This window comes from Malurus melanocephalus, unplaced genomic scaffold (genome assembly GCF_030028575.1).
Source record: "Malurus melanocephalus ecotype Western Australia unplaced genomic scaffold, MMel_1.1 scaffold_443, whole genome shotgun sequence".
Lineage (NCBI taxonomy): Eukaryota > Metazoa > Chordata > Aves > Passeriformes > Maluridae > Malurus > Malurus melanocephalus.
Window position 1 is genome coordinate 139,095 of NW_026623675.1, and position 115,695 is coordinate 254,789.

General features: G+C 43.2%; 3 protein-coding genes and 5 non-coding genes across 10 annotated transcripts in view; 4 read left to right on the forward strand and 4 right to left on the reverse strand.

The window, feature by feature from the left end:
• The first annotated feature begins 38,302 nt into the window (after positions 1-38,302).
• CRH (corticotropin releasing hormone) lies at positions 38,303-40,240 on the forward strand. Its single transcript, XM_057380315.1, has 2 exons — positions 38,303-38,680; positions 39,236-40,240. Exon 2 carries the CDS (start codon positions 39,251-39,253, stop codon positions 39,779-39,781), a length of 531 nt encoding a protein of 176 aa, XP_057236298.1. The 5' UTR covers positions 38,303-38,680; positions 39,236-39,250; the 3' UTR covers positions 39,782-40,240.
• A 1,422-nt stretch (positions 40,241-41,662) lies between these two features.
• On the reverse strand, positions 41,663-77,091 carry TRIM55 (tripartite motif containing 55). 3 transcript variants are annotated; one of them, XM_057380305.1, is made up of 10 exons: positions 76,846-77,091; positions 76,277-76,449; positions 67,840-68,005; positions 66,053-66,148; positions 61,967-62,200; positions 60,850-60,870; positions 60,626-60,764; positions 59,560-59,774; positions 57,445-57,732; positions 41,663-42,486 (listed from the first exon to the last, which is right to left on the reverse strand). In XM_057380305.1, the coding sequence occupies exons 1-10, from the start codon at positions 77,032-77,034 to the stop codon at positions 42,367-42,369; spliced, it is 1,641 nt and encodes a 546-aa protein (XP_057236288.1). In that variant the 5' UTR covers positions 77,035-77,091; the 3' UTR covers positions 41,663-42,366. The 3 variants fall into 3 exon arrangements, with proteins under 3 accessions (XP_057236288.1, XP_057236289.1, XP_057236290.1); XM_057380306.1 differs by having other exon boundaries at positions 60,626-60,750; positions 60,848-60,870; XM_057380307.1 differs by lacking the exon at positions 57,445-57,732 and having other exon boundaries at positions 60,626-60,750; positions 60,848-60,870; positions 76,846-77,013.
• A 13,299-nt stretch (positions 77,092-90,390) lies between these two features.
• TRNAR-ACG (transfer RNA arginine (anticodon ACG)) lies at positions 90,391-90,463 on the forward strand. Its single transcript has one exon. It is a non-coding gene; the product is annotated as a tRNA-Arg (tRNA).
• Positions 90,464-93,914: 3,451 nt separating this feature from the next.
• On the reverse strand, positions 93,915-94,005 carry TRNAY-GUA (transfer RNA tyrosine (anticodon GUA)). Its single transcript is given in 2 exon segments — positions 93,915-93,950; positions 93,969-94,005. It is a non-coding gene; the product is annotated as a tRNA-Tyr (tRNA).
• Positions 94,006-95,754: 1,749 nt separating this feature from the next.
• Positions 95,755-95,827, reverse strand: TRNAR-ACG (transfer RNA arginine (anticodon ACG)). The gene has a single exon. It is a non-coding gene; the product is annotated as a tRNA-Arg (tRNA).
• A 230-nt stretch (positions 95,828-96,057) lies between these two features.
• On the forward strand, positions 96,058-96,148 carry TRNAY-GUA (transfer RNA tyrosine (anticodon GUA)). Its single transcript is given in 2 exon segments — positions 96,058-96,094; positions 96,113-96,148. It is a non-coding gene; the product is annotated as a tRNA-Tyr (tRNA).
• Positions 96,149-100,899: 4,751 nt separating this feature from the next.
• DNAJC5B (DnaJ heat shock protein family (Hsp40) member C5 beta) overlaps positions 100,900-115,695 on the reverse strand; it is a 30,813-nt gene continuing 16,017 nt past the window's right edge. Inside the window, exons 2-4 of the mRNA XM_057380314.1 lie at positions 110,923-111,136; positions 106,549-106,723; positions 100,900-100,994 (exon numbers count right to left, since the gene is read on the reverse strand). Coding sequence (XP_057236297.1) covers positions 100,900-100,994; positions 106,549-106,723; positions 110,923-111,136 — 484 coding nt within the window. The remainder of the gene's footprint in view (positions 100,995-106,548; positions 106,724-110,922; positions 111,137-115,695) is intronic.
• Positions 115,545-115,633, forward strand: TRNAY-GUA (transfer RNA tyrosine (anticodon GUA)). Its single transcript is given in 2 exon segments — positions 115,545-115,581; positions 115,598-115,633. It is a non-coding gene; the product is annotated as a tRNA-Tyr (tRNA).

Sequence of the window (115,695 nt, forward strand, 5' to 3'; positions counted from 1 at the left end):
CCCCTCAGCTGCCCCTCATGACACTCGTCCYCCTCAGCTGCCCCTCATGACACTCGTSCCCYYMRSYKSCCCYYMWKRMWSYYCGTCCYCMTCAGCTGCCCCTCATGACACTCGTSCCCMTCAGCTGCCCCTCATGAYRCTYGTSCCCCTCAGCTGCCCCTCATGACACTCRTCCTCCAGTCCCYTCAGCTCTRCTGCCCCTCTCTGCACCCACTCCAGCACCCCAGGGGATCCTCTGCAGTGAGAGGCCTAAAACTGAGCACAGGATTCGATTCGTGGCCTCACTGCTGCCAGGTACAGGGGGGTGAAGGTGTCYTGACAGCTTTCCTGCTTTCTCCAGCTCTCACAAACCCATCTCATGACAGTTTTAGCTTTCCTGCCTGCCAGGGCCCYGAGTACATTCCCTGACCCAGTGCTGGTGCAGCTGAGGGCAAGCCCTAGTCCTGTGGTCACGGAAATGATGTGGCCAGAACTGACCCAACCATTCTGGGCATGTCTGACTCTGTTTACGCTCCCTGGATCTGATCTTGACCCCCACCTGCGGTCTGATATCCTGTCCCAACCTTGGCCCATCCCCAGGGAGGTGCCTGATCCTGGAGCTGCGGCTACCCCACTGCCCCCTGACTGCCCTGCTCCAGGCTGGGGTTGGGTGGGATGGGGTCATAGGGCCTGTGCTGCTGTGCTGGGAAGCTCCTCTGCTTCCCAAGGAGCCTCCACACCCTGCAGTGTCCTGGCAGTTCCCAGCTGTCATCTTCTGTGAGCTGCATTGGACACACATGGGATGGGGACAGTGTACTTCAGCTTCCAGGCCCACCTGTATTGTTAGGAGCAGGCAGAACATAACACATAATGTCCATTTATTGTGCAGCTGGGCACCCTGGGCCTTCCCCTTCCCCCATCTGCCCTGCTCAGCTTGGCAGAGGCCCTGAAAAACCACGGCCCCACTCATGAGTCCACCTGTGAACAAAAGGAGATGGGGAAAGATCATCCCTGCCATCTCTTTATCAACAGCAATGACACATTGTAGGAAACTGCTGCCTGTCTCCAGCACAGTAGCRAAAAACTCATGTATTATTTATTAGTTCAATTAGTTGACATGGGGAAAGAATGGGGAGGGCTGTAAAATAATTACTTATTGATTTGCCTTTTCTTCCTCAAACTGCCTCATGCTTTTGGTGCTAGACAGCAAAAGCACAAGGACTTGGGAGCCTTGGTTGCTGTCCCTTCTGGTTACAGTGCAGCTGGCATTACAAATAATGAGTCTTCAGCTCTGGACATGTCCAAATATTGGTGCTGGCACAACAGACAGAAGAACTTTATTTGCTACTGCACAGATGCTGTTACCCCATTATTTTCTACAGGCATGTTAAGCAACAATCAATAACTCTCTGTCTGCTTATGGCATTTGGAAATCTCTGGGGACTACTTATGACACTCATTTGTTTTTCACACTTGCCATTAAATCGTATTCAAAATGCCCCAGACCTTCAAAAGGTGGCTAYATCTTGGCAGCATATTAAAAGGTAWTTTTGGTGTGTATTTAAAAGGGAACTAATTTTTGTGCATATTAATACTAACAAAAAAAAATCTACCCAGCTTCAGAATATGACAGATTATGACACTCTTACAAAGAACAGGGAAGGTCCAGTAGCATATTTTTAGATCATTCAGAATTCTGCACAGCTTCAGTAAACTTCAACAGCTGCTTCATTTCTGTTACTGTAGGTAATTGTTTTGTTGCTGCAGGTAGTTAGCAGTGTTATGGTTTTTATCAATCCCTGTGCCAGGAGGTCATGTAGGAGACAGTCTGAAAGTGATGCCTGCTACTTGCTGCTGATGGTATGGATATCACAAACACTMCTTTGTTGATTTGTCACTCTAGGCCACTGCACTATGGGAGCTCTTCGCAGAATGCTTTAATCAACTCTTTTGGAATTTAAAGTAAATTTCAAAACAAATACAGACCAAATGCTGAGTTGTTTCAAGTAATTCCGAAGCTCTAAGAACATTACTGGAAACAAACAAATCAAATTATCTTGAAATGCTGTTGGAAACTCATGTCCTTGGGTAATAGTGTGACTAAGAATTTGTATCATGGCTCCGGACTTCCTGCATTTTGAACCACAACAGTTTTTTTAAATTTTTTGACTGTTGTCAAACTGCAAGTTAGAAAATTACATTAGTCATCACAGTCTGTGGTCAGGAAAATGCCGGGTCCACTGAAATTCACTTCTAAGCACAGAAGAATATGGAGACATTTCTATCATAGGACTAGCCTGAGGTGGGCAAAAGTGGATGTGACAAGTACTGACGTTTACACCATGAATCAAAGTTAATAGATTTATAGATTTGAAGAGAGGAGCAAGATTCTCTTTAGCTGGTGACTACCATCTCTTCTGCTACCTATTTGCTGGTTACCCAAATCCTAGATTCATGTAGCACAGGGCCGTTCACTCTTCTGTAATGGTCAAAGAAATGTCCTGATCAGATTCTGCAATTTGTTTGAGTGGATTCTCCATCCTGGCTTTACAGCACCAACAGTGCCATTTTTCTTGCTGTTGTTGGTGTGGTGCAATGATGAATGACCACCTTGTACCCAGCTCTTGCACTAACCAACCACTGACAACAACAGGAAAATCAGGCTTAGGGACCTTCTRTGTTTGGTTGACCCAGGTTAGCAGTTAAGCCCCCACCTAGCTATTCATTCTCTCCCTGCCTTCGGGATGGGGGAGAAGAGCAAAAGTGAAAAAACTGCCAAGTTGAGATAAATACAGTTTAGTCAGTGAAGGGAYGAGAGAGAGAGAAAAAAAAATAACGCAAAGGATAATCATCCCAAAGTTGCCAAGTCAGTYTCTGAGCAATGGCTAGTTTGGAAAGTAGCCGTTTGAAAACCGGTCTTTCCAGGTTTTGTTGCTGAGCATGAAGTTATATGGTGTGGAAAATCCCTTTGGGTAATTCAAGTCAGGTGTCCCAGCTATTCCACCACCAAGCCTCTTGCCCATCCCCAGCCTGCTCCTCAGGGGGCAGAGCCAGGAACAGGGAAAGCACTGCTCAGCAATAGCTAAAAGATTGCTGTGTTACTAACACTGATTTAGTCACAAATTCAAACCACATCACCATGTGAGATGCTATGAAGAAAGCTAACTCTACCCMAGACCATCCCAGCAGAATTTCATACCATTGCTTGCTTGTGAAATATCTGCACTGAGATACATGCTCATCTTTGGCTCTCCTGTTTTCATCCTGCATGGCCAAGTCAGCCTGACCACAAGCTGGAGCTGTGGTGGGTCTGGAGGTGAGCTTTCTAGAAATCATGTTTGTTCCTGTCTTGTCTGGTGACTSTAGTGAGTGTGCTCTTGCTGATGGTGAGTGAAACAACACTGGAGAATTTCCAGAATTTCTAGCAGAGGTGGAAAATTATATATAAAACAACTGAGCAGAATACTGTGGTTGGAAGCTTCAAACATCAAAAGACACAAAATTACATGATTAGGTTGTCCATACAATCCCTGCACGGTGRATTATCACAGTCTTCTTTTTTTGCCCTATGACTGTCTTCAGTCATACACCACTTTCACCACGGGCAACTTTAATTAAATCATTTTCTTAAGTGCTTGCCTGTGCAACACTAGTGTTCTCAGCAGTTTCTATTTAACATGATGTGGGTGAGCTCTGGATATTTGCAAGAGGTTTTTACACTTTTTGTTTCTTTCTTTTCAATAAAACATGTTTTCAGGAGGCAGAACWGAAAAGCATTGTGTTAAGTGGGGTCAGAATGAGAAATGTCAAGATCTTATTAAAAAGCATTCACAGTCGGGCCATTCAGCTCAGYCAGTCGGTTTCCTAATTTTTCTTGCAATCTGTTTGGGAAGTGAGCTTCTTCAGCAAGTAAATGTTAGCAGGAAATTAGGGGAAAATTTCCAGCAGTTAAGGACTCTTATGTTCAAGTGTTATTTTGAAAATATTTCTGGTTAAGTGCTAACACATTTTCAAGTGTCATTTAACAGGTATGATGGCATTTCATGTGGGAGGTGAGCATACACCAACAACAGTACTACTCCCTCAGCATGACACATATGTTCATTTTGTGTGCTGGAACAGTATGGTTTCATGGGCACCTTGTCAGTACCTACATTGGCATAATTCACAGCGTAATCCTATGGGGATTGTAAATTTAATTACTGTCAGAGTGCTTACAGGCATTTTTGCACATCAAATCAAAATACATAAATAAAAAAGTAAGGCAAACTTTTCAGTAAAGAMAGTTTCTCCCAGCAGTGGCTCCAAGTTGTACTGTTGGCTGCCTGCCAGCTTACTGAGTTCCCATCTGCGGCTCTGGATGAAGTAAAACCCAACGACACGAGTGGACAGGGCAGTTTTGCCAGATTGAAGAAACCAGGTAAACATAGCTGCTAGTAAATATGTTTGATCTGGAAGGGGAGCTCTGACTGGCTGAGGGAAAAGGTCAGAGCAGCCTTCAAACAAGACTGTCCACAAGGTGCTCTGTGGTGGGTGTTTGACAAAGCTTAGTGTACCCCTGAGAGGAATTACGTGGCTTTTGGAGGAGAGCTTTCCCTGGGGTCCTTCCTTTGTTTTTCCTGCAGTGGCAAAGGACAGTCTTTACATCATTCTGCCCACTACCTTGTTTCTTCAGTCCTTCTTATGTTGACACCATGGCCTTTTTCTTCTTGGTAATTCTTTACTCATGCAGTTTAGCAGCTGGTGCTAGCGAGGTGTCAAAGGTCACAACAAATACGTGAATTTTACCTTCTTTTCCAACTGTAGGATTTATCCTCTTAGCATCGGCCTCTGTGCAACACCAAAAAGGCAGTGAGTTTATCCATTGACTAGTAAGTTTATGTACTTTTTTCTGTACCAGAATTCTGCTGCTGTTTAGGTAGTTATAAACTATGACAGGCTTTATTAAGTTAATATAAACAGAACACTTTGAACAAGCAAACCTTTGTAACAGTTAATGCTTCTAGCACACTGTATAAAGTAATATCAAAAGTGACACTGCATAAATATTTTTCCTCCTTTCTTGTTTCTAAATGTCTTTGTAATCTTCTGTGAAGTCAGAGTTCTTGAATAAGGATGCTGTAAAAATAGAGGCCTTTGCTAATGTTCAAAATTAGGGCTGCATGATTGCTGGCAAAATGGGGAACAAATTGTCTTCAGGCTGAACCATGTGTAATTGTCCTCCTATTCTTTTCATTGAACTGTAAATCGTAAGCATCTGGGTGGCAGTGGCTCCTGTTTAGACAGTAACTCAAGGGCAAGAGCATTCTACAGGATGGGAGGTGCTGGGTCAGCTTTAACCCCTGAAAARCAGTTTTGGTATCCACATTTCGAAGTGTCTCAGAGACTGTTTTATGAGGATTTTTTCAGGTGGAAAGGCAGGCAGGAGATGGTGGGAAGAGAAAAGGTTCCCAGTTACTCTTGTTCCTGTTATTCCCTTGTGTACAAATTAGGAAACACCAACACAAACAAGAGACAAACCCAGATGACCTGTCATACTGTTGGGACAACCTGTCACTTGGCTGCCCACCACGGAAGATTTTGCCAATCAGGCTGCAGTCTCTGTCTCTCTAACCACTTCCTGCCTGAAAAGGAAAATCTGCGTGGATATCCCTTGTCTATTTTTAGGCCATTTGAGAAAGGTGCAGTTGAAGGATGTTCATGTCCAGTGGTGGCCTTATTAAGGGTAGGACTTTCATGCAAAACTCTATTCTTCATTGGTCACTCCAGCTACCTCCAGTAGGCTGCTCCCTATAGTACAATCCCAGCTGGGAGCTGYACAGGACACTGGACAAACAAATGCAGAAAGTGACTGATATGCCTTATGTTGAAATTCATTGAAAAGGTAAAAACTGTAGGAAATTTTTCCCCTCTAAGAGGAAAATTGTAGGATTTTTTAACTAAAAAAAAGTAATACTAAGCAATTAAGTTAAACTAGGACTTTTCTTGCATTCCCCATCCTCTATTCCTTTCRAGGGAAGCCTCATATTTAGTCGGACAGAGAAGATAATTGCAAGTTGAGTGTTTCACATTCAAAGAAGAATCTCCTTTGGAGATCCCAATCTAACTGGTTATAGACTACTATGCAAGCAATATGAATTTTAATTCTAAAAGTGTTGGGATGACTGACCTTTTCCCTGTCAGAAAGCCAGTCCTCACTGTATTATAGTTTGCTRTCTGAGAGGTCTCACAGACTTCTGCTGAAAGGGAGTGCCACACCAATGTATGAAAGGGAAGAAATCCAATGACCTTGAGATCAAGRAAGTATTTTCATCGGTTTCGATGAATTTTGTATAAAGCTTTATGATAAGTGATATTTATGTATCACATTTATGAACATTTCACCAATTGATTAATCTGAAATAAATATGCTTAAACTCTGGCTGTTATACAGAATGAAAAATATACTACACTGATTTTCTTCTCTCTTAACATAAATTCTTGATGGTTATAAGCCTTGTGATATCATTTGTACTGTATACATAGCTCACTGATGCAAAAGAGTGAAGAATGAGATCTATGGACTGATTTATATTAGCTGAGGACAAAACTGGCATGCTTTATTTTAACAGTTCAGGCRCAGAAGTTCTCCGTGGCTTTAATTAACAAGTCTCTTGCATTCAAACATTCATCAGAAGAAGCCCCAGAGGAAAATTTGAATAAATCTGTTATTGTTTCCATATCATAGATGCATAAATATTTGATGATATAAACTCTTCTGGCAATTAACATTTAATACAAAGAGTGCTAGTATTTTTTTCTTTGCTGTTATCTTTCAAGGATAAACCCATTTAATTTTCTTTTTCATCATATCCTACCTTATTTCAGGTTGTCTATTAAAAAAAATTCTACCATATATTCATCAGCATCAGAAGATACAAGGCATAAAGTATAATGTTTTACTTACATTTGCTCAAATAAAAAGGGAATTMTAAATATTTATCAGCAAACCTCATTATCTTGCCAAACAAAAATGTAGAAGCCCATTTTTTAAAGGGCAGAGTAGTGAAATGATTGTATAACAAAATGAATGCTGCTGGCCTAAGTCAACTTTTCATGACTTTAATATCTCTGGTTTTGTCTTCCTTCTCCTTGCTTCCCCCCTGTCTGTTTTCTCCATGGTGGTCCTCAAAYGAGGTGTTCTTGGGTGAGGTCCCCAAAAGATGCAGGGATTTTACAATTCAGCATTTTGGAACTGACAGGCAGCATCAGCAGAAGTCTGTGTGCTTGACCTCAGGGCAACAGGGGCTCTCAGCTTGAATTTTGTAGGCTTTATGACAACAATAGTCTGTAAGGACAAATGTAAGGGGAGTGGTGAGGAGTGAATAGGTATGCTAAAAGTGCGGGCAAGAAGATTTCAGGCAGCTTCAACTTGATGTGACTCAGAAAAACTCACAAGGTAAGTTAAGGTTTCTGATRAGAGAACAAGAAATATGATCTAAAGAGCCATTCATTGACTTGCAGTTTCTGAATAGCAACCCAAGTTTGGGTACCAGCTCTCATTGCAAAACCCAATTTCTGGTAATTTCTTTGGCAAGCTCTGAAAAATCCTGGTGTTTGGAGTAATTTTAGTTGAGCATTCTAATAACATTTGACACATGAACAGAAACTAGCTCCTGTGAGTAAAGGTGCTTGGTTCTGATATTCAATGAGGCAAAAATCTTTGAAATCTTTGCTTTTTTCCTTGTATACTTTGAAAAAGCAGGTGAGACCTCTCGTAAACATTGCATATCTTAACACTGGCCAGGGACCCATCAAATAATCTAATAATCTGAACAAGATGCAGACCTGTTTTTTTGTAAAGTGCTGTGTGCTGGAAATCTGTAAATAAATACTGTTGTTCAGATAATGGGTCAGGAAGAAATGGGAAACAGGGTCTGAATAAGAAGTCAGCTAGGGAGGGAGTCCTAGAGAATTTTTTAACTTCAGGACATGCTGAGTCACCTGCTTGATTGCTGTGGATACAAGTGAGAACAAAGTCTTCACAGCATCTTAAAAGGCAGAGATCAGTGCTGAATGTGCCCAAGGAATCTGGGAAACTTTGTGTTTGGTTTGGGAGGAAAAACAGTAAGGACTTGCACAGACTGCAACAGATAGGTAAGTTCTTCACCCCTCTAACCCTAGATGGGAAAGAGAAAACCATTAGACTGCTGGTGWGGCAGATTTGCATATTGAAAGTAAAGGTCACTGATTTGATTCATTTCTGTTGGAGACTGAGAGCTCTSCCTTTCAGAAGGAGGTACTGTAGAAGTCAGCTTGAGCCTTTCAGGTATAGGTGTTGTGCATCATTCTGAGAAAGGTCAGAGCAAGCAACAGTTCCTCTACTTGAAAGGTACCAAGAAAGAAGCAGCCTTCTATTAAAACTTGTTCTGCAAAGTTTTGCCTAGAATTTGAGCAGAGTACTTTCAGACCTAAACAGGACGCTTTCCTCATGGGAAAATTCTCAGTCCTTTAGGTGTTCTAAGGTATGGTGAGCCAGTATGTTAGACAAGAGCTGTCTGATGATAAACAAGACCTGAACCATTTAAAAATTAGAACATAATAGTATTAGTTACTAAGTTACATTTATTTTTCCATCAGCAAATGAGAGTGAAAAATTATAAAACTTTTTAAAATTCAGATGGAGCCATGAAAATGAAGAATTAACAGTGCAGGATATTGTCAATTTAATGTGGCTGGAGGAGTTTTTTTTACTTCTGCTGTTGACTAAATAAATATTTATTAGCAATTCATAAAGTGTGGAGTACTTTCTATGTCAGTGGTTACCCTGTTTATTTAAAGTAATAATTCCACTCTTGCCATTTTGCAACATTAAAAGTAATGTGTTATGGAAATTGGGAAATGTGTCCACAATTTGGTATAAGCACATACAAAACATTATGAGGATGTGATTCAGAGGTAGAAAAATCATTTCAAGAGAAGTGACTCTGTCAACCTGTAAGTGATTTTTAAACATAGATTAAGAAATTTTTTACACAACATACAGTACTGAGTACTGCAAACCAGTTGTTAAATAGATTTCTTTGTTAAATACAAATGATATTTAAGGTCAGATTTAGAATATTTCAGGGACATAATTTATAGCCATACACCCTTTCAGCAGTAGGTTTTGAGTGCATGAGACCTCATTTGCTGTGGTATAAGTGTGGAGTCTATTACAAATCCAGGAATAATTTCTGGAATAGGGTGAAAGATTCCAGCTAACTCATCTTGTACAGATATTTACATCAGATGGAATAAATATAAAAACAGAAATAGAAATGTAAAATTCTGGTCCAATAGTCTGCTGTTTTAGTCCACCATTGAGGAGTAGAAGTACATGCTGTTATCACTGGATTATTGAAATAGAGAATCCAGCATTTTGTCTGTTTGCTTTGGGTTCGAAGCCAACATTTCTGCCAATATGGACCATAAAGACTCTTTGGTGTGCTGACAATCCAGTTAAGCCAAGACTAGCTAAGAACTAGACTGGTTATGACCTCTAACTGAAGGAAGAGCAAGAAATCCATGCAAACATGTTTGTCTGCGTGAAGATCAGTTTCTTGACTCAGTGGAGCTGATTTTATAAAAGCTGAGCTTTCTTTTTGCTTCAGACTAATACACTCCTCAAATGAATGATGTCCAAAGGTGCTATCAGAGCCTTCCCAAACGCAGGTGTCCTGGTGCAATATTTATTCTGGTGAGAACTTATCCACCTTAGAAAACTGCAGCTCTTGAGCCATTCAGGTAGAGTTGCAGTGACAAGATGTTCCTGGCGTAGTTGCAGGTGGGCTGATGGACATGTGCAGGTAACTGGGGAGCCTGTTCTGAATCTGGAACAGAAGTAGGTGGCACTTGGACCAGGTATTTTGAGTAAGGCCAACCTTCATCTGGTAATTTGCATTACTTAATGGGAATCCCACAATTTGCTGACCTCTTCTATCTCCCCAGGTCTTCGGCCCCTTGTTCCATCACTTACAGCTTGTCTGAGGGATTGGATTAACATAAAGCACTTTCCATTTACTTGGTAATCAGTGGGCACAGATTCTGAAGGAGCTTTGAGATACCCAAATCCTACTGAATTTCTTTGGAGGTTGGGTGTCTGCCTCCCACAGGCTCTTTTGAATAACTCTTCCATTAGTTTTCAGTCAGTTGTAAGGGTGGAGGGAGTGGAGCCCAGAATTGGCTAAGAACTGCGGTAATAACTTAAGCAACTTCAAGTGAGGTAAATACTAAATATATATTTCCAGTTTGACACAGAATCCACTGACAGCACCATAATCTCAGATCCTTCCATCATGCATGATTATAAGCACTCATTGGCATGAGGCACCTATCTGTCACATTTATAGTTAGAAGCAGTGGAGGCAGCTGACATCTGACAGGGATGAGGCAGACCTGACAGGCACCCCCATCWTGGCTTACAGCTCCTCTCCCTTTCATTCCTGTCTTTCAGAGGCTGGTACTGCATCTCCTCCCTATGGCATAGGCTCTGCTTGCCTAGGTCTCACTACCACTGGAGGGAAACACACCTTTATGGGGTTATGTCACAACCTTGCTGCTCTTCTGATGGCAGGGACATGGGTCTTTGAAATGGGTAAGTAATTTCTCAGAGTAGGAGCCCATTTCAGCCAGGGCATGACCACATTCTGTTTACTGATGGTGAGGAGCTTCTCTGTTTACCCTTTAAAAACTCAGCAGTAGTGCATTGTTCCTGAGAATGGGCTTGGGAATTGGGATTGGATCAGCCATTGGATCAGCTCAAGAATGCAATAATTTTTCCAGACCAAGTGCCAGATCTCTGCTATGAGGAACATGCAGTCTCTGAGCTGATTAGCACTAAAAAAAATCAGTCCTACATTATCGTGGGAGAAGAATAACTGAACAATGACTAAAGAAGTGTTTTAGACTCTGCTTCTTTTTTCCTTACTTGAAGAAGATAATATCTGCCTGCCCTTTTCCTGACAAAGCTCATCTCTTTCCTCACACTTGTTTACTGCTCAAAGTATCACCTTGGTGGAGGTCATCGTCTGTCCACACCCACTCTCATGATTCACACAATTCTCATCAGCAGAGAAAAGAATCAGGCCAGAAGCTGGTAGTATCCTGTTTTCTGAAAACAATTTATATAATTATAAAACATTATAAAATTGTCTATAAAATAGCTTCAAAAAACCAAGGAAGTACAGTGAAGGCAGTCAGTGGTGGGTGGATGAATGAATGTTCAGATCATCATTCATATTATTTCTAGGATGTCCTCTAATTTTTTGTTAAAATTTGTTGTGAAAATGACTAGGAATTTCTAACAGATTATCTCAGTGCATTAGACTGATGTCTAAAGCTGAGAATTGCCAATAAATTTTGTTTTTGATACCTAACAGACAACTGTCTTAATTATTCTCTGAACTATGCCRCAACCATCATGCTTTGATGGTCCTCTCATTGCTGAAACAAGGAAACAGRTTCCTCTTATTTTTTTCACTGGCATAAATCTAAAATAACGCCCCTATTGAAATCAGAATTTGGCCTGTCAACATTTTATGAATTTTAAAACCAGCAAGGAATTTAAAAGAAGTCTGTTGTCTCCAACTTTCGTAGAGGAACTTTATCTATCAGGCAGCTTCTGTAGTCTACCTGCAGTTGATTGATGTTAGCTTAATAATGATGATCGATTAGATCATCAGTGTCATCCTTAGAAAGAATGTACTTTAGCTAATGACATCAGTTGACTAATAGATTCCTGTTTAAATGTCAAGGGGCCAGAGAAAGACGCTCTGCTAAGTACTTACATTATACCTATTGCAAAAAATCACATCGAGTCTACCTTACAAAGGACTTTTGTGCCATAGTTATAAGCCTTCTATTTTCTCCTCTACTCACAAGTAAATGTTGCTCTAAGTTGCAGCAGTGCAAAGCTGAGAGTTACTCCATTTATCTTCAAAGTTTGGATCAGTCTTTCTAGACGCCACAAGGCATAAATCACTAAGGTGTCACCTGAATGTCTCTTTCCCTRCTGCCATTACAGAGGGCATGTATCCAGCCCTGAAACCAGAGGTGTGGGTGCTGGCTCCTTTGTCCACTGTTGCCTCAGAAAAAAAAATATTTTGGCTTGAATTTTTCTCTTCTTGTCTGCTTGCTTTTGTATAAACTCAAATTCTCCTCTTCAAATTATATATATTTCCTATGAACATTTAGAGACTATCTTCCATCACTGTTGCTACAAACTGCTTCTTGCCTTTGCCTCAAGCAGAAGATTCCAGATGGATTTTACATTAATGTTATGCACAAGTTAATGACTCCAGTCAGCTATATTAYGCAATGAAATTTCCAAACATAACATCCAATTGATTTTAAAATTAGCAWTCAAGGAAATACTTGCTTAATACAGATTTAGAATGGGTAAATATGAATGGGAATGCCATTCAATTACTACCTRATTTATGAATTCCTTATGTTAAGGTACAGTTTATGACAAGATATGGCTAACGTTCAATACAAGGAGGTGATTGAATGAAGGGCACACTATTCTATGTGCAGATGTGTAATTGCACAGTAGAAGAAAWGCTTGTACTTTGAACTTGAATCAAAATCTACAGAACTGTGGGCAAACCAATTAACTTTATTTTGATGGTATGCCTAAAAGCTTTCTTATGCTGAAATTTAATTAACAGACAGATTTACTCCTTTTCAGAAAATCACTGCCAGTGTGAAAGTAAGGTGCAAAGCTGCTAGAGGCAGCATTACAGATACATATATAGATTTCATTGTTCCCAAACATGTATGCATTAAATTTAGTTGCCCACCCGGCAACAGTTGTATTTTTATAACTTGAAATTGAATATGCTTAARTGAATGTATTATTTTCAGAGCTCTGGCTCACTTGGGTCTAAAAACTTCATCAGAAGTTGCCTACAGATGCTTCCTGAGAAAAACAAACCAAAACAAAATTACTGAGTGAGGATATTGGCTTAGAGATCATCACAACTTTAATTGCTGCTGACATTCAGTTCCCTTGACCATTTTCCTTTTGGAGCAGGCTGATCTGAGAGGACTGKTGCAGGCAGTGGCAAGGAAAAAGTGAATTAGCAGTGCTGATTCCATAGAGAATCAGARGAAAGTTTCTACCTGAAGGATAATCTTTAGCTGCCACTGAGCTCCTGGGGAGGTGGAGCAGGGTGAGACCTTTGTGGAGGACAGACACTCTTCCTTGTTCATCACTGACCAGAGCAGGGGAGGAAGGAAGCCAGAGAAATAAATATGCAGGACAAACATCCATTGTGCCAGAAAAAATCAGGAGGATGAAACACAGACAACAGTGTGAGTATTCACAGCATTTAATTTTACTTAAATAACTTTATAATAACTTAAGTTGATAAGGTAACTCAATGCAGACTCACTCCAAAAGACTTTTATAGGACTGGACCCTGACTGGCAATGCACAATCTGCCATATCCTGAATTTATTCCAAGGTTTTTCAGCTGGCATCTTTGGCCCTCAGTCATGTTCCATCACAATGTATGAGCATTACAGACTGGGGCTAAGTTTTCCTGTATCAAACTAGACTGCACTGCTGAGAAGACAAAGACGAAGGCAATCCAGGGACTAATTCAGCCATGACCTTCCTGGCTGTTGAGGAGGACATTTTGTGGACGCTCTTCACAGTGCTATGTAACCTGGGGAGACTTGAGAAAGTTTTAAGTGAGCTAGAAAAGCTCATTCCCACACCCAGAAGAGCCTAGGTACAGCAGTAGGACAGACAATAAAAAAGGCTGTGGGAAATTTGTCCTGGGTGCAACTGTGCCAGTAAAAGATGCATTGCCCCAGATTTCAGTGCTACCCACTCTTAGGGGCTATGGCTACCCCGATCTGCTTACCCAACTACCTGTGCAAGTGCTCCCACCTCAGAGAAAATGAGAAAAATAAATCCAAATCTGATGTTTAAATAATTTTAAAGTCATTTTTCTTTGACTCGGCTAACACAAGCATCTCTGTGGTCAACAATAGAGAAGCGATTTCCATGATCCTCCAGTCCCTGTGAGCTGGGCAGGCATGGAAAAAGGAACCTTTTGTCTGTGGCTCCAGTATCCCCCCATATACAGACACGCTGTGCATTTTGTCAGAGAAGGGCTGCAGCTCTGTACAGATCCTTCATGGTTGGCTGGAAGGGCTCAGAGTCTTTTTTGTAAGAGTATGACATGTAGTTCATATGTGTCTGGCTTCAGCAGACATTGAGCTGAACCAAAATCCAACTGCTTTTGATTCAAAGATGCTGAAATGCTCCACAACACCAAACTGCTAGAAAAAACAGCTGTGTACTTGATGCTCAGGCTCTGCTCTGACCCAGTAGAGTTCAGAGAAAAGATAAAATACTGCTATGAAGGTAACAGCTCAATAAGTGATGTGAGTTTGAAATTCAACCAACTATCATTATAAAAGTGATTACAATATGGCTTAAAAGACCTAGCAAAGAGTTGTTCTCTTCACAATTTCAGGATAAGGAGATGCATTCACTGTCTCATTGCATATTGCACAGTTTTCTCATTTTCACCTTTATCCTGCCTAGAAAATAAAAACATACTGAGAATGTCTCTTTGCAAGAAGAAAAACAACTTGAAAAGAACATTTCTATTGCTCTCTATCTAACTATCTGTTAATTTAAGTCTTGAAAAGAAAATCATACATCGCAACCACCAAACTAGACCTAAATAATRCATGAAGAATTTGGTAATATTGGAAGGGTTTTTTTTTTTAAATTATTTTTTAACATTTTGTTTCCCAAGATGAAAAATTAACTCTTAATAGTGGATTTTGCAAGTGTTATTTTAGATTTCCTGCTTAATGCCTCATGCTGTGACTCACAGTGTGCAGTTGTATAGGTCACATCAGACTCCTTTCTTTAAGGAAAACATGATGTCACGTGTGCAGCCCAGTGTGATGTGTCAGATCACATGAGGGGTCATGCCTGAAATGTGACAGAAATAATTCTCAAATTCAYTTAAAATCTAGGGACAAACAGCAAAGTGCTAGACAAAACTGTCACACAATGTTAATAGTATGAATTCTTATGCTTTTCTATAGCACCTTTAATCAAATGTTACCAACTTGGGAACAAAGAAATAATTTTCTGTTTTAAGTATGGTTTAAGAGGAATTTTTTTCCTAAGAAAGAATGAATGAAACTGAATGTCTGTTTTAGTGACTGCCCTAGATTTAGTCTAAAACACAAAAGCTTGTGAGTTTATGAGACCCTTAGGTTTATGGTTTTCATTTCACTTGATGTGGTACTGTCATGCCCAGTTTTGTTTCAGTAATAACATGAAAAGGAAGGTATCACCTATGAATCTCTCTCCTTGATGATGTCCAAAAGCTGTCTGGGCACATTACTGGGCAAGTGACTCTAAGTGACTCTCCCTGGGCACAGGGGTTGGACCAAGATGCCTTCCAGATGTCCGTTCCAACCTTGACCATTCCTTGCTTCTGTGAAATCAGCAGCAGTACATTGACCCACAGCTACAAATRCATCCTGAATCTTCAACTAAAGACACTTCTAAATTGTTTTTTCAGGTTTAGACTCTTTTTGGTGACCACCAGCCCTGCGCAATCCTTGGGTCAAGTAAATACCTATTACTATACCAAGCACCTTGAGCAATGTGTTTGTCTGCTTGCAGACTGATTTTCTACAGAGTAGCACCAGTGACAAGAAAGAGATTTGGGTTAAAATAGACTGACAATAATAACATTTAAATAATCTCCCTCTGAAACTATGAGCACATGTATATACATGCATTTCATGAATTAATAAAAAATTTACTTTTATTCTCCTAAGCATACACACATTCTTCTCCCTAATATGCTTTATGAAAGTGGTTGCTCTCATCATCTCAATGAGAGTTTATGGTTAATATTTAATCCTAAAGTTTCTTACAAAAGGAAGGAATCCATTTTACAATATTGCATTCTGATAAATCTTTGACCAGATCTGCTCAAAASTCTGGACAGCATTTGCTTGAGTCCAGGCCTGCCCTGTTGCATGTATGCTATAGATTAGTTTCTGTATGTGGTAATTAATTGTTTCTAATTACTCATCTATATAAACCACTGCAACTCTTTTTTTCTCTCAGTTGTTTTGCACTGGTGCAATATTTTTTCCTCTTTACTTTCACTATGACAACAAAATTATGTACTGTGCCCATGTCGTGAGTCTATCCAACAATACAGCATTATTGTCTTTATATTTTAAAATTTCACTCAGGATTTCTAAATATTCCTTAACATAGCAACTCTTAATGGGAATAGTTGTCAGATGAAAATTATTATCTCTAAGTTCTGTGCTTATTAGCATTTAGCAGCCTCTTTGGAGTAATTAATTGTCCTTTCCTATTGAAAACCTTCATTGTTTGGTAAAACTGCCAGGTTTTTTGAAGTGTGGGACCAAAATTCATTTGATCTTGTTGCCTAAAAAAAAAATCTTTAATTTCCTGACTCTTCTGTGAGAACAAGTGTGGTTAAAAAGGGCTGATTGCTCTTTTCTAGTACTGCCATTGGACTTATGTTCAGGGAGATGCAAGTCATCATTTCTTCTTCTCCTAAGCTCTTCTGAAATGTCACTCTTGACATATACTGTATATACACTGCAAAGTGTGCCCAGATCCCAGATCCAGGCTTTTATCCAAACCTCTGGTCTGGCCAAGTTTTTGGGGTTTATTGCACACAAGCCACGCACATTCTTTGCTTCTATTCTGGCGCATTAGTTTGGAGAGAGTTTGGTGCAAAGGAGTTATAGAAACACATCCCAGAGTCCTTAATACCCCTTCAACAGAGCCACTTGAAGGACTTGTGGGAGAACCTGTCTGCCTATCAGCCACCTCAGCCTGAGCCTGCCTTCCCTGTGTCCCAGGCTGAACTCGGGCAGGCACGTGTTTYCCATGGGAGGTGACTGGTTTTACTCAGCTCCCAGTTATCTCCTGCTCGCTGAGACAAGGAGGTGCCGTTCTGGTTTTATTTCATTCTAATGACACCCAGGTTTGCCCCAGCTACATCAGAAAAGGTGCAGAAAGGGAAAGCCAGGCTCTCTAAGGGCACAGGGATGAGCAGGGTGTGGCACAGCTGGTGGTGAGGCAGACAATGAGAGTGGGACTGGTCTCCTCTGCTTACTGGGCATTGCACAGCAAGCATTGCGTGCTACATWGAAATTATTTGGGTGTTAACAAGTAGATGTGTTCATACAGCACGGGCGCCGTGGGAAACCACCTGAGTCCATGCCCGAGGAGCAGCAGCCAGAGCTGTACCCCAGTTTACAGGTGAGGAAGGACCAGTGCAGRCACATCTGGGCAGGAGGCAGGGAGTTCTTGGGCTACAAACTGAGTCACCAACGGGTTCCTGTCTGACCAGTCTGGCTACCATGGACTTTGTAGTTTTACAAAGCCAYGTTACAGAGTCAAGAAAAGTTGAATCTTAAGCAGAATACATCCACTCCTTTTCAGAAGTGCATCAGGCTTCGTTATTAACACTCCATCCCAAACCCTTATTTCAGTTTGTTCCCTACTCCTATCTATATTCAAAAGAAAAGGGAAGCTAGCTCCTTAAAATATTTATAAAGCATTTTGTGCAACTAGTCTAAGTTCTAAATTTAACTTTCCCCCTAAAGCCACAAGACACTTCTGGTAATAAATCCACTCTTTTTTTTTTCTATTTGGGAAGGGAAAAAAATTGTTTATTTTTAACAATTCAGTTCAGAGGAAAAATTATAGCATAGTGAATAGCAAGTAAATTAGCAATTCTCTCTATTATCCAAACCAGCAGGTCTTCTATTAACAAGGGCAATTTGTGGCCCCTGGATTATAAAATCAATCAGGCAGTTCATTTTTCTTTAATTTCAGGGAATTAAGTAATTATAAATGAGTCAAAAGCTGCATTTAGGACTTGTATTTACCTGTGCTGAGTTAATTTAGCTGATTTAATACCACTTTCTTACTCTTTCTGATTTATTTTTTGAAGTTGAGTTTGTTGATTTTGTGCCATTTATCCCAGATTARGGACAGTTATTAAAGACTCTCTCCAGCAAATCTGATGCAGATACCACCTTAATTCTTGCTTTAAGAAATGTGCTTRGACAGCCTGACCCTCAGCTAAATAGGGAACACAGGCTGGGAACTACTGTGTCTATTCTGTTTTGCTTGCAAATTTAAAGGAAGAATTTTGTTTTTTTTTTTAATCAGGCACGTACGTTGGAACATGGAACGGCTGGTGGGTCAGCTGGACAAGGCAGCTTAAATGAAACTTAAATACATGAGTTTAGCTTYGTGTCCCTTTCTGAGACCAGTTTTTATTCAATTGTAGTAGAAAGCTTTAAGCGGTACACAGCAGAGACTACCATTGTGCACCAGGTAGGACTGAGGAGGAAACATCCAGCTCCATATTTCACCTTTCTTAAAAAAGAGACTTAATGCAGTTTTTCAGGAGGAAACTGCATTTTCTTTTTTGTTAGGTCTCTTGATGACCCATAAATATTTGCTGCAAGCCAGCCTCCAACTTTGTGGTCCAAAGACAGGAGCAGCTATACSTGTACTTGCACTGCGAGCTCCCATCCTGAGTCAGTGCTATTAAGTGGAGTCAGAGTCAAACCAGTCAGTTCTGGGAAGACAAAAGTCTGAGCCAGGGAAAAGAGGAGCATGGAGAGTTGATACTACAGCCATTGGCTTCACCAGCTCCTGCAGCAAGTAGAGGCACATGGAGCCCCCCCAAAATTCAAAACTGGTCTGAATTATGGTGTAAACYGGTTTCTTGCAGACAGACAAAAACTGAGTAAGTGTGAAAACATTTTGGTAAGCTCTAGGGCAATTGAAGGTCTGTTTTATGACATAGGTGCAGGACTAGAAATCTTCCTCMAATTCAAACAGCAGTCAGCGATGCTGCTGGATTTTGTCATTCTCCCTTTGAAGATTAAAAGAATTGGGTGGCTGAGATTAGTGTATATACTTTTACTGTGTGAAGGCACACAATCCACCTACTCAAAGAATTAGATGAGTCATTCAAAAATTCAGTGCATCAATACATTACTTTTTAAAYGCAAACAAATTCTGGATTAACAATGGCAGTGAGTTCAGAAAGACTGTGAATGGGCACACGCTTATGAGCATTTGGTTGAAAACATTTACAGTGAAGCTGACTCGGTACCATCAAGGACAAAAAAATATGAAGATGGGTGTGAAATGGAGAATGAAGATGGTATGAAAATAGGTCTGAAGATTTAAAGCCAGAAAACATCTTTGGATCATCTAGCCTGAAACWCTTTGTCGACACATGCAGGTCCATGACATGCAGGTCACCATCACCTCTACGTTGAATTCAGCCACACGTTTAAGGAAAGACCTCCAGAAATACACCAAGTCCTGCTTTGAAAGCACTTGAGAATTGGAGAACCTTGCTCTTGACTAGTCAGTCTAGGACAATGACAACTGGTTTCATAATGACAACTGGTTTCATAATAAAAAGAGTGTGTCTCAGCTCTGACTTGGGGTTGTGTGGTCCATGTTTTCCTTCAATGCCACCTCTTGCAAAGCAAGCAGATGTGTGTACAGTAAACACCATCCCAAGGGGCTGCATACCCTCAAAAAAGCATCTAAATCAGCGTCTTCAAGACCCTRTGCTAGAGCTTTTGGTCTTGTAAATGCCAGCAGCCTGTTTTTTCTGTGACGAGGTACACATGCATTGATTTGGAGGATTTTACTACCTGGTTCTCTTTATGACACTGCGTATATGGACTACACTGCCTGGGCCTCATCTGGAAAAGAAGAAATTCAGTTGCACACGTTCCAGTGCTCCTTCAGCTCTGCTGCCTCATCTTCGGGATGACACACATAGCAGGTGATATAATGTTTTCTTCCAGACCTCAGGAGCAGACTTGTTAGTCACTGGAGAACTCAGCACAACTCAATTAAATTTCTTCCACTACTTAATTGACATTTAGTCAGCTGGGAAGCAAACAACACCAAAAGAAACAGTCCTTCCCTTCAGTTAAGACGTTATGAAACTTCATAACATTCCAACTGGCCAAATGTGAGGAAGAAATGAGGAAAATCTAATTAGACATTGCATGGCCTCTCCTTCAAGATTAAATGTAATGAATTTGCAGTTACAGCTTCCCTTGAGTATCCTCCTACTCATGTCAGGCACRCAGAAGTGTTAAAACATCTGTGACAGAGGAGTGCATAACATCATATGTAATCTGTGGTCACAAGATTGGGGTTAACTCTGCCAGCCGAAGAAGGCAATGTGTCTGCTGAAGGCTCAAGGCTCTGAGCATCTGTGATAACCTCAGTCTCTGAAAGGGAGATGGGCATGCACAGCCATTGCCACAGTAATGGGAGGCACAGCTCAGCTGTGGATGTTGTAGGAAACTGGTCTTGAGASCAACACAGAGCAGCGCTTTGGGAACACMTATCAAACAGCTTYCAGCACTTAGCAARTAACACCATTCTTCAAGCCATTGAAACAATCCCTGAAATTACGCAAATTTAGGAAAGCATATAGTTGTCAGGATCCTACTGCCTCTTAGCCTAACTATGGCGATGYTGGGACACAAAATGTATGGAATCTCCCTTTCCTCCAGACCACAGAGTTAATCACGAAATTATAGATGAAACTTGACTCCAACAGACTTTTAATGCTCTCTCAGGGGTGTTCGTCTCAAGCAGCGTGGAGGAACTTGTCCTAGTTCAAGTTTCTTTCTGGTAGATCTCTAGCCTTTTGTAATGTTTCAGAGGTGAGTTGCAAAATGGATGCTAACAATAGTTAAAAAGAAATGTGTGCACACTCCTSTGTTTGTTGGGAATGCAACATGAGGGAGGACAAAAAAGCTTTCACCTACTTTTCACCACACCTCAATCTCATGTGGTGTCATTGCACAAGAGGTTCCATGGATTTTTATTTTCTTTTATTTTTCAGAAGGGTTGACTGGTTCATGTCAAATAAGGTTGAAGAAGTTTGCTCTAAACGAAAATGCAACACAGACAGTGCAAATCTAGATTTAAAAATTTTGTTTAGAGAGAAGTTATGATTACTTTTCCAAATGAGGAGATGCACTCAAGGACTTATAACTTGGGCTTGATAGTAAGTATTTCATTAGTGGTTTGGATGATGGAATAGAGAATATACCTGTTAAACCTGCATATGACTCCTTTTTGGGAGGAGCAGACAAAGGACTGAAGTGCTCTTAACAAAATAAAAAAAAACCAAAAAAAAACCAACAACCCACACTGGGCTAAAATACTGTGGCCCAATAAGCAAAATTTTATTTTTAGGAAGGAGAACACACAAATCTAAAATAAAAGTCTTCAGCAGACATGTATCTACTGTAAGAAGATTACCACAGATCTCTACCGAACTTGTGTGACATTTTTTTGGATAAAAAAAAGCAGATATTACACCAGGATGTGTGACAAGGAGTGTTTTACTCAGTCCTGATAAGGCATCACTTCAGTCTTCTGTCCAGTTTCGTGTCCAGCATTCTGCGAGGGATTCTGTAGAGTCTAGAGAAGAATAGGAAACAAAGTGTCTGTGGGTAGATGAAAGYGACCTGGAGGGGTTAATCCAAAGAAGACTGAGCAAAACAGTCGCAGTCTGCAAGTAATGTTTTGATAGCACGAAAACTCATGGCCTATGTTGATATTGTGGTTAGGTCTTAGGAAACTTTGGTGATGGTAAGGAAAGATTAATGTGAGAGGCTGTGGAGTCTCTGTGATCCYACCTGGATGCAAGACAATGGCCTGGTGTTTCTCAGCCAGGTCCATCAGCCAGGTGAGGCTGTGTGGATTGTTCTACCCACCTGCTGCTCCACCAGTCAACAAGGAACAATTTATGGTGTATTTTGTATATTCTCCCCTCCATTTTCACTTGGGTTGAGCTTCCCACATCCAACTGAGTTTTCCATCTCTTCCACATCTCGCCTTTTTTAAGTTCTAATAATCTGTTTGAGAACATCTTTTTGTACAAGTTCTTTATGGTTTCATACAAAACAGGAGCTTTTAACTCAGTTTCTGAGGCTGAATTAGCAACAGCAACAAGGAAAAAACAAATCTTTCACTGCATGGTTTAGAGAGCACAGGAGAAGGCCTTTACCATTCAGATGTCAGAGAGCRTCGTAAGCATTACTGACAAAACTGAGGTTCACACTGCCTGCAAAGCAGGGGGGCTCCTGAGTGTGTAGGAATCAATAGTGGAGCCAAGTTGGGCTGTGCAGAAAGTGGCATTTAAGAGTCGTCCCCTGAGCTGAGTACATTCATGGTGGTGTAAGCCAGGTCTGGTTGAGGGGAAAAACAGGCCCTAAGAAACTTGACTCACATTAAATAACATCAGCTTCAGCCCCAGTGGTCTTCAGCTTCATCTTCTGACATTGATTAAACTCTTGTCACATGAAATATTGATTTCAACTGAATTATTTCTGTTCAGACAATATGAAGGAGGCGATCTATCCCTACGAGTGTAGAAGGTCTATGTGTCCTTCAGAAAACATATAGAAGTAGCCTGTCCTTCCAGCATYGATTATTGTGTCAATACATGCAGGAACAGGAAAGCATTATGCATGTGCATTTCCCAATGGCTAGTTTCAGCACTAAAGGGAGAAGTAACATTTGCATTCCTTAAAGAACTGATTGAGATTCTAAAAACAGATTGGAAACTTAATGGTAAGAAAGGCACAGCTTGAAAGTCTTTACTTTCTGGCATGAAAGTGTGGACCAGATTGACACAATCTGTGACGTAGTTTCTAATGAAGCATTTGTAATGAGACATTTAAAGCAACTCAAGAGGCCTCTCTATCCTGTTAGGGAAAGAACACAAGGAGCACATATTTGAAATTCATTCAGCAGTGAATACATAAGCTGATCTTGACATGAATTTAGAGTAGGATTCAATTGTAGATAGGTGCTTGGGGAAGAAGTTGCTTGTGGAAAAAAAAAAAAAGAGAAGAAAAGAGAGAGAGAGAGAGAGATAAATTAAGAGCTAAAACAGTTGGAGGAAACTCTTGGGAAAATTACCAAGAAGAGAGAGAGAGGTTTCTGCTTATTGAACTGTTGAATCATGGAACTGATTTCAGTTGGAAAATTTTGTGCTGAAATTTCATGTAGGGACAAATTTGGTTTTCTTACTAGGTAGATGGGAAGGGTGAGACCTTCTGAATTCTGTTTCTCATTCACATCTTGTTTACCCCAGGCGGGGAGGTGTTTTTGATGCTCACTATCACACTGTAACAAACCCTTTTTAAACTTCTGATGTAGCTGGGACGAGTAGGGTCTACAGYTTTTTTTCCTTGGTGTTTAAATATTTATTAATTAGGCTACTCAAAACATCCCCCAAGGTCTGACCTTGACCCACTAACATCTGTTAAAATCATAGCTTACCTTATTTCCCGTCTGAAAAACACCTACAGAACACCACAACAAATGAATGGCTGTGCTCTAGTGATCTGACCTTGATTCTGTAACTCTGTTTCCTGATCCTAAAATATTGTTATTGCTTGCTTCCTTTGCTAATTAGTTRGGGATTAATTTTCCACCTAATCCGCTTCTGTAGCTTTTTGAATACAAAGTGTTTATAAGTGCCAAATATTGCTGTTACTGCTGATTAGGTTATTAGGTAACCATCGGTAGCTGAAATAGGACTTCCCAAAATGAGAAGCAAGCATGGCACTCTTCCATCTTCTTTCCCATCTGTGGAAGGGCTGACTCGCTCTGAAGCACCCGTGCAGCACTCTTGGAACACCTTGCTGAGGTGTCTATGGCTCAGTGACACACAGGAGTTCACAGGTGCCTTTTAATGCCCCATCACAAAATCAACTTCTSGATGCAGTGGCACCTACGGCTTTCGGTGACATGAGCTGCACTCTACAGCTGCCCTTTAGGACCGTAATCCAGAYATGTGAGAACCTGAAAAGACTAATGCTTTGGCTCACATGGCCTGACTTTTGACCCAGTTTCTGTGCCTAATATTTCCTCTTGGCTGGCTCTAGGTTTTCAGAGGTGCTAATTGAAAACACCAGGCGGGAGGCATTAGGTGGAAGCTGGGCCGAGTGATCCTGGGCATGGGCTGTCTCCTGTAGCATGTGAACGTCAGAGAAATGTCTAATTACAAAGCTGTCATCTTCCTCTGTAGTGATGGGCTGACAAYTAGCATGGGCATCAGGGAAATTCTTGTTCTGGATACACTTTTGGATTGATTTTGCTGTCAGGATCTAAGTCAGGATGGCATTCCCAACYCCACCCTTCAACACTGGCTCTGCAGCATCCTTTTTGCCTGTGCTGATGTTACTCTGCTGAGCTGTGTGAGGGGAGACGTTGGCTTTATGTTGTCAAGTGTAATAAACCAAATGTTACTATGAATTTGCTAACAAATGAAGGTAATTGAGCTCTTTAGGAGGGAATGAGATGACAGCTTTTACTGTACTTCAAATATCAGTCCCAATTACTGTAAATACGATCATGATGCAAAACATTAATTAGGAAAATCTGAACTGTTTGAAAAGTGGAGTCCCATATGAATGATTAACTGCATGCAAAATATTGTGCCTGATTAGAGGCATTCTACTGAGACACCCATCTGTGAGCTCAGAAAAACCTGGTAGAAGGCAAGGAGAGATCACAGCGCTGAGGGACTGGCATGGGTGAGATGATTGAGGAAGGGACTGTGCCACGTGTATCTCACCTAGGGTCATAGGGTTTCTGGGACAGGAACATCTGTGTACCCTCTATTGTTCACTGTAAGCATCTTCAGGAAGAATATTTCAGGTGTAAATAAGTCAGGCACTGAAACAGTACTTGGTTTAATCACAGTCACTTGGGATGACAGCAYCAGAGAGGAAATGAACATGGATCTTCTCAGTCTTAGCCTGAATTTAGTTCTTATTCCTTACACAAGAGTGGAAGTGGCTGTCCACAAAAAGCTGAGAAACAAAACTTCTCAAAAGAAGACACAGTGGTGAACAGAAAGACCAGGAACTACAAAATTTCCCCTAGATCACCTCAAGTGCTCTTTCTGGAGCTGGTGGTTCTTGTGAGCCTACTTTGGGAAGCATGTATCAATTGCAAATTTAAAGGATTTAAAGAACTTACCTAGAAATGCTAGCTCAAATATTTCTGATAGAATAAACACATCCACCAGTTGTCTCCACTCAGTCATGGGCAAACCCTAAATRGTGAAGGACATTCCACTGTAATAATACCTATATCATATAAATAAATATATATGTACATATATATATTTATATAGGGCCTTAAGGCCTTTCAGACACAGCTCAGTAATGTAATAAATATGGGGAAAAAAAGAAAGGAATAATCTCCTAATCTTGTGACTTAGTTTTATTCATGTGTTCTTTGCCAGAAAAAGGGACCATGAGAGCGCAAAACACTTTATCTGTTGTTTTGCATGTTATTTGAAATGCATTGGTCTTCTCAGTTAATTAAAAATACTAAATAACTATGCTATTGCTGTTTTGTTATGAAACTTGGGTATATGTTGCCAAATGGGTTATTTTAAGCAAAATATTCAGTTGTAGTCTAAATGTACTATTGTTCCCCATTTGGACATGAATCCAYAGCCAATGAAACATAAAAGCTGACAAAATGGTGTTTCTTTGTCGAAACCTTGGTGAAAGAATAAAGCGACAAAGGATAATTGTTTGTACTTTGGGCTCCTTTTTCAGGCAGTTCTCAGTCTGAAAGTCCCTCTCCTTTTTTGGTGGTGGTGCCACATTCATTGCTGGTAGAACTGCTCACCACCAGATCACCCACTGATCCAGCTGGAGCATGAATATACGCTCCCATTTCTGTCAAATTACTCACATCACGTGCTGTGGTATTTATACTGCCTCCATCTTCTGTGCCAGCTTTTGGGGGAACAGATGATACCCAGAGCAGCACAAACCCCGCTGGTACAAAATTAACTTGCTTTTGAAGAATTCTGATCCAGCAGCACTTTGCACCAGGTGGCTGCAGCACTTTTGATCCAATACTGGCAGGCGCCAGGTCAGATTTGCAGTACTTGGAGCTGTGTGCCCAGAGCGTGCTCTGATCATGGCATGAGCTTTTCTACTTTTCTTTCTGAGCAGCTTTAGTCTTCTCAGCCTCTTTCAGATGGATAGACTTCCAAAACCAAAGTCCAATAAAATTCCCCTGCTTGTTATACTGATGTATGACATTATCAGTGAGCATTTTGGGGACAGAAAATAGAATTGCTTATTGTCTGATTCCCTGGAGTACTATAATGGATGCTAACATTTATCYCAAAATGGAAGGTGGCCATTTGTCCCAAAGAAAACAGGTCTAGTGCATAACAATACAATATTGTACAAATGATAGAAGAGTATAATAATGACAAACTATGCAATGTGAATTATGCAACCTGAATTTGTTATCTCAGTAGGCTCTTTTTAGGACAAAATGAAACCAGGCTCATTTGTGAGCAGCTTATGACAATTTCAGTTCAAGTGTTCCATCAGTTGATTAGTTTAGGAGCTCTTCAAGAAATTCCCTAACCATTGACCATGATACTACATTTTATCAGGTACCTCTTGTTGATTCAGAAGTAACCGTTGTTCATAGTCTATTTTCATAGATTAAAGTTGATGAAAGAGGTGTAATTGCCCAGATTTTAATGGACTTAAATACAGAAAACACACTGAGAGCTGTAAGAGGAGGGTTCTGTTCGGGGCCTTTTAAAATCAGTTGCTGAAAGGTGGTGCAGGTAACCAGTCATAAGTGCTGTTAGTTGATAATAAAAATGGTTATTCACTGCTCTCGTGATTTCTTCTTTGTTTGTTTTGGAGAGGTCTGTGCTGCAAACCTGACACTGAAGCCTCATTCTGTTGTTCTCGCCTCCGAGATGTCCCTGTGCTTCCTATCATTGCTCAGATTTCCACCACAGCATGGAAGTTTCCTTTTGAAGATGGTGCATAGAGGGAACGATTCCCAGAGGAYTGATTTCTCAGTTCAGCCGTTCACCACCAGGTCAAGAAAAGCCTCAGCCRTGGCAGATACTCCTGCCAGTGATGCTGTAACTCACTCTGGCATTGTTCTTGCTGTCTAACTCAAGGTCCTTAATCTGAAATATTGGGCAATTCACTGTCACTGAAAGAGCTCCTGCTACTTCATCCCATAAAGTGGGACACTGCCACTGGTGAAAGGCCCAGTGTTGATTTTAAGCATTATTTGACTCATACGTATTTGGTAATGCGTGGCTCTAGTGCTCATCTTAGGGACAATGGGATGAGATTAACTCATATTTGCATTTGAGGTAGCTGTTCTCATTATATTCATAATGAGTGTTTCTGGATGTACGGTTACAAGAACTTTCTGAAATAAGCAGGAAGAACTGAGGGTGATTGCTTCCCAGAACAGCTAACCCCTAAAACTACAAAACMGGTTATAATCTTCCTAAAAGCATAGACAGCTGAGAGAGGCCAAAGCACAAGGAGTGCAGCCATCTTTTACCTGAAAACCAGATGGAATCGATGTTTGCTGCGTACAAGATAGCTGAGTTCTAGCACCACCTCTTGGCTCCCACCTGTAGGTATGGGATGATTCCAGCTAGATAAATGAATAATGGGAAATCATGAAGCTTAGCTTTTTTGGATAAGAATCATTCCATTCTTCTCATTTTGGGGAGATGTTATTTCCTCAGCTAGAGGCAAAAAGCAAGTAACTCACCAGCCTTACAAAGCAYTGCTGGAATTTCTGGTATTTCCACTGGAAATCTGAGCTGTAGGTGTTTGTCTGTATTGTTTATGTTGTGGAGGAAGCAGGGCTTCTACAATCAATTACAAAATCAATTCATTCCTTTTCCAGTGTAAGGGCTGCAATGTCAGATGCAAAGATATCTTTCCTAAGAAAAGAAGGCTCTTGCCAGTCTTACAGATGGGTTGTATAGCTGCAGTTCTCTTTTTCCTATCACAGTCATGTACGTGTTGGGATCTGTTACGGGGCTTTTATTTTATTTTTAATGCAGATGTCATTCACAGACAGAGCACTTCTCAATCAATCTTTGTTCAGACAGGTTAACAAAATAAAATTCTACACTATCCTATTAAAATTCTATTGTATTAAACACAAAACCTGTCTCTGGATCGCCAAGTCCYTAAGCCACAGACTGCTTCCCATCAGAGCCCCTGAGCACAGAGCTGCATGATCAGGCCTGGGACATAGAGTAGGAGGCAGAGAGAGATGTTTGACTGAGGGCTCTGGCAAATGAATGACAGCCTGTGCTGTATTTGTGAAATATGGTAAGCACTGTAATAGTTGTTACTGCTGCAGCACTCAGAAACTTGGTACAGTTGAAGACACGTCTAGTTTATGGCTAGTAGGTGAAGCATCTGTTTGTTCCTGAGGGAAAATGCAATTGGGAGATGCATTCAGAGCCTGGTGTTCTGGGGAGTGAGTGGCAGGATGCTGATGCTGTGCTTGGCAAATTGGAGAAGGTTGTTTAGAGTGTAAAATCTGTATGTGCCCCAACTGTGCTATCAAAACATTTTTTTTATTTCCCCAAACCACTAGGAATTATACATGTCATGATATCACAGCATTTACTGTCAGAAGAGAGAAGTCACTGGAAGATTTACTTCAGTTTAGATTCTTGAAAACATCTTAGTCTGTCTGAAGCTACACCCTAGCCACAACTGGAGGCTGAAGGAAAATAGATAATTTGTTGTTGTTATTGAACAGAGACAGGTTATCAGTAGGTGTCAATGAGCATGAAGAGATTCACCAGACTGTTGTCTGCAACTCCTCTGCAGTCAGCATCATTCATGTCCAAATCTTGGAAGACTGAAGTCAAACTGAACMGGACCTCTGGGATGCTGTGGTGGAAGTGTATGCAAAATGAAAACTTATTTCTTGTGTCTCCAGTCATAATGACAGATAGTGTGGAAAGATATTTAAACTACAGCATTYGGTCCTTGGAGCATGAGGCAGCTCTGCCTCAAGTTCTGTGTGTTATCTCAGGCAGAGTCGTGCAGAGAGATGAGCTTGCACTTCAGGATGGTGTTCAAGATTTAAAATCTGGCCCTGAGCCCAAACGGGGGGTTTGTTTTCATTCTCTACCAAAGAAGAGTCAGATAACGCCTTGTTTTCCATCAGCAGGTTTCATTCTGCTTGGTTTGAGTTCAATGGATTTATTAAGGGGTTATCATGTAGCTCAATTTTTGAAATGAAGACCTGTTACAGGGTACAAAACTGGGATATCTATCCCTTAGCTAGGTATGTAGGACATATTTTTTATTACAAGTTTGTCCTCACGTGGCTAAACCACTGAAGGAGAGAGGATAGACCTGTCTACAGCAAGAGACGGGCAGCCAGCTACAACACAAAAACACCCCTTGTGGCACGATTCCTTCTGTCTTGGAGAGGATAAATACCTCCTTTCCTTGCAYCCTGGAGGACCTACTCAAATGGTTCCTGGGTCTAAACAGAGCTAGGCTGAAAATGCCAGTGGGTTGTGAACCTCACAATAATTCTCCTTCTTAATTTCTTTAATTTGAGATTTATTCATTAAAAGAATACAAAGAGAAATCCTGCCTTTTGGGCACAGTCACTGTAGGGGTGAAATGGGAGAGTGTATTGAGTCAGAGATATGTGCCTACTGCATTGTTCTTGCTGACATGATAAGGACATAATTATGTGGTTCAGTCACCTGTTGCCATTTAGAAGCCAGTTCATTTACTGCTGCCCTTATTTTCCAGTTCACCAGTTTCCTCTTATTGGCATCTCCTTCCCATTCCTATTCTGCAACAGTCAGCCAGCCTCCATCACACAGCTCTGCCAAAAGCTCTGCCAAGACAAATAGGAGGGGAGCGTGTGCTTTTCACTTTGAGGCCAAAAGAAGTTTAATTACAGTCAGTGTCAAACCCCTAGATTTCAGGATGTAGAATTTCATCCCATCTGAGTCAAAACCAGTACCTTTTCCACTTCAGGATCATTAATACAGACAGGACAAAAAGGAACTGAGATATACTCCCTACGCTATATCCAGGGATCCTGTTCCTTCCTCCACCAGTAAAGACAGACCCTTCTCACTCTCAAGCCTAAGAGCAATCCTGACTGAGYTCCAAGTGCATTTGTGTCAACACTTTTATTATATTCCAGGTTCCTCACAGTCCAAGTTTCATGGCAGAGGCATTGCTGGGCCCCTGTTCTAGGGTGACATCCCATGGAGGCTCAGATGAGCTGTCTGGTTGAGCCACAAAAATTTTAAAACTTCCCTGGGGATGAGATACTCATAGAAACTGAAAAGAGACAACGTTAGGGAGTTTATTATTATTCACGCTGTTGTCTTACAGCAACACCCAAAGGTCAATGGCACTCACTGCTAACACCTTAAATTTGGCTCCTCTAAAATTATTTTTCACACAGCTTTCACTAAGGGAATTGAAAAAGCCTTATAGGGACATTCCCAACCTTTGTATGCCCATATATGTGGCTGACTCAAAAGATACACTATCAACTGAAGTATTGCCTAAAATTAGAGTTTATTTACTGATTACAGTTCTGATGTTATTTTTTAAGTTTAAAAAAAGCTTTGGCCCCTCTGGTAGCAGCTATGTGCTCCCTTTTGAAAGCATCCTAGGAGAAGCTGTGAACTTGTAGCTCCTAATGTCTTTGAGGCCAACCTGTGACTCTCCACTTCAGTAACTAACTCAAAGATTTTATCCTTTCTCTGTCCTTTAGGATGAGCTASATTATGACAGAGATGGGTGTTGAAGAGTTCTTGGCATTTTCTCAGACAGTTTTAGGCAAGCTTTTGTTTAACCAGCCCTGGTGAACCCAGGGCATGTACAGCAGCAYGCAGTGAGAGAGTGCTGAGCCACTGCTCCTCCAAACCCATGTCCTTGCTCTTGCATAGGAAAGTGAGGAGCCTTCAGCAGGATTCTTCAATGAGGRGCAGCACTGCATTTCCAGAGCAGTGTGAAACAAATGTGGATAGTCCAAGCACCTCTGTGCCCATTTCCTGGGGCAGACTTGCCTGTGACAGCCCCATCCTGCAGCCTTGCTTGGATGCAGCATTGCATGTCCTGGTGCTAGTTTTAACCCAGTCTGTGGGCCTTGATTCTGGGTAGTGTTGGGCTATCTCAGAACAGAAGGCRTTTCAGTGCTAAACAAAACTAGTTGTATATGGTCATTCATTAACTTCAGTGGTAATATTTGCAAAGCAGTTTGAGATCTGCTTCTTATCCTAAGAGTAAACTTTAGTTTTGTATTAGCATTGTCTTCTCATAAAAACGAAGTGATTTCAAATAAAACTCCATTGGCCTGTGGCTTAGAGAAGTGTTTGTTGATCCTGTACACCAGAGATGCTGCTGAACACCAACTTGATGTTCCCAGYTAATTTAATACTACTATTTACTATAACATACTGCTCGAATTGCAGTAGCACTTAGGATTCCTAGTCACAGACTAGGTGCTGCTGTGCTAGACACCAGGCAGGCATGGAACAAAAAAGGAAGTCCCTTCCCTAAAGAATTAGCAAACTCTGGCATGAGTATGATCATTATAGAGACAACAATCCTTTTTTCCAAGAAACGCCTCATCTTGTTCATTATCGCTCGCAGTTAGTCTCATGGGGCTCCACTTCCAGCAACAYGCACCTGTTAAGTGCAGCCTAGTCGGAGCTTAGAGAGACTTTGATTCTTCCATTTTTTAATGAACAACAAATGGTGCATTAGAGATGTTTGCTACTTCAAATATTCAGACATCTGAATTTCTAATTGTTTAGCATTAGTCATAACTTAAGTAGGACAGAGCAGGTTCTATATATAGCTCGTTGCCCAGCCATTCAAGATAGATAGTGTGTTTGTATTTCTTTCAATATTTCCTCACTTGAAAGGGAGTGAGAAGGCAGTTGCAATGTCTCAAATACTCCAAAATTGTTCTGCCCTCATCTCCTTTTCCCCCAGATATTGAGATTGTTTTCAGAATAATAAGATTTTTTTAAAGAAGATTAATTCTTGTTTTTTCTGGTGTTTATTTGGGGATTCTCAGCCCTCACGCTATAGCTGGATGATATCTTTAAGCTTGAAAACTACATTTTCCTTTTTTTTTTTTTTTTTTTTTTTTAGCAACAGTTGAAGTCGTAACAAGATTCCAGGAGCAGGAGTTGCCCTTGGTATCACAGAAGTCCCTTAATTTCACTGATCATTTCCCCCCTCTACACAGTTTTCCTTTCTCAATKTCATTCCCACATTGTGAGAACTCTTACATATGAACATATCACGTGTCTTATATTACTGCATCCAGCTCTGGGSTCCTCAGCACAGGAAAGGCATGGAGCTGCTGGAGTGAGTCCAGAGGAGGATCCTAAGATGATCAAAGAGCTGGAACACCCTTCCTATGAGGAAAGGCTGAGAGAGTTGGGRTTSTTCAGACTGGAGAAGAGAAGGCTMTSGGGAAACCTCAGGGCACCTTCCAGCACCTAAAGCAGGCTGAGGAGAAAGATGGGGAAAAATTTCTTAGCAGAGTCTGTCACAGTAGGACAAGGGTAATGGTTTTAAACTGAAAGAGGGTTGATTTAGATATAAGGAAGATTTTTTTTATGATGAGGGTGGTATAATTGCTCCCTCCCAGGAAACCTTCAAGATCAATTTGGGTGGGGGTCTGATTGAGTTGAAGGTGTCCCWGCTTATTGGACTGGATGACTTTTAAAGGTCCCTTCCAACCAGCACTATTCTGTGATTCTATGATTATGGAGAAAATCCTGGCTCRCAACAAGCACACATGGTGGATGTTTTGCAATTGAATGAGTGTTTCACTTCCTGCAAATTCAAACTCCAGCAATTATTAAAAACTCCAACAGAAGAACAGCAGGTTGGCCATTGAAAATAACAGATCCAGAAGTTTGCTCACATTTCYTCTGCCTGGATGCTGGAAAATTCCACACCAGCTCAGTTGTGCTCACATATTTCTCTTGTATTTTCTAGTAGTGCTCAGATCCATTACCCTGGCTGCCTGGTTCCCCCATGCAAAATGGCCACAATTTTGGAGCAAAATGCACTTGATCTTTTTGCTGGCAGCAGTGGTTGCTGGCAGGCCTGGTGCTGCACACGGTGAGAGCAAGGCAGGGTCCCTGGTATCAGTGATGTGTTTGAAGGCTGAAGCCACCACTGGCCCAGTGGCCTTCCCATAGGGACATCCAACAGCTCAGACAGGATCTCTTCTGCTCCTGGCCTTTTGTGGGCAGTTCCTCAGACTCCCTGGAACAAGGCTGCCAACATCCATCCATAACACAGCTACAGCTCTGCTGGCTCCCCTCTGTGCCCCTCTCCCAGCCCCAAGTTAAGGGTCAGTTCTGGGYCCCAACCTCCCGGGACAGAGATGTTCCTGTGGAGAGGCACTGTGGAATTGCTGCCTGCCCTTCCCTGAAGGTCCATCCTGGTCTCCTCTGTTTCCCCCTGGCCAGTGGTTTGGCCAGTGTGCCCAGTGCCTGCCCTCTCCTGGCTCAGCATTCCCTGTTTCACTCACTGGAGCTGTCCCCTGTTCTCCATAACGTCTCTGTGTCCGTATCTCTGAACTATGGCAAACCTGGCTATTTCAGGGGCTTGTTCCAGATGTGTGCCAGATGCAAATCCAAATCCTTGTCCTTGYCTCAGTCTGTGCCAGGGACAGACAGACAAATTGGATACTCAGCTTTTACCGGCAACACTTCTTTCATGGCCAAATGTATCCAGACACCAAGACAACCAGGAATACCAATTGCTCAGTGCTCCTGGGGTTTGCCTGTTTGATGGATTTCCTTGTTGCTCCCAATAACTGTGAGATTAGTCCCTGCATCATGATCATTAACAGCACAGAGGGCTCATGCACATGCCTGAGCAGCCTTCTCCAGCCCTTATTTGAGAGCAAGAATAGCAGCTGACAAGTCTTGTGAGGTAAATATAAAGGTCAGCTGTTGCCTCCCTGGATGAGGGCTGTCAGGAGGAGAGAGCTGCAGCACTTTGCTGCCTGCACACTTCTCCCAGCTCCTGTGATTCCATTCCCTGCTCAGAAGGAGAGCAATGCTGTGAGGCCTCCAGGAGTGCTTTTTGGTGCTGTCCAAGGGAGTATGGGAGCAGCTCCTCCCCGTGTTACACTCGCTGGTGGGAATATCCCCCTGAACAGGAGGGGCTTTGGGCACAGGGAAGGCTCTGGCTGGGGCAGTAGGTCCATGCTTGGGATTCCTGAGCAGTGCACACTGGCCTCTGCTCAACYGGGGGTCAGGCTTTGGGATGAAAACTGTCCCTGCAAATCCACCCGTGTGTAGCTGCTGGGAGCGGCTGTGTTCTTCCCAGACATGGTGGAACCGGGAGGATATTCCTGAGGAATTTTTCCTTCTGCTGGGACCCCCAAACCCATACAATTATGCCTTGTGGGCAGATGTCTGGGATCAAGAACATGAATATGAAGTCGTGAATGAAAATAGTCCTTTGGTGGAGCTAATGAACTTGGTCTCAGATAGTGCAATATTCACTGCTGCTTCTTACACAATTCCTGGAGGGATGCCTGATAAATTTCTTCACCCTCTCATACTGTTTTCCCCACTGGGACATTTGGGAAATTAAGGTGCTTTCCTCTCTCTCTCACAGGACTGTAGGAAAATCTGTTACAAGTTACGGGTGGAGCCCTGCTGTAAGACTGAGGCGCACCACAGAAAATCTCTGTGACAGGAGCATGTGACTTCCTTCCTGGAGGAAGGAGATTGAAAAATGAAAGAGAAATTAAAAGTGAATGAGAGAATTTTGAAGACTTCTGGGGTCAGAAGAAAGGGCAGATGGCTGAACTCCTTATCAGTTTCGTTCTTCATCCTGACCTACAACATACTTTTTTGTATTTAATTGATTTACTTTGATTGATTTTTAYAGTTCACTTTAATTGAGGTTCTCTATGTTTATTCTAGCAAATTCAGTCTGCTGAGGAATAATAGGCAAATGCATTTTGTTCTTMAAATGACTTACCACCTTCAGGCATAGTAAGATACCCTGAATTTTTCTTTCCATTTTCTCTCAGTTGCCCTGAAATCCATAATATTTATGACTATCAGACATGGATTTCTTTGTATGAGGAATCCCAAAAGGTGAAATGGAAGTGTGATGTACACACGTGCTGGCATCTCAGAGCGGGTGMGATGAGCTGAGCTCACCTGAAATAGTCACAGACTGTAGGATCCCATGTTAGAGAGCTGATCACAGGGATCAGGAATGATGGGGATGGCATGGAGGGGTACTGTGGGATGATGTGGAGATGCTTGCTGGACTCAACAATGCAAAAAATCCTTATGGCCTTCTAGCAAAGGCTGGAGTGGTAATGAAATACTGCACTGTGGGAGAAAGTTGATCTACATCTTGTGTGTGTCCTTCCATGTTTGTAGTTGGACATCTTCAAAAATCCCTGGGGTGAGAGCCRTGCCCTCAGTGCACCCTCATCCCCTCAGCATGGCTTTATTTAGAACTGTGTGATCTCTCTGCTGTGGTCCATCAGTGAGCAGGGGATTCTTCTGGCCTCACATTGCTAAGAATCCAGTGACCAGACCGAGGTGATTGCCTGTGCTCCCTTTATGGACAAGGGAACAAGGTGAACTCCAGAAACCTGGAGCTGCTCTGTTGCAGTGGGATGCATGATGCTCAGGGTGTGCTTTGCTTTCCCTTAGCTACCTCAGAGCAGCTGTAATTGCCTTTCAGTAGGTGTCTGAGTTTGAGATCACCAAGGCTAAAGGGCAGGAGCACTCAGCCCAAGTCAGAGGAGAGGAAATGGGCCCTGATAGTGCTTTTTATTTCTAGGCAATGTTATTTTGTGATTCACTGTAAAAATTCTGTTTGCTCCCAATGTTTGCAGAGTGAGTCAAATATGAACTCTTTCCTTATGAGGGGTATGCTAATTTCAAATTGTATCACTAAACAAAAATCTCTAATCCAGATGTACCTGATATCCTCCTCATCTTTCTTTTTCAGCCCTCTGGTGAGAAGCCAAGATTTCTTCTGTTGCAATCTCCTTCAGGAGCTGAGATTTCACTCAGAAAGGACAGRAGAAAAGACTTTTACATTCCTAGGCAGTCAGTTCTGTATTTGAAGTGCTGAGRAAAGTCCTTTTTGGTTTATCTATCTGTGATATTTTATATTCCTCATTATCAAGACATCCAACTGCCTCACAGTCTTGTGCTGCAAGCCCTCTCACACATCACTCTGGAGCTATGAAGAAAGTGGGGTAATAAGACCATGCTGGTTTAGAAACAAGCTYGTGTGAGCTGCTGCAGGCCCTGCTCTGAGCCAGGGGTGAGGAYAAAGGAGAGAAGAAACTATCAGGTTGTACAGCTCTTGTGGAAACTTGAGGATCCCAGCCTGCTTCTATGTTGCTTTTGCTRTACCTGGATTTCTTCAAGGGTAAAAACAGTTTGCCTAAAGAGACCCAAATAATATTATTTAAAACATAACATAACCTGAGCCAGTTCTCACYGGCATCAATCTTTTGGAGAAATGCAGCTCTGTCTTATGCAGATATCACCCCTAACACCAAAATAATATATTATTTGGATCAAAATTCTTCCTTCTTTACATTTAGGGTTGTATTATTTTTAAGAGACTTTGGAGTCTTTAAAGGGTATGTTAAACCAAAAAATGGAGACACTRGGATAAAACCCAGCCCAGAGCACATCTGAAGGGTTTGAGTTTAATAAGTGCCTCTTACATTTTCCATCAACTGATTGAACTTAGCTYCTGTTCTTTGAACCTCTTGTTCTCACTGAAAGCCGTGCTGACATGCTTTAAAAGCATACAAATAGCTGTGCTGTGACTAGCTACACAAAATATTCTGTTCTGCAATACACATTTCAGTTCATGAATGCCTGAGCAAAAAGTGGTAACGAAGAGCTAAATCTCCTGCATTACTACTTGTTTTCCCATTTGTTTCTTTGTGATGCACGAGATCTGATTCTTTGGCACTTTGCCAAAAGCATCCAGGGCTGGAGCTAGGTAWAACTAAAATTGAAGTGTAGAGCATCCCTAAGGAGATGCTCAGAACTGGGCTGTGGCCAGCGTCATGCATTAAGTGGTTTTAACTTTGTCATTTTATTAAGGAAATGGATTTCAGATTTATCACTTACTTAGTATCAATGGCCACCTGCTCTGCCCCAACTCCTCACTATGATTGGAGACACGTAAGTGTGTGACCCCAGGAGTTTACTGTCTGGGCAAGAAAAGCCAGTAGGTTTTCTGTAAAAGTTCTCTGATTTAAAGGRAAGGATATGATTGGTGTTGCAACTGAGGCAATGGAGAAGCACGACTGAGAGGCATTGGCAAAGATGATGGGATGCAAAAATGGAAGAACACCCATTGCACGTGGAATAACACAGAAGTTATTTCTGTMGGCAGCACTACCTGTTGAAGAGACCAGAGGGCAAGAAACCCAGGTGGAGACATTGGTGTAATATGATCAGCAGCCTCAAGACATGGCTTGGTCGTGGGAGAGCACTTCGAAGAAAGCTCCACGTGGGATTAGGACAGGCTGGAGGGGAGGGTCCTAGCTGAGGAGGGCAAACAGGGGGAGCACACGGCCATGGCGTTGAAGAGGTGGGGAAGATCAGCTAGTGGAGTCCAGAAGGGGGGAAAAGAGCAGCTGTTTCCTCCACGCAAACGGTGGGAAAACAATGGAGAGGAGCACGGGCCGGGCCGGGGGAGCGGGTGCCGGCAGCGCGGAGCCAGGGCCGGGACGAGCAGGCGGCGCTGCCAGCGGCTGCAGGGGACAAGGAGCGGGCAGCACTCCACGCTTCCTGCCCCGGCAGGTGCTCCCGGGCACCCCCGGCCGTGGTCCCGACCTTCCTCCCCACCTCCGGGGGCTTTCCGCCCCCTCTCCCCCTGGCGGGATTCCGGACAGCCGCGGTGCCGGCGCTGCCGCGGGTCCCTCCCGGCAATGGCAGCGGCTCTGCCTCTTTCCCGAGGGCTCGACTGCCACCCTGCTCGCTTTGCAGGGCGAGCGCTGTCCCGGCCCGGGCCGGCCCCGGGAGCGGAGCAAAGACGGGACCCGAGCAGAACGCGCGCCCCGCGGAGATCCCGCGCCGAGCCGCCACAGTCGCTCCGTGMGGGCGGGCTCGGAGGCGGCGGAACCGGGGGACCGGGGACGACCGGAGATGGGGAAGGAGACAGCCCGAGATATCAATCCCGGCCCCGCTCGGGTCGGGTCCCTCCCCGCGGGCCGGCCCGTGAGTGGAAAGTTTCCCCGGAGTGACCTCTCATAGTACGCGCCCGCTAGGAAATCTCATTCAAGTATTTTTGTCAATGGGGTGGGGGGGTGGGGGGGGCATCCTGCTCCCCGGCCCCCGGCCCGGCTGACGTCACTGCAGAGGCGATAAATATCTGTTGATATAATTGGACGTGAGATTTGGGGTTGCGATAGCGAAACTCGGCCCATCGCCGCTCCGACGGGCCCCCATGATTTATTCAGCAGTAGATCGGGGCACGCAATCGGGCTGTCAGGAGAGCGTCAGCTTATTAGGCAAGTTCTGCGTGATTCCAGGAGAGGGTCTAAGCTATAAAAATCCCGCGCCCCGGCTCTGATTAGTACCAAATCTGATCCCAAGTTCGGCAGGAGCCGGCTCCGAGGGAGAGCGAGAGGAAGGGACGCCGGGCACCGCCGAGTCCCGCCGCYGCCCGCCCTGCCCCACCGCCKCCACCGCCGCCCCAGGTAGGTGCGGGGCCGCGCCCGGGCGCGCAGCGGATGCGCTGCCCCGCGTTGAGCGGGGCTGAGCGCGGCGTCCCGCGGGATGCGGGGAACTGTCCTGGCCGGGCAGGGAGCGGGGAGGCGGGGAACGGGCGCTCGAACCCCGCAGCTCGTGGGGAAAGGCGCCCCGCCGCAGGCACCCCACGTTGTCCCTCGCCCCGGGTGGGTGAAGAGGCGCGGGTGGCGAACACGCGTGGATGCTCCGCAGGGGCTCAGTCCAGCCTGGTCCCCGGGAGCCGCCGCCGGCACAGCCCGGAGCAGCCCCGCGGGGCTCTTCCACGGGGTTATTCTGCCGGGGCTGCCGCCTCGACGGCGCGGGTGAACGGGCAGGAGTGAGCGAGGCCGGGGGTGGCGTGCGGAGCGCGGAGCGGCGCGGAGGAGCGCGGAGGGGCGCGGAGCGGCGTGTTTCAGCACCGGGACAGCGGCCGAAGGGACGCCCCCTCCCCGGCCCCGCGCTGCCCTCCCCGCCGCCGCGGCTCGGCTGTGTAACCCAACCCCGTTCCCYGTCTGCCCCCGCAGGTTTGGGCCCCGATCATGAAGATCCCGCTGCTGGTCTCCACGGGAATCCTGCTGGTCGCCCTCCTGCCCTGCCAGGAGTGCAGAGCTCTCAGCAAGAGCCCGGCACCCGCCCCCGGGGCTCTGCACCAGCCAGATTTCTTCCAGCAGCGGCAGCAACAGCAGCAGCAGCAGCAAACTCTGCCCGTCCTGCTCCGCATGGGAGAAGAGTATTTCCTGCGCCTGGGCAACCTTCACAAGAGACCCGTTGGCTCTTTCTCCGCCTCCTCCAGCAGCACCAGCCACCTACAGCCCGAAGCCTCCGCCAGCAACTTTTTCCGGGCGGCGGTTCAACAGCTGCAGCAGCTGCCCGAGCGCTCGCYGGGGAGCCGAGAGGACGGCGAAGCCGAGGGTGAGGCCGTGGAGAGGGAGAAGCGATCCGAGGAGCCCCCTATTTCTCTGGATCTGACTTTCCACCTCCTGCGAGAAGTCTTGGAGATGGCCCGAGCCGAGCAGTTAGCGCAGCAAGCTCACAGCAACAGGAAACTGATGGAGATAATCGGGAAGTGAAACGGCCCCTCCCCGCCTTGCCAAAGAGATTCCGCAGTTAGCACAAGAATAATTACACCGTCCGATGTACCATAGTGCTGCTCTGATGTCATCTCTTTATTTTTATATAGCTTTAAACCTAGAAGGGTGTACTCCGAACAGCCTCTGTCCCTTGACTAGCATGCACAACCGTGTACCAAGTGCAGAAACACGAGTGTCGTTCGTAACCTCCCCTACCTTTATTTATTTCTCCATTTCCCAGTTATTCTAGTGCCATCGCTACGTAGGGATGTGTGAGCATTGGAAGAAATGGTGCCAAGAAGACAGAAAACTTTTCTGCTAGGGGCAGGGAGGTGGGAGGGGGAATCTCTGTAAGCTACTTTCAATCCACTTTTTTCCCTGTAAACATTTTCACAATAAAACATCTTTTCAGCGCTCGGTCGATTTGGTTGTGTAAGAGAATGTTTAATATTTATATTTTTAATAAAAGCTGCAAAGTAAAGATGACTTGATAGACTTTCTTGCCTAGACGCCTGAGGGCTGCTCCGTCTCCCTCAGCGCTTACCGGGGCCAGGAGGGGGTTGCCCGCGGCCGTGGACACCCCGGGCTCGGGGAGTTCTGTCTCTTCCCCGGGAATGTTTTTCCCCTCCCCGTCGCGGGCAGCCCCGGCTCCGCGGGCTCTTCCACCAGCATGCCCCGACGCCCGGCGCTGGACGCGGGCTGCCCCCGCCGCCTCCCTCGGTGCAGGCTGCCCCCGGGAACGGAGTGTCGAGGGCAAATCGGTGCCCCCGGCGCTACCGAATCCCACCTCAGCAGCCCCCCGAGGGCGCTCCCTGGCTCCTGCCGCTGCGGCCGGGATCGGGCACCCTCCTCCCGCCGGGGAGCAGCGATGGGAAAGCGGTGAGGCGCTGCCGTATCTCTTGAGCGTTTTCGTTCTGGCTCTGTGCATCCTCCCCGCACCCCAAAAGGGCACGTTCCTCCCCGATTCGGCTTCCCCGTCCCCACGGCGGCGCCCGAGCGGGCTCCCCCCGGGGGCTCTAGAGAGGCATCACCGCATGTGGAGAAACTGCCCGGGAGGAGCTGGGGGAAATCTCCAGGACGACTGGGAGAAAATAGTAAATCCCCCACCCCGAACCAAATCCCAGGGAAAGGCTCCAGCAGCCGGAGGCGATGCGGTGGCGGTGCTGGGCGGCGCTCATTCCGGGCTGTGCGAGCTCCAAAGCTTTGCGCGGAGCTCGCCTGTGCAGCCCTCCGAAACTCCCGCAGGAGCATTCTCCAGGGAAAACAGACACCACTGAGGGTTGGTGTCACTCGGGCAGGCAGCGACAGTGTCCAGGACAGGGTTTGACCCCACACATTCTGCTAACCAGTCTGCACTGCCGGCTCACCAGTCCTGCTGGGGCACAGCGCAGCCTTATGGSCCCTCACAGTCCCCTGCCAAAACAGTGCACTGAGGGCCTGGCTCCGGGATTTGGGAAAGATCCACACATAACCCTAGTGCAGAGCTTGACACCTGGTCCCCTATGGCACCAGGCACTCCCGGCAGCCTGCCAMTATCTCTTAAACACTGCTGAGTGTTGACACCCTGCTCCCAGTGACAAAAATCACAGTGTGTCGCGTTCAGCACAACTTGTAGAGCCTCTTTTAAGACATAATTTTGATTTCAGTAGATGGCTCAACATCTGCAATGCTCATCGAACAGGACAGTCAGCATCTGCCTTTTCTACAGCACAGCACAGGGGCTTCAAATTAAACCTTGAGTGAGTACATGGGACCACCTCATCGCACTCTGGTTTCATGTAAGGACGTGCCCCTTTTTGTAGCTACACGGATGACTGAGAAGACAGAGACAGTCTACGGCTGGACAGACTGGGCTGCACTTCAGCAGCTGCCCTACACACTCAGAGCTGTGTGGGGGTCGTGGCCAGTGCTTTTGGTGWGTGCATCTTCCTCATCCATGCCCCTGGGAATCTTCCTTACAAAYAACATGTTTCTGTGAGCATCATCTGTTGAGGTTTCRTAGGAAGAGCAAGTGCAAAGGAAGAAGTGGCAGCTTCCTTCTTCCCTCCCGTGCTCAGCCTCCGCAGCCTGGGAGGCACCAGTACTGTTAGACACAACCCTGACKTGGGGCTGCCAAGGACATGATAGTGCCACTGAAGTCACCAGCATCGACAAGCGGGGACACAGGAGGATACAGAGGACAAACACTGTTTTGGCGAAGGATGCTACCAGTGAATATCATACCAGCATTTTAGCTAAGAACATTGGTGAAGTGTTTACACCTATATGGGGAYGTGCCATCATGTGAGTTACAAAACACTAGCAGTGCTCAGCCTAAAGCTGTAGTGATGCTTCTTTCCCCTTGGAAACAAGAAATTATTGGAAAACATTCTGACTACAATACATAYAGTAATCTGTCCCCATGCTCCCCTCCCTCTCAGGTCTGTCATCTCAAGGGTACRATGTGGAGATCAGCTGAGTTCCTASGAATGAAAYCTGCTCGGATRTCCCTTTCCAGGCCAGTTTCTTTGCCGACTGCAGCCAGGCTGCCTGTGCTCACGGTCCTTCCGAGGAGAGGCACGCCAGAAGCCAGCCAGAGTGAGTCATCATTCATTCAGTGAGTTCAACCAGGAGAAGGAGAAGACATGACGAGCCGGCTCGTCACCCCTCTCACTGCTCACGGGAGCTTCCTCCACCCGTCCTTGAGGGTATGGTTCAGAACCAGTCTGCAAAGGAAGGAAAAGTTGCCAAATGGAGGAGGAAAATACAAATTGCATTAAAATCTGTAAGATTCACAACATGCAGGAAAGCAGGATGAAGTGGGAAAGAAGGGAAAAGGCAAGAAGCATGGAAATTTGGGAAGCTAAGACAGACTTCTAATGCAAGAGCCACTTTTGCCATGACTAGTGGCTGAGGAAGGGTTRTGCTGCGTGAGCGTGTCGAATCTGTGCAAAGGGCTTAGTCCTGACTTGGACCTCTGGAATATTGTTGCACTGAAGGTGATAAATGCCTGTTCAGAAGTGATCCTGAGCCAGCTTGGCTTGTGTAGTTGGGCCTCCAGATTGATGTGAACCAGAGCCAAATGTTATTGCCAGTGCATTGCCACTCAAAATTATACTTGTTCTGCTGTTATGAAATCTGCCTTGGATGTGTTTTCTTTTTTTCTTTAGTGTCTTCTAATAATTATTTCACTTCAATTTAACTCAGTTGAGTTAAATTTAACTTCAGTAARTAAGTAATACAGAGATATAAACTTCAGTTTATATCTCTCCTTTGTTTGCATAGGTATCCTACATTTACAGTAGAAAAAAGAATCTGGACGTGATACACTGTAGTTGCTAATAAAAGGAATCCCTAAAATTAGTTGAATATTTAACAGAGCAGTGTAATAGGCAGAAACATTTTACTAATTCCAGATTCCTTTGGCAAAGAATGAAGACTGCTTTGTGATAGTATCAGAAATCCTATTAAAGATAAAATATATACAAATGGGTGATTTGCTAGCTTAGGAGAGCCTTATGTCTTCATCATTAAAACCACAATTTGACTTGCAATAGACCGGATTTTTTTTTCCCTCTGTGTTCCTGGATGCACACATACATTATTGTACATTCTTAAAATTAAACCAGCCATGCTGCAGGGCTTCAGCTTGCTTTGGAACATCACCATGATCTCGGGTGAACTAATTGATGTCAACATACTACTCAATAGAGGGAAAATTACAAAGTAGTATCCTCTGAATTTTAACATCTCAATCATTTATAGAATTGTTCTGAAAMAGCAAGTCATCAAAACAGTACTGCTAATAGACACATCTAGCAACAAACACTGAAGCAGGGATGCTTGTGAGAAACTGAAGCATGGGATGGATGATTTTCTGGAGCATTTTTGTAAGTACTTAGTGTTAGAGTGTACTAYGAGAATAAGTAAGAACTAGTGGTGTGTTAAGTATAAATTGCCTATTAGGCTTCATTCCAGTTACTACATATTTAAGTGTCATGAACAAACAGGACAGCATGAAGGTATGAAAAGAAATAGATCCCTATTTCTTTATTTGTATCTAGAACTCAAATAGAGTTCACAGGGCCATTTTTATCAAGATCCTTGATAAAAAGGATCTTCCTCTAAACTGAAACAGCCCTATTTATTTCAATGAAATAYTACCTGAGAAACTTCTTTACTATTTGAAATGCGGACTAATCTTTGACTTACATTCATATTTTCAAAGCAAGGCACTCATTGCTACTCACTGCAACATAAAGGACCCAGAAAGCATTTTTATGTACAGGRATCTTTCAGACAAAAATAGCTGTTGCTTGCTAAAATTATAATGTACTTCACTGAGAGCACAAACATGGTGAAAAACGTGGGAGAAACAGCTGCCTACTCGAATGCAAAAGTCCATTTCCAGCAATGCTTGGGAGAAGGGCTGAATCCCAGGATTATGCAAAAGTATGGTAAAGAGTTGGGCCCAGGGGCCCAGATCTTCAGCTGAAAGGCAGGGAGCTAATTGAGCCCCGATTATAGAAGATCTGCCTCTCAGCCCTGGAAAGTGCTGATTGCAAATCTTTCAACGTGATTACAAAAGYCAGGTATCAGCAGTAAATACATGGCTAGACTTTCCTTGATATAAGGCATGTGGCGATCTCTTTGTAGGTGCAGGAGTGTTGGTGGTTTATTGGTCTTCTGTGATGCTGAAAATTTTGCTTTTATTTTTGGAAGGGCAATCAGAGTACCTGGACTAGCTACAAGTAATTTTGAAACTGGTTGTGCAATTTTGTGCACCAAGCCCTCAGCAGTGTGTGTAAGCAGGCATAGGACAACCCTCCTCACTTCTCATCCTGTAAAGGGATAAGACTGGCAAGAGGTTTAAAACAGAATTCCTGCATTTTTATTATTTTTTTCTTTTTGTACTTTAACCCACACTGGTACCTTGCCATTTCTCTTCCTGTGCAAGGCAGGCTTCTTTCAGCACTTCCACTTGCCAGTCTAACCAGCCACTATTCAGAAATTTAAATTAAATCAAGATCAACTTTGAAGCAAAGAACTATCTACGAGTTTAAAGTTAMGCTGAGTATTTCACAGGATTTGGATGCAATATATTAGAAGAAATAAAGCACAAWGTAATGTGCAAGCTGACTGCATTACCTTGTTAACCAGCACTGCTGGTACTGCATTTCAAGCAAAACAATCTTTCTCTTCATCACTGCCAAAACCATATTTCATAATATGTTAACTCCTTCATATTTTGCTGTGATGACATCTTCCTGTGTCAGCAAAACAATGTTGGAACTCCAACACATTCCCACTGGGTTTGGCTGGATGAAGCGTTTGCTCCCTGCACCTTGCTGGATTCAGCAGGCTGCCAGCTTGCAATACCTCAATGTGCCTTTCCAAGAGCAATCATTTTCCATCACACCCAGCCAGGAGTGAAGCAAGCACAAAACTGACAGTAGGGCCATTACCTGGCTTTCASGCTTGTGTTTTCACACCTGTGACACTTTAGTGTTTGTCTCTGAATCATACAGTGACTGAGGTATGGTCTCTTCATGCAAGACAAGAAACCATCAAAAGGTTTGCAGCAACTTTGTTCTCATTATTAAGTCCATTCTTCCCTTCCAACAAGAGCCCACCCAACTTGGGGTTATACAATGTGCTGGAAATGTCCAAGACAAAGATTTCAGCTGCAGATTTTGCAGGAAAAAAAACCAAACCTGTTTTGAACCAGGCTGTGACTGGGAAAGAGAGAATGCAGAAGCAGGTCTACTCAGTGTCACTGGGGTCACTGGGATTCAGGCGTCTGACTGCTCTGTAGAKCCTTGTAATCTCATCCTGGATTATTTTGCTCTCCCTGTTACTGCAACCCTACCCTGCTGCCAGAGGAAAGCTCTGTGCTGAGCATGGCMCAGCCCTTGCCACATGCCTTTGAGGCAGTCCAGATTCAACATCTCATCGTGTCTGTCCATTGCTATTAGGTAACTGTTGTCAAACTTCCACCTGAGCTTTATCTCAGCCTTGGAGATCTCATGGGTAGGGCTTGTTTTTCATATTATCTAGAATAACAAGTCCCAACCCTTTGGGTCCCTAAAAGTATTAGGGAATAACTAAAGTGTTTATCTCAGATTACATTAATCACATTAGCCCAATGCTGAGAGAGTGCTGAATACTCACACTTTGATTTMTATTTTCCCGTGGTGTTGAGTGACATCAGATAGTGCTTTCAAAAAGCTCCAGAAATTTTCACCAGGCCAGCTCATGAAGTGGGAAGAACACTGTACATGACTGATGGCTGGTTTTACTTTTCCCATAAGCAAAGTCCAGGCTGGAGTTTACATGCCAATTCTTTGGAGGTGCCGAACAACCACAACTCCCACTGWGCAGCCATTCAGCACTCCTCAGCATCTGGCACGCCAGAATTTGCATGAATAAAGTGTAAGGATCTCAGAGTTGAGCCTGATGAGTCGTTTCAAAGTTGCAGGTATTCAGCATCTTTCAGTATTTGCCTCCTGTTTCTTTCTACTGGCTCTAGAGACACTCTGTGTGATTGGCTTAGACTAGATCTGGCTTTTAAGCATTTACATGAGAAAGATTCCAGCCAAGTATTTGAGGATAACAGAAAAGTCCTTGATAGAATTGAGAATTTTGATTGCACTATTACTTTTACAAGATCACAAACTCTTCAATTTAAGAAGTGGGGAGGAAAGGTAAGGGCTGAATGGCTTCATAATCTACTTCAACACAGATAGATGAGATAGTTGGTTACAACCTATATGAATGTCTCCAGAAGCAACAATGCCAACCAAAGCAGGTTCTCCCCCTTGGGTCCCCATTCACCTCTTCCTGCTTTGGTTCCATGGTTCATTGCTCATTTGCATTGCTACAGCTCTTTGTGCTAAGAATGGGAATGTCACTGGAATGACATCTATTTTTTTTTTTTTGTTGGTTTTTTGAGGTGAAGGAAGATATTTTTAAACCTGGATCATTTGAATGATTTGATTTCAGCACATCTCAGCAAACAGCTGCCTCAGCACAAATGCCCTGTGAGTGGTGGCAAYTGGGCAGCTATAAGAAGCAGGGCCATTTGGCAAGAAACTCCTGAATCACCTTTGCTGCCAGATGAAAAAATGGATCCACGCCCTTAGAGGCACATGAACTACCCCGTTTCTTTGCTGCCTCCTCTTGATCCAGCAGGAGAGCAAGGGTGTGAATTTGTTAGAAAGTGTGGGTCTTGGAGAGAGAAGCAGTGAAAATACAGGTTTCTTGCTTTTAGGGTTTCTGTAGCTTCAGAAAATAAGCAAGAAATTAAATTTAATTCCCATTTTTAGCTGGCTTGTTTAGAAACAACCCCCAGTGTTGACAAAAMCAGGCATGATTAAAAAATGCTAGCTGGTTGCAAAGCAATCACAGAATCTGTAGGCTATGTTTGTCTGCCTCAAATGTCAAGTGTTACACTGCTGGCACTCAACACTTGCAGGCAGCGGAAACAAAGGGAGCACAACAGGTTATTTTTAAACAGTTTAAACTTTAGTTCAAGCATTTTGTTTTCATATTTTTATGCAGTCTAGCTCTTTCAGCATAACACCTGGCAGCTGTCACGTATATCACAACAATATTGTTTCAAAGTTAAGGGGCTGCTTATTTTGCATGGTTCTTTTTTATCAGCAGGAGTCAACAGAGCATTCTCCAAAATAATTGCTAGGATTACCTGCCACAGAAAAACTTAAGGTAGCACACAAAATTATATGCACAGACAAGCTCCATCAGTCACAGAATGAGATATATCACTCTCGTAATAGTGGTCAGGAATGAATTTTAAAAGTCCATTGGGAGGAAATGCCTTTCTTCAACAGATTATCACTGTATTACAGTTAACATGATGTGGATAATGTCTAATTARGAGTCTCTTACATAATGATCTCAAAGAGATCAAATACATTTCAGAGGAAAACAGCCYGACTGGCTTATTTTGGTATAGATTCCATGCATCTCCCATGGGACACGGAGGTCCAAACACTTGAACCTGTGGTGGAAACAGCATTAGAGTACGGTGTGGGAGAGCAGTTTTCTTCTCAGCATTACTTGGGACAAATGAAATACAGTTCCCTTATACAAGTCACCTTTTTCTTTCCTGACTCAAAGAAGAAAAGGCAGAAATTACATATTTGTGTAATATTTGACCCTCTGCTGCACCTCATTGGTCCAACTTTTTATTGAAAGTCATTAACTACAGATTTGCATAAAACCTAGTCCTGCTGCTGKCCAGGAAAATGAAGGAAACCCAAGAGAAGAGTTAAAATCACATGAATGCTAAAACTGCATGATCAGAGCAGTCTGTCCTGCACCTACCCACATCATTCTTTGTTCCTCTTGGAGTGAAAACTTTTTGGGACCTCCTGATCAATAAGCTTTGTACAATTTCTGCTCGCTTCCAGCCCTGCAGGAGAACTATCTAGCAAAGGAAGGATCATATTGAGAATCTGCAGGAGTAAGTGCTGCTCACGTAGTACATGTTGGTCACSAGTGCCAGGAAGCTACTCATGACTAGCAGTTCTTCCTTCTTCCTCCTTCTGTTGCTTTGTCAGAGAAATAGATGTGACTTCAGATTAACAAGTTAGATGTGAAGTAAAGACCTTCCAAGAACTTCTCCATGGCAGTAACCAATCTAATCCATGTTGCAGGAACTTTGCTATTAGCTTTCAGGGAGAAGTAGAAAACATAGTAATGGTTTAATGTCCTGTCTGTCTCTGTCAGGCAGTCTTTCCTTTGACTAATATGGACCTTTGTGTATCAAAGCTCTTTCTTTATCTGCAAATGGCACTTTTGTAAATCCAGTAAATGACACAGAGTGATAGCTCAGACTGTGATTTACCCTGAAACTCCATTCATGGGATCAGATAACAGAGCCAGCATAGCTCCGAGGGCTGTAGACACACACATCCCATGCTTGGAGGCTCATCCCATGCTGCTCACATTGTGAGTGACTGACTTGGGCTCTTGCAAGAGTGCAGGGGGTGAGAGTGGTGTGCGTGAGCTGTGTGAAGCACAGCTTCTCTGAGAGACAAAAGCAGTGGAGAATCAGGACAAAAAGCTGGATTATCAGCTAAAACAACCTGTTACCATTSCTTAAAGCCACCACATAAAGGAGAAAGAAAGTCTTGGCTACGGTACATTTTTTCCCTCAACAGCTGTTGCTGCTACCACTTTTCCTTGTGTGCTCGTTTTCCCATGTCTCCAGTTGCCTGAATCTCCTTACTGCAACCACAGCAACTGAAGCTGTTATCCAAACTATGACTCTGCTCCAAAACTCCAAAATTGCTCAGTGAGTAGTGCCGTGRCTTCCCAGATGGATGTCTGTCACATCAAATCTCACATCGTAATCTTTGCTTGCCCGTTAGCAATGCTGGCCTGCTTGCACAGCACTCAGCCAAGCCATGAACAAAGTATTRAATCAAACTTCCTTCTGTCCATCTCACACTGTTCCCAGGTGAAACCCAAGGAAGCTGGGATAAATTCTGCTCTCAGAGCTTTGGATTCAATCACAGTTACTGACCACACACKGACAGGGTACAGAGTACAGATTGCAGTCACTGTCGCCAGAGGCAAGCTTGGAACTGACCTGTGTCTGGGCAGSCACCAGCTCAGGTTGTTTTKGTTTTTTWAAAATWTATTTATTTTATAAAATTAAGTTTTGAAATTGGGCATTAATATAAAAACGAATGTATTCTAAAACCAAATCTGGTGCCAGATGTTGAAGAAGCTCATCAGCACTGATGGGGGAAATGACAGCTACATTTTCTCGGTAAGGCATTTTGTAATAGAGTAAGTCATACAGAAGTGTTTCATCATGGACAAAAACCACTTCTGTSCACAGAAGTGCTGAGCCAGAAGTGCTCTGAGTGACTGATCTGTATTTTGATCACCATCTTCAGTGGTTGAGATAGACTCAGGCAGATTTTATAGGGTGCTTTCTAAATTGAAAAGAGCAATGAGAAATTCAGATCACCTATCCTCCAGGCTTGTGAGATCCTCACTCTCTGCTCAGTCAAAGGCATGACGTCCATGCTGGACATCTGTAGCATGGTTGGAACATTGCAGCACCTATTGGCTGCCAGCCAGTGATAACAGGTTTTTTAAATTAGTCACCAGTCTCTTACTTAATGACCTGAAGATTTTGCAAAGATGCCAGGTGTGTGTATCACCTGAAAAGAGATATAAGACTGAATCACCAGTGTTTGATATGTTCATCTCCTTTTTTTTTCATTTAATTTTGGCTACTCATGCAGCCTCCTTGGTCTTTATTTTATTTGTATGGTAGGTAGGCACTGCAGGGTGCTRCAGCCCAGTCCCTTGCCSGCTTAYRAGCCTGGAAAGCCTGCAAATGGAAWGATACACARTCCAAACATAGGGACTCAGGCCCAGTAAACTAATTATCAGCACTGAGATTTTCAATCAGATAGGCTGGCATTTAAATATTGATCCATCTCTAGTGGTTAGAGGACTAGGAGTGCTGCTTTCCCGAGGCGAGTGAATGGCTACTCTGAAAGCCTGRGCTGTCTCAAGGCAGCAGGACAACTAACCAAATATTCCACAAACTGGATATTCCTCAAACCAGATGGTTTGAGTAATTGGGACATAGATCTATCATAATGTGATGTAAAACAGCAACAGTTCATCCATGATTAAGAAATATTTTTTGTTCACGTTTTATTTTCCTTTCCAAACACCTTAACTATGAGCAGAACAAGTGATGCTTGGAGGAGGAGGTTGAATGGWGGTAGAATTCAGTATTTAAATGAGCTAGTCAGAGGAAGACAATGYCTAGGTGAGCCTGTCTTCATATTAATTTCAACAGGAGAAATAATTTTGTCCAAACTGTCATTGTGGAAATCCTTTTACTAGTGATAGATGGAAAAARTGAAATATACATAAATCAGATGGTATCTGTGACTCACCAGACAAACAACAGAGCAGACTATTTGAGGTAAAACTTAAGGTGAAGTATTTGCCACTCATATTAATTATGAGAAACTGTTGTCTGAAAGCTGGTCTTAATGCATTGCCCTCTCGACTCATCACTGYTGCCTCTGAATCACCCAGATAATTCTCAAAATTAAGGGAGAGGGAGGTGTTAAAAGAGGAACAATCAAGACTTTCCTGATTTTCTCTGCATGTATTGCCAACTGAGGGGGAAACAATTTCACCTGAAGCACAAACTCAAGATACAAAATGGAAATTTACAGGCAAAATTTGCCACCAACTTAACATCGCCCAGAGYGGCCTCAGACGTAGCTGCTACCATTGAGTCCCAGCTCACTGAGTCAAAATACAGAGAAGCAAAGGAAGAATTTCTTGACTGTTGATTGAGTTTCTTCCATCTGGTGTTTGCCCTATACTTCAGCTACAGTCTGAATGCTTTTCCCCCCCCCCCCAGGTTAAAGTTTAGAGATGTTTAGAAAGAAGATTAAAGCYGAGTTTGATTAGGGCTTCTATACCAGCTGATTCAAAGGTCTCCTACAAAAGGCTCAACTTCATGGAGGATAGATGACCCATTTTCATKCAGTCAAACCTTGTGGATTTTCAAAAGGTACAGAAATAAAACCATCCAGTTTTCTACCTAAGAAAAAGTAAAATACAGGTATATGAAGACCTAAATTGCAAATATCAAGTTGATTTTTGCTGTCTGCATTCCTGGATCCTTCATTTGCRCTAAACACACTTGTTGCAGGGTGCAGAGAGCTTTTGGAGCAGCAGYTGGTGTCTTGGAAGAGAGCTACCTGGGCTATGCCTGTGGCTAATGCTAACAACMTTCTTGATCTGYTCTGGGGGAAAYTGTGGGAAGGCTGTGTTRGATGGGCCAGAGGGAACRGAGACCCTTTCTTAGCACCATTCCTGCAAGATTCAGCTTTGCAAGACTGCGTTCTCTTGAGGAAGAAATCCCTCTTGGAACAGCTGGCTTGAAGTGGGTACTTATTTTCCTCACCCAAGCAGATAGGCAAGACTGAGTTTGCCATTTGGTGAAGAGAAAATTTATTATCTGTCTTCCCCTGCTATGCTTGTGCAAACATTCCAGAGCAGTGCTGTGCTAAAATGTGGGACCATGCCTTTTATTCCCTGAAGAAAAAGTGGAGGTATGTGGGCAAAGAGCACAGCRCAATCTCTTGGCCTTATTTTGGTTTTCAAAGATCTTATTTTGTCCATGTTGTCTGCAGATTGACATGACAACCAATCAGCTAAAACTTAGCTAAATACTGACCTCTCTGATGTGATTTAAAGCTGTCTCAGGAAAAAAAAAATGAAGGATCACCAGCTGAAATTGTATTCAGCAGCAGGGCAAAGAGAACTACAGTACATGAATACAGAGAGGACTGTCCTTATGGTAATTCTGGCAGATGGCATAAGGTTGCAAGCAAGTAATAGAAAATTTTAAAACTAATGAAACAAGATTAGCATAGGCCATTCTATTAGTATTTCTCCTCCCAAACAGTCCAAACCTGATTATATTTTATATCCTCATGGAATTAAAGCACTGTACTTACTGGCTGCAAAGGGAAATTAGATCAGGCTACTGTTTGTGGATGATTAACTTGCACTTCCTTTCAGACTACATGGCTGCACTGGAGTCCTTTGGAGCCACAGATAGACCCTTTTCTTACGGGGAATTTGAGCAACAGAATACGGGGTACAGCACCTCATCTTAGGTTAAATAAACTGGGTAACCACACACACAGACAAACCAAGACTTTCATGCATTCTCACAAATTTATGTGGTTTCACTGCATGGGAGGTGCTGCTGACAAAGTAGATTAGGGAAAGTTGTGGGACTCCAAGATCTGTTTCTCCCACGCCCTGGACAGGGCTGCTTGCTAATGCCCGTGTCACCCTGCACTAACACATCCCTCCCCACGGTGGCAAGGCAGTTCACTGATGCTGTTCCTGTTCCCCATGTTTTAATCATTTGCTGCTGGTTGTCACCTCCAGAGGCTCAGATCCCCCCAACTTTAGAACGGAACAGAGGCAGCYGGGTTGGGAGCAATGTCACCTCACACTCAGCAGGCAGGTGCAAGAGGTGCCAAGGGAGAAGCAGCAGCAGCTGCTGAACTCTCTCTCACTGGAGATGCYTCTCATTCTCTGTCAGAGGCAGAAGCAGCCCGTGGTAACCACACTTCTGACTTAGGCATCCCTGAAGAAGGATGAGGTTCTCTAATGCAGAGTTACCTATTTTGTTCATGCTGAATCATCTTCTGTCCCTTCTTACACCAAACAATCTGTGCACCTGTGGGCTGCACCTCCTGTTGCCTTATCCCCACTGCTACACCCTCCTGCACTCTGCAGGAAATTTACAGATGTATCAATGTTTCTAAAGAGTGAAACGACCCTTAAATAAAATAAACGTTGGGAATTAATAGGGAAACTGTTGTCTTTTTGCTGCTGAAAAACAAGGAAATCCCTGTTGGGGTGTTCTATTAAAATAGCCCGAAAATAAATTATGTGCTGCTCTTATGGCGACAGTCATGCAGAATAATATTATTATTATTATTATTATAAATTATTATACAGTTAATCAAAGTAATTTTGTTATTTGACTTTCAGGAGCTTATCATACAAAGGCAGAAGGGCAGTGACCTGATGTCACACATGAAATATAAAGACACATAAACTGTCTAACCATCCACTTCACTATCCATGGAGAATAAAATCATTTTTATGCAAATAGAATCTGAGTCCAAAATGCCTTTTTCCTTCACCTCCTTTCTACTTCATTATTAAATAAATCATAAAGATGTCACTGGAGACCACACAGAAAGAAGTCTCAAAGAGCAGAAATAAGAGGTTTCTGCATTTGTCTAGTTTTAATTTCAAAAGGTATTCTGAATTTAAAAAAGAAAGATTGGGGGAAAAGCATAGTGCTCTTCACATATCTGATTTCCMAGGAGTACAAACAACCTCTATGTCTTCTTGAACAATACAACAAATTTCAAAAACCAAACACAAATAAATAAAAATGAAACTATGATCCACAAACTTAATTGAGATTCACAGTGTCCAATGCTTTTWAAATTCAAATTACTACCAGACAGTGAATCTTTTTGCCTAATTTAAGCAAACCAAGTGTAGATGATAACTCCTGCCCTCTCCCTTTTTAATGTGTTTAATGGAGAGATATTCTTCTGTCATAGTGCTGGAAGTTCTGCACATAAAAGCTGAATAATTATTTGTCATTTTTCATAGATGTTTCATATCCTGTACAAGGCTGCGAGCACAGTGCAGAAAGTGAGCAGGGAAAACCAAGCATTTTTGTATTGGCGAATAGATCAAAATTGAATTTGTCTGTTGTTTGAGCAAATACCTGAAGGTAAATAACCAGAGGTGTTTTGTGTCAGGAGTTTTTGCTCTTCAGTAAATAACATTAAATATCCCAGTCCTAACACAGAATTCTCTGTAGATCAGTCATATCACACTGCAAATTGAACACACATGTATGTCTTACCTAAGAGGGGTGAAAATTTGGAGCTGGAAGAATTAAATCATGGATATTGTCTAGCCAAAAAAAAAAAAAAAGGGGTAACTCCAGAAAATATGTTATCGTTTAAATTACAGTTTGTATTTGGGACAACTTCACTTGCTAGTGAAGTTCTTAGTCCTTGATCTTGTGGGTATTTCAGCTCTTAATGTGATCTAYGGACAAAAAGCCTTTGTCTAAATTGGTTGGGATTCCTGCAGATGCTGCATTTCAAGGCCATGACTGGTACTCCATGCTCACTGGGAATTGGGAGAGATAGCTTTGAATGCCTATGGTGGGACCTGAAGGGGAGTTAGGATGTGCTGAGTGAGCTGGGATGTGAGGGGACACTTTCTACTCTCCATGGGGACCTCGGAAGAGCAGGGCTCAAGCCATCCACTCAAAGCAGCACCAGTGATTTGCTTGCACAGGTAATCCTGGCAGCAGGATTATTCAGTGGATTTGTTTTCCTGACCTTTACCCCTCTGACAGCAAGAATTACCCTCCAGCCCTGCCTCCCCTAACTTGTTGGACAGAACAAGCTTGGTGTTCTTCACATCTGTCAACCAACAGGTTCTCCATCCTGCTGGTCACCTGAACAGCAACTGAAAATAAGCCCATGTATCTGAAAAAGTAAATATCTCTTMATTTTCAACCAGGGAGATGCAATGTTTAACCATGCAGGAGTAAGCTGAAGGGTGGCATTTGTGAGGAGGAAGAAATGTTTTAGGCAGCTCGTATTGTGAACTAGCATGATGTTTTTGGATGGGAAGAAAGGGAAAAAAATCCTTTAAAGCTATGTAGGAACATCACCAGATACACTATTTGAACTGTTAGTTAATGGTAAAATGAAATATTTCCTACCCAKGAAAGTACAAAGCATGTATTGAATCAGTTTCCAAAGATGATGTAGTATGATAAGAAATGCCAAAAGTGTTATGCAGAATGCTAACTCCTGTGAGAAAATAAGAAGAGTGCTTCACCAGTGTTGTCATCRCATGAACTAGTCATTATCACTATGTTCCATGAAAAAGCTCTGTTTCCACAGCACTTTTCCATTATATAGCTTAATTAGAGAAAAGGAATACAGTGGTGTAAAGAATATCATCTGGGGGTTTAAAAAAATAAGGGAATATAGCATTTCAGAGTGGATTGTGTAAAACCACATGCAGGAAAAATACAAAGTTGAAGTTCAYATACTTGAAAATGATCACTGCCACACAACAGCAGCCATTTTCTTTGTAACATAGACACATCTCAGCTCAGATCCACAAATCTGACCGCAGCATTATCTCACAGCATCACTCTCCCTTGGTYACTCTGCTTTTTCTATTCTTCTGCATTTCTGCTTTTTGAGTTTTTGTAACCCTTCCCCTGTCTCCAGTCCAGTGGCAATCCCATGCTCAGCTGCTTCCCCTGCTTCTTCCTCCCACATCAGCAGAACCATGTGCTACTCTTCTAGACATCMTCCTCCTCCCAAAATGTCAGTGTCACCTGTGATCTGGGAAAATACTGAGACGCAGCACTCCCAAATTCACACGCCAGCAGGAACTGACATATTTCCTATGTGCCTGTTTTTATTCCTGGTACTCAAYGAAGAAAGCTGGGTACCAGACTGCTGCTGTTTTTCAGACAGCTGCCCACATCAAATGCAAGTTTTGTTCCTTTGCTTATTGTTAGTAAATTAGAGCTGAGGAAAGCAGACGGCACTTAGGGAAGCTCCAAGGAAATTAATCAAGTACAGAATTTACCTGCCTATGGTGAGTTAGGCTGCCTGGTCATCAGTGATGATGATAAGAAAAAACAGCAGCAATAAATTTTGCTGTGACTTTACATTTTGCCAGCTCATTTGGAATATACTTAAGAAGCAAATATCAAAGCAGATTTGATAATTTTAAAGCACTTTTGTTTTTAATTGCACTCAAATATTCTCAAAGCAAACCATGACTTGAAAAACAGCAATTGAAATTTGGTGGTCAAATGCTGCTTTTGTTAAGAAAGTCAATGAATTCAGCCACCACATTCACATGTCACTGATTGAAACCTCTAGCAGAAGATAAGTGCCTCTTTTGGCATATCTCMTAAGTTTTTGCTTGGCACAGGATTCGTTATCACCCCTATGGCTGCTTATTAATGCTATACAGTCATCTCTAAATGACCTAAAGAAAATAGCATGAAATACTACCCATTTGTGCTTTCTCTCAAACACACACATAATCTCCTCTCATCACACACATACAGGTAATTGCTTTGTTAAAACATGCATCTGGAAACTGTAAATTGTGATGGTTCAATTTAGAGAGTGCTGCTCATGGGGCTGCTCACCAGACACGAGCAGGAGCTGGTATAGTGTGCAAATCCTTGCACAGCTCACTCAACTCTGTTCCTTGTATCTTTGGCCCATGTGGTGTTTGTATACATATGCTGAAGGAGGATTACTCAAATTCATGTTGTGCCAACTCTCAATATTGTAACTTTAAGGAAAACATCCTCCTGTACTCAACACACCAATATCTGTTACCCCATCATTCGGCCAAGCRGCTAACACTGAACTGGAGTGTATTATTTTCATGCTCTCTTTTAATCAAGTCTCAAGAATCCTTGGAGCAAACCCTCTGGCACAGATCTGAACCCAGGAAATCCCACTGCTTACTGAGAGGCAACCAAACACACAAGAAGGCTCCAGGTGAGTGCATAACTTTGTGTTCACACGGGGAAGCACTGCAGTTGTAGCCACAGAGCTGCAGAAGGCAGAGCCAAGCCATAGCAGCTCAACCAGCCTTGGGAGGACAGCACATACACACTCAGCAGGTGATGAGAGTAATCTCACACACGGGACTTCTCTGCCACTAACACATGCAAATATCTGATGAGCAGAGACATCGCCAGCCTCTCCAACAGCTCCTGTGTATGAGTAACTTGGGTAACAGCTGGCACAAGCGAGGTGCACTGGCAGGTAAGCACAAGCAACCATCAGCATGCTGCTCTGAGTCTACAGAGTCAGCCTGTCACATATTGAAACCATCCAAAAATCCAGTGGATTTGTCAAAATGACAATTTGTGCTGTTTCTATATTTTTGAAATAATKCTTATTCTTTAGCATGCAGAGGAAAATGAAGTCCCATTTTCCTTAACAATTGCTGTTCRTATCACAGCTCTCTGGGGTGACTTTGGAAGCACTGACCTTGGATGTCGCTGCAGTGGCATTACTTTCCTTACCACTCCCTGGTGCACTCTCCTCGATTGCTGCTGCTGTCGGGGCTTCTGCCTTCTTTGCACTTGTTTCCAGAGAAACAGGAGTCCCTACTTTCCCCAGCCCACTCACCGGGGTTGAGCTTGGGCTGCTTGGTTGCCGTGACTGGGATTTATACCAGCTAGGGTAAAACAAGGGATCGATGGCTCCTGCTGTGGCCGGCACTTGAGTGTCAGACTCGGGGGTCTGCTGAGAGCCACTTGGTGTCACAACCACATCCTTAATCAGGACAGATAAAGAGAAGAACAAGCAGAGTGTACCACGTTACCTTCCTGCTGTAGTCACATTGTTCTGCATGTTGTGTTTGTTATAGATCACTGCAAGGCATAAATTTGTCCTACTACATGATCTGAAAGAATTGCTATCAAAATGCAACGCAAAAGCAGCTATCACTTGAATAACACAGGCAAGAGAAAAAAAAATCAACCCAGAAATAGAACAGGAGAGGGTAGAACTAGCTGGGAAGGGAGTGCTGACTGAGAGAGAAGTGTGCAAGGGGTTCCTTAATTCAGATAAACCCTCAATTCAATTCTAAAAACTTAAGAAATTCTGCATAAGACCCTCATGAACCCACAGCAGCCATGAATGACAGATGTAGGTACCTTCACATGGCTTGTTGAATTTTGGTTAAGAACAACATGATTGCCAATGAGTCTGTTGATGTGAGCACTCAGAACAAGAGAAGCATTTGCCAAYCAGCCTTGCCATCAATGCTACAAGCCAAGCACTGTTACTCTGCCAGGCAGAGGAAGCTGCACCTCTCCACCTGCATCAAGCTCTCGGGGTTCCTACACACACAAACTGCTATCACCACAGCATTTCTGCTTTGCCTTTTTACACCTGAAGGCAAAAACTGAAATACAGGTATCCCCCACACCACAACACCCACATGCCTTCATGACTGATTATTTCCTAATGGCATTTTGCAATTGCTAGAGCAGCATGCTGTACTTTTCTCACTTTAGCCTTAGAAATTAGAGAATTCATGTTAGTGGGAAGAATTGCTTATGTCTTGTTCTCATTTGCATAAAACCCTTCATCAGTTAAGGAACACAAATTTAGTTAAATCAGTGCAAATCTCCAAAAGACAAATTCTGATTAAATCAGTAAAGCCTAATTTAAGACCATCTTCACATAACTGGTGAAAACTCAAACATGTTTTTAAATCAAAGCAAGAATGAATCTACAGCATTTATTTTCACCTGTTTTATGTGGGGAGCTTGTTACAAAGATGCTTTGTGTGCTTTGTTTTCACATAAGCCTCCTCAAATATATTCACAGCAGCCTTTACCACCTCAGCAACTTCACTGAGKAAATTGTGTAAGGGAATTTGCTAAGTAAATGGTATGCAAGGCAAACTAATTTAGCACATGAAGTACGTTTTTAAATGTACGTCTTTTAGAACACGCAGCAATTATAGAGTCATTCTAATCACATTCCCTAAGAAAAGTGTTGGCCTAAAATATTCACAATAYTCACACCCTTAACCTGTTTGGTGTTAGATGGTAAAAGGAAGTTTCCTGTTTGGTGTATGATATTCCTGCATCTACCTAGACATACCCTAAAGATGATCAGAGCAGAAGGCAGCAGGCAGCATTTGCAGAAAAGAGATTAGAAGTATAATCAAAAAATTGGTGGTGGAAAGCTCACTAAATCCAGAGAGAATGCCAAATTCTCTTAGTATAAATATTTTAACAATCTTCTCATTTATATCAGTTAGTCTGAGTTAAATCACAGCAGGCAGAACATTCATAGTAATGCGTTTAACTCCCAAACGGAGTCTCTTTTATTTATAACTTATATATCCCATACGTATCTTAATTCATCTGGCAGCTAAGTTTTTGCTTATCAAGTGATACATGCACAGGTCAAGAGGGCAGGGTAAAGTTCTATATTTGTGTACAAGAGCAATAAATATTTTGCTCTCCAGTGTATCTGCTCCTTCAGCTCCTTATTGATGGTGCCCACAAGGGAGCATTTTGTGGCTCTGCCACAAAAGGTGCATCAGCAGAGCTGGCAGGACAGTGGGGCAGCAGAGACATTTACCTGACCAGCTGGAGCAGCCAGCACGGGCACCGCAGTGGGTTCAGCCGGGGGCTCTCCCCCTGCACTCTGTGCTTCAGAATCCTGCTGAAGGGGCTGTGGTGCTCTCTCCGCCCCTTCCTCTTCCCCCTCTTCTTCCTCTTCCTCCTCTCCTGAYGATTCTGTGTGCACTTCATCCAAGCCTTCGCCATCATCTGTCTCCTCCTCTTCCTCCTCCTCTGACAGGACACATGAAAAAGGACAGGGCTGAGCACCATGTGACAATGGCTTCAGTCTCTATGTGATTAAAAAGCCATTTGCGTTTGCATGGCAAAGTCAGTGATAATCTGCTCCCTGGCTGAGGGTGTTTGTGAGGAGCCTGCTCCCACCAGCCTGGATGGGCACTGCCATGGAGCTGCCAGCAGGAGYTTTGGGGCAGGGAAGACCCTGAACACTGATACTGGTTAAAATATTAAGCTGGCCCTTTCCATGGGAAGGAGGACAGAAAGTCCTGTCAATGCTTTTATCCTCGTGAGGATAGCTGGGATCTGGCACAATCTGCCACGAACAAGGTCCTTCTTCCARTTCTTGTTTCAGTTAGGACTTGTTTTAATTGAATTTAATTGAATTAATTGTTTTAATTGAATTTTTGAATTGTATTTGTTTTAATTGAAGCCATCATCATCATTCTTTACCAAGCCAGTGCTTTGCAATGCACGACTGGGGGTTTGAGATAACAACATCCCTATTGACCATCCAACTTGGTCAATACTCTGCTTTTGTGCCATCTGACATATTCTGTGGCCTGTAGTTGTGGCTCAGGTTTTTTTTTCCAGAGGGAGGCCTCAAGCACTGGGTTTTCTTTTATATAATCACAGTAGTTATTCTAAAATATGTTGGATGTTATTCAGAGCCATCCCACAACTTCAGAGAAATAAACTTAGATTTGCATGTAATTGATACATAATGCTCTGGCTACATTTTGGGATAGAGAGAAATATCTAATTCAAGGTTTCCAACTCAGTATTATCATATAAACCACACTTAGCTGCTATATAAGAAAAAAATTTTGGTGAAATAAATTACATACCTCTGTCAAAATCAATTTCTCTTATTATTTTTTCTTCTCTACTGAGGTTCACTGTGAATTGGTTCATATTTTCATACCCATCCTCTATTTTTTCCATTTGAAATCCTTTAGAAGCTTCAGTAATTCTAAAACATTGATTGGTTATTGGCATTTGGATTTGAAGATAAATGTATAAATTGTAAGTGATTATAAAGAAGAGGAGTCTCAAGTTTAAATACTTACTTTTGTAGCAATGTTTTGGCATTCTGTGGAAACAAAAAAGAAATAACTTCTTAAATGATTCAAATTTTTCAGAGATTTTATGCATTGAGAAATCATTCTTACATGAGCAGCTTCTAAAACCATTAATAAGGATTTCATAAGTGACAGCCATGACATCTATTAATGAGATGAAATTTGGATGGTAATTARTATACGGCTGAATAAACCTTTCAGYTCATCGAAGATGTTTTAATTAAAATGTGAATGTGATGGAAAATAAGCACAGTTGTTAAAAAACCTAAATGGAAATATTTTTCCTCTTTCTTTTGGTTGTGTTTGTGGTGAAAAACATTTGGTCTTTAGTCACAGTGTAATTACACCTTTGTCTATCCATAAAGGCCATCCTTTTGGARAGACAAAATTCTGTTTGTCTCAGAAGAATGTAGTACTCTTCAAAGGCAATTCTTTGGTGAAAGTAAGTGGGAGTTGTTTTATTTTGTTTTTATTTGTTAGTGGTTTGTTTTGTTTTTATTTTGGATTTTTGGTATWTTTGTTTGGGTAGAAAATGCCCTTCCAGCCTTTAATATAGAGGATTTCTCAACTTGCAAGACAGAAATGCTGCACCAATGAATTAACTGGACAAGCTACTAATGGTTCTCTACTCATTTCTCTTAAGTTTATAGTAAAAAAACAAAAGGAAAAAAATAAGTAAAGGCATAAAAGTGTAACTTAGCACATAAATTATTGAAAAGCTAATAATCATTGTGTCAATATGCAAGTGAAAGCTGTAATTCTCGAAGTTCATGTACACATTAACATATTGCCCCACCATGACATTGGTGGGAAAATAAAAATTATCTGGAAAATATTTAAATTCCTGTTTCTTCTGTGGGGACCAGAAGTTCATACTCAGGTAGTATATTTTGGTGCAAATAGCAAGTACTCATGTTCTTGATTTGGATACTACTCASAAGAAGAGTAGTTATTTGTCTGAGCTGATTCAAGTGTTTAAAAAATGAGTTTGAATAAATGTTCACTTGWATATAASCAAACTCTGAATGGGCTTGCACTTGAGAAATCTTACATAATATATCAATAAACCCATCATTCTTTTTCTATCTCTATTTATAGACTTTATACCTGCAAAAACACAGCCATTTCTGGTTCTTCCATGAACTGGATTCCTGATTCAACCAGTTTTGACACAGCTTCCAAGTGATCCGCATATTTCTTCATCAGGGAGCGGACGTGTTCCAGTTTCTCCTCTTGGGTTCTAGTGATTATTTGTGTCATCTCATTTTTTCTTTCTTCCAGTACAGAATAGAGATAATCAAATTTTTCACACAACTGTTCTTTCTGTCGTCTGCAGCATTCCTGTGAATCATTTGGTTTATGTTAAACATGTTATGTTCTTAAAAGGGTTTCTATTTTTACAGTTACTTGGAAGCGTTTTCATCAAAGAAATTCCTCTTTCTGAACAGTGCAAAGGATTCTGAATGACCCCAGAGACTTTTATAATTTTCAAAGTCCAAGCTGTTGGAACAAAAGTTTAAAAACTCTTCTTAAACTCTGAGTTTCAAGCCACTGAAAGCCCCCAAACAGGTTATTGTATAACTTGTGAGTCTGCTAAAAAAAGTAAAAAGGTATTTATGATGTCTGTAGTGATACATCAAAGYCTGCAGAAAAAGTGAAAGCCCCCACCGTATTAGCAGCTGGGTTCATTTGCGTGAACAGAATGGTTTTAAAAGGAGTGAGCRTCTCAAACAGCTCTGGAGAATTTTCTTTTTCTACCTGAGTACCTGGAACAATCCTGGCTGGGCTTGATTTTCACATATGCCCTCTTAGACTGTATTTGGACAAGAGGTGTCCATTATGTTCCATTTACTGTGCACTGAATGAGGTAGAGGTTCTGCAGGGAAAATGATGTGTGACAGAAGAACAAAGATAAGAAGGAGGAATCAGATTYCAGCCGTATGTTCAGGCACTGATTTTCACATCATTTTTTTGAGACACTTCTATTGTCCTTCCAACCAGACAACAGCATCTTTCCCTGAGTACGGARCATAGGTTTGATAACTGCTGCATTGAGCGCTCTCTAAAAGGAACAAACTGCACTTGTAAAGGAGGATTTATGGGGAGGAAATGGGAGACAGATTATATATAATGTCTGAGGTCTACCAAATAGAAGTACTTGAGTCATCTGTGTGCCCCAGGGCATAACCTTATTGTGGTTAGACCTGGTTGTGGATGGTGGTGATTATTTAAATCTCTTTCCTAGGAACTGCGGCGGAATCGATTTTTCATCTTTGTCCCTTGAGGCATAATGCTGAGATCCTGGCGGCACAAGATTATTAACAGTCCCACAGTACTTTTGGAAAGGATAAGACTGATTATTCACAGCACTTGGCCAGAGAGAATCCCACTTTTTTTCTTGACTTTCAGCCCGAGCTCATTCCTGTGAGTGGTAATAGTCTGCTCTGTATCATTCAAAGGGGAAAGCCTTTCAAAGACGTACATTTGGCTAAAAATCACTGTCTTGGAGAAGGGATTGAATGCACATCTTGATGCATTGACCCAAGTATCCACCTCTGTTTCCCAATGAGGAAGGCTAGGCTAAACTGGCATTCCTAATTTAAATCTCCTTGCAGGGGGTGCAGGCTTGTCCTGCCTTTCTAGGAGTCCTTGCCACTTCCCAGAAATTCCTATTAGTGCAATTACAGGGTGGGGTTAAGGGAGTTTTCAGATCAAGTGAGTCACAGTTTCTGGGTGTCCTTCTATGCTCAGACCTCAATCTTCTCTTATTCCACTCCTCTGCTAACTTTCTCCCTATGAAATGTCATTCAGATCACTTGTAAAACACCCTTAATTTCAAAACAGGTGTGTGCTATCTTTGTCATTTGACACAGGACAAATGTTAGGGGAAGAAGAGCAAGCAAGTGATAGCAGTGTGCCCTGAGAGATCCTTCCCTATCTTTAAGCACCAATATATAATATTTCCTGCCAGCAGCTATTGCAGAGTTGTGAATCTCAAGAGTGAGAGTGCAAAACAGGTTTCTAAACTGCAAATGCTGAAATATTTCTGAAATAGTCTCTTTCTGCATAAAATGTTCCCATATGAAGTCTCTGCCTGATGGAATTACCCTAATCAGATTCTGTGTAATGAAAAAGGTTAACAAATACATGACTTTCCATTCTAAAAAGTTCTCAGCCTTTTTGTTTTTTAAAGCACGGCTACATCAAAAAGAAGGGAGTCATGAGTCTCACTGCTGGTTTCAAAGGACTGGCCTATGTTATTTGCATTTGAAAGAAACACTGTAGTTTTTCCTTTGTTATTAGATTTATTTACAGAGCTAAATAGAACTTAATTATATATTACAGTTTTCCAGTATTTAGCATTTTATATTCCTTTGTCAATTTTCAGTATCATATGTGAATTAGGTCTACCTTTCAATCAGTTAAAAGCTATACAAGTATTGATTTTTTTTTTATTTTTTGCTTTTCTGGTTTTTAGGGTTGGAGAGGAGCAGTAGCTACATGTAGAACTGCAGGCTATCTCTTATTACAGCTAAAAGCAGAATTATCCAGTATTTCTGCTAAAGCAGATATTTATTGCTCTCTGCAAAGTGTTAAACAGAAAGAAGAGACAATCCTGGATTGTAAATGTTATTTGCATGTACGAATAATTCTGAATTCCAGCTGTAGCTTCTCATCTTGTAGGACAAACTGATGTTTRATTCAGACAAAGCTCTTTCGTAGAAGGAAATGTGATTTGCTTGAAATATAACATGGAAGTGCCAAGGTAAACTTTAAGATCTATTTTCTGCAATCTTTGACTTTAAAGGTGAAAAGCCTGATAAAACATCTGAAGGTAAAATGGCTGCACTTTTTTGGGCTTTGACTTTAAAGGTTAAATTTTTAACTGAGTGGATGACTCTGAGGAAGCTAGTTTCAGAAACTGTTGTATTTTTTAAGGTATTTTTAACACAGTGTTTTTTCCTTACTTCAGACTAGGTGTTTGAAAATTTGTGTCTGGTTCAGCTAGTTCAATGTAAACAAGTGTAAGCTTTTGCTTTTGTRTAATTCAAATTTCTGCAGTTAAGCTACTTGAAAGGCTTGTTTCTGTCTGCAAAGTCCTGATAGCAGCCAATTTCATCCTTGCAGTGTGAAGGCTTCCYGATTACCAAGTTCTGACTGCCATTAAAGTATCTCTCATTTACTTGGGCCAATGGTTTTGTGTTCTTTGAAACAAACACAGACATTTTCTGCCCATTCTTGCTTGGATTTGTGTACATAGATTGTGTAGTTGTTTTTTCTTACTAATTAGAATCTATACATCTTGGATTAACTTCTTTTCCCCTATCATTTCTCTTTTCTGCTCCAGCTCTGAAGGGTCAATATAATTCTAATTGRGCTGAGAGGGATGCAACTCCTTCACTAGGTGCTTCATCAACCTCTGACCACAAAATCAATTSATACGAGCTCCTTTCAGTCTATTGCTCTGTGATGCTCAGACTGGTCAAAGTTGATGTTTATATTTGCGTTGCTGATGCAAAGCTCTCAGAGGAAATGAAAGCCACTTCTGCTATTGAATAACACAAAACTAATTCCAACTCTTTCAGAGTGTGGCCATTACCAGGAAGTTGAGTGAAAACCCAAACTCTTCCCTCCCATGAGCAACGAAAAAAGGCTCCTTAAAGGACGACACAAGTATATTAAAACATTAGTGTGCAGAGGGCAAAGCATTCAAATGCAGAGAAAATACTGACATAYCTGTGAATCATACTGTGCCTACCCTGTGGCTGAGACTAGGGCTCTGTTCACCAGCCCTGTCAGACTTTAGACTAACATTAGTCTTCTACAGCTTTAGAATCYGATCTTAGATATTAAATGAGCTGGGAGTTGATGGCATTTTGGTGGATCTGCTTTTAGCTTCAGTGAGGTCCTATTCCACTAAGAATATTGAGGAAGACTTACTGATATGGATTATCCTTACTCTTTATCCTCCACCAGAGGATAGCATRTGTCAGAGGTGCTGAGCTGAGATTGTATCCTTTGGTTGAGGCAGTACATCTTGATAATGTACAAAGCCATGAAGAAAATGGTTTAGGGAAATGATGTGGGAAGACATTTGAGTAAAGTGAGGTCTGTTAAAGAATGACCATTACCAGAAATTTAAAAGATGTGATGTCACACTGAAATAACTGCATTTAAAGAGGTGATACCTACCTCAACCGTCTTGCAGGTCTCCTCCAGCTGCGTGACAATCCCTTGCATCCTGTCATTGCTCCCCACCAGGACTGCAATGCCATCACTCAGCTCAGACTAGGCAGTAAGGGAGAGCAAGCACAAGAGTGTTAGGTGCTGTCACATTTCAGGGTGACACATCTAACAGTGGGGAGCAGGAGACTAATAAGCCATATCCAGGATATTATTTTGTCTTTCCACCAGAACTGAGGAAAAATTGGAGCTTTATGTGCCCATAAGATGCTTGTACTTTGACATTTGTTTTCTCTCACAACACACTATGAAAACATTGATATGTTGGAACTTTTAATGGAAAAGAAATTGTGGTTTGGAAAAAATGAAGCACTTTGCTCTAGGAGATTCTTCTACTTGCTTTTGTTTGAAGTGCTCTTTCAACAGGTTCAAAATACTTCCTTTGGGTTTGCTGAGAGAAAAGACTTTGTCTCTTGAGTGATTGYTTTTTCAGTGTCTGTGTCTAGCCATAGCACTGTGGTATTTTCCTGAGGGCTCTTGGCCTTGGAACGGAGAAGAGGTGGCCCACCAACCTGGAGGGACTGAGGTGCTACAGAGTCCCTGGCATGCAGGTAGAGGGGTTGGAGTTGTGGTGACAGGGGACAGGAGGAAAAGAGAAGGTGGAGGCTGAGCCACTGGCATGAGGGAAATGAGTGGAGGGGGAAAATAACCTGAGGTGGGGATGGAGATGATTGTGAGGTATCCCTGAGASAGACAAAGGAGCCAGTCCTAGGGAACTTGGGGAGGGTGCTGGGGAGTGCAAGGGGCCCTTGGCACACTGYTGGAGTAACAGAGACAGATGTGTTCATGGCCTCCACAGCTCTGTGYGGGATCCTTTGAGGCATTCACAGCTCTCTAAGGGATCCTATGAAGCATGCATCCTGCAGTCTCCAGGTTACACCTCCTGTCTTGGGCATGACAGCCCCTTTCCATGGGCACTCTGGGAAGGAAAACAGCTTGCAAATCTCTGTGCTGAGTGACTGGGGGCATGGATTCAGTCCAAGAAACTTCTTCTCCTTCTCCCACCTTTTTTTGATTGAAAAGGATGTTTGTAACTACTTTCCTACAGCAACTCCTCATTTGTAGTTTACACACACAAGCATTTGTGTGACAAAGTTGGAGGCTGGGATTGCAAACGTGGCCTGTCTGATTGCTTGCCCCACTGGGGCCCTCCAGAAAAATGAGCTGTTTATCTCAGGAGGATAACCCAGTGAGTCAGGTTTTAAATTAATACTGTATTAAAAATAAACAAGTCTTTTACTGGTGACAGCAAGGGCAGAAGATGTTAGGTACATCCTGTGCTGCCAACTATTGAATATTCCTTCGTTCACTTGCAGGAGGAGGTTTTTCACATAACTTTTCTTAAAAATGGGATGCTTAAATGTAAAAGTGCCTGATGGATAACTATTTGATTTGAAAGGRTCTATTCTCTTTCCAGGTCCTGGTGTTGGAAATCTCACTTGTTTGTCTGATTTAAAAGGACTGAAAAAAAGGGATTGGGAACTCATAAGAGAGATCCTCGACTCCACATCAAAATTGGGACACTTTAATATTTTTCTGTGTGATCTCTCCTAAATTTATTTTCCTGTATTTCTAAACAGTTCCTACAGATTTATAAGAGCCTTTGAGTCCCACACAGGAGTGGCAAAGGCACCCTCAGACCCTTTTAGAAATTTGCAGGAAGCCCATGGGAATACTTTCTTGTTGATGGTCCCATCCGTTTCTTCGAGGACTATAAGAAGCAAGAAGATATTTACCTTCTGTTGCTGATAAACATTTGTGAGAGGAGCAACCTGACAGTCTTTGTGGGCACCAAAGATTTTGCACAAGGAGCAGGTGGGCATTTCACAGTTCAAACAGTAGATATTAATTCTCTCATCTTCATGCTCTTCACACATTGGCTGGTCACACTTCCTTTCGGGTCTGCAAAATAAAACAAATTTAAATATATAAAAATTTAAAATAAACACCACGCTAATGAGTTTTTGATAACAACACTTAGGTATTAGCATGAAATAAGGTACATTTGTATAGCAGCTTCCAAGGCTGACTGAATACACAGCATAGACTTAAACCTGCCACATGGGATGACAAAAGAGACAGTGGTACAGCTTAATGTATCACACAATATGATGTGATGACAATATAGCAACATGACTTCATATGGGGATTCCCAAGTGAATGAGGAATGTGACTGGGAGTGTGACAGAACCCTTGCTCATATTAAAAAATTTAAATAACCTTACTAAGCCTGGACTCAGACTACTCATGTATTTTAATTAGCATGTTATCTAACATCTGTCTGCAATATGATACATATGCAATTTCTTTCTGGTTCTTCATGCAAATTGTTGTGCACTTGGCTTAATGCAGCAAACCTCTCACGGAGGGAACTGATTTTAAGCAAGAGTTGTAGATACTGATGAACCTTTAGGCCTCTAACTCTTAATCTCTGCTGATGAGCTTTGTGAGGTCCTTGTCAGGACTTTCAATATCAAACAGCACTGAGTCATTATGGCCTTTACATTAGGCCAGCAACCAAAACAAGGTGTCGACGCAAATTAATTTCAGCCAGGTGGCACATGTCCAACTTTACAGTGTCAAGCTTTTTAGCAGTACTTTACTCAGCTGTACCCAGCACAAAGGGTATGGGCTACACAAATGTTCCTCTCCTGGAACTGTCCCTACATTATAGCTCCGTCTGCTCTTCCCTTCACCAAAACGATTTGCTATATACACACAAGTCTACACAGCCTCCTATTTTAGGAACTAATTTAGTTGTAGCTTCCTTCAAATGAGCCACTTAACTGACATTCCCAGTGCAAGTGACAGCTCTGGTCTGGTGTGTGTGGGCGGGGTGGTGCTTTCCTGAGCCCACACTTCAGGCTTAACACCCTGAGCACATCTGTGGCTAACACAAGTGTGTAAGGATGCGGTACAGAAGACAGGGGCCAGCAGACTGATGGAAAGAGTGTGTCTGAGGTTCAAGCCTTCAAAAGCCACCACTGCTACTGTGGAAATGTTAAATATTTTCAGCTTAAACCATTATCCCCTTCTGCTACTGTTTGGAAAGAGAGCTGACTTACCTGGAAAAATGGCATCCTATAAATATATTTTTTCATCATTAGAAACTATGGGATTTAATGAGTTACATGGGAACATTTTTAAAAGCCATTCTATGGAGCTCTGCAGCAAGGAGGCAACCAGTCATTCTATGAAAGCTTCAAATGTATGGAAAAAAATTATTTTGTATTATATTACAAAGTAGAGATTTTCCATACAGTTTGGTAGAGTGGATATAGCATTTATTTTTTAATGACAAAATACAGATTTTCTCTTTTGAAGGGAATAAAATACGATCAGTTAGATGCATTTAAAAAAAATCTAGCAACAAATAAAATGTCTCACACATTCATGTTTTTGTCTGTTTTTTTTTAAAATTCAAGAGTGCCCTGGGATTTAAAGGGTTCATAAGGAGAATCTGTAATCTGCCATATAACATGATATATTAGAATAAAAACAAGACTAACACTTCTGTAGAAGTTATGTCTGTGTTATTTGGGTCAGATTTCCAGCATTCATTAACATAGGGCACTCCATCAAATCCAGCATTGTTTCAATGCTTTGAGGTGTTTCACACCTCAAAAGAGGTGTGTCTCCTCCATAAAAAATGCTTTACATTGTTTGCAGATTACTGCAAACAGCCCCTAATATATTCACGTTATAGTGCACCAGTTAGGAGGGCCTGTGTGTGAGGGCAATGCAATTAATTTCAAAGTGATTAACTAAGCCTGAGATAGCASCCCTTCATGCAAATATTTACAAGACCAGAGCCAGAAACTACTAGAATTTTATTGGATGCTGGAATGGTGCCACGTGCATGAAAGACACATTGCAYGGAGCAAAAAGGTGACGGTGTCAAGCAAGTTCAGCCAGAAGCAGCCAACCTTCAAAGGTGCCGCAAAGAGCTGGAAGAAACCTGGCAGAACTCCCTGAACTAGTGGGGCCCTGAAGACTGTGTCAGAAGACTAGAAATAAACAGATTTACAGTCTCCTGCCCAGGCTGTGCAAAAGGTGAGASTTTTAGCACACCATTCCCTGACTTYTGWAGTGATTCYCTAGGTCTGTGTTGGGGTTTCAAAGGGCAAAACACAACCTCTGAGTTTAAAATGGACACTGCTYCTGAAACAGATTAAAGAATAGCTGATACGAAAATGACTGCATGGCTTTAGTAACAGAAAAGTTTCACCACAGCAGTGCTTTTKACTAGAGAAAGGTCAGGTTGCTGAAATGTCYTGATAACTTCATGGTCTCATTCTTRGACTGTTCTCTTTGAGATGCTAAGCCTGTGTTTTACTGCTAGAGGYTTATTCCTTCCCACTGAAATTGTGTTTGGACCACATCTGAAATACTGACTGGGTCCTGTTCTGGACTCCCCAGTATGTGAGAGACACTGGTAAACTGGAGAGAGTCCAGCAATGGGCCCTGAGGCTGATTAAAGGTCTACAGCAGCTGTTCTGTGAGAAAAGACTGAGAGAACCTGAGCTTTCAACCTGGATCAGAGATGGTTAAGGKGAATCTTAACAATGACCTTGATCTTATCGATACCTTCGGGTATCCAAATACCCGAATGGAGGGTAAAATGAGGATGGAGTCAGGCCCTTTTCAATGYCAGGACCCGAGGCAGTGGGCACAAACTGAAACATGGGAGGTACCTTCTGAACATCAGGGAACGCTCTTTTACTGTGAGAGAGACTGACACTGGCACAGGTTGGCCAGGATGGTTGTGGAATTTCCATCCTGGAAGATACTCAAAAGCCATCTGGACATGGTCCTGGGCAACTGGCTCCAGGTGGTCCTGCTTGAGTAGCAGATTGTTGGACCAGATGACCTCCAGACATTCTTTCCTATCTCAGCCATTCTGTGACTATGATTTGGTGAGGAAATGCAAAGTTTCTGGGTACATAAAGAAGCATACTTTCATTAAAAACATAGTAAAACCTTAGGAAAACTGCTTTTTGAAAGCATGTTTTCTGTAGGATTTTTTCAAATCCAGCAAGGTCTCTAATTAAAATCCTGAATGCAACTTTGATAGTGTTTTTACTGAGGATTCTAAGACAGCTGCAGCCATTCCTGTGCCATCACATCACCTGGTGTCTGCACCTGGATGGAGAGGATCTGTATCACTATGGGGCACAGTCAGGTCGTTAGTGAAGATATCTAGGTCAGGTCGTTAGTGAAGAAACTGCATTTGCCCCAGTATCAATCTTGGGCATACAGCGCTAATGACTGGCCTCCACTTGACTTGATGCTGCTCACCATGACACTTTGAGYCTGGTAGTACAGCCAGTTTTTGGTCCTGTTCATTTTCCACTGTCCACTCTAGACCTTATTTCAACAGTTATCAATAAAGATGCCACAGGAGACAATGTCTAAAGTCTAGATAAACAGTATCTACTGCTCTCCTCTCATGCAGTGAGTTAGTCATCTCACTGTGAAAGGCTATCAGGTTGGTCATGCTGATTTCCTCTTCATAAACCTGTGCTGACTATTTCTAATAATCTTCTTGTCATTTATATATTTAGAAATTGTTTCCAGGAGGGTTTGCATTAAATACTTTCTAGGCACCAGTGTGCCTGACCCGCCTGTAGTTCCCTGGATTCTCTTCCTTACATTCCTTGAAGACTGGAGGAACATTTGCTTTCTTCCAGGTTAGTCCACAGGAAACTGTTTCAATTACTACAGCCTTTCAAAGATCATTGAGAGTGACCTTGCAGTAATATCAGTCAGCTCCCTCACCACTTTTGGATGCCTCCCATCAGGATCCAATTTTTTTTAATATTCTCTAACCTGATCCCCCTCCACCAAAGGTGAGTTTTCCTTGCTCTAGACTTTGCCACTGGTGTCAGGGTACTACAGTCCCTTAAAACTGAACATATTAGTAAAGTCTGAGGTGAAGATGGCATTGAGTACATTGGCCTTTTCTAYGTCCTGTGCTACATGGGGCCCTACTCTGTTTAGCAGTGAACTCACACTTTCCCTAATCTCCCTRCTGCTGCTGATGCGGCTGTAGAAGCTCCTATTAACCTTCATGTCTCTAATCTGATTCAGTTCCAGGTGGTCTTTGGCTTTTCTAACTTCATGATGTGCTTGGAGTCTCTCAAAATCTTCCTGAGTCACCAGTCCATCTTCTTTTTGCTTCTTTGTAAAGGTTTTATTTTTACCAGGAATCATCTCTCAATCAACACAGGTATTTTGTCACTATTGTTTGAGTTCCTGTATATGGGGATAGACCATTTTTGACCTTGGAGGTGGTCCTTGAAAATCAGCCACAATGATGGACTCTCTGAAAAGCAGTGAAAAGCCCACCAATGCCCAGGGGTAGAAATGTTGCCTGAAAAATGAGAAGGCTATAGAAGTTCTTATGGACATAAGGATTCCTGAAAACTATCATGAATGCCTAGCTCAAGAAAACTATTGGTGCTGGTGAGCTTGGGGCTTTGTCTTGTGGGGATTTGGAGAAGGTGCAGGTGATCTGGCTCCTTATCTCTTTCACTGCATGGCATGTGGGGYTCCTCCTCGCTTGGTGACTGTGGTCAGGGAGCACATTTCCCAGGCCCATCCYATCTGAGATCCCCAGACATCCCTGCAGCCTGGCCTAGAGAGGTCCTGCCTAGGGAACTTGCCTGAGACCTTGGAGGTGTCAGGCACAGAGGCTTCTGGCAGTGCTGGCTACGGGGTCCTGCAGCATGTCAGCACCATCACCAGAGCCCATGCAGGCTGCTCCCAGCACAGCCTGGTCCCTGCTGCACACTCTGCTCTACCTGTGCTTGGGGCTGCAGGGACAGTCTGTTCCTCAGGCTCTTCCTGGTGGGTGCAAGGCAGAAAGAGTGCTTGACCCTCCCTGATCAGGATTCAGCTGGTAACAAAGCCCAAAGCACYTTTTCATCTGGAATAGCCAGTTGAGCTCATTAGAACCTGCCAGATCTTACAAAAAAWCACAGACTCCTGTTGCTATCCTTTCCTGGTGACAGCAGACATCCTGATGTTCCTCAGATAGTTTAGGTGATCAGTGGCCTGCAGAATTTCAAAGATAGATTTAATTTTGAGCCAACTCAATTTCCACTGTTTTCATTCCTTTGCTGTCTTTTAAAGCTTTGTGTGAGCCACCTCCTGCTTGAAGAATTCTTCCCTTGTGTTGCTAACACTTTCTAAATTGGGCAACAGGCTATGCTGCCATCAGCTGGAATTTGACGAGCAATGGGATAAAAGACCATATGATGTGATACTTAGTAATAGGAGGGGCTGCATATGAGGGYTCAGGCGGACTCTCCCAACCTCAGAGTCCAGCTCCTGCCCCAGTTTTTATTTAAAAAAACCCAATTCCTTAATTCAAATAGAAATTCAATTACAATCCAAAAAAAAAAAAACCCAAACCTTTTGAAATAAGCTATTTTTTCCTAAGCAGGAGCCAAAGCTTGCTCCCTTTACTGTTCAGTTCATGTGAAACACAGATGGGAGCTGGCATCATTGTGGCACATGCAGTTAYAGTGAATTATCCCCACAGGAGAACTCAAGGGGAAGAGGTTCCTGTCTGGAGATCACAGGTGCTGCCAGTTTGAAGGGTTCTCTTGCGAAGAACAAGGAGAAGATCACATCCCAACCTTCTTCCTACATATCTCTGCCAGACCCTAGTTGTCAGTATAGAAGACACTRGTACAAAAAGAACAAGTGGGGAAGATTTGATTTCCCCTGACTTTTTGCTTTCAGTGGGGCAGCACGGGAAAAGCCATGAAAGATCKGCTCACATTCTCAGGGGAGCCCAAGGAATGTTAGGCAGAGGGAGATAAGCAGCTGAGGCCCACAAAGGGCCAAATAATTTAGATAATGCTGCTATGCATTGCTGCTACTACATAACCCTGACAATAGCTSTCATTCTAAGGACAAACATGAAGGTTAAATAAGCACCTTAACAGATTAAATTAACAAATCTTTTTGCCAAGTATATAAGCAAATATATGTTCATATTTTATATTTTTTTTTCTATTCTCCCATTTTATTTATCATGTGTTTTACTTCTGTGGTATTAAAAAAAAAAACATATTAAATTTATTCTTACATTTCTGTTTAACTGTATTTGGTTCCAATTGCCCATGAACTACATGGGGAAAAGGAGCTGCATTTCCTTTTTTTTCTGAGGTATGTACAACTGTGAGCTGAAAAAAAGCAAAGCCAAGGAAGACATGAGGCAACACATGTCCAGCTTATTTGATCAAAAGCAAAGTCCACTTTGTTGATTCATTTCCTCTGRGATTTTCTGGACTAAAATAATATTTGAGTATGAATGACACACACAGGGGTAGCTGACCTTTACTTGGCACTGAGCGCAAAGGGCAGCAGAAAGGACAATTTTAAGCCAACTTCGTGCTCTCCAGTGCTTTGGAGCTCCAGCCTATGCCCAGCTGCAACAGTCCTCAGAGAGATTGAAACAGCTGAGAATAGCCAAAGCCACTATCAGGCTCCAAAACGTTCTCTCTGCTTGTGACTGTCCTCCTCTGCTGTAAGAGGTCTCCTCAGCCATCCTGGGAACTGGGTTCTGATGGTTGTGTCCACCTGTGCCAGTGATGCCATCTCACTGTGCCTGGGAAACTCAGCTCCTTGTTGCAGTGGGATCAGAAGACTGTCAGGGGTCATGGCCAGGATTATACCTTTCAAGTGAACAAAACACCTTGCCATACAAAACCAACCCTAAGGATCCACGCTGCTGACAAAAACCAGCTTCCTTGGGTCAGAGGTCCTTGCTTGGTTGCCTGTGGCTAGGTTAACTTAATCATAGAATCAGAGAATTATAGAATGGTTTGGGGTGGAAAGGACCTGAGAGATCATCTAGTTCCAACACCCCTACCTTGGGCAGGGACATCTTCCACCAGACCAGGCTGTGYGAAGCCMCATCCATCCTGGCCTTGAACACTGCCAGGGATGGAGCATCCACAGCCTCTCTGGGAAACCTGTGCCAGTCCCTCACCACCCWCACAGTGAAGAATTTCTTTCTATATCCAAACTAAACCTACACTCTTTCAGTTTAAAGCCATTGCCCCTTGTCCWATCACCACACGCCCTTGTCAAAAGCCCCTCTCCTGTCCTCTTGTAGGCCCCCTTTAGGCACTGGAAGGTGCACTAAGATCTCCCCAGACCCTTCTCCAGGTTGAACAACCCCAATTCTTTCATAGGAGGGATGTTCCAGACCTCTGAACATCTTTGTGTCCCTCCTCTGAAGTCACTGTGGCAAGCCCATGTCCTTCTTGTGCTGAGGATCCCAGAGCTGAATGCAGCACTCCAGGTGGGATCTCATGAGAGAGAGACCTTCACCTTCCCCTTTTCTAAGCTCTCAGTTGTACCATGTATCCAACCCATCCCAGGGAAATAAAGATGAGAAAACATTTTTCTGTTTCTGGATCCATTACATATCAAATGCAAGAAATTACCATTCAGGAGTAATCTTACTTTTTAAGATTAACCCATTCCTCTGCCCTGAGATTTGATTATTGTGCACTGCCACACAGCTCTGATCCAYACTGTTTCTGCTATTCTTTCTCTTTTACGGACTCCTAAATAAGACTTGATTTCATGAGTTCCCAAGCTGACAGCAATGGAGATATTTTTAACGGAATTTTCATTTGACATTATGATGCAGGGTACCTTWTGTGTAAAATTCAGTTTTCTTCTTGTTTGCACTGTCTGTACCTCAGGATCTTCTAACAAGATTTGAAATGCTTTCCCTTGTTTAGCATGAGAATGCATAAGTTAAAGACAAATAAGAATTGTCTGAACTGTTTTTGCAATAAATGATGTTAACCAAGATACATTTCCCTTACTCCCTCACGTGAATAGCTGTGCTGATCTCGAGGGCATTCCTTGCACAGGTGTTGCTTATATAAATAAGCATGGTCCAATCCTCTGCTGCAAGTGGAAACAGGGAAGCTCAGCATCTTTTTGAATAGTTTTCTGTGCTCAGTGAGAGCTGACTTCACCCTGCAGCAGACCGTCAGGCATGGCAGCAYGATCCCTTCCTGCTTTTCCAAGAGACAAAACAACTAAAACAACCTCACGTGCGCCAAGTGGAAAGACCAAAGGGTTAGTCTCCTAAGCTGTGTCTGCTTTTTTGGCAAACACCCTCYGAAGGACATTTGTTACCTTGTGGACTCCTGCTTGTAGATGTCGATGATGTTCTCCACCAGCAGGTTTCTCTGCAGCCCGTAGACACCGTGTCGGTCCAGGACCACCTCGTGCCTGCAGGAGGGACAGCGGAAGCGGCCTCCCGACGCCACAGTTGTACCTCCCCGGGTCGGCAGGTAGGGGTTGGAGGCCTGTTCTTGCCAAGCAACACAGGGGGGTACAGCCATGAAGAACCAYGAAAGCCTCTTCCAAAAGCACCATATGGTAGGAAACCATTTGTCACTCTGCCCGATGAAAGGGTAATTCTGACATGCCACCCCTGGGAAAGCACCTGGTGACTGCTGGGCAAGGGGCCAGTCCCTCAGCTCACACTCAGCCATGTCACCACAGCCAACAGGTGGCACTTTCACCTGTTGTGAGCTCAGCCCTGGCCCCCCAATACATCAACTTTGGCCTTAAATCAATCGCCCCACCCTGGCTCACCAACTCTTAAAATTAATCTACCAAAACATGTAAAAAACTTACTTTCCCATTCATTCTAACCAGTGCTGCTTGGGAAGCAGAGCTCTCTGATAAAAGGAACCTACCTGGAAGATGTCACTGGCACACTTGCGACAGAGGTTGTGCTGGCAGGGCAGGATGACCACCGGCTTGGTGAACATCTCCAGGCAGATGGGGCAGATGAGCTGTTTCTCCAGGTTATCCATGGTTTGCTGCTCTTTGGAGAATGATTTGTAGCTCAGGGAGGTGCTCATCCCTAGCTTTTCCTGGGGCATACGCTCAGGGCCACGGCCTTGTGGAGAGGTTTTGGGGTTAATTTCCCTTGAAATAAGTCCGAGGCTGTGCTGTAGTCAGAGGCTGTCTGGGTTGCTCAGGCTGGAGGACATTGTTTGAACGAGGGGCCGAGCAGAGCCGGGGCTGTTTTTAGCAGTGCTGCGTCACGAGCTGCCGTCCTGCCGTGCCCATATATGCGCGTGAGAGCAGGACAGGCTGGGACAGGTGACAGCTCCCGGGGGAGGGGGGGAGGCCAGAGAGGCCCTGGCTCTCCTCACTCACACATGGCAGCCTTCACCCCTTGAGAAGTYGGGAGAGTGATAAGCAAAGGCCATCCGCTCCCTTTCCTTATCTTTGCAGGTCAATGGAGAGCGCAGGGCAGCCCCAGCCTGCGCAGCCACATGATGCAGCCCAATGAATGCTCTGTTGGGAGCCAGCAGCCGTGGCCGTGAGAGGCAGGATGTAATTTTGCCTATGTTAATAATTTTGGCAGGCTCCAGGATCCTACCTTTCCAAGGTGTGAAGTACACATGGTTACTGGAGAAGGCAATAKGAGTGACGGCTGCTGTGGGGCTTGAATATTTCAGGATGTAAACATCTCACCACCTTAAAATCCAGACAAACAAAATTGCCTGCCTATAACTGTGCTTAAGTTTCTGCTGGTAAGATTTTGGTCTTAAAAGCTGTAACATAAAAATCTAACATGACTATTCATGCCATTAACTCTATGGGCAGGTTAAATATGCATGAAAAATACTGGATTTCCTGATGAGAAAGAAACAGAAAAAATATAGTGTGAAAGGCTTTCATTTGTGCTGCTAGAGAATAGGTCCTAATTGTGTATGCTCTCTCTCTGGATAGTTTAATTCAAATATATTTTCGTTTTGGGCACTGCTGTGTTTATATCTGTTTATTAGACACTGATATCCCTTTCAGCTTGGCACTTGTTCCAGAGTTATTTTTAAAATGACAATTTCCCAGATAATTTGTGACATGTGATGCCTGATCTTAAGGGAAAGCCATCTGTGCTTCTACTTGCCAATAATTTATCACACAACTGTACAAGCAATAAATATCTCAAATTTAAGCCAAAGTCCTTGCACATTACTGTATAAAATCACTTTGCCACCATACTGTACATGTAACCAGAATATGTTCTTCTCTTTTAATCAATATCTACAATATATTCTCTGTTAAGTGTCTTGTAGAAACTTCTAATGTTTATTCTGCCTAATGACTGTATAGAGTTTGCATCTGAAGAATGCAGTAGAGCAGCTGAGTGAGTGCCCTACACATCCAGGAGTAGACCCCAGTGCTAAGGCAGGGCCCTCAGTCTGCACACAACACCTGTCTGGAAGCTGTGCACTTCAGAAAAACATGAAAGTGAAGGTTTTCATTGATTTCTGCATGAAAATGAATATAGTTCTCTGCATGCCGTTGTAATAAATAACATTAAATTAAATGTGGTTATTGGGTATTTTATTTTCAGTGCCTCACAGGCTGCTTAAGTGTTTGAGTAAACTCCTGTACTCATTTGCAGCCTACCGAGCTGGAAATTCCCCTGGGTAAACTTACACACATTTGTCAGCAGTCCCATAAAAACAAATCGATTTTTCTAAGTCTTGCRTTCATGGGAAATTAGCAATAGCTTAGTTAAACCCATTTGAAATCACACCTTTGCTTCACTGCCTGGTGTGGACAAGAGCCTGGAGTCCAGTGGGAGAAGCTGCTCTGGCAGCTGAGCTGCGGACAGCTGGGACTTTGGCAGGGCTGGCAGGGAGCCTGCCCTGGCAGCAGCGAGGAGATATTTCTCTTCTTTCCCTCCCCTCCATGGCTGGTTCAGAGGTGACTTTTGCATCTGGAGGAATCTGAATGTCTCATTCTTGCCCTCCTAACTTTGAGTCAGCTGCCCCTTGCACAGCAAAACCTGCTTCAATACGGGGCTCTGAATGAGGAACGCTGTCCTCACCTGGCAGGRCAGGAACTTCCACCTCTCTGCACAGGCAGAAACACAAATTCTGGAGGGAAAAGCTGAAGGTTAGAAATGTCAGCACACAAAAACATCTGCAGATGCTGATGACGGGAATGGGGTGTTCATGGCATGAAAAAAAGGCTATGCTGCCCCTCTGGAGAATGAACTGAGGCATCTCTCTGGGATGTGATTCTGGTGAATTTATACCTACCTGGGGTAACCCCCAGAAGTAAACAGGCTGAGTGGGACATCTGATTCATCTGCAGAGGACATTGGGTGGCAACAAGGTGAGGGACAGCATGCTGCTGGTTTTCACCTTTCTGTGTGCTGAAGCATGTTAACATGGAACAGGTAGTGAACAGCACAACCAAAAAGAGGAGTCAACAAAAAAAAGGTAAAATCCACTTTTTGCAACCAGGCCTGAGCTGAAATATTTTTCTGGCAGGAATAGGTATTTAGTCCAGACGTGAAAAATGAGTACAGGTTTTTCTGACAAGGTATTATGAACCACAGCARTAAATTATAAGTAAAGAAATGCAGAGGCTTGACCACACTTGCAAAGGCAGGATGAGAAGTGCCAGGAAAGMCACACATTGTGTGACCACTCTGTAACAAGGAGGAAGAGAAGAGCGACATCCAAGACACTGAGGAGAAACAGGAAGATSCTGAAGCTGGTCTGCAGAAGGGTCTACTTAGGATGAGCTTCAAAGAATTCATACGGAGAAAGAGCCTGGCAACCCTGTCCCCCTCCTCTTCCTCCCCTTCCACTTCTGCAAGGGAAGAGCACCAACACACACAGCTGCCCACCTCTGAAGAGTCACTAAGTCAAGCCATCTCTCAAGGGACATATAAAGGGCAAGAGAGGGGACCCTCCTCCTGAACAGAAACTCTGAATGTCTGYCAGCCATCACCAAGAAGAAATAAATTTTTTTTCAGTATTGTTTGCCTGGGAGTGTTATCTGGCTTTGTTGTCACAAGTAGAACWCTAATTCCTAAAGGTAGGCTTACTTGTAAAGACATTAATTCTAACGCCTTTATTTTGCAGCCAAATAACAGCTTGCAGCCTGGAACCTGGAAAGCTGGCTGCAAAGCACTGGGTTTAGGAGAGGGATTTGGAGGAGGAAGGAGAGGTTGAGTGATGTCCAGGTTCACGTTTCAATACCATAATGACATCTCTGGGGTTTGCATTCACAGAATTCCCCTCTGCAACCTCTTATCTTGTACCAGCGCTGTGAAGCTCTTGTCTGTCACTCAGAAAATCAGCCCTGTGGCTCTCTTGCATGACTGGAAAACAAAGAGAAAAATCATATTTTGGCCAGAGGATGCTGTCAAAATATGCTCCCACTCGACTTGCTTCCCCAATGARCCTGCAGAGAGAAGTCCACTCCGCCAGGAGCAGGGTCCTTGTTCAGGCATCCTGTCCTGGACACGGGGGGTGGGGAGAAGCATTCTGGCCCACGGGGTGACAGTGCCTTGGCCTCCTGCCACCCCACCTTGTGCCTCTCCTGGGAGATGAGCAAACACCTCAYCACCCAGCCCAGGGGTGGGCAGAGCTCTGCACTGGCAGCTGTCTAAAGCAGACGGGCGCTGCCCACCATTCCCTGGGCAGGGATCAACATCAACCCCACCCCACTGCCTCCAGCAGCTCACACACTCCTGGGGCTGGTGAGACTCACCTGAAGACCTTCCACAACAGCCCAGCTGCTGGAAGAGGACAGGGCTGGTGGGTACCTGAGCAACACAACATCCTAGCAAAAATGAGGTTGCTGTTTCCAATTCTGCTCACCCAAAATGTGAGACTAATGGTAAAGTGATGATGCATCCTTCCCCTCTTCCCATACTGCTAACTCTGCTTGTTGTTCTGGCTGAAAAGATTTGCATTTTTAGCCAAGCATCCCTCGGGRAGACTAGGGGAGGCTCTCCAGGTCTCACCTTTTGTCTGTGCCCATTTACCCTGCCGTGAACAATCCCTCAGGAGCAGGTGGCGAGCACCGGCATTCCCACCTACAGCCAGCATGTTGCAGAGACTCAAATTTCACTTACATTGACAACAACTTACTGAGACGACAAGCCAGCTATAAGATGAAGCCCTCCTACCTATACAAGTGCMAACTGAAAACGGTATTTTGCATTTCATGCTTTTATTGTGATCAAGATACACTCCGTGATAAATACTGAGACTACCCCTGTGTGGAACTCAATTTATGTAGACGAAGAGAGCCTTTGCAACAGAGACAACTGCTTTCAAAAACAGTTGCCTTTTGAGACTGACATTTTTTCCATTCAACACACATATATATATATGTATGTATTTGTGTACCTCATATGTGATGACAGGCCATATGCGGTCAGTATTTGGAGACCTTCTAAAAACAGTCTGAGGGTTGGTTTCAGATCTCCAGGAAAACAAAGACCAGCACAGGAGATAATGACATCTCYAGAAAGTTCCTTTTGCACATATGAAATCACAGCAGAAGAGGAAAGCTCAAAGCATTTCCARGGGTGAGTCACTGGGAGCACATCAAATGTACAGGACATGAGATTTCAGGGACAAGCTACAAAGACCAGACAGAGGGATGATGTCTGTCCTTTTCTTTTGAATAGAGGATGGACACTGCCCTGAGCTGAACTGTGCTCAAAAGCAGCCTTCTCTGGGCTTATCTGTGCTCAAGGACCTTTCACAGTTTGCAGCAAACCTGTAGAAATATGGGATAAAAGGGCATATGAACTAGATAATAACTTCTGTTCCAAATTTATCAGTGGAACCAACATAAATTATAACAGACAAACCTTAGAGATTTGGATTAAAAGATCCTGCAACAGTGAGAGTCTGTGGACAAACTGGATCAAGGACTCATTCCTGCAGGCTTTGGTTCTGCCATCATCGTGACACCGAGACATGGGGTCATTGCCCAAGCTGTGTGCCTAAGTGAAGGAGGATCCTTTGACTTCCTTCTGCCCTCCAGCAGTGCCAGCAAGGCAGCATGAACCTCTCACCAAGCTTTAGGGGACACGGGGAAACAATGCCCTCCCAAAAGTAAGTCCTGGTTTTCTCAGAGTCCTCAAGGTCAAGGTAAGAAATGGTGGTCAGGCTATACCCTTCAGGCAGGCAGGGTGACCCTGCAAGGTGATTCACATGAGGCACTTATCATCTTCCTTACAATTATCTGTGCCTTAAGTCTCAAAACCAGTGAGGCTGGAAAGACTGGCTGTAGGATAACAAACATGAGATGAGCAGTTCAGCATCTCCCCAAGACACAAGCAAATYCACAAATCCAGAGATTCCCAAACTATCATCCCCCTCCACTCTTCCCTGCTAGAAAGTGATCCACATTTCACAGTCAAAGCATGAAAGTATGTCCAAAGGACTGGAGGAAGTATTGCATGTGGGAAAGGAATAGCACTGCACTACTGCCTACCTAAAAATAGGTCCATTCCAGGGCTAGGGACAAGTTTCACAGATAACAAGAACAGGCTTGCTTTTCCACACCCCTAAACATACCCTGCGGTGAAAATGAGACGTGTAGGAAGAAAGGCTATAAGTAAAACAAAAGCAGTTAGAAAAAGGGGAGTGCATGCCAGTCAGAAAAGGGGGAAAATCCCACTTCCTTTGGGAGAGTACCAAGTACTTCACTATTTTAACATAATCCTCTGYTTTTCAAATGTAACCCTGACCCTTTCCCCTCTACTTTGCTATCACAGCATTCCATGAGAGCCTGTTTTATAAATTGTGGCTAGATGCCTCCCCTACCAGAAGAAAGGTAGGAATGGTGGATGCTGGCATTTTGTGGAATAACAAAATGTTATGGGATGTTTGGCTCTGCAGTAGAGGAGTTGGTGCTGTAGTGGGGTGAACAGAGGTGACAGGGGCAGTGCTAGGAGGCCTCCTAAGCATGCCAGAATTTAAGGAAAAGGGTATTTCAGATTTAACAACAGGAATTTTGAYGGGGTGACAGATTTGATTTCTGCTCTGGATTTAACAGGCCATAGTACTCCACTTCAAACCCTGCTGCTGCAACCCCAGCTCTGTCAATAGAAAAGGACAGAGATTGTTCAGCAGAGAGGGACTTGTGTTTCACAGCACAGATCCAGCTCAGGCTTCCCAGCTGGCATCAGCTCATCACTTCACAGGGATACAGCTCTGTCCCAGTGTCAGGTTTCTCCCCAGCCTTGGTCTGCTTGACATAAGCCGCTCTTGATGCTATTTCAGTATGCTCTCCATCGCTCAGCTGGCAGAGTAGAGGACTGTGGATTTTTCTTTTTTTCCAGGACAATGCTCAGGTCCGTAGTTCAAAGGAGAGACTTTAAGTTTATACCCAGCACAAAATTTATGCCACATCAGAGACCCACTGAGACTCCATCCCAGCTCCCCATGATGGTCTAAGCTATGTTTTAATCCACCCCTATCTTGAGGGTCATTCCTTCAGGACTGAATAAAGATTCATGCTTGATGATAAAGGGTAAAATATTTCCATATTACAGCTAAACAAATGTACTATGTGTGGGGGCAGGAAGGTTTTCACACAGTGAGTTGCTACCAGAACCAGTGAAATGTCTGTTTATCAAGTGACAGAGGTAACATGTTCTTTGGGTTTTGCTTTTTTTTTTTTTTTTTTTTTTTTTTTTTTTTTTTTTTTTTTTTTTTTTTTTTAGATTCTTCTGTTTCCCTCTATGTGTTCCTTTGCCCTGCAAACGCTCTCAAGGCATATAACAAAACCAGCATAACTCTTCATTCTTGAGTATACCAATGCCTTATTTTTCCTTTTGAAAGTCAGCTAAGACAAGCAAGTTTCCCTTTTGGCCATTTTCTATCTAAGTTCTTTCACCCATTCCTCAATATGAGATTTTTGTGAGCATAGGAGAATACAACATTAGAAAGAGAGATGCAGGTATTTCTAAGGAAAACCACAACTGGAAAAGCCTTCAAGCCAGGCACATTTAGCTATGATCAGGAATGCCATCCACTGTGACACTGTGTTCACTGTACCAAGCAGCAGTTTATTACATTAACGTCCTTTTGCATTATCACTTCAGGAAGCATCTCAAGCACGTCGGCCCATGTCCATACACGTGGTGTTGCATCACCCTCTCCACACACCAGGCTGTTCCCTAGGAGTCAGCCCTTCTGATTCGGGCTGAGTTGAGGGAATGCAAGGGAAAAAAAGGTGCACAAGCGAGTCCTTTCACCATAGAATAATTCAGATTTTGTGTGTCTCCCAAAAGGCCTTGACCTTGCCATGGAGGGTGCAGCTTTGCAGTAAGATTAGTGTTTTGCCTGTRCTGACTGAGGATGCAAATCTCTCACTATACCACTCTACCCGCTGCAGTCAGGATTGAGCAATATGAACCAGCAGTTCATGGCAACAGACAGCACCATAATAGTCTGATACCATGATCTGGTGAAAGACAAAGAGTTGGGGCTGGCTCTTTTCGTCTCCTTCCAAAATTCTCTCCCTGTGTCCTCATGAGGCAGCACACAAAGCCTGTCATCAGCCCAGAGGGTGACCTCCCGTGACCCCAGCCATCAGCACTGAGAGAGGCTGCTCCAGCGTTGGATGTGAAGAAAGGTGTGSTGCTGTGAGCTGAACGAGCTCCTTTGTCCCACCATTGTGGTTAAGAAGCTGAGAAAGCAGGGAAAATGGACCGCACACCCCCTGTCACTGCCACCCTTTGGATCAGGAGATGTGGCATGAGCAGTCCTTTTACTTTTCCTGCCTGACATGTCCAAGTATGGGCACAGCCATTCGTGACAACGGGAGAACAGAGGACACAGAACCCTTCTCAGCTGGYTCGAAGAAATGCCTTTTTCGAAAACCGTGTTCTTTTATACTTTCATTTTCGCGGGCTGAACACCGATTRRCTRTCCRTCCCTCAGAGCTGCCRCCCACGAACTTTCTTATCYAATCACAGCTCTGGTTGGGCGGTGTCACGGGCTCTGTTTACCCAATCACAGCCTGGCACACAAGGCAGGGTCCTGTCAATGACAGGCTGCTCCCCGTGACGTTTCCCAAATTCCTAAGAATAACCCCAACAAGAAGAGAGTGGGGGCGAGAACAGGCGAGTGCAGGACACGGGGGCTGGGATGTGGTGGCAAAGCAGAGCATAGATCAGTGCCAGAGCTGCTGTGAGTTTCCATTGTCACGGCATTTAGAGCTGCACTGCTAATGAAGCCTGCAAGCAAGGAGAGGTGCTGTAAAGACAAAGCCTCTGATGGATGCGCTTATTGCAAATTTTGTTTCTTCATGTCACTTGCATAGGGTCAGCTCCCCCTCATCTCTATCCTGTTGCAGGTGTGCAGACAATCTGACTTCAGGGAATCCTTAGGTGAGAGGTGACAGGCTGGAGCAGTACATGGCGTGTTTCTGCTGCTTCTCATAATCCCAAAGCCTGCAATACAAACATCAGAGGGGGTGACAATAGATTTATGTAAGAGTGGACTACAAATCACATCTCTTCCAGTTACCCACGTAGTATGGCCTTGGTGCTATTTTCATCACTAATCAGTGCTATGAAGCACTTCACAGTGACCCGACCGCTTTGCAGCAGCATTGCTTTCTGCAGAAATTCGTATTCAAGGCGCCTTTCAGGCCTTGGTTCCCCATATCCCAGTGATGCAGCTGCTACTTGCCATCATGCTGCTGGGACTGGGACTGCAGCGGGATCCTACTGGGAGTTTCTCTCATGACTGCATCTCTCATCTTTTGGTAGCTCAGCTCCCAGGGTAGAAAACTGCAGTGTGTTCAAAATAATTCTTAATCACTGGTTTTAATTCCAGGTCAAAAGAGAGGGGATTTTGGCATGGGGAGGAAGATTTCTGCACATTCACTGGGSTGCTCCTGATATGTCAGGTCTCATAGCCAGTTCCTTGGGCTCCTGGAATATGTCCAGACGGGATGCTCATTCCCAGAACTGAAGTCATCCATCGTTCCTTTTCAGGGAAGTATATCTCTTTAACAAGCCACGTGTCATCCAGTCAGGCAGGAAGAAGGTGCCAACTCTCTTATCCTTTCTCTGGTGATTTGTTAACATGTTCCCATGTGAAATGTTCTTTATACCTGACCTCACAAGATACATGGAGATGGAAATTGAAAAATAGAGCATCTCAAGGAGCCAGTGTGGAGAGCAGGAAGCTCCAWCTTTCTTCATCTTGGTGTTCTCATTTTGAGTCTTTCCTCACTTTACAGCTTTCTGAGGGAAGCATGTTCAGCATGTGGGAGGCAGCAGTGCCTCTTCTCTGTGACCCCAGCCTGGTGTTCCCACTCCTCCGTCTACCCCCAATGCTGCAGAAGCCATGTGGGAGGGCAGAAAGGTGCTGGATCATTTCCTTCCAGCTTAGGGAGGAAACTGGTGCCAGCTGGCTAATCGGTATCTTTGTGTGGCCCTGTGTGAAGCCACTTTTTAAGACTGACRGGAGAATGTTTGCAGAGGGAAGTAAAAGATGCAAAGGGAAAAACACACAACAGGGTAAGGAAGGAGACTCTGTGWGCATGCAAGCAGCAAGTCCCAGGGTGTCCTCTGCATTAAACAAGCCCTTTAAAAGTGATTCCTCAAGCCCAGCACAGTACCTCCACCTCCTCTAYTACTTCGCAATACCCCAGCAACCTGCTTCTCATCCTCCCACACCAGCCTTCATCTCCTTTGTGCTCTTCCATGAAGGACAGACTGTCTTGCCCTCTCCCTGAAAAGACAAGTCCCATCAACCAGGGAGCAGATTCTGCTTGAGCAGAGCAAAGAAGAGATGTTTACATTATTACAGAAAAGAAAAAAAAAAAAAAANAAAAAGAAAAAGAAAATGGTGGCACTGAGATTTCGAACCAGTGCTTTCCCACGACAGCACTCAGGCTTAAGCACTTGAGCCAGGGTATTGTTAGCTGGCCAGGTAATGCTAAAGGAATGAAGTCATTCTTATTTTTGCCAAGAGGAAAGACCATCTTGTCTCTTGAATAGGGAAGACACAGGAGGAGCTCTRTACTAAATTGGTGAAACTTTTAGGATTGGGAGAATTGGGGGTTTTAGGAGAAAATTTTTTAGGACATGAGAAGTGCTTTCTTTCCTCACAAGGAAAAGCCTCTTGGTCAGCACACCCTGAGCTGTAAGGTGTGRAGGGAAATAGGCTCTCTGCTCCTCACTATGTTGGGAAGGCCTGAAGTGAAATGCCTGGAAATGAGGGAATAGCTGTGCTGATTTAATCTTCAAAGCCAGTAACTGAAGCCTGGTTTTCTCTCATTTCCCCACCTACCTCTTTTATAACTTCATCTGTCTTGGCAACTGTGAGTATATGTTTTTATTTTCTTTTGTCTTAACCTGTCTTGCATTAAATATGATTTCAGTGTAATTGGATACTAATGACTTGTTCCTTGCCAAAGGATGTGGTAAAACTCCACGTAGACCTTGGGGCACCTTACCAGCACGCTGGGTTGCCAGCTTGTTCTCCATAATACCCACAGCATTGTGTGCAAATACGCAATGTAATGGGCCTTCTTTCAGCCCCCATGCTTTCCCCAGACAATAGTTAGGAAAGGAGAAGTGTCTTCTAGAGATTTATTATCTATTCTCATTTCCAACTCTTACCTGTATTCATTCCCTTACTGGTCCACTAGCCTGATTTCCCAGCTCTAGCTCCAACTTTCTCCAGGCATTAGGATTGTTTGCTACTTGACCAAGGCTTTGTCTCAAACCATTAGTCTTGGCTGCAGCCCTCTCCTTGGTTCAAGCAGGGCTCATCTCACTGGGTCCTGCTTTCTGAAGTGCCAGATACCGTGACACAGCTATTCTGGAATTCAGTATATGCTCCATTAGGCAAAACGGAGCGGCATTGTTTGCTCAGTGAAATTCTGTTGGAAGTACATGGAAATTCGAGAGTTTATCCTTCCCTATCATCCTTCACCCCATCACTGCAAGAAGTATAACATCCATGGGATCTCTGAACTCATACATGGCAGCCCTCTACCCTGCCTGGCCCAGGGATGCAGCGGGTCATCTCTCTGGTGGCCAACAGGAGGAAAAGGTGCAAGTCCAAGATGCCCAAGTAGAAAACGGCACCACCTCCCCCCCTCCAGACTCTTGTTTACAGTTACACCCTTTCTGTTGTTATACACCCACCAGCCATTTGGGCATGCTCACCCCCTTTCATTCACTTTGTGGTTTTTCTGGTTAATTCAGGGAGCAAAACACCTATTTGCAAAAGAGCTATTTACAAGTCTTTGCTTATGCAGGATCTGCTCCTCTCAGTTTACCCCTCTGTACCAGCCTGAGGCAGTAAGGAGGAATTTGACCTCAACTTCACTACCCACCTTACTTGCACCTGCAAAAAGTAATGTAAGCCAGGACAAAAATGAAGAGAGAATGGAAATAACAGGTATAAAGTCAGCTGTCTGTGGACACAGACAGTGACACTCTACCTCTGAACATATTCCCCACTTCTCACTCCTTACTCTCACTCCATGTCTTTTGCCTCATTACCTCAGCACAACACTCCCCCTCTGGGCTGCATCTTGGCAAGCACCTGCCAGAGGCTGAGCTGCCTGTCCAGCAGGACGGGGCAGCCTGGTTGTCTTACGTAGCTTATGATGGCCCTGACTGCAAGGTGTGATCCCCCCGTTAGCACCATCTGCGCTGATCCACTTCACTGATTTTTGGAAAATTACCCACCTTGTTGGATTATCAAGTTGACTCAGGTGCCTGGAGTGACCACATACCACCAGGACAAGGATAAGACAAGTTGTGTAGTTGAGGACAATGGAGAATATCAGTRGGACAGTGGGAGTGGAATCGGGCCTCTTTACTTTGGAGCAAGGAGCTGCCCAACTRCCTCATCTTCCTTTCAAATTTCATCTTCAGCTTTCTTCTTGCTACCCAGAATGKAATACCTTCAGTACTCCCCAAGATAGTCAATGACTTGAAGGAGCACTCACAAAAGCCGTGACTTATCACAGTAGTCAGGCAAAATCACTGCTGCCAGGAAAGTACAGTAGTAATGCATGTTCAAAAAGGATTGTAGTAATTAGCATCCTACTCCAACAGCTCCCAGCATTTTCCATGGCAGCAGGTTGCATGAATCCCATCCTGCTCTTAAGGAATGGAAAAAAGAGCCATTCATGTTCTTTACCAAGCTCCCTAATGTCCAGCACTGGTTAACTGTTTTGGTTTGGCTTTCATTGGCCTAAGAAACTAGGGCTAAAGATGCAGAGTTTTTTCCAGTATCCTGGCTCTCTCTGGTACAGACCTGTTTATGAAAACCTGTATGGACAAGTGTCATACCAGAAATCAAACATCAAACAAAGGCTACCATGGGAAAGAATCTTGCAGCTCACTGACACCCAAGTTATTATCAATGGTGGATCAGCACATTTGACTGCCACAAGGTAGGCAAAGGGCTCAGAAAAGCAGGCAGCAAGTGTCACCAGGAAGTCCTGAAACTGAATCCAAAATGTCACAAATCCCTGGCTCTTCTTGGAAAAGCAAAACCTATTTTGCATGTGATTGATGAGTAAAAACCGGAAAACAAGTTCTGGGACCTTGTGGCCTTTGTGGAACATATCAAGTGACCAAGACCCCAGTCACTGAGATGCCGGTCACCTTCATGAAGCACCAATGTGATGCTCTGTATGAATTCAGAGGCAAAGGCTGTTTGGACAGTTCAAAGAGCATTGTCTCTGGCAGCTGAGCTGCAGGAAAAATGATGGGATAGAGACCAGGTGTAAGTCAGAGGTCAGGGCAGCAACCAACGTGCAAATGTGAGTCAGGAGTTTTGTAACAGGAGAGGTATTGGTGTGACAGTGGCGTGGGGGTTGCCTGGGAGATGAGGTGCTGATGCTGTCTGACTGCCTTCAGAGATGCTCTTATCCCTCCACAGCGGATTAACTCCGTGCCAGTCCCAGCCCTGCAGGCCCTGTCTGTCTGATCTGGGGTCCTTCCTGGAGGCAGGACCAAGCTCAGAGTGAAGGCTATGGGGTTCATCGGCTRCAGAACCCTGGAAGCAGCAGATCCCGCCTGCTTCTCCCACCAGCTGCAATTCCTCCTCCAGACACCATAGGAACAGGCAGGCTCTGCTGGCCCGAATGGCTGCTAGGCACAGGGAGACAACAGGGTTTAGGACCATGACACAACTGCCAGAATTTGGGAATTGGATGATATTATGATGTTTTTCCTGTTTATTTTTTTTTTCAGCACAGATACTGCAGCAGACACAATGGGACTTATTCTCAGTTTGGACTTGCACAGCTCTTCGTYTTAGAGAAACATCAGATATAAAGCTTGGATATAGATACTGGGATTTCCACTGTGCACCMTCTATATTTTGGTGGTGTTGGGCATTGAGGGGGTGTCCCCTGGGTCCCTATGGGAGGACCGAGGAGTTTYCTCATTCGTAGCTTCCAACATCTGGGGGCCARTGGCGCAATGGATAACGCGTCTGACTACGGATCAGAAGATTGTAGGTTCGACTCCTGCCTGGCTCGCTGCTTTCAATTTTACACTCCTCACATTTCTAACCCTGGTCTTCCCTGAGGTTCCCACCCATCCATCTGTGCACAGACCAAGGGAAAAATTGGGAAGCTTGGACAAGAAGAAAAAAAAAAAAGCAAGCGGTTGGAAAACTGAAGTTGTGTATTTGTGTTCATTAGTGTTGATACCCACACATCCTGCTCAGCAGCCTTGGGAATTTTCAATTGGGCCAACTCCACCTCCAAATAGACTTATTTTTGAAAAGATCCTATGACGTGAATTTTTCCCAACCCCCCTGGGAACTTCCAGCATTCAAGTCTATTCCCAGCATCTTCCAGTTTTCCACTGTCACGGTCCAGCTTGTCTGACCTGGAGGATGCTCATTTGTCCAACTCCTACCACTGAAACAGGTCAGGGGAATATCTTGGGGACATAAAATCATGTCTAAGTGCCCAGGATGTGAGCTGAGAGGGATGCTGATAGCTGACCAATAGCTGGGTGACCCTGAAATCCCACTTAGGTCAGGTGAAGAGTAGGTACAAAAAGAAGCATGTGTTAAAATATTCAAAATAGATACACTGATACACTGACAAAGAGTACCTCTGTTAAAGATTAATGAAGTTTCACGTACTAACAAAATCAGGAAAATATTCTCTTGTTTCCAGTAATTTCCCACCTTTGCAARCAGTGGAACATGTTGTCTACACATGTGCCATATATCTCAAACTGCATCCCTCAGGAAGCACCTTGTTGTGCAGGAACATTTTCATCATCTCTGCTTTGAAATCCTCCAGGCASACCAAAACTTTTCACCTTCATACTCCCATGAGATTCATTCTGTTTTCCCTATTTCCAGCAAAAGGGACAACTTTTGTTTGCAATACAAACAAGCCTTTTCTTACAGCATAGGACCTGAAAATTTCCTTTATGTTGGAGCAGGTGTTCCCCCTGTACCCATCAGGTATTTAAAARCAACTCATCCCTCTATCTGCCTGAGGTGCCCTACTCTTGTAACCAACCCAGTGTGTCAGCATGAAATGTGGCATGATTGGGGTTTTTATAATCTCTGGCATCTTTCATTATTAAGTGGGAAATGTTTGAATAGACTGTACACACACAACTTGTTATTGGCCCTTGCTGGAGACCAGATACAAAAATAATTGTGCACTTGCAGGTGACTGTCACTAATAACTTGCATCTAAATGAAGTATTTCAAAATTTACACTATCATGCAAGCACTGTATAGTTTGCTGCTGTAGTGAAAAACATTTAGTACCTTGAGATCCATGAKCATGTCCTAGAAGAGTGGGAAGCTGAGCCAAGCAGTCACACAAGGCCATAGATCAAGAGGCAGAATAGTTGCTTAGCATAAAGTCCCGAGACCAGTGTCTACATTTTGTGAAGGTTTCTGGTTGTTTGKTTTTTTYTTTCTTTCATTCTCCCTCAGGGGTATTACACTCTTACACAGAAACACATGCATGTCAGTTCTTTCTGAGTGGGTGGGAGAGAAAAAATGTCTTAGAGATGGAGATGGAGGGAGAAAGGAGATGAYCCCTTTTCCAGAAGAAACTCTCTGTGCTTTTACTTTGCGAGCTGTCTTTCAGGAGAAGTGAAAAGAGTTGCCACTGAATCCATGAAAAGAAATGAAGGAGTTTAGAAATGTTTATATAGGAAGAGGTGAAWCTTGGGAATAAAATAAATCTTTGGTCCTAGATAGAGCCTGTGCCCTGTCCCACACTGGGGAATGGCACAGGGATGTGCTTTTGGACTGTGAATTCAGATTTGACTGCTAGTGAGTACAGCCTTGTGTGGATAATAGCTAAGGAAATGGATGTCTTTCCTCAATTCCTCACTGAGATTCYTCTGTTCCCTAACAGGCAGGTTTTCATGCCTGGATTCCTCATGAGACAGTTCCTGAGAGGGATACACTACACCATGCTGGAAGAGAAAGGAAAAAAGGTTGTTGGTGTCTGTGTGTGTGCGTCCATACACATGCACAAAACTGTACTAATGAATAAAGAGGTATGTGGGGCCAGGGACATAATGCACAAAGAGAAGCAGTGTGCAGGTCTGACCCCTGCTGAGCTTCATATCTCTGTTTCCCTGCTGATAATCTGCTTGTACTATATTCCCACAGAGAGTGGATCTTCCTTGTGCTCGTATCTGAAATCTAACCCAGAGAAACACTCCCACACAGAGAGAAGACTCACTCGGGGTTCTGTTGAAGGAGAAAACTTCACTTCCATTCTCCCCCTTGCTATGCAGACAGATTTGGACACTTTCAGACACGTTTACGCTCTCCAAGCCAGGAGTTGTTGCCAAGCATGTTTTTCTGCACCCCACGTAGCACCTGTAATGGAAAAGAAGACTTGAGGGGAAAAGGARACAATAGAACACAGCAGAGAAAAAAGCAGGGTATGAGTGCTGGCTCTCTTATTAATTATGTCCTAAGCAAGCCCATGTCTGTCTGCATTAAACCCCTTCTGTGTAAAGACCCCTATGACCCCTCTTCCTTTGCTCCATATTCTGCTAGAACATGTCTTGTCACTCTTTTTGGCACTTCCAAAGGRCCAAACATCACATCTGTCACCTTAAGTCAAGAGACTGTGGAGGACTGTMATCCACTCCTATCACTCCTTACAGTCCTCATTTATAAGGATTAGCTGGCATCGCAGAAAGCTCTCTTAGTATGGATTATTTGGCATCACAAAAAGCAACCATGAGGAGAGACTGTCCAGAGCTGAACACTAAGGCTCACCATRGAAAAGAAGACCTAACAAAATTAGCTAAGACTGAGCTAAAAACGCTTAATTTTTTGGTTCCAATAGCAGAATGCCAAATATATATTATTAAATTGAGRGGAGATCTCAYTAATGCATKTAAGTATCTCAAAGGTRGGTGCCATTAGGATGGTGCCAGASTCTTTTTAGTGGTGCCCAGTGACAGGACAAGGTGCAATGGCCATAAACAAAAGTACCAGAAATTCCAGCTCAATATGAGGAAGAATTTCCTCCTATTGAGGGTGACAGAGCACTGGAACAGGCTGCATAGGGAGGTCATGGAATCTCCCTCTCTGGAAATTCAAAACCCACCTGGATGCATTCCTGTGTAACCTGCTCTGAGTCAATCTACTTCAGCAGGGGGGTCTCCAGAGGTCCCTTCCAACCCTAACAATTCCGTGATTATTATAATATATTGCTTATTAAATCTCATTAAATAATGATTAATTGTCGTTTTATTAAATAAAACTAATATTAGTATGTAAGACAACAAAGCACTTTCAAAAACATCGCTGCAACACGGATTTCAGTTTTTACTGCAGGGTTGCCACCTCTTTGCGGTATTTTCTTTTTTTTTGTTTTCCCTCAGGAAAAAGAAAAAAAAAAGTGAATTGCCTGTGTATCACACGCGTTTGGAAAGGCACTAGGAGCATCTTCACCCAGGGGCCAGAAAAATATCAGCGTCTCCTTCGAGCCGGAATCGAACCAGCGACCTAAGGATTCCCGCGGGGCGCAGCCACTACAGTCCTCCGCTCTACCAGCTGAGCTATCGAAGGGACCTGCTCACCGCCCCCCAGCGGCCGCACAAGGCGCCGCCCCGCCCCACGCGCGGCTCTGCGCATGCGCTTCGGGCGGCGGGAAGCGCATTCGGTGMCCGGGCAGCGGGCGGGCTGATGGTGTGTGCGGAATTGTGGTGKAAAGGCTAATGCGTGTGATTACGGGTCACAGATTGTAGGTCTGGCTCCTGCCGGGTCAGAGAATGTAGGTATGGCTCCAGCCTGCCTGCCTGGTTTGTTTTTTAGCGCCGCCYTGCCTCGTGGGGGGAAAGCAGGGCCCTTCACAGCAACATGCACACGTCGCTTCTAAGTGTTAGCAACACTAATGAGCTACCGCAGTTACTCACTTTTTATGGGGAGTTTGAATCCACAGACTGCTGCGTCCCGTTCTGCATAGGAAAGACRGGGAGCTGTTGGAGCAAGTCCAAAGGAGGGACACAAATGATCAGAGGGTATGAACAATTCTGTAAAGTCAGGCTAAGASAACTTTGGTTGTTCTGCCTAGAGAAGGCTCCARGGAGACCTCAGCACTTTCCAGTATCTAAAGGGGTTCCAAGAGCGCTGGAGAGGGACTTGTACTACAAGAGCATGTAGTAACAGGAYAAGGGGTGATGGCTTTAAACTGAAAGAGGGTGGGCTTAAGCTGGATATAAGGAAGACATTTTTTACAATGGGGTTCATGAAACASTGGAACAGGTTGCTCAGAGAGATGGTGAATGCCCCCTCCCTGAAAACATCCAAGGTCTGCGACTCTTAGCAGCATGGTTGAATTGAAGATACCCAGTGTCCCTGCTCATTGCAGGAGGGTTGAAAGTAGGTGACCTTTAAAGGTCCTTTCCAATCCAAACCATTCTATGATTTGATAATTGGCTGCTCTGAAGTTGTGGCACGCTCTCAAATCTAATCATTGGGAATGYCTTACTCTCCTCTCCTGCTTGCAARCYCTTCTCTGTACACTGCGTTGCTTTCCATACATGAAAAATATTTGGGTTTTGTTGCAAAACCTTTCTTTCAACTGGACAATAGGGATGTTCTCACACTTCTCAAAACTAATGGCCAATTTCTGCAAGAACAACATCCCTAATCACTGGGTGTTGCTTGCTGCCTTCAGAGACCTCACAGCTGTTTGATGTCATCTATGAGAGTGGCCATAGTGTCAGGCCAATGTGGAGTAACTGTTCCTTTCCTAGTGCCAGGAAGTTTTTCCCCCACCTCCGTATAATGTAATGGTGTGTTAATTGGGTTAATTTGGAAAAAATAAAAAAAAAAAAAAAATTAAGCCTACAGTGGTGTTTTGCTTTGGGAGACACAACTCTCCCAGGCGGCCAAACAGGGTTAAATCACAGAATCATAGAATTTTAAGGTGTTGGAAGGGACCTTGGAGATCATCCGATCCCAACCCCCCCGTCATGGACAGGGACACTGCCCACTAGGAATATTTGCCTTGTCCATGCTTGATCAGGCCTTGCTCAAGGCCGTGAACACTGCCAGGGTTGGGGCACCCACAACCTCCCTGTTGCAGTCCCACCAGCATCGCAGCAAAGAATTTCTTCCTAATCTGTAACCTAAATTTCCCCTCTTGTTTCGTATCTGTTATTCCTTGTCCTATCACTGCAGATCCTGACAAAGTCAGGATGATGAGATCAGATGAGAAAAAAGAAGAGGACAATAAGAAGCCAGGATGGTGAGAACATTCCCCCTCAACCTGCAACCAAGGCCCAGAACRCRAAAGGGGAAAAAAAACAAGTGCGAGCCAGGCAGGAGTCGAACCTACAATCTTCTGATCCGTAGTCAGACGCGTTATCCATTGCGCCACTGGCCCCGCACGTTTGTAGCCGTTCCGCTTTGTTCTGTATACCCGAGAGCAAGGCTCAGCGTGCCCCTCACGCCGTGCCAAGTGCCCCTCAGGGCCGGTCCCGTCCCGCCTCAGGGCCCGCTCCCGCCGCTCCCGCGCCGCCCCGGTAAGGCCCGCCCGAGCGGGGTGCGTTCTGCGCATGCGCAGCCCGGGCTGGCCGCCGTCTTGGTGCGCGGTGGCGCCCTGAGTGGCAGGTCCCTTCGATAGCTCAGCTGGTAGAGCGGAGGACTGTAGTGGCTGCGCCCCGCGGGAATCCTTAGGTCGCTGGTTCGATTCCGGCTCGAAGGAGACGCTAATRTTTTTTTCTCTCTCCTACGCAAAGTGCTTTTAAACAATTTCTTTTTAACATTTTGCAGATACGGTTGCTTTTCTCGAACTGCTTCGGCCGCATCATAAACCGAGCCTGTGTGTTGCCAATACCTCCCGAATTTATAAAGGAAAACAAGATGTGTGTTTATACTCCAAMGTGCCACAAACCCTCACAAAGCAAGTCACTGCAGGAGGATACCTGCTGAGATACCTTTGTCTCATCACAGTTAATTAGGATGTTGAAATTCTGAGGGTCATTTTTCCAAGTCTCCTCTCCTCTCTTCCACATGTCTAGACATATTTTTACAGAATATGGCTATATCTATGTATACTGCCATGAAAGGAATACATTCTCATATCCAGGCAGCTGAAGTGTTCAAGTCCAGGCTGGACAGGGCGCATCCCTGCCTATGGCTGGGAGTTGGAACTGAATGGTATTTCAAGTCTCTTCCTACCCAATTCTAAGATTAGCATGTGCTGACCCTCTCCCTTAGTGGAAAATTGCATGTCTTTACCARTATCTATTATACTAGCATGCACTCGTCCCATCCTACTGCCTTTCCAACCCTGGGATGGGTGAAACTGGCAGGAAGGACTGAGTCCTCTTGTATGAAACTCTGTACCCATTCRTGTCTCAAAGTGAAAGCATCTGGATGGGATGACTGAGCTGACTTCAGTTTGTGGAGGGAAGGAAGGGGGTTACTGTCATCTCCCTGCTTCATAACAGCACAATAAATGTTTTCTTTTCTACAGGAAATTATAACAGAAAAATAAATAATTCTAACTGTGCTCAGTTTTGCATGCTTCTTCATTTCTCTGTAATGATTTTATTCTAAAACCAGACAGAGATGTAATTTTTTTTGGCTGAAATCGTGTCGGTACTCATTCTGATAGAAGGTAGGCAAATTAGGTGACATACAATTGTGTTTGAAGTTTTTTTTATTAAGCAAAGTGGCTTATCCCACTAACTTCTTGTAGGGAGAAAAGTGCCCAAACTACCTAAATAACTGGTTACATGGTGGTACAGCTAAATTGTTTATGCTGCCTCTTCTGTTTGGTGTTTTGAATGAATCTGGGTATGTGTTAATATCTAAGCAGGCACAGGAACAGATCTTTGAGAATACACTTGCCCCTGATCCATTTTTCAGATGCTTGGGCTTTTGTGGTCCCAGAGAATGGATACCATCCTAGTATCAGGATATATTCCTGTCTTGTAGGATGYCCAGATTATCTGGCACTCTGCTGGTTCTTAGATAGATACAAAACCCCAGAGTGGGTGCTGGGTTTCTCTGGATGTTTGCTTTTGTCCTCAGTAGCATCATAATTCCACTCTCTGCACACACTTCTTGCTGGGGGAAATTTTTCCATTTTTCCAGATGCTGATTCCAGTAAAGCTGCTGTGTTGCATCACTGCGTCACAMCGATGTTTTTTTTATGTAGACAAGCATTCTGCATTATGCTTGCAATATGCAGCCATAGCTCTGGCTGCTTTGCATGGGCAGGCACATCTGCTGCAATYCAAGACCTCTAGTTCCTCTTCGGGGAAACCCTGAATTGCCATTTTACAATTGCCAGGGTGCAAAGCCCTAACTTTGGACAGCTGTCTCAACAGCCTCTCTAGCTGTTACTGGAATGAAGTTRTTGAGAGTGTGGCAAGGCAAAGGGAGTGCTACATTTCATACATACAACTTTTATTAGTCAGAGTAGTTGACAACCAAGATAGATTTGAATAAATGGTACTTTACATATAAATAAATATAGCAAAACAGAAGGAAAAAAAAAGAGAATCTGTACATTTTGAGAAGATTGCTGGGTGTGCAATTGAACTGTACACAAAACCAGATCATGTTAGCATATGTTCATGTTAGGAACTTTTTTAAAAAGCAAACAAAAGTCACATTGAAGAGTTAAGTCCTGAAATCCTTTCTCCATATGTCCTCAGAACAACTGATCTTCACAAGAGACACACAAATGCTCTGGTTCACTAAAACCCCATTTGAAGTTAAACTATGGGTTCATACACTCAAATCTTTAAGCTACGAGTCCTGGACAGCCCCCTCAGAAGCTTGGTCACTGTTTTTTTCTGAGTTTTTTTGCTAACTGAAGTAATGTATTGTGTCTCTTCTGTAAGATCCCTGTGTCTGTAAAAGGGATTTGCAAACGTGCAGCAGCTTGTCCATTTTTGCATCACACTGTGAGATCGAGTCATAAATCTTTCCCAAGAAAAAGCTCTCATGTAGACTGTGTAAATAAGAACCACATGACTTGCAGTACATCTCAAGCCCATGGAGATAATTTCATTGACTTTGATGAACTTTGGCTCTGGCCCTCCAGACCCATCAGAGGTGTTGCACGAAAAAAATTCCCCMGTCTCTTTTGCTATTATGGGATTTACTTTTTCCTCCCTGGCTTTAGGCCTGCTCTGGAGCTGTTGTTGAAATCAAGGGAGCAAGTGACTGATGGGATCAGGAGGGCGGATTTCACATGGGAAAGGAGCATGYAGCTTTACACCAGTCTTCTCTCCCAGTGCCTCTTTCAGTTGTCTGCTGGAAATAGTCACTAGGTAACATTTGAACATTTTCACAATTAATTTCTCTACAAGACAGYGAAACTTAAGAAATCACCTGAAGATTTGTTATGTACTATGTGCTCTCCCTACTCCTTTGTTTGGAGATAACATCCTACAGCAGAGCAAATACCCTGCAAAGGGAAAGAGTGAAGGAAGCAAAAAGAGGAGTGTGTGTGCTGGTGCCTTCAGCACATACCCAGCCTCTGTGCTCTGCCCATCTCACAGCACCCCAGTGCTGTCTGATCCATCCCCCTGGYGGGAAGATGTGTGGCACTAGGCTACCACTGGAAAGACAGCTCTGGAGTCATGTGTCCTCACTGGCAGGATGGTGTCACCAACCCCCCTCTCCTGGGACCACTGGGTTGGATGGGCACAGCCTCACTGGACAGGAAGGATGGAGGTCTGGATTTATGTACATCTGAGTGATCTCCAAAATCATTACAACTGAKGGCAAAGAGGAGCCCATGGATAGGAGGGAAGCGAGTGCCTGTGCACAGCCCTGGCCATGTCAGGATCTTCCCTCTTTTCTGAAGCAGAACACCAGGGCTGTTTCTGAGGGCAATGTGAGTGTTTGCTGTCCCCAGTGCCTGCACCTGGAGAACAGATGTAATGGTCTTTAAAATGTCTATGTGTTATTGGACTTCTAAAGAAATGYTGGAAGTAGTATTTATTGACTTTGGAGTTACAGCTGGTGCTAAGAAACACACTCTTTTCCCATATATTTAGCTGCCACTCAATTACATTTGATGTCAAAGGTGAGAATAGAAGGAAGGCAATCATGTTCCACAACCGCAGGATCCAATTTTAAGCAAGGTAATAACACTTTTGTTTAGTTATATATTCATCAGTCTGTTTAATTTGGTGGAACATTGTGACCCCTTTAGACCACAGCATGCAAAAATAGCAGATACACAGAAATGACAATGACTGATGTAAAATGATCAATAAGGAGAAATTCGATTGCCTCAGGCTTAAACTACTATGTCAAATCAGTGAAGTGCTARGTTTAAGATCTAAGAGGTATTCCTTTAGTTCTTACAAGTTAGTGGCCTAATTTCTTCATGCTTCCTTTAGCCATATCCACCTGTATCTCCACTGATTTGTGCAGTGGTACACCTGAACATATAGCTYATTCCTACCTCTTTATTTAAAATAATGCCATGTGCTCTTAAAGCCCTGTGTCTGGCACAGAGGGAAGGATTCAGTCTTACCCCAATGAGCTGGTGAGGAGGAYGGTCACGCTTTTGCTGCTGGCCTTCTCTGCCAAGTCCTTGCTGCTCCCACAGCCCCAGTGCCRTGCTGGTGTGATGGCTCTGAGCCCAGTGCCAGCAGGGCAGTAGGGCCAGAAGCCAGGGGCATGGTGGAATAAGCCAGCTGGCAGAAGGCTGTTGGCTGGGAACCAAAAGGAGGAGCTTTGTCACAGGCCTGTGAGAAGTGTAGAGAGGCTCTGGGACAGCCCAGGGACAGCCTTCCACTCCCCATGGCCTTTGCCTGCTGTCTCATGGGTTTGTAGCTTTTGCAGGGGAAGGCACGGAGCCCATGTGTGCTTCCAGATGAGGCTCCTGGGTTTGGAGTGACCTGAACTCTAACAACCATCAGAGAAATCTCCCAGCACTTTGTATTGGCTCAGGATTTATAATTTGTAAATTTGGAGTGTACTAGCTGCACTCCAAAGAGCATTTCTTCTCTGGGAAGGAGAGTCCCATCTGTCTTGTCACCATCTTTCTCTCTGAGACCTGCTAAAGAGCACTTCTGGGGCTCTCACAGGAATGTTTCACATCCAGCAAAACTGCTGCATGCAAGGAAACTTTCTGGGGCTGGGGGAGACACAGCCAGTATGTCAATAAAGGGACTCAATACTGTGTCTGGAGGTGAAACAACAACTGAGGGCAGGGAGGAGACCAGCTATATTAGAGGGAAAGACAATTTGAAGCCATGAGAGACCAGCATGCTCTGTACAGGCCACAGGTATCTCCATACACAGTGCAGGCATCAACCTATTGGAAGCAGCACAGAGGGAGATTCTGCCTTGGTAGGAAATGACTCTCAGGTTATTCTTGACTATCTTAAAGACAACTATGAACGCAGGCTGCAGAACTTATCACATGTTTTTTCTTGCTGTGAGACTCTGTGAGAAGCACCAACTGGTCGATCGCCTGCTCTAGGACTCTGTGCGATAGCTCCGATGGCTGTCCCCAATCAGTTGTGTCTTCTCTGTTACATTAATCGGCTGAAGTGTGATAGGAGTTTCTCCYTCTAAATTGGAGAGGAGGACAAAAATTACTTTAAGAACTGTTCACTTGCTACCAAATTCAGATTTCTTGTTAGCACCACTACATTTCATTCACTGTTCTGGTTACAGCTTTAACTTGGTTTCACAGACAGCTGTGTGGGTTACAGCAAGGTGGCACTGCACACACCGAGTCTAGAAATAATGTTCTCACATAATGGCAGATTTCTGGGTGGCTGTTGCTGCTGCTGTTRAACTGGACATTTGCTGTGCCTGGTGCTTTGCAGAGCTTGCTGGCCAAAGGTTCCTGCATGTTCTAATAGCAAGTGCTTGTTCCTACAAATGTCTGGATATAATGAGCACTGTTGTGAGTCAGCAAGCWCTAAGCTTGACAGTTTTGTGAGAATGGGACAGAAATGAGTCTTGAGGAAGGCAGAGTTATCACTAAAGAAAGAKGAGAGTTACAAGGAAAAAATGTGTGAACAGTAATAGTAATACACTTGAGAGGGGGGAAATCACATATATCCTGAAAGTCAGCTAGTTAAATAAAACTGTTAAATTGAATTTGAAGTGTAATGTAATATATATGCAATAGGACTCTGGGAATTACTACTTTAATGAGTTTAGAACTACTAAAATCTCATATTATCACTATATAAATCCTTACTGCTGTGTACTTTCTCACTCCATGCAATTTTGTGTTTGCTTTCCCAATATATCTATAAAAAAAAATCATTTGTTGTAGAACGAAGGAAATTAGAAGTGAATCCTTCACAGCCTTGACAGGTACTGTGTTCCATCTGATAAAGAACAAGGTTTGGTTGCCCTTCTCCTGGGCCTCTTTCCAATCCACAAGTTTTTTKGAGGGAGGGAGTTACTCGAGTCTCAGACCCTGAATTATACAGGTTCAGCCATCTTAGGGAAGTGCTTCATATGAAAAACTCTGTACTATCTGTATCTTGATACTAACACAGCCTTCACAGTAACTGAACACAAATTATGACTTTTTTGCCAAATGACCAAGTGTTCAGGAAAAAAATCTCATCTGACATTCCCTCCTGTTTACATGACAGTTGATGGGATGAATCATGGGCAAAAGATGTAATGTACAGGGGTAACTTAACCCAGAGYAGGAATATAATTGCATGCCATACGGCTTCCCCTCAGTGGGGGTAGAACAACTTTTACTCTGTCAAGGTGAAAGGCAAGAATGATTAAATGCCAAGCAGCTTCTCTGTATGGGCAATTCCATATTTAGACACAAGGTCAAAGACAGACGTGTTTCATAACGTTTGAAARTATATGAGTAATTAATGCTTTGAGCTCAGCTCAGGCTCGTATTATTTTGGCAGTTCCAATCCATTTTTAAGTCGCTGTGTGTTTTCTAGATTTCTGAGCAGCACTCCCTCCCACCCTCTGCTGCCTCCAAGTTGTTCATTTTCTGGAGGATTGTTGATAGAGGGCAGAGATTAGCAGTTCATTTTGCTGTGATACCCAGGTGTGCAACAGGAGAACAGGACCCACTGCAAATCTGTTGCGTTGCCTCCAGCTGATCTGCAGATAGCTCTGAGCTGATACACTCACCAAGCATTTTGCTGCTTGCACCCTTCAAAGATTCATGATGGGTTTTTTAACAGAACAAGGACCCATGGCATAATAAACTGTACAAATATAGTCTGTTAATGGCAAGCTGCAGAATGGAGGTGAGGCAGAATTCACAGTTTAAACTGTTATCTATAGATAGTTCCTGCTCACTGTTCGCCTACATTTGTATCATATGGAGTGTGGAGGAGACAATGAAGCGATAAAAACTTATTGCTTCTGAGTTGGGAAWGTATTTTGCTACTCAGGTTCTTTTATTCTTTTTCTTTCTTTTCTCCCCCAGAATTCATTTTCTGTAAAATAAAAGTTGGTCTAGAAATGTCTTGCTTTGTTCTTAGGATGATAACCCAACAGGAGAGAACAGACCTGCCAAACTGCTTTGAGTGCATCATTACAGCCTGAAGTACAAAGGCAATCCAATTTCCAATGCCACCTCCTCCGGGAACACAAAAGTTAACAAAAATTTTGCCATCAACTTCAGTGAAAGAAAAATCTGTCAACCTGCCCCATGTGTGTGGGAAAGTGATGAAGARCTGCACGTGTCTGTGCTGCAGACAAGCGAGTGATACTTCCCTCTGCCAGSGTATTTTGACAGGCTACCGTAACATCACAGCACGATACCACAAATTACCTTGTTTTGCACCTTGGTAATATCATGTTTGATCTGAAACACTTAAAAATGTCATGTTTAAAACATAAAAATGTAAGATTTAATTTTTGGTCTTCTGCTCTACATTAGGTCAGACTGGTTCAAATCAGTATTTGTAGGTAGAAATCGTCATAAGCTAAGTGTATGTGCCAGGGCTTGCAAACCCCCAATTTCTTTTAGTTCTGATGGTCGTGTTACCCCTGGAAGTACATGCTGCAAAATGAGGCTCTCAAGGGAGACATTGAACTAGCTGAGCACTAGAACTAGTCAAATTTATTTGACTAAAACCTTCTTCTAGAGGAATATAAATTACCCTAGAAATTTTCTCTTTCTAGAGAAATAGCATTTCAACAGAATTGAAGCCTTTGGCATGACTGTGTTGATTTCAGTGACAATCACTTTGCTCTTACATTTAGGGAATGGATGACTGAATCTTTGGCCACACATCTTTTTCTTTTTCACCAATAATTATGTTTGATGGTACATTGGTTTGAGCAATGAAATCACCTGTGTAAAACTTAATTTTGTTAATGAGAAATGTGAGGAATAAAAAATTATTATAGTCGTGTCAATAGTTGAAGTCTAAATCTTGACTCTTTTGAGCAGTTCAGCCAGCACCAGGCATCTCCCACAGAGCACAATTGCTAAGGACTCACTCTCACAGGTTTTTAGCAACAGGAATTGTGATGCTTTATTAAAGCTGCATTCCTCAGAAAAGCAATGACTGATTTAAAAAACCTGGATAGTTTTAAGTGTGGCCTTAGCTTGAGAATATACATTTTGACTTTAGCAAAAAGTTCTGGTTAGCAATAATGTAGATGCTGGGGACAGCAGGAAACAAAGAAATTAATTACTGGCTAGAATGCTCMGTCTTGCTCAGAGGGCATGCAAAGAATTTGGATCCTAATAGAATCTCCTCTTCCAAAATGAAATCTGCTGTATGAGATTACAATTTGTTTCTGAATTACATACAGGAGCATTTCCATTATTTACCTAAAGGARGGCATCTGCTTTCATTTCTATGGCTCAATATTCAAAAATGCACAATCTTTGGTATTCTAAAAGTCAGCTGTGTCTTTCTGGCTAGCATGCCTCAAGTTGTTCCCTTGACAAGGGAAGAAGAGAGGGAGGAAGCACACTTTGATCTGGTTGTCATTMTTTTTTTATTTTTTTTCTAAATGTATAGTCTGTTTTSCTTTCAGATGCAGAAAAGATGCTTATATTACCCTTTGTCATAAAGCTTTTTGTTTTATTCCTCATACGTTGCTCTCTTTTAAAATAAAGATAATTCCACTTTACTGAAATTTGCTRGTTTTGATCAGGAGGAAAATGTAGTAAGACTGAAGAGGATGGCTGGAAAGGTATAAAGATGTAGTTTCCTTCAGACACTACCTTTATATTTAATATTGTCTTCCAAATACTTATAACATGAAATTCCACATTATGTTAATTTTTTAGGCTGGTACTTTGCTAAACATTTTATTTTATCTTTTAAAATTGGTCTCAGTGGGACTCAGTGGGAATAAAGGGATGTCAAGGGGGCCTAAAATTAAAGAATACCAACAGGTCCTTCTGGTACCTGTGCCAGAAGGAGGGAGCAATTATTTTTCTGCCACTGGGGAATTTTGTGCTGGATTTTGAGAAAGAATTAAAATTTAAAAGAAACCAAATTWAAAAAAAAAAGGGCAGAAATTAAACATTCTGATTCTTCAAAGTTCCATCCTTCTACTTCAGGCTTGGCTTTGGTATCATAGACCCATAAAGAGCAAGATCCATCTTGGATTTGCACTTTTCAGGTGCCTAATGTCATAGAGTTTATTAGATTTGTCTCAAATAAGGTATTGTGGTAATAAAGTTTCACTAACAGTTTTTATTGCCTTTGCAGAGACTGATCAAGTATGACCAATTTTTAAGCTGACAGTACTTACCTTGATATGCCTCTAGGCAAAAGAAATTTAAAAACACCACCACACGTTGGCATAACAGTTATAAAAATAGCATTTGTTTCAACTACTACAAGTGTTTTGTTACATATTTATGGCAGGGTAAATTTGTGTGAAAAGTTGGGGGGGAAAAGTTTCTTACAGCTAAGGGAACATGACATTTGCAATCTGGCAGTGCTATTTTAAGCATAATAAACATAAGAATATAACAGCATAAGATGTTCCACAACAATGGAAGAGAAAAACAGTAAGGTGACTTCTTAGRTCCTTCCTCATAAAAAGCCATATTCTTAATCATAGTTCATATAAATTTGCAACTGAAAAGTGTCTCTGTCTTTCCCTGGTACCTTGTGTTCTTATTGCTGGAGATTAAGGGTCATTGCATCTCTCACCCTGTATGTACCTAACCAGTTTGAGATGTTTCTACTTTTCCTGAAGATGAAGGAAAAATTGCCCCTCTTTGACAGATTAGGACAGAGCCCTTTGTTCAAAGCATRTATCCCACATTGATGCCAAATTAGGAGATTGCCAGCACCATCCCTTGACATAGCCAAAACCTGAATGTGCAGCTGGGGGAATGCAGCAAAGCCAAAGAAAGAGGGTGACCTGCTGCAAAGGTGACCTTCCTGCTGCCACAGGCTCATGTTTCTGGCTCCTGAGTTCCCTGTTCCTCTTGCTCCTAAGTTAGCACTTGCCTACCCCAGCGCGAAGCACACCAGTAATGGAATTAAATGGGTCAGGAACTATACACATTTTTGAGAGGATTAGTTTACACCTGGATTTTATCCAAGGCCCTTTATCCAAGGTAGCAGAATTGCTACTGCCAGTGCAGAAGAGAGTGAGCAGCTTGGGGGCTGGATGGGAGAGGGGCACGACCATGGTAGCTCCCATGAAAACTCTCTGGTTACTGCACAACCCCACTGTTGGAAACTTTGCATCTTTTCTTGAGTGGGTACAATATCCACCACAAGCAGGGATAAATTTTATGTAAGTGAAGTCCGAATGACAGCTTATTCAGGCCAATCAGATGTGACAAGTACCAGTCCAGCAGAGCCTAATGTATGAATATAGGATCCAGAATGTGAAGGAATGGGTATGGGGTCTACAGGGTAAACATTTTCTTTTAAAATAAGCCCTAAGACTTTCATTGTTTAAGTGTCTCGTAAGAGATACAGGAGATATTTACTTGTAAGTACCATAAGTTTGGGTTTGCATTAATAAATAACTTGGGAAGTTTACTGGGTCATAGTCTTAGCTAGAGTGAATTGGCACATCTCCACTGAAGTCTGGAAGCAGCCTCAGCATTGTGAGCAGAACATCTGGATTACAGGCTTTAAAGGTTGTTTTGAACAGCTTTGCCACACGGTAAGCCCCTACAATACACACCTCTTTCCATGTCGATCTTAATTTGCTCTTCCAAATCTTCTGGGGACATACAGAACTCCTGCTGTTCCGCCTCCGGTGCCTTCGGTTTACACTTTCCACAGCAGCAGTTGAAGCAGCAGCAAAGGCAGCAGCAGAGGTAGCAGCCCGTCAGCAAACCACAGACTACAAACAGGCCCTGGGTTAAACACAGTGGGATGAAAATCCTTTCAGGAGTGACCTTCCTCAAGCTTGTGGCTGTCTCTTACAGCTGAAGGCAGACTGTCAGAGGAACTCTGGTTCCTAAGTGCTTGGCACTCTGAGGAGTCCACCTGCTGTCCCAGTGTCTGAACAAGGGCCAGATCTTCCAAAGCCCTCCTCACCCATWAGCTTCTACTTGTGACTCAGAACCGTGTCCACAAGGAAGACACCAACCAAGAGATCCCCACATGCTCAACATTTGAATATCTGTTCTTCGGCCGATGGCCCTCAGAAAAACCCTCTAGGCAGTGTGCAAAACCCTACCCACCTTAAAATGACTCATTTCCATCTTTAAAATGACTCATTTGCCCAAGATCATTTTTGCAAACTCTTATTTACTGGTAAACATAACAATGCTGAGAGAAAAAGAAGCAAAGACCCAGATGCATCCCACATAACTTTGGGCACTGAGCTAAGGCATCCAGTTTAGGACTGTAACTCCTGTGGACTCCCTACACAGTCAAAGAGAAGTGAAAAGCCTTCCCAGAGGGAGATCCAATCATAAGAGCATTTGAATTGCCCATTGTAGGTGTCTCTGTCTCGCTATTAGCCTGTGCAGGACCACACAGGTGGCATATCCTAAATTAGTCTTCAGACTGGGTTTAGGTATAGTCCCCTAGACTGGGGACTCAGGTAACAAGAGGTTCTCATTTTTGTTGCCTCTTRTCCCCATGGCACAAAGCACAGGGGCTTCAGGAGAGACAACACAATTGCCTGGGGCCAAGACCAGAGATCTCAGTCAGAGTCAAGAGCCAGAAAATTTAAATTTACAGAGCTTTCTTCCTTCAGACCAAGTCAGTGCCTGGGTTCACAGCACAGCTCCACAGGTGTTTAGGTGTTGGCTGCATCACAGCAATGGGACCTGTAGGAGGTGAGCCTTTAGGCTGTCATTGCCAGTCTGTGCTCCATGGGGATGTGACAGCAGTCTGGCTCCTGACCCAGGGTAGATCCAGGACTAGATGGAGATGTTTGTGACACAGAAGAAAACTCCATGGACATCTCTTCATGTATATAGTGGTATAAGAGCAAAGGAAAACCAGTGACATTCCTGGAAAGCAAATCAAAGCTGRTATGTAGAARTAAATGGAAAKAGGGTAGATTTAGATTAGATATTAGGAAGAAATTCTTCATTATGAGGGACATGAGGCACTGRAACAKGTTGTCCTGAGATGTGGGTGTCTCATCCCTGSAGGTATTCAAGACCAGGTTGAATCAGTCTATGAGCAATCTGGTCTAGTGGGAGGTCTCTGCACSTGGTAGAGGGGTTGGAACTGGATAACYTTTAAGGTCCCTTCCAAACCAAACCATTCTATGATTCTATGCATGTGTAGGTAAAAGAAGCAGAGCTTTGTGGCCACCCAATATATATGTGTTGGATGTACAGCCAGATTTTAGCATTATAGCTATACAGTCTGTCCTTGTYTGTTATATTSATAWGACAACATGCTGCTGAGGAAGAAARTAAGCACAAATGTCAGAATATTGTCAAACTTAGACAATGGAACTATGCAAATAACATTATTATGTATGCATGTCTGAGCTAACATAAGTAGGGACTGACTGGAGAATCTTTGAAGGTAATAAGACTATTTATATGCCTAATATCAATATAGGCATGTATCTAGAGTGAGCAAGGTTGTTTTAAATGAAGAGGACTCTGACTTTTTGTCTAAAAATGCTTTCCTTCTAATGGACACCTGAAATGGTGCCATAACCCCTAAAATAAGTTATCTGACTGTTTATCATTTATGCCATTATGGAGAATAAATCACCACAGTGCATAGACTGAAAAAAAAAACAAAAAACCACCTACAGGTAAAAGTGCATAGAGGGAAAAACACATTGAGTTTATTCATGATACCATTAATGTTTCAACATTTCTTGTGCTTATGTTATCATAGTTGGCAAATCAAGAATCAGTTTATTGATGTGATCAATGAACTGTCTTCATAATAGAAGGTGAATTGGTTTTTGCTAAAAGAATTAAACCAACAACCCCTATGCTGGCCAGTAGTGAAGTAGTTCAAGTTCCCATTACCCATATCTGTATGTTCCAAGTTCTGTATGCCTGCTAAAAAGTCTGGCAGTCTGAATAAGACAAGTAATTTTAATTTTGCATTTTTCTTTAATTTGAGTTTCCTTACTGCTAATGATAAAACTCCTCGCAGTTGTCAGATTTTCTCAGTATGAGCATGCTGGGAAAAGGAATGTTGCAGTTGAAGAGGAAGATAACAAGCAAAGATTGTGGTCCCTACTGTCCTCCACCACAATGGAGGAATTAGGAGTCCAAAGGTCATCTGCAGATGATGCCTCCAATTCAAATAGCATTATGATCACCAATATAAAAATTTCAAACTGATTTGTGCATGAGTTAAAAAGAAATGAGAAATAGTGAGCTCAGCTTGCAAAAAAACCCTGAAACAACCCACTTGGTAGCCTCTTTATACTTTGGGAATGGCAACATTTTGGGTTAGGGGAGAGATAAAGAGACCACCTGTGACAATTCTTAATTGAGTCTATAAACTTATTTTGGATTTTTTTGCTTAAAATTCTTGAAAACAAGGAAGCAGTGATTAGATTACTTTGCTCTTCAGCATGTTTTGTCTCACCTYGGGGATACAGCCTGCTTGAAGCAATCCTCATATTTCTCCTTTACCTGTTAGGGATTTACTAGCTTCTCTCTGTACTCCCCACTGCTCTCTTTATGAGTCAAAGCCACAGTGCTTATTTCTGTACCTGATTTTATGACCCCAGAGGATTTTATAGTCCATAAAATCTCCCTTAAAGATCAATAAGTAAAGGAAAAATAAAAGCTAAAAAAAAAAAAAAGAAGCAGTGAAGAAAACCTTTTTTGCCAAAACTGTTAAAATAGTCAACACTGTTGCTTTCTCAGGGCTAAGGCCACAAAGAGGCAGAAGAGAGGGTGGACAACAAAGACAAGGCCCAAAGATAGGCACTGTCTATCAGGATATATGAATGATCTATCAGGAGTCAGCTACAGCAGCTGCAAGCAGGCAGCCTCCAGCTGGCCTCTGAGGGGGCAACTGCACCTTTGCAAGTTTAAATTAAACACCGCCTGTTCTACATTTGAGCAGCTTCTGCCTCATCCTGATTCCGAATACACATTATAGCTTCTCAGACCCTCAAAGTGCCCAACTGAGTTCCCAGCTTAAAAGGRRAATGTGGGGCACTGCAGCACTGGCCTGTTCCTTGCTGAACAGAGAAATCTGTGTTCTGCAGTTCTCAGATAAAAAAAAAAAAACTGTCATAGCATGCTTGCTTCAAACAGTACAGATCACCTTCCTATGTATTCCAGCACAGCCCAGCACAGTGCTTTCCTTTGGCTGGAAATAGGTGGGGACTGCAGGGATTTTGCACACTTGCAATTCTGTTTGTTGCAAATACATATGCATTTGTAACATTTCAGTATTTGCAGAAACACTTGAATATGATAAATGCAAACAATGTGATAAGGGAACACATGAACCCAACTCCTTCATGACTAGAATAGCCCATTATGTGTTTTCCCTTGAGCAATATGCAGGGTTTTGATGTATTATTCTCTTCCTTTCCTACTCTCTTCCTCCATTCCACTCTTCTGAATTTTTCTTCGAGTTCCTTTCTCTCACTCCTTCACCAGGGCACATATATGATGCCATGATCACAGTGTTATGTATTATTATTGCTTACTTACGTTGTGTGCTATATATAGCAAAAAAGACAGCTAAATTTGTACAGTAATAATTTATTAATTGGTTGTCACATAAATGGAGCTTCCTGTTTTTGACTAATGAGTCATTTTTATGTGGTCATTGCAGAAAAGAACGTCAAAATTAACGTGGAGCACTAGATTCATATCTAATTAATGTCTGAAAGTGTTACAAAACATGTACTGTAATTATAAACTAGGTCAAAAAAAAGGAGRAAACTTTCTGTAGTAGCAGTAGTCTGAGCTTAGATTACATATTGCCACTGTCGTTTTCCAGATTATATTGTTTTATTAGGTTTTTAATTTAGAGTCAGATCCTACTGTTTCTCAAACCTGTAGAGAGACCATGTTTTTCAGGGACTCCTTGTGTATGTAATTGTCAGGTGTGCATTGTAACATTTGATTTCCAAAAGGAAATAACAGCTTACCTTTGCCCACCAGCTTGAGAGCATGAAGTAGGTGTTAACATTTTCCTCACCAAACTGTTCYGCCACATAGAGCCCTAAGGATCCATACTTGTCATATATGTTTTTCTTGGACTGATCAGTCAGGATTGCATGAGCATTGTTGACCTCTTTAAATTTTTCTGCAGCCTCTGGATTGTCTGGATTCTTGTCAGGATGATATTTCAGAGCCATTTTTCTTATATGTGAGGAACAAATAAACAAAAAAAAAAAACCCAGAGGGAAAATAAGTCATCAGTATATGTGCATATATACAGACACAAAACACTAGCAAAAATATTTTAATAGAGTTATAATAATTGTGAACCATGTGTTCAGCCTTCTTTTTTCCAGCTCTGATGTACTCAGTGGAAGAAAAGTCATATAAAACAACCAAACATGAAAGTTTTGATAAAAGAGGTGTGCCTATTACACTGAGAATGAACTTTGTGTATTGATACCTAGTCAGCTACTGTGTTAAAGTAGACAGTGGTATATGCTTAAAGCACAGATTGCAGCATGATAATAAATTACAGGCATTTGTTGCATTATGATTGCCAACTCATTTGCATCATTTAGCAGTTTTTAGCAAAGATAAAGACTTTTTTAAAGGTTGTTTAAAAACATGCTGATCACACTGCTTATCCAAGCAACATTATTTTCTTTACAGCAAAGGAAAGTCTGTGTTAATTGTGTATCAATAGTAGCTATATTAAAATGTTGTAAACTGTGTCTGTGTTTGCAGAAGCCCAGACAGTGATGATGGAGAACAGAGTTAGAAGTTGCAATAGAAGAGAAATATCTTTTTGGAGCAAAAGGTGGAAAAGCATGATGAGTTAACCCCAGTTTCAAGTGCCTATCTTTGGGCCTAATTTTCCACTGCTGCCCTTCCAAGACAATCCTTAAGTCAMTGGAAGGAGATGGTCATAGAATMATAGAATGGTTATTTTCATAGGATCAAGAAATGTTTAGGGTTGGAAGGAATCTTAAAGATCATCTAGATCTGGCTYCCCATCATGGGTATGGACAATTTTCACTAGACCAGGTTGCTCAAAGCCCCATCCAGCTTGGCCTTGAAGACTTCCAGGGATGGGGCATCCGCAACTTCCCTGAGCAAGCTGTTCCAGCGCCTCTTGACCCCCACAGTAAAGAATTTCTTTCTCATATCTAATCTAAACATACTCCTTTTTAGTTTAAAGCRTTGCCTCTTGCCCTATCACGTCATACCCTGGTAAAAAGTCCCTCTCCAGTTCTCTTGCAGAACCGTTTTAGGCACTGGAATGTGCTCTAAGATCTCCCCAGAGCCTTCTCTTCTCTAGGCTGAACAACCCCAACTCTCTCATCCTGCTTTCACAGGAGAGGTGCTTCACTCCTTTGATCATCCTTGTGTCCCTCCTCTGGACCTGTTCCATGTCCTTCTTGTTTGGGGTGCCCAGAGCTAAATGCAGTACTCCCTGTGTGGTGTGAGAGTGGAGCAGTGTCAGCTAGTTTGGGCTGCTTATGCTGGTGGGAAGCCTTTGCTAGAGCAAGGTTCAGTACTGCCTTTTCGTCCTAACTGTACTCAGCGCTGTGGCATTTGAGGACAGGTACAGCTTTGAAAGTGACAGTGTGTGACTCTTGGCTCACAGCACTGGAGAAGCACAGCATCGAGAAGAAAGGGTTTGCTTCCAGCCATGTTGAAGCACTGGTAGTGTCAGCTCACACACATTTGCAAAACAAGCACAGACAGAAGTATATCTTTTCAAAAATCACCACTCCCTGTGGAGAACTTGCAACAAGAATTCTACACGACTTTTATTTAATGACTAGTGCTGACCTCTAGTGGCATCAAAAGTGATTTAGTAGTGTTTAAGCTGATTCTATCACAGCCAAGCTATGTTGCATTTTTGTAAATATTCTCTCCGAATATTTTGAGAGCTAGCCATGACTGCTTGACCAAAGATAGTTTTGTGGTGTGAAGGCAGTGCGCCTACACTATCTCTAATGAATTTAACCTCAGAGTAGAGTCCTAGTAGATTTCCTTCTGAAGTCCTAGTACAGGTTGCTCCTCTAGTAAAAAGTAATTGCTTTGTTCCTGATAACAGTTCCTGCCTGGAAGATATTCTGCTAATATCAAGACTGATATGAGCCTGGGAACGGCCTCTGCCAACCACTGCTTCAATTCTGTTGAAGTCAAGTCACAGAATCATAGATCATAAATAACTCCTTAAACACGTCTCTAATTGCATGAATAGGTTTATGGTCAGTCATGTTCAATACACTGTRCATATTGTACCTCAAACATAAAGTTTTGGTCAGGTTAACATGTGCCCTAAACACAATAGAAAATTAAATATGAGAACTGGAAAAACAAGCTAAGTCTTGCATGACTAATGACATTATGTGCCATCCAAGTATTTAACTAAAATATGCAATCTATCCCTTTTCTTACCTGAAAACAAACCCCAGCAATTAGGAAGAGGAAAACAAAAAGGATAAGGATAACTTTCAAAAACCCATATGTGTTGTGTTTGCAGGCATTGGATGATTAATCTACAGCCTTTCCTTCTTTTTCCAGAGACCCAAGGACATCTTCTGTCTGACCCACATACCACACAATCTCATAAAAAATAAGGATTTGAACAAAATGTAGTTTTGAAAGGATGAAACATATTAGTTGCACCCTCACTTTATCTAGTATTGTTTTGGATTACTGACAGAATTGCTTTCAACCGTCAACAAAAGATAACCTATGTTCTTATTTTGATTTTCGGGCAACAGTTCTCACTAAAAAGAGTACATTACCAAAACAACCCTCTGGACACTGAAATGACTTATACYAATTGGAGATTTAGCAATGAGAAAGAGATCTAGATATTAGCAGCGCAATTCATATGAGTGAGACAAAGGACTYTCTTAGGTCCAACTAAAGAAACAGTAAAAGTAAGGACAAAAACTATGTGACATAACACGAAGTATCAGCTATATGGAAGCTTCCCTTTGAGTCCTTGGAAAACTGTCATTCCCAGTTATTTAATAACCAGGGTTCATTATGAGGAAAAGGAAGAAGACAAAAAAGTAGAGAGTGAAATGAACAAAAGAGTTTGTTGGCTACTTCCTATGCAAAAACTACGTATTTATGTCCATTCATATTTCTCTCATGGTGAATGGCCTTCACCTTCGGATCACTACCCACTGCAGAAAGCAAGCTTGGGAGAGAAAAGTGACAACAAACAGAGAAACACCTATCCCACAAGATGCATAAGGCATACATGGAAATGAAGTMAGTGAAATAAGCTCAAGATCTCTGTCAGTGGGAGGCTTAGGTTGAAAAGTGAGATCAGGCCAAATTCTGATACTGGGATGGGTCTGATGAGGGTGCTTTTGGATGAAGATAGCAATTATTTTGAAGATGGGAAAGTGTGTTCTATGGGATGAAATATAAGAGSACTATGAAATACCAGAGGATGTCAGCAGTATGTCATGTTTCCTTTAATAGCTCAGCTGGTAGAGCAGAGGACTGTAAGCTCTCCTGGCCATCCTTATTGCTGGTTCAACTCCAGCTTGAAGAATGTTCTTTTGGCTCTGGCCCACATCCTGCACTGGCTTTGCTGCCTTTTGGTCCTGCCCAGAGGGCTCCCCTACAAAGGGTTGTCCAGCCATGAGCTCAAGGTATTTTTCAGTGAATCTTTCRTAATGGAYGGTGGTCCTGAGACMTGGAAWTGTCCGCASTTRCCTCCAACAGGAGAGTGAGTGTATRGCAGTGTAAGAGTGAAGATCATTAGGGGAGGCTCAGGCTTTGGGTGAAGGGCATCCTGGGTCAGGACTGAGTACCTGGGAGAGGAGAGGACCTCAGGCAGCAATTGCATGGTGGGGAATTAGCTCAAGTGGTAGAGCGCTCRCTTAGCATGTGAGAGGTAGCGGGATCGATGCCYGCATTCTCCAATGCTTTTCATTCCTGCTTGCCTGGACAMAGGGCCCTTTGGCAGGGATCCACCTGGGGAGATTTATGGTGTGACCTGGATTTGCAGAGGAGGATGACATCCACGCCTGTATCAAGAGTATGATAGGCATTTTAACCAAAGAGTTGATGTTCTTCCTCTTTGCTTGACCCGTCTCAAATATTAAGCCCAGTGCAGAAAAGCATATCAATGAAATGGAACAACCTGAGTGGAAAGCCACCAAGAAGTTCAAGGAATTGATGGATTTCTCTTCAAGGATGGTCTGAGGAGTATGGGTGTGCCCAGTTGGCACAAAGAGAGGTTTGGAAGACTTGCACAGTGTTCCAGCACTCAGTTACAGAACGGAGGAATGGCTCTCATTTTGTTTTGTCTTCTGCTTGAGAGGAGGGCAGAAGAGAGCACAGTGAAAGGGAATCAAGGGAAAATGCAGAAGGATATGGATAAGCTCTGTGTGTCCATGAGGGAAGTCCACCTGTAGAAGATGACATCCAAGGAGCTTATGGAGCATTTGTGTGGTTTGCATGGCAGATGGGGTAAAGGGTTAAGTAAGGAGCTGAGGCTGTTTGAAGCAGGTTGTGGTAATAGAGGCATGATGGTGCAATGTGGCTTGGGAAAAGTGCTGTGTGAGTGTGTGCTGGGCGAGGTGCTGGCAATGTCCCCATGCTTCCTTCGATAGCTCAGCTGGTAGAGCGGAGGACTGTAGGCTCCCKTGCAYGGCCATCCTTAGGTCGCTGGTTCAACTCCGGCTCGAAGGAGTGATCTTTTGGCTCTGGGCCACATCCTGCACTGGCACTGCTGCCTTTGGTCCTGCCCAGGG